The 135,919-nt window shown below is 38.6% G+C and overlaps 12 protein-coding genes, 1 long non-coding RNA gene, 1 other non-coding gene and 1 pseudogene across 25 annotated transcripts in view; 7 read left to right on the forward strand and 8 right to left on the reverse strand.

Annotated features, from left to right (window-relative positions):
* LOC103507793 (metaxin-2-like) overlaps nucleotides 1-1,678 on the reverse strand; it is a gene marked incomplete at its 3' end in the record, with an annotated part of 2,209 nt that extends 531 nt beyond the window's left edge. The window contains exons 1-3 of the mRNA XM_026822554.1: nucleotides 1,426-1,678; nucleotides 946-1,113; nucleotides 492-568 (exon numbers count right to left, since the gene is read on the reverse strand). Coding sequence (XP_026678355.1) covers nucleotides 492-568; nucleotides 946-1,113; nucleotides 1,426-1,480 — 300 coding nt within the window. The remainder of the gene's footprint in view (nucleotides 1-491; nucleotides 569-945; nucleotides 1,114-1,425) is intronic.
* Nucleotides 1,679-5,398: 3,720 nt separating this feature from the next.
* Nucleotides 5,399-10,897, forward strand: LOC103507785 (probable ATP-dependent RNA helicase DDX10). Its single transcript, XM_008472290.3, has 6 exons — nucleotides 5,399-5,581; nucleotides 6,909-7,231; nucleotides 7,820-8,031; nucleotides 8,815-8,979; nucleotides 9,427-9,644; nucleotides 10,171-10,897. The coding sequence occupies exons 1-6, from the start codon at nucleotides 5,421-5,423 to the stop codon at nucleotides 10,319-10,321; spliced, it is 1,230 nt and encodes a 409-aa protein (XP_008470512.1). The 5' UTR covers nucleotides 5,399-5,420; the 3' UTR covers nucleotides 10,322-10,897.
* LOC113466838 lies at nucleotides 5,932-6,525 on the reverse strand. Its single transcript, XR_003391119.1, has 2 exons — nucleotides 6,309-6,525; nucleotides 5,932-6,261 (listed from the first exon to the last, which is right to left on the reverse strand). It is a non-coding gene; the product is annotated as an uncharacterized LOC113466838 (long non-coding RNA).
* Nucleotides 10,898-21,902: 11,005 nt separating the features above from the next.
* Nucleotides 21,903-45,726, forward strand: LOC103507797. 12 transcript variants are annotated; one of them, XM_026822569.1, is made up of 18 exons: nucleotides 21,903-22,356; nucleotides 30,256-30,439; nucleotides 30,791-30,992; nucleotides 31,449-31,968; nucleotides 33,140-33,325; nucleotides 33,957-33,984; nucleotides 34,880-35,059; nucleotides 35,732-35,824; nucleotides 36,212-36,358; nucleotides 36,795-37,015; nucleotides 37,645-37,866; nucleotides 41,963-42,088; nucleotides 42,454-42,684; nucleotides 42,996-43,137; nucleotides 43,660-43,829; nucleotides 44,311-44,511; nucleotides 44,859-45,029; nucleotides 45,277-45,726. In XM_026822569.1, the coding sequence occupies exons 2-18, from the start codon at nucleotides 30,337-30,339 to the stop codon at nucleotides 45,709-45,711; spliced, it is 3,378 nt and encodes a 1,125-aa protein (XP_026678370.1). In that variant the 5' UTR covers nucleotides 21,903-22,356; nucleotides 30,256-30,336; the 3' UTR covers nucleotides 45,712-45,726. The 12 variants fall into 12 exon arrangements, with proteins under 12 accessions (XP_026678370.1, XP_026678376.1, XP_026678366.1 ...); XM_026822565.1 differs by lacking the exon at nucleotides 21,903-22,356 and adding an exon at nucleotides 24,966-25,115; XM_026822568.1 differs by lacking the exon at nucleotides 21,903-22,356 and adding an exon at nucleotides 24,979-25,115 and having other exon boundaries at nucleotides 30,237-30,439.
* Nucleotides 23,369-24,708, reverse strand: LOC103507784. The gene is made up of 4 exons (XM_008472288.3): nucleotides 24,475-24,708; nucleotides 24,159-24,370; nucleotides 23,581-23,638; nucleotides 23,369-23,423 (listed from the first exon to the last, which is right to left on the reverse strand). The coding sequence occupies exons 1-4, from the start codon at nucleotides 24,482-24,484 to the stop codon at nucleotides 23,383-23,385; spliced, it is 321 nt and encodes a 106-aa protein (XP_008470510.1). The 5' UTR covers nucleotides 24,485-24,708; the 3' UTR covers nucleotides 23,369-23,382.
* LOC113466840 lies at nucleotides 39,138-39,251 on the forward strand. Its single transcript, XR_003391120.1, has one exon. It is a non-coding gene; the product is annotated as a U5 spliceosomal RNA (small nuclear RNA).
* A 5,050-nt stretch (nucleotides 45,727-50,776) lies between the features above and the next one.
* LOC103507798 (uncharacterized protein DDB_G0283697-like) lies at nucleotides 50,777-56,618 on the reverse strand. The gene is made up of 9 exons (XM_026822559.1): nucleotides 56,328-56,618; nucleotides 55,739-55,926; nucleotides 55,003-55,099; nucleotides 54,570-54,796; nucleotides 53,261-54,020; nucleotides 52,793-53,013; nucleotides 51,591-52,497; nucleotides 51,306-51,446; nucleotides 50,777-51,009 (listed from the first exon to the last, which is right to left on the reverse strand). The coding sequence occupies exons 1-9, from the start codon at nucleotides 56,380-56,382 to the stop codon at nucleotides 50,777-50,779; spliced, it is 2,829 nt and encodes a 942-aa protein (XP_026678360.1). The 5' UTR covers nucleotides 56,383-56,618.
* A 321-nt stretch (nucleotides 56,619-56,939) lies between these two features.
* On the forward strand, nucleotides 56,940-58,205 carry LOC103507799 (nicastrin). The gene is made up of 3 exons (XM_026822577.1): nucleotides 56,940-57,162; nucleotides 57,434-57,668; nucleotides 57,992-58,205. The coding sequence occupies exons 1-3, from the start codon at nucleotides 57,102-57,104 to the stop codon at nucleotides 58,188-58,190; spliced, it is 495 nt and encodes a 164-aa protein (XP_026678378.1). The 5' UTR covers nucleotides 56,940-57,101; the 3' UTR covers nucleotides 58,191-58,205.
* A 722-nt stretch (nucleotides 58,206-58,927) lies between these two features.
* Nucleotides 58,928-61,009, forward strand: LOC113465326. The gene is made up of 4 exons (XM_026822560.1): nucleotides 58,928-58,937; nucleotides 58,994-59,222; nucleotides 59,567-59,750; nucleotides 60,935-61,009. The coding sequence occupies exons 1-4, from the start codon at nucleotides 58,928-58,930 to the stop codon at nucleotides 61,007-61,009; spliced, it is 498 nt and encodes a 165-aa protein (XP_026678361.1).
* Nucleotides 61,010-62,361: 1,352 nt separating this feature from the next.
* LOC103507786 (transferrin-like) lies at nucleotides 62,362-65,250 on the reverse strand. Its single transcript, XM_026822578.1, has 2 exons — nucleotides 63,823-65,250; nucleotides 62,362-63,733 (listed from the first exon to the last, which is right to left on the reverse strand). Exons 1-2 carry the CDS (start codon nucleotides 65,053-65,055, stop codon nucleotides 62,876-62,878), a joined length of 2,091 nt encoding a protein of 696 aa, XP_026678379.1. The 5' UTR covers nucleotides 65,056-65,250; the 3' UTR covers nucleotides 62,362-62,875.
* Nucleotides 65,251-67,780: 2,530 nt separating this feature from the next.
* LOC113466839 lies at nucleotides 67,781-67,889 on the reverse strand (annotated as a pseudogene).
* A 6,785-nt stretch (nucleotides 67,890-74,674) lies between these two features.
* LOC103507800 (transferrin) lies at nucleotides 74,675-77,797 on the reverse strand. The gene is made up of 3 exons (XM_026822561.1): nucleotides 76,686-77,797; nucleotides 75,997-76,604; nucleotides 74,675-74,717 (listed from the first exon to the last, which is right to left on the reverse strand). The coding sequence occupies exons 1-3, from the start codon at nucleotides 77,487-77,489 to the stop codon at nucleotides 74,675-74,677; spliced, it is 1,455 nt and encodes a 484-aa protein (XP_026678362.1). The 5' UTR covers nucleotides 77,490-77,797.
* A 2,760-nt stretch (nucleotides 77,798-80,557) lies between these two features.
* LOC103507787 lies at nucleotides 80,558-82,695 on the forward strand. Its single transcript, XM_008472292.2, has 2 exons — nucleotides 80,558-80,676; nucleotides 81,942-82,695. The coding sequence occupies exons 1-2, from the start codon at nucleotides 80,628-80,630 to the stop codon at nucleotides 82,499-82,501; spliced, it is 609 nt and encodes a 202-aa protein (XP_008470514.1). The 5' UTR covers nucleotides 80,558-80,627; the 3' UTR covers nucleotides 82,502-82,695.
* A 4,552-nt stretch (nucleotides 82,696-87,247) lies between these two features.
* On the forward strand, nucleotides 87,248-94,584 carry LOC103507801 (transferrin-like). The gene is made up of 2 exons (XM_008472306.3): nucleotides 87,248-87,357; nucleotides 93,744-94,584. The coding sequence occupies exons 1-2, from the start codon at nucleotides 87,248-87,250 to the stop codon at nucleotides 94,501-94,503; spliced, it is 870 nt and encodes a 289-aa protein (XP_008470528.1). The 3' UTR covers nucleotides 94,504-94,584.
* A 24-nt stretch (nucleotides 94,585-94,608) lies between these two features.
* On the reverse strand, nucleotides 94,609-97,007 carry LOC103507802 (transferrin-like). The gene is made up of 3 exons (XM_026822562.1): nucleotides 96,059-97,007; nucleotides 95,093-95,924; nucleotides 94,609-94,963 (listed from the first exon to the last, which is right to left on the reverse strand). The coding sequence occupies exons 1-2, from the start codon at nucleotides 97,005-97,007 to the stop codon at nucleotides 95,590-95,592; spliced, it is 1,284 nt and encodes a 427-aa protein (XP_026678363.1). The 3' UTR covers nucleotides 94,609-94,963; nucleotides 95,093-95,589.
* Between the last annotated feature and the right edge of the window lie 38,912 nt (nucleotides 97,008-135,919).

A 135,919-nucleotide genomic window follows, 5' to 3' on the forward strand; every position in this document is an offset into this window, starting at 1 on the left:
ATCAAAACACCGCCAAGCGCAGCACCTATCTCAACTAAACGTTTTCTGTTGCATCCTTGCCACATTTGTGAACTACATACCAAATTTCAAGTCTCTAGCTCATACCGTTCCCGAGATATTGTTAAACCTAGACCGAAAACCGCCAAAAAGCGGTAAAATGCCGCCAACCAATGCACCAATCTTAACCAAAAGCTTCGTGTCGCATCCTTGTCACAGGATAAGACCAGGATATTACCCACCTTATTCTGAGTGAACTTTACGATGGGGTCTAATTCTGCCACAAGAAACTGTCCCACCTTGATGAATGGTACTCGGTCTGGAAAATAAACAAATCGAGAATAAACAAATCATTTTTATTTTTACAATATTTATACTTTTATGCCTAGGTAAAAGATTGGTATCTTTCATGTACAGGTACAAATTGGGTTGATAGTGTTTATTAAAAAAAAAAAAAAAAAAAAAAAAAAAAATAAGACCAAGATATTACCCACCTTATTCTGAGTGAACTTTACGATGGGGTCTAATTCTGCCACGAGAAACTGTCCCACCTTGATGAATGGTACTCGGTCTGGAAAATAAACAAATCATTTTTATTTTTACAATATACTTTTATGCCTAGGTAAAAGATTGGTATCTTTCATGTACAGGTACAAATTGGGTTGATAGTGTTTATTTTTTTAAAACAGATTTGACAGAGGGAACTGTAACAACAAATGTTTTACTGTCCCAAAATTAAAGAGAAAACAGGATAGGAAAAAGATAGCCATTCTGAGATCAAACCTTATCTGTTCAGGATAAATTTTGTCTTACGTGGGAATTGGAACTACAACCTAGCACTTATAAGACAGTGTTGTGCTGTCCTTCAAGCTAACTTGTCTGACATGCCCAGTTTAGGGATCTGATTATTTCCACTGTAATTTTTCAGAAGTAGGTACCTATACTTACTAGATGGGGACATGTACTCAGCATTCTTTCTGAAGTCCACTGTATACTTCAAACCCAACATCTTCAAATAGGCTTGTACAGCTAAACAGTGTGCATTGTCGGGAAGAAGTATCTGCTCAACTTCATATGGCTGGTAGAGTTTTACGTCATCTGGCCAGATTTCTCTTGCTGGAAAATTATTGGAATGTGCAAAAGCATTTAATTATGGTACCTAAATTGTTAAACCTTTACTTACCATTCTATGTAAGTGGTTAAGAGTAAATCACAATTTATAAAGATTTGCATTGAAAAATGAACAGTGGCCTGTCTTTGGTATCTTCTCAGAATCTTATGGGTGCATGAGACCATCACAGAAGATAGCAAACTTCTGAAAAGGCACTTAACTGAAGTGGCTTCTCCTTCCTATTTTGGGGAAAGTGAAGGGAGACCTTGGAAGAGGTGGGTATGAGAAAATTTCCAAATGTTAATTGTTAAACTTACCTGCTGAGTCCAAATCAAAGGAACTATTTGTGCTAGTTTGGTGGTCACTCGACATTATCCTTTTTATAACCAAACGTCGGTATTTTACAAAAAAGATCACTTTGCTGATAAAATTTCTTCTGAAAAGCTAACCTCTCCTGCTTGTAAAATTTTTGATAAGAGACTGGTTTGTTTACATTTCTTTTATCACACATTTTTCAAGGGTCACTTTACACGATCGTGAAAAATTCGAATTTTTTCGTTATGCAAGGAAATCGTCAAATTTTTCGACTGATTTTTCTTTTTATTCGTTTTGATGGTCGACATCATAAATGTTTTTCTTTTGGAAAATTGACAAAAGATAAATACCTAATCGATTGCAATTATTTCGTAGCAATTTTCTGTTTGAATATTATTGTATTTTAAGAATTTTGGAACTGTCCCAAAAGCAAATTGAATAAAAACATATATAGGTATGTCTATAATTTACAATTCTGATGTAGTTGTATCATGCTAATTTTGTGTTTAGTTTTTCCGATTTTAGTACGTTTTTCATGCTCTTGCAACTTGCATGTAAAGAAGGACGCCCAAACCCCAAAAGCAAATTGAATAAAAACATATTATATAGGTATGTCTATAAATTACAATTCTGATGTAGGTGTATCATGCTAATTTTGTGTTTAGTTTTTCCGATTTTAGTACGTTTTTCATGCTCTTGCAACTTGCATGTAAAGAAGGACGCCCAAAAAATGATGTTGGAAACTGGGGAAAAATGCATGCACGAAAGGGTTAAAAATACTAGTGTATCGCAAATAAGTGGATCGTGTGAACGGACCCTTTCTTGTTTACTTTTTTCCGAGGCGCACGCATGGCGCACGTGCTTTTGGTTCTGGAAAGTGGAAAACAGATTTTTGGTGTTCGTCTTCCTTTTCAATTTCAACTAAATTAAATTTTATTTAATTAATTAATTTGTGCTTTTTATCTTCCGTGAGTTGGCTGAAGTGCTGAACTTTCTGTCAGCAGTGCACGAAAGGGTTAAAAATACTAGTGTATCGCAAATAAGTGGATCGTGTGAACGGACCTTTTCTTGTTTACTTTTTTCCGAGGCGCACGCATGGCGCACGTGCTTTGGTTCTGGAAAGTGGAAAACAGATTTTTGGTGTTCGTCTTCCTTTTCAACTAAATTAAATTTTATTTAATTAATTAATTTGTGCTTTTTATCTTCCGTGAGTTGGCTGAAGTGCTGAACTTTCTGTCAGCAAACAGTTCAAGGATAGGAGCTCATAGACAGGAATTTTCCATCAAACTCAACCTCAGTTTCAAGCAGTGGATTCGTTTGACATGATAAAACATTGGTAAGTTTTCTCGAGAGATAAGACTCGTTCTTATGTTTCCACAAAGTTACAAAGTCCTGAGCAGTGCTCAGGACACTCCGCACTTTGTGCAGAGAGAAGCAATGTACAGTACCTATACCTACACACTTAAGTGTACCATTAGAGTAGAGGTGGCAAAGATCGGTTCACTTTAGGGAATAAGTTCCAACCGTTCAGTTCCTTTCATGGAACTGTTCCCAATATAAGTTCAGTTCAGTCAGGCGTTCACTTGATCTAGGCTGATGTAGAATGCATATTCAAAGGGGGGGGGCAGTGAGATCTCCACGATAAGTACAAGTTCTTCTGCAGAAATATGTACGAGGAAGTACAAAGTAAAGAGATTCAAGTGCATAGGTACTAGATGGTACTAGATTTGCTTACAGATTTGTACTGGATGTACTACAAGTGGATAGCTTCAAGATTCATAGCACACGCTGGACACGAGAGAGAGAGAAGAGAGAAAAAAGAAAAGGAGTGGGGGTACTGTGGCGGAGTTAACCGATTCAAATTCTTCTCAGCTCATGTCGGCTAAGAATGAATTTAGTTTGAACCAATTAGTAGCAATATCAGTGCACTGCACTGTCCCAATGGACTGCTGAAATTGAGCAATTTTGTGCAAGGTGTATGGTTTCCATTAGCATGGGAAATCACATGGTGCTTGCTTTTCCTAGCATCACTCAGAGATCACAGATTCACTTGGCAAGATCTTTGTGTCATGGACTCATAATATTTGATGTTACTATTGAAATTACCACAATGGGATTTCCTAGTGTTGACAAAAGTAAAAAGCAATCCCAGCCCAAGAAAAAAATCAACAAAAAGAAGAAAAGTAATCCAAAGTTCAAGGTTTACAAGAAGAAAAACCATGCAAAGAACTCAGAAGATAGTGTTATCAAAGCCCTAGAGGAAAAATATGCCCAGGTGAGTAAGAATGAATTTAGTTTGAACCAATTAGTAGCAATATCAGTGCACTGCACTGTCCCAATGGATTGCTGAAATTGAGCAATTTTGTGCAAGGTGTATGGTTTCCATTAGCATGGGAAATCACATGGTGCTTGCTTTTCCTAGCATCACTCAGGCTGGGTGATGTTAATATGAGGCAGTGGGTAGCTTGCCATCAAATAGAGGATGAAAATCCCATCATTTAAGTAGACCTAGCAAGTATGTACCTACCTTCCTACCTACATGTTTTATGTTATTAGTTTCTTTCAAATTGTAATTATAATACCTTTTCCCTGACCTAGCAAGTATGTACCTACCTTCCTACCTACATGTTTTATGTTATTAGTTTCTTTCAAATTGTAATTATAATACCTTTTCCCTGTTCCAATTAGATTGACCCATCCACAGTCAAGAGATTCAATGAATTTCCATTGAGTTCTCACACACTGAAAGGACTAAAGGAGAGTGGATATATGGTCCCCACTGAGATACAGAAGAACACCATAGGGCAAAGTCTCCAGGGACATGATATTCTTGGTGCTGCTAAAACTGGGAGTGGAAAAACATTGGCCTTTATTATACCTGTAAGTTAATCATTCTTTTTAGGGCTGGATGGGCTGGTGCTCTTGTAATAATAATACCCAATGACTTATTGTACTGAATTTTGAATCAATAGGTCAATTTAAATTAATTGCTATGAGATGTAAAGAGGGTAAAAAAAGGTACATATTTGGAATACTGATCTACTTTTATGTTACTCAGATTCTAGAACGACTGTATTGTTCCAAATGGACCAAGCTGGATTTGAATCAATAGGTCAATTTAAATTAATTGCTATAAGATGTAAAGAGGGTAAAAAAAAAGGTACATATTTGGAATACTGATCTACTTTTATGTTACTCAGATTCTAGAACGACTGTATTGTTCCAAATGGACCAAGCTGGTTACCATTAGAGTAGGAGTCTACAACAGAGAACAGACCATCAACCATAATTTTGATGACGGCTAGATTAATCGATTGCAACAGTTGATGGTCTTGACAATGGTCAATGATTCAGGGTCCATGGTCTATGGCTGTGATTATGGATGCACACTTAGCAAACTTTGTCTCCGCTATTTACTTACAGATTACAGATTCACTTGGCAAGATCTTTGTGTCATGGACTCATAATATTTGATGTTACTATTGAAATTACCACAATGGGATTTCCTAGTGTTCTAAAGAATGGAAAATATTGTAATACAATTTCTTGCTTTCTAAGCATTATTTAGATGAAAGTACTTTTTGCCTGTTAGCAGGGAGATACGGATTTTAATATCTACCGATGCATAGAATTTGAGGTATAAATTTATAATTTTGTCGAACAACTTGGGGAAAAAATCCGTGGGACAGCAAAGCACTTCCTCAGGCGCTCAACTAACTACAGAGCTTTGAAACTTAGGTAGTAGAAAATGACTATATAATATTAGAATAGAGCTCTAAGGTAGAGGAGAGAATACGTTACATCTAAACCTCCCCTAGAGAATGTCTCAGGTCTTTCAACCTAGAGCTTGCTTATTATGTCGTTAGCGATCGTCAGAATTTTTTTATTGGGCCATTTCCTTAGTCTATTATTTATCTTTGTTCTGCCCATTTTCCTAGCCTGTTATTAATCTATGGTTCTTTGTTTGGCAGAGGAAATTCAAGTGAACATTACCAAAATGCAAAGCATTCAGCGGAAATTGGAAGCTCTCCTTGCTAGAGACACAGAATTGAAAGCTACAGCACAGAGATGTTTCGTGAGTTATGCCAAGTCTGTGTTTCTCATGAAGGATAAGGCCGTGTTTCAGATTGATAAACTGGACTTTAGTATTTATGCCAGGTGAGTATTGAACTAACATCTGACTGAGTAAAGAATGGAAAATATTGTAATACAATTTCTTGCTTTCTAAGCATTATTTAGATGAAAGTACTTTTTGCCTGTTACGGATTTTAATATCTACCCATGCTTAGTCTATTATTTATCTGTTATTAATCTATGATTCTTTGTTTGGCAGAGGAAATTCAAGTGAACATGACCAAAATGCAAAGCATTCAGCGGAAATTGGAAGCTCTCCTTGCTAGAGACACAGAATTGAAAGCTACAGCACAGAGATGTTTCGTGATATAAAAAATATTCACAATACGCCGACCCTACTTACAGGGCTACGAAGAAGATGAAGCCCAAACATATTTGAAATGAGAATATTCGTACTAAAAATTTAGAGATCAAACGGGATTTATTTTTATTTACGAAATAAAAGGTAGAAAAAAAAACTTCAATAAAACATAATTTGTACAGTATACTCGCACATTTATACCTAATAGTGGTTGAGGGGAAGAGCTCCCTCAGGAATATCCTGACGCAAAATAAATCACAAAAAAGTAAAAATACCTACCTTTTTTTCGGAAGTGGATACCTGTACAAAATCGCCCTAACAGCTATGCCATCTTGCCCTCACCACTTTGAATGTTGAATCTTGCCATTACCGCACTTCGTATCTTGCTATCTTGCCTTTGTACCTTGTTAGCACTCTACAGTATCAACATTATTTGCTTTGCCTTTGTACCTTCCTAGCACGCTACGGTATCAACATCAATTACATTGGAAGTAGTGGTTCTCAGCTTGGTAACCCACGCAGCATTCGGGTCTACTATAACCCCCTGATCTATGAGTGATTGAATGACGAGACCAATATTGGGCGCCTGTATTTTGAGCATACTGTTAACTGAGTTGAGCTTCTTCCTCTTCTTGTTGACACGCGAGCCTTTCCATTCCGTGTGACACTGGAAGGAAAAAAAAAAGAAGAGGATACATGTAGAAACACTACCATCACGTAACGTGAAGTCAGAAAGATGTAGGTAGTTCAAAGTTTTCCCATAATACCTATTGTAGATAATTTCGTTCTACTATCATGTGACACATTTTTCTGACTTAACGTGATGTAATGTGGTGATAGTGTTTTACCGTTCTACCTTTACCGTTAGCCCAGTGGTAATGAGCTGCTTGGTGCAGCAGGTCACGGATTTTCAATTAAATGTTGTTCTGGTAAAATATTTGTTTTTGTTTAGACTGCGGGAGTAAAGGGACATTTCAGTCTCATTCTGGCAGATATTAACAAGGTATATTCTATTCTAAAAACAATGGCAATTATTATCAATTTCCTCAGATCTCTCGGACTTGCCATACCGCCACGGATACGTTTCCTACAGAAACATCAGAAACAGATCAACAATAACAACAATGTGAAGAACCTAGGGACCAAGGATTCATCAGACAATGAAGATGACTCAAATGATGATGATGATTCAGATAATGATGACGATGATTCGGATAACGATAGTGAAGCAGATGATTCAAATGACAAAGATGAAGAGAGTGATGGTAGTGAGGAAGAGAAGGAAGGAAATGAACTACAAGACCTGGGTGGGGAGTCAGAGAAGAAGTTCACGTATGCGGATCGATTCCGCTCAGTGTACAATTTCCATGGAGGTATGTGTAACTTGTTAGGAAGCTGAACATCCCATTCTATATTGTCAGTCACATTTAGTGCCTCTTATCAAGCATCTAGTCTAGTAATGAGGTCGCGGGTTCAAACCCCAGGCAAAGCATGGAATTTTAGCCTTTGTCATTTCAAAATTTGACAGCCTGTTATGCCTATACAAATCAAATGGAACTTAACAGGGTATTAGCTTAACATAACAGGCCTTCTAAGGACTGAAAAAATATTGGTGAAATCCATCCTAAATCTAATTTAAATCACACATTATTTGTTGAAGCTGGAGTTCACACTATCACCGCATTACGAAGTGTTTTCTCAACAATACCTTCTCGTTTCCAAACAAATCCTTGTACACTCTGGTAACGTCACCACTGGTCGCTACTCTTTTGATTGAAGTGGATTAAAACACTCATATGCCTTAAGGCACACTCCATTTATTAATAGGTCTAGGTTTACCTTGCCCCCAGGATCAATTTCATTTGAAGTAGCTGCTGAATTGTTGTCAAAAAACTCAGTTTAGCTCGACTTCAAGTACAGAGCTTAAAAAAAACTTCTTCTCTATCTATTCTGACTTCCAGGAAGTGATAACGAGGATGAGAATGGAGAGGATGATTTGTTCAGAGTAAAACGCGCAGATCACACCCTGGACAATATCCCGGAAGTCCCGGAACTCGAGTTAGAGGACGGGAAGCGAGCCAAGAAGCCACTCACCAAAGCCGCGGTGGCCAAGAAGATTATGAGGAAGAAAATCGGAGCCGGGAAGAAAACTGTGTTTGATACGGAGGGAGAGGTGAGTTAGCGATTAAATGTTTGATTGAACAAGCATGAAGGACATGTGTGAATATTATTCAATTTAAACTGGTAAAATAGTCTGCTGCTGCTACTGTAGAAAAATTGTAATATTGCTTATTTATACTGCTCGAATAGGACTTGGAATCCCTTAACCCGAGTAGGCTACCCCAATTAGTGTGGCCAAAGTCTTAGACAATGTTGATAAAGTTCCATGCCTCGGCTCGGCTGGGATCGAACCCACGCCCTGTTTACCAAGCGAGCGTCTTGGCCACTACACCACCGAGGTAGGTAATTCATAGTCATCAAGAGGTTGGGTGAAAGAGCTCCTCCAGGAGAAGGAGAATCCTACCACTTAAAAAAAAAGTGGTTCAGTAATTAACACGCGTGCTTTTTTTCTCTTATCCTCCCAGGTCATAGCCAATCCTCATAAGGAACGTATTAGTGAAGCCGCCAAACAGTACGATGCAGAAAATGAAGGCGGCATTGATTTGGCCAAAGCTAGAGCTGTACTGAGAGAAGAAGACAAATTGGTGGACAAGAAACTATTCCAAGCTAAGATCAAAGCCACTTAAAAATAATCTGCTGCTAGTGTCGTGTCCGATTCCGAACGTTGACGATCATGTTGCTGATTTCGCTTCTGTCTCCGGCCGCTCTAAACAATGCTACACTGGAACACTCGTACCACTCCCTCAAATTTCCCAGCCATGATGTTCTCCTTCTGCCTCTTAAAAATAATAATAATAATAATAACACTCGTGCTTTTTTTCTCTTATCCTCCCAGGCCATAGCCAATCCTCATAAGGAACGTATTAGTGAAGCCGCCAAACAGTACGATGCAGAAAATGAAGGCGGCATTGATTTGGCCAAAGCTAGAGCTGTACTGAGAGAAGAAGACAAATTGGTGGACAAGAAACTATTCCAAGCGAAGATCAAAGCCAAACACAAGGTAAGTAATATACATTCATATGTACATACCTACTTACTTGGTTGGTTGCCGCAGGAAAAGTAGAATCTTAAAAAGGGTGCCGTGATGGCAAATAGTTTGGGAACCATTGTATTAGAGGTTTGATAGAGGGAACTATATCAACGGGAGGTCAGGGAGGTTTTGTCATCCCGAAATGGAAGAGATAAGGAGAGGATAGGAGGAAACCAGTCTTTGCGAGGACGAACTTTATCGGCTTAGAATTATATTCGCTCCGGGTTGGAATCAAACCCGCGACCTAGCGATACATGGCAGACGCGCTACGCTCCAAGCTAACTTGCTAAGTAGACGAATTTTTAATTCTGTGTTTACTAAGGCAGTGGAAAATGAAACTAAATTTCTAATTCTGTGAGAAAAATTTATGTCAATTTCCTATTGAACTCATGAAAATTCAATCTGATCCAATTCTAGGAGGAACGACTTAAGGCCAAGGAAGAGAATCGACTGAAGAGCAAGAAGAAGGAAGAGAGTGAGGATGAGGGGAGTGAAGATAGCGAAGGACCTGATTTATCCTGGCTGCCTGATCCAGACAAGATATATGATAAGACTAATGAGGACGATGGTAGTGAAAGTGAACAGGAAGATCAAGAGGACACTGGTAGTGAAAGTGACTCGAGGAAGACTAGCAGGTATGTAGATTGGATTGATCGATGTGAGTTGCATGTTTTAACGGGACTTATTATTATTTTAAAAGAAGTTTGATAGAATGAACTGTAACTGCTAAGGTCTTATCGTCCCGACATCGAAGAGAGAAGGAAGACAGGATAGGAGAAAGCCAGCCGTTCCGAGAACGAACATTATCCCATCAGGATTGATTGGATTGATCGATGTGAGTTGCATGTTTTAACGGGACTTATTATTATTATTATTTTAAAAGAAGTTTGATAGAATGAACTGTTACTGCTATGGTCTTATCGTCCCGACATCGAAGAGAGAAGGAAGACAGGATAGGAGAAAGCCAGCCGTTCCGAGAACGAACATTATCCCATCAGGATGAAATCCGCCCCGGGCGGGAATCGAAACCGCGGCCTAGCGCTTACAAGGCAGAAGCACTACCAACCCAGCTAACTAGGCTGACCAATGTAGACTATCTTGACGTGAAAAAGAGTGAACGAAAAATGACCTTTCTTTTGACTCATCATATTTCTCCCCCAGGAAAAGAAAACCCAGCGACCTACAGAGCGGAAAATCGAGAAAGAAACAGAGAAGACAAAGCAGTGGGGAAGATCAAGATGAAGTTATTAACACTGGACTCTCTCTAGAAGAAGATGAAGAGTTAGCTTTGCAGCTGCTCAACCATCGATGAAGTAGCCAAAAAGAAGAGGCAGTGTATAGCAGCATTAATCTGACTCGATAATACCTTGCTAAAAAAGTACATCTTGTATTTTTCTATACCAATTTTCAGTACCATCTCATTTGACATTGCTTTGGATCGGTTATGCTTATGTACCTAAATCTGACCGAAATTTTTCATCACTGTTTGATTCAAAATGAAATACACACGTTGTTTCTCGTTACAATATTTAATTGTTTTGCATTTATTTTGTTTCTGTTAGAAGATTTTCACAGGTCTTGTTTTTAGGAGAAAAGTAAATGAAAATTAAATGCCTTGGTAGATTGGAGTCATTTATTGATTGTATAAAAAATATTCACAATACGCCGACCCTACTTACAGGGCTACGAAGAAGATGAAGCCCAAACATATTTGAAATGAGAATATTCGTACTAAAAATTTAGAGATCAAACGGGATTTATTTTTATTTACGAAATAAAAGGTAGAAAAAAAAACTTCAATAAAACATAATTTGTACAGTATACTCGCACATTTATACCTAATAGTGGTTGAGGGGAAGAGCTCCCTCAGGAATATCCTGACGCAAAATAAATCACAAAAAAGTAAAAATACCTACCTTTTTTTCGGAAGTGGATACCTGTACAAAATCGCCCTAACAGCTATGCCATCTTGCCCTCACCACTTTGAATGTTGAATCTTGCCATTACCGCACTTCGTATCTTGCTATCTTGCCTTTGTACCTTGTTAGCACTCTACAGTATCAACATTTGCTATCTTGCCTTTGTACCTTCCTAGCACGCTACGGTATCGACATCAATTACATTGGAAGTAGTGGTTCTCAGCTTGGTAACCCACGCAGCATTCGGGTCTACTATAACCCCCTGATCTATGAGTGATTGAATGACGAGACCAATATTGGGCGCTTGGATTTTGAGCATACTGTTGACTGAGTTGAGCTTCTTCCTCTTCTTGTTGACACGCGAGCCTTTCCATTCCGTGTGACACTGGAAGGAAAAAAAAAAGAAGAGGATACATGTAGAAACACTACCATCACGTAACGTGAAGTCAGAAAGATGTAGGTAGTTCAAAGTTTTCCCCATAATATTGTAGATAATTTCGTTCTACTATCACGTGACACATTTTTCTGACTTCACGTGATGTAATGTGGTGATAGTGTTTTACCGTTCTACCTTTACCGTTAGCCCAGTGGTAATGAGCTGCTTGGTGCAGCAGATCACGGATTCAATACTTACTATCGATAAAAAAAGAGAGAGAGAAAGAAAAATGACTTTCCTTCCTTTAGGATAAGGAAAGTAAAAATGCACTCATCTTTCAATTTGCAAATATTTCAACGGGTTACTACTGTCTGGTGTTCTTTTGTTGACCCAGCAGGCCAGCACCAACATCGGAAGTATTGAATCTCTTCTCACTTCTGTCTTCTTGCGCCTCTGATGAGGGACATACTAAGGGATGGACATGCTATGACACAGACTTAAGAGATGAAGGAAAAAAAAAGTAAAACACTTACTTTGACCTGTACTTCTTGCATGACGATATTCCTAGGGGATAAAAACCGGTTCCTAGAGGTCCTACTGAGATCTGAAAACACACACATAAACCTCATGTTAGCACATAGGACAGTATCATTTGGGTAGAATTAGCAAGACATATTTGACCGAGCAAAGTGAGGTCCAAGTTTTAAGTCGACGATTTTTTTAAAGAGGTTTAATAGAGGGAACTGTAACTGCTAAGGTCTTATCGACCCGAAATCGAAGAGAGGAGGAAGGACAGGATAGGAGAAAGCCAGCAGTTCCGAGAACGAATCCATTCAGGATAAAATCCACCCCAGGCGGGGATGGAACCCGCGGCCTAGAGCTTACAAGGAAGACGCGCTATTAACCAAGCTAACTAGGCTCGTGACAATTTTCGATATCTAGGTACATATCTAATAGTATAGTGTTGGGTTCCATTAGGTCTTTGGGGACTCTGTGTGCAAAATGTGCTAAACTAATTAATGGGAAAGGACTTGAAACTTTTTTCTTTGGTGTTATTCTATTTGATCTTGATGCTGTTTTTACTTACTCGCATTTGTTGTCGGTGTACTAGGAGTGCTGCCATTGGTAGATCCTCTCCTTTTAGACACCAAAGCATGAAGAGTTCTCACATCTTTACCATTGAGATCACAGTTCTTGAAATCGGTGTAGCCAAAGCTTTCCACCAACACCTGAGACATTAAAGGGCACAATTAGAATTTGGGTTTTGATTTTTTTTATTTTATTTATTAAAAAAAAAAAAAAAAAAAAAAAAAAATTTGAGAGGGGGGTTTTATATTTGGGGGTTTTTTCTTCCAAAAATAAAAAAAAAAAAAAAAAAAAAAGATTTGAGAGAGGGATTGTATCATTGGAGGTCTTTTCATCCCAAAATTGAAGAGGATGACAGGATAGGAAAAAGGCAACCATCAAAATAAGAAACTTTATAATCTGCTTGGGAAAAAGTTCACCCAAGACAGGAATCAACCCCACAATGTAGCGCTTCTAACGGAGACACTCTACCCTCCAAGCTAACTAGACTGGCCCTGAAAATACCTTCATGGGCTGTTTCAAGGCATTAATAGATAGTAAAAAAACACAGGTTTACTTATTGATTTCTTCCCTTTAACATATTTATTGATTTTTAACTGAGTGGTCTGGTGCCAGACTTGCCTAACCCTCAGTTTCTTCAAATTGAGATAACACTGAAATGAAGTATTCCAGCAACATATTTATTTATTTATTTATTTATTTATTTTATTGTACAGGATTACAACAGGTGCATAGTACAAAGTCATACAAAGAACCAGAAATACATCTGACTGAGGGGACTTTAAATCAGCCTGAATTTTCCTTTGGCATCCACTAGTTTTTTTTTTTTGTAGTCAACACTACTTAATCAGCCAATCACCCTAGGGCTTAAAAGCAATCACCCTAGAGAGGCTGACGAAAAACGCCGACTTGGTAGTTTAGTTTCCTTGGTGCCAAAGGGCATTCACGAGCCTTGTAAGCGCTAGGACGCGGGTTCGATTCCCTCTCGGGGAAAACTTTATTCTTAACACAAGATTCGTTTCTTTGGTGGTGTAGTGAAGTGGTCAGAATGCTCGTCTGGTAATCAGTAGGGCTTGGGTTGAATTCCATCCGAGGTATGGAATTTTATTGCCAATATTCTTTGAAATTTTGACTACAAAAACAACAGTAGTAGCCTTCTTCTGGGGTAGAGGGACTTTTTTTTTTTTTTTTTTTTTTTTTTTTTTTCTATCAACATTTGCTATCTTGCCTTTGTACCTTCCTAGCACGCTACGGTATCGACATCAATTACATTGGAAGTAGTGGTTCTCAGCTTGGTAACCCACGCAGCATTCGGGTCTACTATAACCCCCTGATCTATGAGTGATTGAATGACGAGACCAATATTGGGCGCTTGGATTTTGAGCATACTGTTGACTGAGTTGAGCTTCTTCCTCTTCTTGTTGACACGCGAGCCTTTCCATTCCGTGTGACACTGGAAGGAAAAAAAAAAGAAGAGGATACATGTAGAAACACTACCATCACGTAACGTGAAGTCAGAAAGATGTAGGTAGTTCAAAGTTTTCCCCATAATATTGTAGATAATTTCGTTCTACTATCACGTGACACATTTTTCTGACTTCACGTGATGTAATGTGGTGATAGTGTTTTACCGTTCTACCTTTACCGTTAGCCCAGTGGTAATGAGCTGCTTGGTGCAGCAGATCACGGATTCAATACTTACTATCGATAAAAAAAGAGAGAGAGAAAGAAAAATGACTTTCCTTCCTTTAGGATAAGGAAAGTAAAAATGCACTCATCTTTCAATTTGCAAATATTTCAACGGGTTACTACTGTCTGGTGTTCTTTTGTTGACCCAGCAGGCCAGCACCAACATCGGAAGTATTGAATCTCTTCTCACTTCTGTCTTCTTGCGCCTCTGATGAGGGACATACTAAGGGATGGACATGCTATGACACAGACTTAAGAGATGAAGGAAAAAAAAAGTAAAACACTTACTTTGACCTGTACTTCTTGCATGACGATATTCCTAGGGGATAAAAACCGGTTCCTAGAGGTCCTACTGAGATCTGAAAACACACACATAAACCTCATGTTAGCACATAGGACAGTATCATTTGGGTAGAATTAGCAAGACATATTTGACCGAGCAAAGTGAGGTCCAAGTTTTAAGTCGACGATTTTTTTAAAGAGGTTTAATAGAGGGAACTGTAACTGCTAAGGTCTTATCGACCCGAAATCGAAGAGAGGAGGAAGGACAGGATAGGAGAAAGCCAGCAGTTCCGAGAACGAATCCATTCAGGATAAAATCCACCCCAGGCGGGGATGGAACCCGCGGCCTAGAGCTTACAAGGAAGACGCGCTATTAACCAAGCTAACTAGGCTCGTGACAATTTTCGATATCTAGGTACATATCTAATAGTATAGTGTTGGGTTCCATTAGGTCTTTGGGGACTCTGTGTGCAAAATGTGCTAAACTATAGAACTGTACGTTTGTTGGACCAAAAAGGAGTTTTTCAACAATGAATTGATCCAATATGAATTTCAACATGAGATTCAGAAATTTTATTTACTAAGATAACGTTAGTACTAAGTCAACTGTGAGACTGTAAATCCGTAAGAAAAAATAATATCAAAGAAAATATATTTTTCCAACATTTATATCTAATGTTCGAGCATGCTCAATACAATAGATTGTTCTTTTTCAGGAAACTTTTCCTGGGACAAGCCCAAAATAAATAGGGTTGTGTTTATCTGGTTATACACTTGCTAAGCTTGAAAAATAGAAAGAAAAAAATAACCAACCAAAGAAATTGATTTTTTTTTCAAGTTTCCCCCCCTTTCCTTTTTCCTATTTTGAAGCTTAGCCTAGTCTAACCCTTTGTATAAACCACACCGACAATATGAAAGTTGTGCTATTCACAAGTTAACTTTTTCCTTCTCAGATCAGTTCGCGACCTGGCTCGGCTCAGTTTGAAAGATCCGAAATACATTTCCGTTCACGAGCATGAGAAGCACGCCACGCCTGAGAGTTTGAAACAGAGCTACATCGTGTGCAATCTAGAAGATAAGGTCAACGTACTGTGGTCATTCATTAGGAATCATTTGAAACACAAGGTCCTTGTGTTCATGTCCAGTTGTAAACAGGTGGGTTGGTATTGACTAGTGAACTGTAGACCTCAGAGCTACATCGTATGCAATCTAGAAGATTGTGTTCATGTCTAGTTGTAAACAGGTGGGTTGGTATTGACTAGTGAACTGTAGACCTCAGAGCTACATCGTATGCAATCTAGAAGATTGTGTTCATGTCTAGTTGTAAACAGGTGGGTTGGTATTGACTAGTAGTTTAAATTGCGAAGTTGCCAGCCTAGTTAGCTCAGAGGGTAGCGCATCTGCCTTGTAAGCACTGGGTAGCGTGCTCGACTTCCGCCTGGGGCGTACTTTATCGACAGATAAGGTTCGTTCTCGGAACGGCTGGCTCTCTCCTCTCTTTCGCTCTTTGATTTAGGGACGATAAGACCTCATTAGTTACAGTTCTCTCCATGAAACCTCTTGGAGAAAGAAAAAGAGAGAGAGAGAGAGAGAGAGAGAGAGAGAAGTTGCCTTCTAGAACATATATTCCAGTAGGTACATCCATTAACATAAACAAAATTTGAGTTTTTATTTTCAATTGAATTACAAACATCTAAAATTTCAATAGGGGAAAATGAAAACAGATCGCTTTTTTTGTTTTACAATATTATTTTATTCGCCACCATACCTGAAGACTGAAGATGCCGTAACTGGCGAAACCCGGTATGGTAGCGAATAAAATAATATTGTAAAACAAAAAAAGCGATCTGTTTTCATTTTCCGTGAATTACAAACATCTAAAATTTATTTCTTGTATGTTCAAGTGAATGAAATACAAGTCCATCTATCGTCTGTTTTCAGGTGAAATATATCTACGAAGCTTTCTGTCGACTTCGGCCCAACGTTAGTCTATTAGCACTGTACGGAACGCTACATCAGATGAGGAGAATGAAAATATACGAGGAGTTCAAGAGGAAGAGTAACGTTGTGCTGTTCGCCACGGACATAGCTGCCAGGGGTTTGGGTGAGTAAATTGAACGGGCGAAGTGAGGTCCAAGTTTTAATTTTAACGATTTTAGTTTGTCTGTTTGTTTGTCGCATGATATTGCATTTAGTTTTTTGTCTGTCTGTTTTACTATACATCTCGAATGACCTGTCCGAATTTGTTGAATTTCGGTACACATCTTTAGGAGATGAAGGAAATTTGCTAATTATTCTGACTAGATTTTAGTCCTGATCAGGCTCTTGAGGGCCTTTAGCTTTGTACCAAAACCCGACCTTTGAGAACAACTCGGCATATTTTTTGATTGTTTATAAGCTAAATTATCTTGAGGGGTGAGTTATTATATTATTATTTTTAATTTGATCCGTCATTTTGTAATTTGATTTCAGATTTCCCCGCTGTAAACTGGGTGGTTCAGCTAGATTGTCCCGCTTAAAAGTTCTAACTTTTTAATATTGATCTAAAATTTATTTCTTGTATGGTCAAGTGAATGAAATACAAGTCCATCTATCGTCTGTTTTCAGGTGAAATATATCTACGAAGCTTTCTGTCGACTACGGCCCAACGTTAGTCTGTTAGCACTGTACGGAACGCTACATCAGATGAGGAGAATGAAAATATACGAGGAGTTCAAGAGGAAAAGTAACGTTGTGCTGTTCGCCACGGACATAGCTGCCAGGGGTTTGGGTGAGTAAATTGGACGGGCGAAGTGAGGTCCAAGTTTTAATTTTAACGATTTTAGTTTGTCTGTCGCATGATATTGCATTTAGTTTTTTGTCTGTCTGTTTTACTATACATCTCGAATGACCTCTCCGAATTTGTTGAATTTTGGTACACATCTTTAGGAGATTAAGGAAAAGTCCTGATCAGGCTCTTGAGGGCCTTTAGCTTTGTACCAAAACCCGACCTTTGAGAACAACTCGGCATATTTTTTAACTTTCTATTTTTTAATTGTTTATAAGCTAAATTATCTTGAGGGATGAGTTATTATATTATTATTATTTTTAATTTGATCCGTCATTTTGTAATTTGATTTCAGATTTCCCCGCTGTAAACTGGGTGGTTCAGCTAGATTGTCCCGAGTCAGCCACGGAATATATTCACAGGGCAGGACGTACGGCTAGATATCACAAGGGCGGGGAGTCACTATTGTTCCTACTGCCATCTGAGACACACATGCTCAAGCATTTGGAAGAGAAGAGGATACCTATAGGTGACTAAAGAATGGAAGCACTACCAACCCAGCTAACTAGGCTGACCAATGTAGACTATCTTGACGTGAAAAAGAGTGAACGAAAAATGACCTTTCTTTTGACTCATCATATTTCTCCCCCAGGAAAAGAAAACCCAGCGACCTACAGAGCGGAAAATCGAGAAAGAAACAGAGAAGACAAAGCAGTGGGGAAGATCAAGATGAAGTTATTAACACTGGACTCTCTCTAGAAGAAGATGAAGAGTTAGCTTTGCAGCTGCTCAACCATCGATGAAGTAGCCAAAAAGAAGAGGCAGTGTATAGCAGCATTAATCTGACTCGATAATACCTTGCTAAAAAAGTACATCTTGTATTTTTCTATACCAATTTTCAGTACCATCTCATTTGACATTGCTTTGGATCGGTTATGCTTATGTACCTAAATCTGACCGAAATTTTTCATCACTGTTTGATTCAAAATGAAATACACACGTTGTTTCTCGTTACAATATTTAATTGTTTTGCATTTATTTTGTTTCCTCGCTAAAAAAGTACATCTTGTATTTTCTATGCCAATTTTCAGTACCATCTCATTTGACATTGCTTTGGATCGGTTATGCTTATGTACCTAAATCTGACTCGAAATTTTTCATCACTGTTTGATTCAAAATGAAATACACACGTTGTTTCTCGTTACAATATTTAATTGTTTTGCATTTATTTTGTTTCTGTTAGAAGATTTTCACAGGTCTTGTTTTTAGGAGAAAAGTAAATGAAAATTAAATGCCTTGGTAGATTGGAGTCATTTATTGATTGAATAAAAAATATTTACAATATGCCGACCCTACTTAAACAGGGCTACGAAGAAGATGAAGCCCAAACATATTTGAAATGAGAATATTCGTACCAAAAATTTTGAGATCAAACAGGATTTATTTTTATTTACGAAATAAAAAGTAAAAAAAAAAATCCAATAAAACATAATTTGTACAGTATACTCGCACATTTATACCTAATAGTGGTTGGGTGGAAGAGCTCTCTCAGGAATATCCCGACACAAAATTAATCACAAAGTAAAAATACCTACCTTTTTTCGGAAGTGGATACCTGTACAAAATCGCCCTGACAGCTATGCCATCTTGCCCTCACCACTTTGAATGTTGAATCTTGCCATTACCGCACTTCGTATCTTGCTATCTTGCCTTTGTACCTTGTTAGCACTCTACAGTATCAACATTTGCTATCTTGCCTTTGTACCTTCCTAGCACGCTACGGTATCGACATCAATTACATTGGAAGTAGTGGTTCTCAGCTTGGTAACCCACGCAGCATTCGGGTCTACTATAACCCCCTGATCTATGAGTGATTGAATGACGAGACCAATATTGGGCGCCTGTATTTTGAGCATACTGTTAACTGAGTTGAGCTTCTTCCTCTTCTTGTTGACACGCGAGCCTTTCCATTCCGTGTGACACTGGAAGGAAAAAAAAAAGAAGAGGATACATGTAGAAACACTACCATCACGTAACGTGAAGTCAGAAAGATGTAGGTAGTTCAAAGTTTTCCCATAATACCTATTGTAGATAATTTCGTTCTACTATCATGTGACACATTTTTCTGACTTAACGTGATGTAATGTGGTGATAGTGTTTTACCGTTCTACCTTTACCGTTAGCCCAGTGGTAATGAGCTGCTTGGTGCAGCAGGTCACGGATTCAATACTTACTATCGACGAAAAAAAAAGAGAGAGAGAGAGAGAGAGAGAGGAAGAAAAATTACTTTCCTTCCTTTAGGATAAGGAAAGTAAAAATGCACTCATATTTCGATTTGCAAATATTTCAACGGGTTACTGTCTGGTGTTCTTTTGTTGACCCAGCAGGCCAGCACCAATATCGGAAGTATTGAATTTCTTCTCACTTCTGTCTTCTTGCGCCTCTGATGAGGGACATACTAAGGGATGGACATGCTATGACACAGACTTGAGAGATGAAAAAAAAAAGTAAAACACTTACTTTGACCTGTACTTCTTGCATGACGATATTCCTAGGGGATAAAAACCGGTTCCTAGAGGTCCTACTGGAAGCTGGAGTTCACACTATCACCGTATTACGAAGTGTTTTCTCAACCAATACCTTCTCGTTTCCAAACAAATCCTTGTACACTCTGGTAACGTCACCACTGGTCGCTACTCTTTTGTTTGAAGTGGATTAAAACACTCATATGCCTTAAGGCACACTCCATTTATTAAGGTTCTAGGTTTACCTTGCCCCTGGGATCAATTTCATTTGAAGTAGCTGCTGAATATTGTCGTCAAAAAACTCAGTTTAGCTCGACTTCAAGTAGAGCTTAAAAAAAACTTCTCTATCTATTCTGACTTCCAGGCAGTGATAACGAAGATGAAGACGGAGAGGATGATTTGTTCAAAGTGAAACGCGCAGATCACACCCTGGACAATATCCCGGAAGTCCCGGAACTCGAGTTAGAGGACGGGAAGCGAGCCAAGAAGCCGCTGACCAAGGCCGCGGTGGCCAAGAAGATCATGCGGAAGAAAATAGGAGCCGGGAAGAAAACTGTGTTTGATACGGAGGGAGAGGTGAGTTAGCGATTAAATGTTTGATTGAACAAGCATGAAGGACATGTGTGTCTGACCGGGGAGTATTGAACCAACGTCTGTTTAAACCAGGCTGAAATTTCCCTTTGTGGGTTGAATTCCATCCGAGGTATGGAATTTGTTCGCCAACATTGTTTGAAAATTCGACCACAAAAACACTAGTAGCCTTCTGGGGTGGAGGAACTCGTTAGTTCATTCAAGCAGTAATAATAATAGTAGCAGCTTTAGCAGTCTTCGCTTCCACTGTTTCGGTGTTGGTTTTGAGTTTGAGTCCCAGGAATGTTGTTGCGACTAGGATTGACCTATGGAGTAAACTAATCCTAGTTAGTATTCAAGCAGTAATAATAATGTCAATTATTATCAATTTCCTCAGATCTCTCGGACTTGCCATACCGCCACGGATACGTTTCCTACAGAAACATCAGAAACAGATCAACAATAACAACAATGTGAAGAAACTAGGGACCAAGGATTCATCAGACAATGATGATGAATATGATTCAGATAATGATGATGATTCGGGTAACGATAGTGAAGCAGATGATTCAAATGACAAGGATGAAGAGAGTGATGGTAGTGAGGAAGAGAAGGAAGGAAATGAACTACAAGACCTGGGTGGGGAGTCAGAGAAGAAGTTCACGTATGCGGATCGATTCCGCTCAGTGTACAATTTCCATGGAGGTATGTGTGTGTAACTTGTTAGGAAGCTTAACATCCCATTCTAAACTGTCAGTCACATTTAGTGCCCCTTATCAAGCATCTAGTCTAGTAATGAGGTCGCGGGTTCAAACCCCAGGCAAAGCATGGAATTTTAGCCTTTGTCATTTCAAAATTTGACAGCCTGTTATGCCTATACAAATCAAATGGAACTTAACAGGGTATTAGCTTAACATAACAGGCCTTCTAAGGACTGAAAAAATATTGGTGAAATCCATCCTAAATCTAATTTAAATCACACATTATTTGTTGAAGCTGGATACACACATAAACCTCATGTTAGCCCATAGGACAGTATCATTTGGGTAGAATTAGGAAGACATATTTGACCGAGCAAAGTGAGGTCCAAGTTTTAAGTCGACGATTTTTTTAAAGAGGTTTGATAGAGGGAACTGTAACTGCTAAGGTCTTATCGTCCCGAAATCGAAGAGAGAAGGACGACAGGATAGGAGAAAGCCAGCAGTTCCGAGAACGAATCCATTCAGGATAAAATCCACCCCAGGCGGGGATCGAACCCGCGGCCTAGCGCTTAAAAGGAAGACGCGCTACCAATCAAGCTAACTAGGCTCGTGACGATTTTTGATATCTAGGTACATATCTAATAGTATAGTGTTGGGTTCCGTTAGGTCTTTGGGGACTCTGTGTGCAAAATGTGCTAAACTAATTAATAGGAAAGGACTTGAAACTTTTTTCTTTGGGCGTTTTTCTATTTGATCTTGATGCTGTTTTTACTTACTCGCATCTGTTGTTGGTGTAATAGGAGTGCTGCCATTGGTAGATCCTCTCCTCTTAGACACCAAAGCATGAAGAGTTCTCACATCTTTACCATTGAGATCACAGTTCTTGAAATCGGAGTAGCCAAAGCTTTCCACCAACACCTGAGACATTAAAGGGCACAATTAGAATTTGGGTTTTGATTTTATTTATTATTTTGGACTTTTGATTCCTTTGTTCGAAGATATTGAAATAAGTGGTTTACAGTTATCTCAAGTCAAAAGACTCTGATTTTTCAGAAGTTACTTTTAGAAAATGTCCCAAAGAATAATTTTTGACTTTAAAGTTAAAATTTAAAGAGCAAAGAAAAAAAAAATTGCGCAGTTAATTCTGTTTCATTTTCAAATTTTCGCTCTGGAGCTCGGCTACCGTAGTTTGCAGTTTGTTTTTTAGGATAGGCTTCCGTAGTTGGCCGGGCCTACCGAAATGTTTCAAAGTAGTTGGAACTTTGGAGGGAAAGGTATGTGTTTTATCGAGATAGCCGCACTTTTACTGTTTGTGGTTTAGGGTGTCCGTGGGTTCGTAACCTCCTTGGGCTCGAGTTGCGATTTTTCAATTGTGTTTTCCGTCTTTGTTTGCGGTTTTTCCGGTGGTGTGGCGATTTTCACTGATGGAAAGGTAATTAGTTTTTACTTTAAACACTGTTTTTTGTGTGTAGCTTTGCGAATTCACTTGTAATCATTAAAAAATAGACGAGCACACGCGACGCGACTTTTGTTTACATTATTTTTACATTATTTTTTTTTTTTTTTTTTTTTTTTTTTCAGAATAGTATTCCATGTCATAGTATTCCATGTCATCAGACATTTGGAAACATAATTGTCAATGCTGGGAACAGATCTTTTTTTAGTACTTCCTCCTAATGGAGTTAGCTTGAATTCAAGCTAACTCCATTTTGTGGGTTAGGCAAGTCTGGCACCGGACCACTCAATTACCCATGGAAACTCATGGGGGTAATCAATACTCACATCAATAAGAGCACTCATTTTATTTGTACACAAGCACAAGCTGGACTGATCATCTGTGTAGGAGAAAATAGGAGGGTACACCCATATCGGGGAGTGCCTCTCTTGTTGTACTTGACTTCAATGAGCATACACCAATTGATATTAATTCACATTCTGAATTTGGATAATCTGAGGAGGGTGAAAGAATTGTTATCCTGTGGTAAATGAAAGTGCTTGAACCTTCTGTGAGTTTTCAATTAGGTATTTACATTAAAAGCCTGTAGGTTCTATGTACCTAATTAACTAAGGCTTGACACAAGAGATTACAAAAATAAATCTTAGTTGCCAATCAATTTCTATCAGTTACTTACTTGGTTCACATGTGCAATACCTAAAAAGTATGAGTTTTTTTTTTTTTTTTTTTTTTTTTTTTTTTTTTTTTCATTGAGCACTTTAACTATGGAATGAGGGCACTTTACCTTCATGAGTTGAGTGCAAAAGAAAAACAAATTCAGGCTTAATGATCCAATACTGCAGAGGGGGAAAACTAGACCAACATGTTTAGGTCTCGGGAGTAATACTCAGTACCCATACTTACTGCATTTGTTTGTAGTTTAGCTTTTATTTTTCTCAGTATATTGGCTTTGATTTGGCTTCTGTTAGATTCAATTTGTTTGGATCAGCTGGGTCTAAAAGCTCAATGGTCTTCCATGTTTTCTTCCTTGTGTAAGATTACATCTGAAAGGGAAAATGGTATGTATTTAATAAATCACTCTACAGGTACCAGCATTTTACTTCAGATTTGCTGATGGCACATAAAAATAAAAAAGATCCAACAAACACATCCCAGATTTTTTTACGTACCTTTTACATAATGTATGATTCTTATTCTTACCTTGAAAACACAAGTGTTGGAGATGTTTTATACAAGCATCTTGAGTTAGTTTGCATTTCTGAAATAGAGAAGGTGAAAGAAAGAGAAGTTAGTTTTAGGAGTGAGAAAAATCCAAGTAGGTATAGCTAAAAACTATTTATGACATGGAAACTTGTATGAATTTGCATTTACCATACACACTCTGCACTGGTTAACAGATAGAAGGTTAATATTGATCAAAATTTGACTTTCAGTGTTTAAAGTAGATAGTGGGTAAAGAAACTCTTACCCAGGAAAGCAAGTAAGTAGTTTTACAAAGCAACATTAGTAATAAATCTTACTTACTCGTAAAAATTCATCTACGTGAAAGAACGAGAAGTTAGTTTTAGGAGTAAGAAAAATCCAAGTAGGTAAGTAAGTAGGTATAGCTAGAAACTATTTGTATGACATGGAAACTTGTATGAATTTGCATTTACCATACACACTCTGCACTGGTTAACTGATGATTAAAATTTGACTTTCAGTGTTTAAAGAAACTCTTACCCAGGAAAGCAAGTAAGTAGTTTTACAAAGCAACATTAGTAATAAATCTTACTTACTCGTAAAAATTCATCTAAAACATTGATGTAGTTGACTTTATTGGGTTCTAAACGATTAACCGTGATGATTTTCATAACTTGAGCAGATTTGATTACTGACGGAAAACATTCATTCCCGGTTTCAAGCAAGTGCTTCAGCTCTTTAACAGTAAACTGGTGCCATGCCCGAACCATTTTCTTGTAAAATTCTTCACTGACTTCACTAGAGGTACCTGTAATGAGATCATAAAAGTGAGGATTACTTAATGGATCTTGATCGAGTTTACAAGAAGATCCAGGAAAAGAGTGTCTACCTGTCTACCAGGTTAAAACTTACCTGTAGTCATTTTCTGTGGGTTCCTCTTACAGCTGCGGAAAAAACGGTAGGCTCAATTTCCCAATACACAATATTATAAGTAAAATAAATTAATAAAATGATTCCGGGGACCTACAAAGCTTCGACCATTTCCATTTTCCGACTTTTCCGCCTGTAACTTCGTAATCCGTATCCGTTAATCCCGTAATGCCGTAATCCCTAATCCGTTCACCGTTGATGAAAGATAAAATAAATTTGAAAATCCGTCAATCCGTTTATTTTTTGCGGTGTTGCTTGAATGCCTGAAATTCATCGATCAATATTGCGATAACTTCTCGTACATCAAAATCGTCACAGGCAAAAGACATGCGTTTTCTAATCAGCTATGTGAAGCTAGCAAACGCTTACTTCCCAGGCTTCGGAAATCTTCTGGATTCACCTTTTTTAGTTTCACAAATCACCGATAGGTATAGGCTATAGGTGCGCTGAGTTCGTGTCGTGCTTGTAAAATAAAAATAATAAAACAAAATGTCTGCAGTTTTTGATTCGGCTTCTTTTCTGATTTCTGATAAAGTCTGATATGTGTATTAAAAAGGGTTGATTTATGATTTGGTGTTGTTTGTCCTAATAATATTAATATCACGTTTTAAGTTCCATCAACGGTAAGTCCTCTTACTCTTTAAATTCATTAACTTGGTGGGTAGGTACATAGGTATGTTAATCCTGCTCTGTGGACTGTGGCTGTACCTAGATGGTTAGAAGATTTTCACAGGTCTTGTTTTTAGGAGAAAAGTAAATGAAAATTAAATGCCTTAGTCCTAAAAAAAAAAAAATCGGTGGTACTTGTGCAGAAGTCACGTCAGTGGAAGATTGCTACCAAAGGAACGGGCACAAACAAGCAGTGACCAGTGTTATTATAAGGTTAGGTTAAACACAAAAAAGGAGCTTTATTTTCCACTGTTGTGACTTCTGCATAATTACCCAATCGGTTCCACAAAGAATCTTGGCTTCAAGATCATCACCATACTAAACAGCAATGATGTTTCAATGACCTCACCCTTTAGAGTTGGAATCGTAGATAACATTTTGTCTAAATGTCTGAAGATGAGCATCAGGGGGGTGCTGGAAGGTCAATATTTAATAAAATAGGCTGGCTAACTCGCCATTTATATTTTAATCAATTTAAGATACCTGGTTTGCCTTGTCTGGGACAGTTTTTTTTCTACCTACACTAGGTACCTATCCAGCATCATATGTCTGTACTGTAGTGTCTAGTTCTAATTTTCTGGTTATTGTAAGCAGGCAGTTAAAAATTGATGTTTTGCCTTAGATCTTAAATAGGTAGGTATTAAAAAAAAATAATAGAAAGTAAAAAAAAAAAAAAAAAAAAAAAAAAAAAAGTTAAAGAACTGCGCTGAGTTCGTGTCGTGCTTGTAAAATAAAAATAAAAATAAAACAAAATGTCTGCAGTTTTTGATTCGGCTTCTTTTCTGATTTCTGATAAAGTCTGATATGTGTATTAAAAAGGTTTGATTTATGATTTGGTGTTGTTTGTCCTAATAATATCACGTTTTAAGTTCCATCAACGGTAAGTCCTCTTACTCCTTAAATTCATTACTTGGTGGGTAGGTACATAGGTATGTTAATCCTGCTCTGTGGACTGTGGCTGTAGGTACCTAGATGGTTTGAAGATTTGGTACTTGTGCAGAAGTCACGTCAGTGGAAGATTGCTCCCAAAGGAACGGGCACAAACAAGCAGTGACCAGTGTTATTATAGGGTTAGGTTAAACGCAAAAAGGAGCTTCCTTTTCCACTGTTGTGACTTCTGCATAATTACCTACCCAATCGGTTCCACAAAGAATCTTGGCTTCAAGATCATCACCATACTAAATAGCAATGATGTTTCAATGACCTCACCCTTTAGAGTTGGAATCGGAGATAACATTTTGTCTAAATGTCTGAAGATGAGCATCAGGGGGGTGCTGGAAGGTCAATCTTATATTATAAGAACAAGATCCATTCACTCATTCACATTTCACACACTGATCGCTCTATCTCAAGAACCACAACACCTAGAAAGGACAATCTTTGAGTCTATTCACGAGCCGGAGATTTCCATACACACCGGCACTGCGCCGCCTGTGAAAAAACCACCAAAACGGGTGCGAAAGAAGAAAGTAATTCTAGACGAAGATTTTGAGTATGATGAAGACCTTCCCTTGTCGTCTCTCCTACCACCGAAATTATCAATGAAGAGAAAGCTCGTCAAGAAGACGGATGCTACCAATAAGACCAAGTGGATGTACAAGCCATCGGTGCAGATAGTCGAGGACCATGATAATGATGCTGTACAGAGTTCTGGGTCAGAGTATGAATATGAACCGTGTGACTTGGAGGACGCTGACCCCAATGATGTCAACTTTGATCCGTCTGCGCCGAAAAGAGTAATTAACTTTTTTTCTCATTACATGGGAGACCCGGGTTCGATTCCCGACGGAGTCAAAAATTTGTACCATGCAAATGATTGATTCCGTGACTGGCTGCTGACCCCAATGATGTCAACTTTGATCCGTCTGCGCCGAAAAGAGTAATTAACTTTTTTTTTTCTCATTACATGGGAGACCCGGGTTCGATTCCCGACGGAGTCAAAAATTTGTACCATGCAAATGATTGATTCCGTGACTGGCTGAGTAATTAACTTTCTTGTTATCTGTTGTAGGGTTTTGGTGGTGGGGTGATAATATGTAAGTACTGCGGGAATTTGACTGAGTTGGTGGTTATACACAGAGTTTAGGCTAGGCTTGAAAAATAGAAGAAGAAAAAGATACGCAAAAATCGATTTCTCTCGTTTTTTTTCTCTCTCAATTTTTCAAGCCTAGCCCTGTGTATAACTGTGACCTGAGTCCCTTTAACCTTACACTAAGCTATTGTGGCCAAATAATTATTGATACAATTCCTTGCTTCGATTGGGATTCGAACCCGCGCCTTTGTCCAAAGGGAGTGGGAAGGGAAAGGAAAACCAATGTGATTTCAGTGGAAAGTGGTTTGTTTACATGGGCTTTGAATTGACATTTGGAAACATAATTGTCAATGCTGGGAACAGATCTTTTTTTAGTACTTCCTCCTAATGGAGTTAGCTTGAATTCAAGCTAACTCCATTTTGTGGGTTAGGCAAGTCTGGCACCGGACCACTCAATTACCCATGGAACTCATGGGGGTAATCAATACTCACATCAATAAGAGCACTCATTTTATTTGTACACAAGCACAAGCTGGACTGATCATCTGTGTAGGAGAAATAGGAGGGTACACCATATCGGGGAGTGCCTCTCTTGTTGTACTTGACTTCAATGAGCATACACCAATTGATATTATTCACATTCTGAATTTGGATAATCTGAGGGAGGGTGAAAGAATTGTTATCCTGTGGTAAATGAAAGTGCTTGAACCTTCTGTGAGTTTTCAATTAGGTATTTACATTAAAAGCCTGTAGGTTCTATGTACCTAATTAACTAAGGCTTGACACAAGAGATTACAAAAATAAATCTTAGTTGCCAATCAATTTCTATCAGTTACTTACTTGGTTCACATGTGCAATACCTAAAAAGTATGAGTTTTTTTTTTTTTTTTTTTTTTTTTTTTTTTTTTTTTTTTTGTACTTTTTTACTAAGAAGAAGAAGAAGAGAGACTTGCTCGGCCTTGCAAGGATGACGTTGCTTGACTACAACAGTCCGGCTTTCTAGTTCCAACTTTTCGGCCAAACTCACATTTTAGTTCTAATTGGCATTTGTAGAATTTGCCAGTATTTTAACAGTCTGGTAATATCTCAGTCTAATAATCTTAAGGAACCTCCAGTTTTGGTGGCTTTAGTTTGGGTTTAGCCTAACGTGTTGAGTTCGTTTTAACATTACTACTGTTTGTTTCATAACCTTTTAGATAGATTTACCCACTGTTGTTTTTAAAATGAAGGTATGTAATGATAGAAAATGAAAGTAGATCAAATGTCAAAATGAGTCAATTTGCCAAAACATTAGGTATTATATAAAAGTCACAATTTAAACTAAAGAGTTAAGTTTACCTTAGATCACAAATTAAACTAAAGAAAATTTATTATTTGGGGTCGAGTGGATTGGAACACATCACATGCCTTCAGGCACAATCCTTACATTTGAGGTAAATTTATTGTGCAGAAACATACAAAAAAATCTTTCTTTCCCATTATACAGGATGTAACTAATCCTCTTCTTCTTCTTCTTCTTCCTCACATATAGGGTGACTCACCAGACCGCGAAGTATTCCGCGATCCTAACATAGTTCGTGCCGAGGACCCTATAGAAGACGACAGCAGTCTGGTTGTCAAGTCTGCCACGGCGTCCAAAATGCTGTCCATATTCAGACAAATGGAAGAGGCCGCGTCCAAAGAGGTCATACCCGATGGACCCAAACCCCTCAAGAGCTTCACACCTCCTCCTGACTATAAAGGTAAACTTTCTTTGCTTCTTTCTTATTATTATATATTTTTTTGTTTTATTATTTTCTCAAGTAGCGCTTACTTTAATTGAGTAGTCCAGTGAAAAGAGTGGTTCTTTTTTATGACTCTGACTCTTCACATATGCCTAGTTTTTACGGTCTCATATTTGATCCCTTGTTTGTTTGCCGCATCTATTTTTGTTCAGAACTATTGCACTGTATATCAATACTAATCTAAGGCCAGCCACTCACTATCAAGTGTCACTACCGGATAGTGAGCGGCTAGCCTAACGCATTTCAGATACTAATCTAGCTTTGTTCCTTTATGTTTATAGGTCATTCGTTTAAAATCAAAACCCTGACCGCGGTGAAACCTCAGGAGTCTACCAGTATAGGTGGCCTGTTCAGTAAAATGAACAAATCCGCAGGTAATATGAAGTACAACTCTTACATACATAATTATATTGTAGCGGCTTTAGCAAAATATCTCTTCTTTCAGCCATACACCAGGGTGATGGTCTCTAGCCACGTTTAATTGGCTTGTCCTGGACCGCAGTCAACTGTCGTGAGGACTTGTGCTTGTTCTTTTCAAGCCGAGAGAATCCTTTGACACTGTCAGCTAGCTAGGCTGGTTAGGCTTAGTTCGCTGTTATTCTTTCTGTTTATAGTCGCCCAGCCAGACGCTAGTCTACTCTCTGTTTAACGTCCCCTAGCTAGAGAAACTTGATATGGCCTTGTTGTGACTTTTCTTTTCCTGTCTCTTTCATGTGCAGACGCGGGAGGTATTCCGGATTCCAAGGAAGTTACGTTCAACAAGTTGGCCGGCAAGACCTACCCCTCGCTGGTGGTTATAGCCAGACCTAGTCTCAAACTGAAGGAGATTGGAACCAACGTGGCTGTGTCCGAACGAACAGCTTTGGGTAAGTACGAATTATATACGAATACATTAAGTTTTTTTTGGGAACGTCCACCGTCACTAGAGTGACCCCAAACCCTAAGAATTGAGTACTTCTTGTCTAATTACGAAGTAATAAAAAAATAAACGTAATTTTCTAATCCTTGATATAATATAAGTACCTGCCTACTGCTAAATGAGGAATATGATTGAAATTTTGTGTTGCCATCTCAAGTCATTTTAAAATTGAGTATGATTTGTTTTCCTACTCCTCTGATTTAGTCTTTGGTAGAGGTCTATCTCATACATATCTCTCTTTTTTTATTTTGAGAAAAAATACAATTATTATTTTTACTTTTTATTATTATTATTATTTTGAGAGTAGGTACCTACTTCTTGTAAATTATGATTTTATTAGTGATTTACATGTTTCATAGGACTTAAAATGAATTAAATAAAAACTTGTTGACATTTTAAACTATGCAAAAGAAGTTAACTGCAGCAAACACACAGCAATCATGGGCAAGAAGAAATCTGTTACCTTTGATGTTCCATCATCACCCCCAACCAAAGTCAAGAAGGAAAAGAACATAGATTCCGAAATTGAAGCCAGGCAAAAACGTAAGTATCTACTTGACATTCTCTTTCATTTAACGTTGTCAATAAATTGATTCTCCAATATTTCAAGGATTTATAATAGCTAGTTGGGAAAGTCACATGGGAAAATTGGTAAAAAAAAAAAAAATGCATATTAAAGTACACATAATTTATGAATGAAGGGTTATTGCAAAATGAAAGGAGCATTTGACAAGGTAGGAAATGGATTTTTGTAGTAAAGAAACATTCTATCAAAGAGAAAATTCTCACATCATTTCTTTACCTATGCCTTTGGGGAGATCTCTCTTGAGATAAGTATGTAATTATCTCTGCAACCTTTATAGATCTTTTGTGACCATCCAAATTTATTTTCAGACATCAACAATCTGCTGGAGACCAAGAAGGAATTGGAAAACAAAATCAAAATGGCAGCACACAAGAAGAAGAAACCACTAATTCCAACCAATGTGCCCCCTCCTCTGTTGGAGGAAGTTGTGTGCTGTGTTCCATTATGTAGCAACACAAGTTTCAGGACCAAAAGCAAAATGTTCTTCCCCTTTCCTGCAATCAAGAAGCTGTGAGTATTATTTTTGAAGGAAACTTGAGGTGTTAGATTTATTTTAGATTGGTATCATAGAAGGGGAGAGATAGGTATGGAAATGAATAATATGTTAGTTGTTCTGTAAGTGTGTACATAAGTAAACATAATCTGTTCTTTACATTTTAAAATTGGTCTTCCTTAATGCTTGACCATATTTTTTAACATCACTCAATCAGTCCTTGTCACGAATCCAATGCTACAACTGCACTAACTGAATCCTGATTGTTTTCAGATCCAAACAATGTTGGTATCATAGAAGGGGAGAGATAGGTATGGAAATGAATAATATGTTAGTTGTAAGTAAACAATCTGTTCTTTACATTTTAAAATTGGTCTTCCTTAATGCTTGACCATATTTTTAACATCACTCAATCAGTCCTTGTCACGAATCCAATGCTACAACTGCACTAACTGAATCCTGATTGTTTTCAGATCCAAACAATGGGTGCAGAACGTAGGTCGCAAGGGGTTCGAAAAGAAGGGCGCTGATCATTTGCACGAAAACTACAAGGTGTGCTCGGACCACTTTGAGCCGCACATGTTCGTACCCAAAACCAAAAACAAGGTTCTCACTACACAGGCTGTGCCGACAATCTTTGAGTCTATTCACGAGCCGGAGATTTCCATACACACCGGCACTGCGCCGCCTGTGAAAAAACCACCAAAACGGGTGCGAAAGAAGAAAGTAATTCTAGACGAAGATTTTGAGTATGATGAAGACCTTCCCTTGTCGTCTCTCCTACCACCGAAATTATCAATGAAGAGAAAGCTCGTCAAGAAGACGGATGCTACCAATAAGACCAAGTGGATGTACAAGCCATCGGTGCAGATAGTCGAGGACCATGATAATGATGCTGTACAGAGTTCTGGGTCAGAGTATGAATATGAACCGTGTGACTTGGAGGATGCTGACCCCAATGATGTCAACTTTGATCCGTCTGCGCCGAAAAGAGTAATTAACTTTTTTTTTTCTCATTACATGGGAGACCCGGGTTCGATTCCCGACGGAGTCAAAAATTTGTACCATGCAAATGATTGATTCCGTGACTGGCTGAGTAATTAACTTTCTTGTTATCTGTTGTAGGGTTTTGGTGGTGGGGTGATAATATGTAAGTACTGCGGGAATTTGACTGAGTTGGTGGTTATACACAGAGTTTAGGCTAGGCTTGAAAAATAGAAGAAGAAAAAGATACGAAAAAATCGATTTCTTTCGTTTTTTTTTTCTCAATTTTTCAAGCCTAGCCCTGTGTATAACTGTGACCTGAGTCCCTTTAACCTTACACTAAGCTATTGTGGCTAAATAATTATTGATACAATTCCTTGCTTTGATTGGGATTCGAAATCGCGCCTTTGTCCAAAGGGAGTGGGAAGGGAAAGGAAAACCAATGTGATTTCAGTGGAAAGTGGTTTGTTTACATGGGCTTTGAATTGGTTTCTACATTTTGCAATCCTTACCTTTTCGTTTTCCTCTAGCTTGTAAGACAAATTAAAATGTACAAATTACAAATGTAAACGCCCCTTTTCACTCGAAATTACTGTGTTTTTCTTTCTCTCCTTTGCGATTGTCTTTGAAATAACTTTATCTTAAATGCGTAAATTCGTAGAAGCTTAACTCATCCTTTAAGGCCGTTTGCCCCTTCACCTTCACCTAAGCCTCACCTTTTTGTGTATGGACTTTATCTTATACCTACTTAAGGGTTTATTGTTTCAACTGTTGTAACTCATCAACCTTGTATTTCGGCGGGCAATTGCATTATTTCAAAAAGCCTCGGAGTGGGATTTTTGTGTATGGAGTTTATCTTATACCTACTTAAGGGTTTATTGTTTCAACTGTTGTAACTCATCAACCTTGTATTTCGGCGGGCAATTGCATTATTTCAAAGATAATCTCGTTCTAATTTCGTTACCCTCCAAATCTATACTAGAAAATCTAATGTGGAAAGAGCTTAGACCGTAAAACATGTCACTCGGTTTTCATCTTTGGATTTGATTCATTAACTGAGTAGTCCACTGAAAAGAGTAGCTCGTAGTTCTTTATACTCAATCACACTACACATCTATTGTGAAAACGTGTAACTCTCTTCGTTCGCCCAAAATTAATTTCCGGCTCTTGTCTTTTTCAGAGGAAGATGGGTACTCGACGGAAGCCCAAAGAGACCCTGCCCCTCACCCTAGAGTGCTACTCGGATGAGTTAAGCCTGGCACAGAAGGAGGCGTATGCCACGGCTACTCAGATCTACGAGGAGTGCAAGAAGAAACTGGATGAGCTTGCCAAGATGAAGAACGCCAAGCTGGTGTTTAACAATCAGGAGAACTATACTAGAAAATCTAATGTGGAAAGAGTATGTAAGTTGTAAAAAAGAACTACCTACTCTTTTCATAACTCAATAGCTTAGACCGTAAAACATGTCACTCGGTCTTCATCTTTGGATTTGACTCATTAACTGAGTAGTCCTCTGAAAAGAGTAGCTCGTAGTTCTTTATACTCAATCACACTACACATCTATTGTGAAAACGTGTAACTCTCTTCGTTCGCCCAAAATTAATCTCCGGCTCTTGTCTTTTTCAGAGGAAGATGGGTACTCGACGGAAGCCCAAAGAGACCCTGCCCCTCACCCTGGAGTGCTACTCGGATGAGTTAAGCCCGGCACAGAAAGAGGCGTATGCCACCGCTACTCAGATCTACGAGGAGTGCAAGAAGAAACTGGATGAGCTTGCCAAGATGAAGAACGCCAAGCTGGTGTTTAACAATCAGGAGATACAGGCGTATGAAATCGATGAAGGTGAGGTTCAGAGATAAAAAAAAGTTCAAATCATATCTCAAATCATTTGTGTTAAAGCTGAGGTTTTTTACAACTTTTGTGGATATCACAGCATTACTAAGTGCCTCGTTTGCAATCAATTTCCATATTTCAATAATCTTTTTACACTGGTAATCAGGAGATACAGGCGTATGAAATCGATGAAGGTGAGGTTCAGAGATAAAAAAAGTTCAAATCATATCTCAAATTATTTGTGTTAAAGCTGAGCTTTTTTACAACTTTTGTGGATATCACAGCATTACTAAGTGCCTCGTTTGCAATCAATTTCCATATTTCAATAATCTTTTTACACTGGTGGGAAAACTAGACCAACATGTTTAGGTCTCGGGAGTAATACTCAGTACCCATACTTACTGCATTTGTTTGTAGTTTAGCTTTTATTTTTCTCAGTATATTGGCTTTGATTTGGGCTTCTGTTAGATTCAATTTGTTTGGATCAGCTGGGTCTAAAAGCTCAATGGTCTTCCATGTTTTCTTCTTGTGTAAGATTACATCTGAAAGGGAAAATGGTATGTATTTAATAAATCACTCTACAGGTACCAGCATTTTACTTCAGATTTGCTGATGGCACATAAAAATAAAAAAGATCAACAAACACATCCCAGATTTTTTTACGTACCTTTTACATAATGTATGATTCTTATTCTTACCTTGAAAACACAAGTGTTGGAGATGTTTTATACAAGCATCTTGAGTGCTCCATTGTCTTCACGAGGTTGAGTGCACTGGACTCCAAGAACTTCGAACCCAGGACCTCCGGAGTGCAAGTTTAGTGTGACACCCGCTCAGCCATGGAGATTGCTTTTACTGCTAAAGATTATTATAATGTTAACTTCTGGTTTTAATCAAGATCTTGTGTTTTTTCACCATCAGGTGCCACTACCGGGGAGATAGAAATTCAGGAAGAATATCATCCAAGCATGGGTGTAGCGGGACTCCCAGTGTACACCCGCTCAGCCACGGAGAGTGCTTTTACTGCTAAAGATTATTATAATGTTAACTTCTGGTTTTAATCAAGGTCTTATGTTTTTTCACCATCAGGTGCCACTACCGGGGAGATAGAAATTCAGGAAGAATATCATCCAAGCATGGGTGTAGCGGGACTCCCAGTGTCTACCAGCTTGACTGTGGTGCCCCCTGCTCAGACCGCGCCTGTTAAGAGACCCGGCAAGCAAGTGACGGTACTGGATAAGACGAAACTATCTGGAACTCCTGTTGCTGGTGAGTTATGAGTCAGGGGTGGAATCGTATCGAGAGTTATGAAGTTGATGTAGGAGTGTAGGACCCACGCCTGCTCACAACAAGAGTTTATCATTCTCAAGTAGCGCTTACTTTAATTGAGTAGTCCAGTGAAAAGAGTGGTTCTTTTTTATGACTCTGACTCTTCACATATGCCTAGTTTTTACGGTCTCATATTTGATCCCTTGTTTGTTTGCCGCATCTATTTTTGTTCAGAACTATTGCACTGTATATCAATACTAATCTAAGGCCAGCCACTCACGTCTGGAACTCCTGTTGCTGGTAAGTTATGAGTTATGAGTCAGGGGTGGAATCGGATCGAGAGTTATGAAGTTGATGTAGGAGTGTAGGAGCCACGCCTGCTCACAACTCACAACAAGAGTTATCATTCTCAAGTAGCACTTACTTTAATTGAGTAGTCCAGTGAAAAGAGTGGTTCTTTTTTATGACTCTGACTCTTTACATAATTATGCCTAGTTTTTACGGTCTCTTATTTGATCCCTTGTTTGTTTGCCGCATCTATTTTTGTTCAGAACTATTGCACTGTATATCAATACTAATCTAAGGCCATCAAGTATCAGGTCTACCTGATAGTGAGCGGCTAGCCTAACGCATTTCAGATACTAATCTAGCGTTGTTCCTTTATGTTTATAGGTCATTCGTTTAAAATCAAAACCCTGACCGCGGTGAAACCTCAGGAGTCTACCAGTATAGGTGGCCTGTTCAGTAAAATGAACAAATCCGCAGGTAAGGTGAAGTAGAACTCTTACATACATAAGTATATTGTAGCGACTTTAGCTATAGCTGAAAGGTGATGACAAAAAAAAAGAGATAGAGAAAATATCTTTTCTTTCAGCCATACACCAGGGTGATGGTCTCTAGCCATGTTTAAGTAATTGGCTTGTCCTGAACCGCAGTCAACCATCGTGAGGACTTGTGCTTGTTCTTTTCAAGCCGAGAGAATCCCTTGACACTATCAGCTAACTAGGCTGGTTAGGCTTAGTCTGCTGTTATTCTTTCTGTTTATGGTCGCACAGCCAGACGCTAGTCTACTCTCTGTTTAACGTCCCCTAACCAGAGAAACTTGATATGGTCTTGTTGTGACTTTTCTTTTCCTGTCTCTTTCATGTGCAGACGCGGGAGGTATTCCGGATTCCAAGGAGGTTACGTTCAACAAGTTGGCCGGCAAGACTTATCCCTCTCTGGTGGTAATAGCCAGACCTAGTCTCAAACTGAAGGAGATTGGAACCAACGTGGCTGTGTCTGAACGAACAGCTTTGGGTAAGTACGAATTATATACGAATACATTAAGTTTTTTTTTTTTTTTTTTTACAGTTTGAACCCGATTTATAGTTTGAACCCGAAATGAGGATTATTATTTAATAATGGCTATAGGGAGCTAGGTTATTCTGATACTGTTACCTTTAGGTTACTCTGATTCTGATGAAATTTGGCACAATTCTTGAGCAGATAAAGTCAATTTGTTCCTGATGAGTTTGAACTCAATTTGTCCTTCGGGACCGTTTTTCGGTGCTTGGGTATGAGAGCATTTTTTTTTGTGTGTAGATTGTGGACATCGAACCGGGTCCTGCCTGGTAAGCAAGTGTATTACCACTGAATTAACCATAAAGTTAGTTTTTTCTACTATCCTGTACTCCCTCTCTTTGCTTTTGAGACAGGTTAATATTAATATTGTATTGTTCTTGATTTTCTTCAGATGCTAAGGTGAAAGCAGTTCTCCTCTACTCCAGCAGTAACCTGACCGAATGGCTCATCCAGCAAGGTCTCCTGCGCTCTGAACAGTACTGCAATGTTCACTTCATCAGTGAAGATGTACCAATCAAGTTAAAACTAGGCATGTATTCTGACGTGACCAAGTTCCCTCACTCTGGTGGTTATGTGTGGATCAGCGAGTGTTGCCCGAACAAGTTTGTATCGGTGAGTAAATAAACCTGCTTGCCTCCTATCCTATCCTTCTCTCTTAGCTTTCGGGACGATAACACTGGTCCCTCTATCAAGCCTTTTTTTTTTTACTTGGGCGTTTGGCCTCCTATCCTATCCTTCTCTCTTAGCTTTCGGGACGATAACACTGGTCCCTCTATCAAGCCTTTTTTTTTTTACTTGGGCGTTTGTAGATCAACCGTTTTGCTTGACACTAATCTTCTTATTCCCAGCCTTCCAACACTTCCGTTACTTTTATCTTTATCCTATTCCTTATGACTTCATTCCTAATCCTGTCCAACTTCGTAACTCTACAACTCCATCTCAACATTCTCATTTCTGCGACTTTCAATCTCTTGTACCATTTTCATCGCCCAATGGACTTTTAATGCTTGCTTACTTTCCGTGTCCGCAAATGTCACCAACTTTAGGTTTGGAATCTCCTGTGATTTAATACTAATTCCTCTTCTTTTTCTTCGCCTTTTCCCATGGTCAGATGGGGTCGGCGTTTGTTGTCGGCCACTCAATCAGCTAGTGATTTAATACTAACACCTACTCTGATTTTGCCCTGTTGCCAGGTGTTCTATTTTATACTAATACCTACTCTGATTTTGCCCTGTTGCCAGGTGTTCTACAATTCCATCTTCGAGGGTGCCCCGCAAACCCCGTCCGTTCTCGTCAAGCTCATGTACCATTGGGCGTGTCAGACCAGCATTGGCAACGTTACCTCCTGGGTGAAAATAGACAACCTGTACCTGAAGACGTTCTATTCGTATATGCGTTGTGTGTGCACGGCGGCTGTACATGAGAAACATGAACTCATTGGTGGCCCTATGAAGAAAGTTGAGGTAAGTGAAACATGAACTTATTGGCGATCCTCTGAAGAAAGTTGAGGTAAGTGAAACATGAACTTATTGGCGGCCCTATGAAGAAAGTTGAAGTAAGTTAAACATGAACTTATTGGCGGCCCTATGAAGGAAGTTAGAAAGTTGAAGTAAGTTAAATACTTAATTGTCTTTCTTTCTTTTTTTTTTTTTTCTTTAATTTGACATTTTAGTAAACACATTTAAAATTGAATTTCCTAATGGACAAATCTCATGATCTAATGAGATCTCTAATAAACTCTGAAAGTAGGTAGTACCTAATAAAATATTTGCTTAGTGCAATATGTATTCGCTTTATGAGTATATACTTAAAGTGTGATTTTTATTTCGAAATAAAGTTAAACTTTCATTTTCAAATCCGCTTACTAATTTTTGGTTTGATTCCCCTTCCCGCAGGTTCCCAGTCAGAAGACCTGGTGGGCGGAACAAGTACAACTGAGTTACCACTAGATAGCGACTCTGATGCTACTACTCTCACGACTCTGGCGGGAGAATCGGACACTGTAGCCGCTAGCTCTACAGAACAAGGTGAGATTTTTTTTTTTTTTTTTAAATTGGTAGAAAGTTTCTTGTTTTTTTTTTTTTAATAATAATAATAATAAAAAAACCTCTTTCTCATCTATCCCGAATTTCCCCCCCGCAGCGTCACCAGAAGAAGACCGCTCGGAAGTGTCCGCGTTGCGTACTGACGTTCGCCAACAAGATGCTCATCCGGGAACACCAGCTCCGCGACCATTCCTCCCAGCGTGGCGTTCCCGGTCTGGTCCCCTACGCGGACTCGGGCCTGGTCAAAATCCAACCCCCCGACCCCCCCACCAACATACCCGTGCCCAAGCTGAAACTGGTCCTGATGTCCACGGCCCAGTATAAGTTCGAACGGTTCTCGCCCAAGCTGAAAATGACGCGAGAAGCGGCAGGTAAGTGGTTCGATTCCCGCCCGGGGCGGTTTTTTTTTCTCCTACCTATAGGATCATTCTTGGAACGGCTGACTTTCTCCCTGTTGTCCTTCCCTCTTCGATAAGACCTTGGCCCTTACAGTTCCCTCTATCAAACCTTTTTGGAAAAAGTAAAAAATTGAGAGATTTACTCTCACGGTGAGAGTAAAAATAATTCACGTGAGAGTAAAAAAAATATTCTCACGCATACTCTCACTCTCGTTATAATTCTATTGTATAACTTCTCACATTTTCACTTGAAGTGTTGTTATCGTAAACCTCTCTTTACATTGTCTTCTTCAACTCTGGCTTCCCTTCAGAACGAATAAATCTTTCGCCTTTTACTAAAGATTTCCGTGGAGGGGAGCAATTGATGAGTCTAACTCAATTTTTCGTGCATCCACCTTCGGGTGGGGCGTAATTAATTTTTTACTTACTTCTTTAGTGATTTCATATGTAATTATTATATATGTCGTCGGATCGTTTGTTCTTGGTCCTGCTCAGAGATTAAATTATTTCTCAGATGTGAGCATTAAAAGAAAAAAAATCTAAGGCGGTCTAGTTACCTTGAAGGGTAGCGTGCCTGCCTTGGAAGCGCTAGGTCGCGGGTTCTATTCCCGTCCGGGGGGAACGTTATCCCAAACAGACACGGCTGGCTTTCTCCTAGCGTGCCTTCCTTCTCTCTCCGCTTTCGGGACGATAAGACCTTAGCAGTTACAGTTCCTATTATCAAAACTTTTTAAAAAAGAAACTATTTCTCGACGTGAGCGTTATTAATTGAGAAATTTTCTCAAGACGAACTTGTTTTTAACCGACGAAAAAGGGATCGGGGAAAAAACACTGTCACAATTTTAACAGTGGCTTCATTTCGGCTCCCGGTTTTCAGCGCTCCCGTGTCACGAGTGCGAGGTCCCACTGGGCTTGGACGATCACATTCCCGGCCTCTTCTCCTGCTGCCACTGCGCTTACGTGACGTCCTGTGTGAACGCCATGAACGAGCATACCAAGAGTTTCCACGGTGTGATGAGTAAAGAGCCAGAGTACAATGTGAGTCGACCCACCATACTTAGTACGAGGATGTACTGTGTGTGCGGGTTCAATTCTCATTCGGGCAACAAATTGGGTGAGTTTTTAGCTAAAATTGATGGTATAAGTTTTTGTTAACTTATTTTGGTACACTTATTATTGCAATGCATAATTTGATATTAAAAATAGGACCCAGAAAAGTTTTGCCATCTTGAGCAACTTCAAAAGTTCAAATTAATTAATGACTGGTGTTTTTCGGTTCTTCTATGACGCCTTCAAGCTTTAACGTCTCAAACTTTTTTTAGACGTTGCCGAATCAGAAATTTCATTCTAAAATTGATTGCCTAACCCTGACATATTTTAATTGTGTTCCAGCCCGTCATACGGCAATGTGCAAGAAGATCTCAGTGTATCCAACACAAGAAAGCGCAGATTCCGCTCGAGTGGTTGTCAAACCTTCAGGTAAATTGAACACTATGTGTACGTACATAAGCACAAACCATGTTCATTGGTGTATTCTTCTTTATATTTTCTTCAAATATGTTCCCTTATATGTTCTTCAATTTCCCTTCATATGTTCTTCCAATCGCTTTCTGGACTCGGGGGACGCTAAAACGGATATGTCCACCCATTTCCCGATTTTGAAAAAACTGGACCGAATACAATACCTACTTTCTTTCTCATTGCATAGTAGATATAGGCTCCTTATACTTTATCACTGTAATACTATAGCAGTAGAAAGTAAAAAAAAAAAATCTTATCTTCCCTCAGGATCGAGTGCACTCAACATTCTCGGTCTGGTTCGCAAAGATAGCGAGGGAGCAGGGAGCACCGAATCTGCCAAACTCCCAGGAGACTCGCCAAACGAGGAAGAAGAGGCAGAGTCTCTCAAACTATTGGTCGAGGAGGTGGAAGACTTGGAAACGCTGGCCAGTGTCACGGAAGAGGATGCCCTTAAGGCGGACGACGAGGGAGAGGGAGAGATCGAAAAAGGTATGTAATGCGGCCCGAAGGACCAAAAAAGTTGAGATTTTTTTTTTTCAATCAAATCCGACCAGAAGGACTAATAAAGGGTAAGGAATCAAATCTTGTGCTCAAAGGACCAATAAAAGGTAAGGAATCAATTCCAACCGGAGGACCAAAAGAGGTGGTAATGTAAAGTTCAAATCCGGCTCGGAGGACCAATAAAAAAAAGGTAATTAATCAAATCCTGCTCGAAGGACCAATAAAATGTACCCAAGGAATCGAATCCGGCTCGAAGGACCTATATAGGGTAAGGAATCAAATCTGGAAGGACCAATAAAAGGTAAAGATTGAAATCCGGCTCGAAGGACCAATAAAAGGTAAAGATTGAAATCCGGCTCGAAGGTCCAATAAAAGGTAAAGATTGAAATCCGGCTCGAAGGACCAAAAAATTTATTTCTAGATAGTAGACAGGGATTAGGGTCGAGTCTACCTGAGGTCTAGATTTCTTTCAAGAACTGATCACTCGTAAAACCAGTGTTTCTACTTGGTTTTTCATGTGCCTTCTCTTTACCCCTGTGTTCACAGACGCGCTACAAACTACTGGTGAAGAGGATGTATTGGACAAGGACAATGATGAATCCAGTGGTAAACCAGATGCCTCTGAACTTGACGAAGACACTGTATCAGGTAAGAATACGTATACATAAATACTCACTTACTTTCCGTGTCCGAAACCACCGCACAGTTGTTTTTTTTTTTTTTTTTTTTTTTTTTTTAATTTTTTTTTTTCTTTAATTTGACATTTTAGTAAACACATTTAAAATTGAATTTCCTAATGGACAAATCTCATGATCTAATGAGATATAGGTACCCTCCAGTAATTAGGACAGATTTTAAATTTAGTAGCAAATGTGATCTGGAGATTTTGGTAAAATCTAAAAGCTCATGTTATAGTCCTCAAGATATATCACCCGCAAGATAGTTTTCCCCAGTTGGATCCATTTTCAATGGAAATATTGGTGATATTGAAAAAGTTCCAAGCCTTTGTAGAATGGGCCTCTGATTTTAAAAACGAAGTGAGTTCTATTGTTCATTTAAACACAGGTTAATGTTAATTTCATTTTCTTTTACAGGTGGGTGTGATCAGTCTAGGCACAACCAACGTGGATGGAAATCTGCGCCAAGTCAAAGTAGAAGTACTGGGTGTGTTTGAAACGGACACCACCAAGATACGACTACGCGCTATTGAACCTCTGCCTGTAAGTAACTTGGCCTGACGCACTACTAAGAAAATCTAGATTCTGTAAACTCCATAACGAATTTCAAGATCAACAACTTATCTCCCGAGCCAGCTTAGATAAGTTTGAGGGTTGGTCTATCTTGTAAACGCTAGTTCGCTGATTTGATTTCCTTCCGGGATAGATAATCCTCAATAGATAAGGTTCGATTTCGGGGCAACAAGACCTCTTAATGCAGTTCCCTCCTTAAAACCTCTCATTTTAATCTCGATTTTTCTGTTAAATTTGAGATGAAATATGAAATTTTGAAGTACATTTCATGATTTTACATAGTCTCAAAATGTTGGAAAAAATAAGAAAATCAATTAATTTCTTTTTCTTTTCAGGAGTCTGAGCGAAATCAGAAGAAGCGATTCGCCAAGATCATGGAACCTCTACGTGAATGGGTGCACCCAGACAGCGCCATCTGTACGGATTTCACCGTGGATAAGTCAGCCTTCCTGTCGCTTGGGTTCAAGAACGTGTTCCAGGTGTCTCTGAATGATACGAATCCGCCCCAGATGAACAACAAGAACATAATGGAGTACTTGCGACGTGTGGTGCCTCGCATGTTCCAGGTAAAGAGACGATTTTTCCTGCCTTGTAAGCGCTAGGCGGCGGGTTCGATTCCCGCCCGGGGTGGATTTTATCGGATAATGTTCGTTCTCGGAACGGCTGGGTTTATCCTATTCCTATCCTTTCTTCCTTTTCTCTTCGATTTCGGAACGATAAGACCTTAGCCGTTTCAGTTCCCTTTATCAAACCTCTTCAAAAAATTAAAATGTAAAAATTAAGTTCAATTAATGCCTCTATTTTATTTCCATTGTAACAAAAATGAATTTTTTTTATGACAAATATACTTATATATCTTATCTCTATTTTACTTCAGAACACTCTGTCCCTTCTATCGCGGCACATTATTCAGCAATTTCTCGATGAGCTTGTATGGCGTGAAAGGTTTGGTCCTATCCCATCCCGCGCCTTTGAGAGTATTGTCAAACATTTGGCCGAACAAACCAAACTGGATACAGGTAAGAGGAATTAGAATACCTGAATGTTGTTGTTGTAGTAATGGCTTCAGTTGTAGCCGAATGGTTGTGGCAGAATAAAGAAAAGATATATTTTTTTTTCTTCTGCCATACACCTCTATGGTCTCTAGCCATATTTCATTGGCTCGTCCTGAACCGCTGTCAACCATCGTGAGGACTTGTGCCTTGTGCTTAATCTTTAAAAGCAGAGAGAACCATTTGAAGAACTGTCAGCTAGCTAGACTGGTTAGGGTTAGCTGTTCTCCTCTCTGTTTATAGTCCCACAGCTAGACACTAGTCTACTCCCTGTTTAACGTCCCCTAGGCAGGCTAGAGAATATCTGGACGCTTTGAAAACCGCAAAAGTTGTTAAGATGCTCTCAATCTAGGACTCAATCCGTAGTCGACTACCTGAGTAAAAATTTCACCCGCACTCAATCCGCTAGCGTACAACTTTAGCACCAATCAAAGATTCATGATTGGATTTGATTGATTTTGATTTGCTCATTTTTTGGCTTTTTTCTAGGTGGTACTCTGCTAAATCGATACCAGAAGATCTCAGTGAATCCGTTTGCAAACTGGAAGTATGCCAACTGGGCAGCCAGCTGTGCCCAGCCAGTACAAGAACCCAAACCTCTGGTTATTGAGAACAGACCTGTTATACAGCTTGACTCTGCTTTGGCAGCTGCCTCCGAGGTAAACTTTTTTTTAGAGGAAATAAATTGTTGGATCCATCATTAATTGATTGAAATTGTTAGAATATTATCTGGCCTACTGGTCAAGTTCCTTGACATTTGACAACAACATAGAAGGATTTTGTCCTACATGTTCTCATTCTTTGACTTTTTTCATTAAACTGGCTAATTGAACGAGCAAATTGAGATCTGAATTTTAATTTTTTAAATCAATTTCTCTCTTGTATCTGCAATTCTGCATGTCTGACAATCTGACATGTCTGTCTGTTTGTTTCCCCATAACTCTCGGAATGGCTTCATCCAAAATTTATTAAATTTAGTACTTACATCGGAAGAAAATTTATATATGAAACTTTGGGCCTTCGGGTGCCTTACAGGATCCCTTCTCCTCAGTGGTACATTTTTTTTTTCTCACGAAATTATTAGTACCTTATACCGACATATTCTACCTAGCGTTTGACAATGTTCGTTCTATCCCACAGGAGACCGCACCTCAGGAAGCGGTTGTCGAGGAGAAACGCGGCCGTAAGCGTGGTCCAGACCGCTCCCCACTCCGGCCCTCCAAGAAACCAGCCTCAGCTGCGGCTTTTATAGAAGAGGGTGACACCAGTTTGGATACGTTCTACTATGGTACTCTGCCTGGGAATCAAGTGATAGAACCTGAATATGAGATTAAGTATTCGGTAAGTAATTAAACGAATTAAAAAAAAAAGTGAATCCTAAAGTTTGAACACGATCAAACGCTTGGCCGTTTTTTAACTCTTGTTTCATAGTACCTACATTACTGCTGTAACAATCGACTCTTAATGGGCGTTCTCGGATATCTAACCCTTAGAGCTCCATTATTATGTGGTCAAATTCTCAATAAATGATGATGAAAGATAAAACTACGTCATGCTTCGGCTGGGATTAAACCCACGCTCTTCTGTTTACCAGGCGAGACTTTTACCTTTCTACACCGACACCCCCCCAAGGCAGGTATTTTATTGAACTATTAATTACTGTTTATTTCTCTATGCTCTCCCCACAGTGTCCCACGTGTTCTCAAATCTTCAGCAGTAATCTCCTCCTCCTTACTCATCTGGAAGTGCACTCTGTTATTCCAAGTGCTGATCATCACCGGGATTCGAACCCGGCTATGTGTCGCTACTGTCTCAAGACTTTCACCTCCAGTCTCACTCTCAATGAGCATATTGACGAGGTAGGTGAACTCGAAAGTTTTATTCAAAAACTATATAAATTATTATTCGTTATTATTATAAATTATTTTATTCCATTTATTTCAATAGATTTTCCTTCCTGAGAAATTTTGGAAAGTTTTGTTTTTATGCTTCATTCAGGAGAGGGGATAACTACTTACAGGTTACCCTGCCTGCTACTTACAAACCCGCATCAATATTTAAAATGAAAAAAAAAAAAATATGAAAATATTCTATCTCCCGTCACAGGTGCACATCAAAAAGAACGTGCGAACCAAATGTCTCATCTGTCAGGAGAGATGTCGCGAGAAGCAAACCCTGATCAAGCACATGGAACGCTCCCACAACGAATCCGAGCTGCCCTACTCTTGCGACTATTGTTCGTTCCGATCCTCGGAGCACAATCTGGTCGTTGACCACTTCTACGAGTCGCACGCTAAGGCCCCTGTGCTTCAGTGTCCGTTCTGTTTGAAAGTGGTGGTGATTGGAGAACATGGAGACCCGATAGAGCGGAACATTAACTTCTTCCTGGTGCATTTAGAGGTGAGTCACGAACTTTATCCTGTACGGACTAGGTTCTTCCTCAGAACGGTCGGCTTTCTCCTATCCTACCCTGTCCTTCTCTTCGATTGCGGGACGATTTTGACCTTCGTTGTCACAGTTCATTCTACCAAAGATGTTTAGATATTGTTTCTGGGCGTCCAAGGGGGTTTTAAACACCCATTCTTTCAACACCGTGGATAGGTGCCATGCCTATATCATGGTAAAAAAAAAAAGACAAACAAACACAGACAAAAACAAACAAACTCAAAGATGTTTCCGTCAGTTTCTCGTGTCTTACATAGGTAGAAAGTGAGTCTTGACATACTTACGAAAATAAAAGTTCATTCACACTACTATTAAGCCCTTATGGTTTCAGATGGAATCCCAGGATACTATGGACAGTGGTATGGAGGTGGAGGAGGGCGTAGGGGGCGTGGCTAGTGAGACCTTGGCTCCTCCCTCTTCTAACACCATGGAGTGTGATTCGCCCTCTCGCAGTCCTGGAGATAATATGCTCGTTGAGTAAACTGGGGGGATTTTTATCCCCAGGAAAAAGGAATTTTTTTCCAAGAAGTATGAGATCCCGAGAGGAATGGGATTTTTATTCCCTGGAAAAGGGATTTTTCCCCCATGAACTATGAGATTTTTATCCCGAGGGAAATGTGATTTTGACTTGTAACCTGAAAAAGTATGGGATTTGTATCCTGAGAAATATGGGATGTTTCCTCAGAAATTGGGATTTGGGAGAAATTCTAATAAAGATTGAGAGAGATTTTTAATATTGGAAGATACCTAGAGGGATTTTTATCCTAAGGAAATAGGGATTTGGAATATTGTGTATACTGTATAGTAAAAAGGATGGGATTTTTACACAGAGGGATTTGTATAAATTATAAAATAATGAAACTTTTTTTGTGTTTTCTACCAGACTCCCGATATTGGTTTGACTATTTCGTAGAAAAGTCTTCCTCTCTGATGAGCATTGTGCACTACCTTGTCCAGTACTTTGAAATTCTAATACCTCTGTATAATTAAACCTCTTTTCCTTCATACTGTATTAGGTAGGCTTGCCAAATTTCCAAAATGTCGATTCGGGACGCGAATCCGCGAACATAATTGCCAATCCGCGAACATAATCGCAAAATCCGCGAACATAATCGCCAATTCCGCGACCATAATCGCCAAATCCGCGAACATAATCGCGAAATCCGCGAACATAATCGTGAAATCCGCGAACATAATCGCCAAATCCGCGAACATAATCGCGAATCCGCGAACAAAATCGCGAAATCCGCGAGCATAATCGCAAAATCCGCGAACAAAATCGCCAAATCCGCGAACAAAATCGCCAAATCCGCGAACATAATCGCCAATTCCGCGAACATAATCGCGAAATCCGCGAAGATAATCGCCGAAATCCGCGAAGATAATCGCGAAATCCGCGAAGATAATCGCGAAATCCGCGAACAATCGCGAAATCCGCGAACATAATCGCGAAATCCGCGAACATAATCGCGAAATCCGCGAACACAGTTGTATTTTGAATTTCCAAAAGTTGGCTACAGCGACAGCTTAACGAAACATTTAGGGGAATCACTTTACCAAAACGATTCACTATTCCCTGTCTTATTTCCTTTGGCTCTTATTCCATTGTTCCACTTTTTATTCCCCTATTCCATCTGATCTTCTTTTTCTTCGCTTTTCCCGTGTACACAGGGGGTCGGCGTTTTTAGTCAGCCTCTCAATCATTCCTAACTAGGGTGATTGCTTTGGGCTGACATTTGGTTTTGGCTACAAATTTTACGAGTGGATGCCCTTCGCACTCAACCTTTGCTATTTTCTCGTTTATAAAGGTTTAGCAAAGTGGAAGAGCAAACTGATGAAAGCATGACAAATTTAAACAAGTTAATGCTATTTTTGAGCAAGGAAAATTCAGGCTGGTATACTCCCTGTTTAAAGTCCCCTATTACATCTGATCCACCTGTAAATCTAATTTCCCTGATCCATCTAATTCGATTTTTTGGTGTCCACAGGTCTGAACAATAACGACAACTCGAACATCTCATTCGACAACCTAGACCCGGACAGCAATGTAGGTGAAGAGTCCAACGATACCGACACGGCGGCAGCCCGGGACGACTCTAGTGAGACTGCCCGACTAGTGGCGGACGGTGAAAATGCTTCGTCCGGCCTAGGCGAAGAGGAAAATGAAGCTACTGGCCTAGCAGGTGGTGACGAAGGCGGTAGTCTAACTGCTGGTGATGAAGCTGGTAGCTTGACTGCTGGCGATGAGGCTGGTAGTTTGACGGCGGGCGATGAAGCTAGTAGCCTCGCGGCAGAAGATGGCGAAGCCAGTAGTATGCCAGCTGATGAGGCTAGCCTACCAGGGGGCGATGAAGCTACCAGTTTACCAGCGGATGAAGGTAGCAGTTTGCCGACTCGCGATGATACTTCGGCGGGAGAGGATAAGGCGGAAGGTGCTAAAGGTCCAGAAGGTAATGGTAATAGAATTACTTAAAAAAAAAGGATTTATATTTAAATTATAATGAACAAAATTATATCAATAAAGAGGTGCTCTGTTAAACTGTTGGTATAATGGAACAACTTGTTCTACGCTGATATTCAACAACATTAACACTTGAAAATAATTGACAATTGATAAACAAAATAAATATAGAAAATATACAATAAATAAACAGACTTTTTGCTACTTACGTGGCCGGAAAAACCAATGTCAACGTCAAATATTGCGCCAGTGTGTTGCAGTCTTGATTGTGGTTTCATTGGCTGCTATTAGGTCTTGTTGTGTACAGGGTGTCTCGAGATCACGACAGACCAGTAAGTGGGCCATATCTTGTAAAGCCCCACATAAGCATGTGTCTTCCTCTGATATGTTCCATTTGTTCCACTTCTTCATGTTAAATTTTATTGTACTTATTGTATATTTTATTTTATTGTAGGTGATGATGAAGACAGTATTGGTGACGTCATAGGATCTGCCATCGATAGCATTGAGGAGGAGGCGTCCAATTTGGATGACAATGCAGAAGAGATAGCATCGGCTGCTCTTGACAACGCTGGTAAGTGAGAGTTCTTTACTGGTTCCCACCTCGGTGTAGTAGTCAAGACGCTCGTTTGAAGTAGGAGAGCGAGGGTTCAATTCCTGTCGAGGCATGATTTTTTTTTAATTTGACGACTTGTGATGGTAGTGGTAGCCTGATATTCGGTTTGTTTTTTTTTTTTTTTTTTTTTGAACCTTCTTTTTACAAAGGTATTTGAAATTGAATGTTCCGATTTGAATTGAAGAGTAACTTGGAAATACAATTTCATAGAGATCTATGTGTAGATTTCAATTAACGCCAAAAAGTGATTTTATGAGTCGGAAGTTGGTTTTCAAAGCTACTGATATCAAGAGGGGGCTAAAAAATCAACATTTTCCTTATTTTTTCCTTCAATATTAGATATGTAGGTACCCTTTGGTAACAATTTACGATATTTTTTAATATTTCTTTCCGTGTACATATTAGGCTCCTATGCCCTAACTATTTGTGATTACCCTAAACACTCGTGACATGGACAGCTCCTTTGGAGCAAGGTAATGCAAAGGTTTAACCTAAACCCCACTTCATCTCAAGTGTTTGAAAAAAAAAGCACCGACAACCTCGCCATTTAAGGGTTAACTTTCTGTCTTCGGTTGGGGTAAAATAAAGGGCACACCTATTTTCTTTGTACTATTTTGATTCTTTCTTTTTACTGATAATAAATTATTTGAATATTTATCAAGATAAAACAATCTTTTAGTTCATTTTATCTGCATGCCTGCCTCATAATATTTATAAATAATGAGAAAAAAAATGTTTCAACTACTATCATTTATACATAGGTATGTACTCGTATTTTCTTCAAAATTGACTCATAAAACTTTCCCTCTATCGGAGGAGCATTAAAACCATTGACGTCAAATGTTGATCTCAAAAAAAAAAAAAAAAAAAAAAAAAAGCCAGGACAGGAGAAAGCTAGCCGTTCCGGGGACCAGCGGTATAGGGCAAATATCCAAAGTCCAGCGCGTTAACCACTGCACCACTGAGGTTGGTTTATACGAGTATATTGTATGTTGTACTTTTGTCTTCTTAATTGCCTAACCAATTCAAATTTCATTTCCACAGCTGGTGAGGAAGCAGACAAGGTCACAGAAGAGGGCGTGCCAACACCATCAGTCACGCTGGAAGCTCCTCCCACCTCCACACCAGAAGTCCCTCTAATCTCCGCCCCTATTGCTGGCAGCTCGGCGCCTATTGGTGAAGAGGATGATGATGCAGAGCTTATCAAACAGGATATGGCGGCTCTGCAACAGGATTTGGCCGCCCTGAGCGGCACGTGTGACATTCCACTGAATACGGTATGAAGAAATTGCTCCTTTTTACTAAAAAAAAAAAAAAAAAAAAATTCCCCTTTTGTGTTGGTTCCATTTACATATAAACTTGGTTATTAATGCATCAGGTCCCCATGGATCACCTCAGTTCAGCAACTTCTGCGTGGTCGGTATTCGGGTGGGTGACCGTCTGGGCAGTCGCTTTACTGTCCTTTTTCAGCCCCACTCTCGCTGTGTAAGGTTAATGTGAGGATACTGCCTCTAATTTGAATTTTATTTTCTGGACATAATTAACTTGAAATAAATATATAATTAAATTAAAAATATTCCTTTAAAATAATAATAACTGAAACCTTTTTTGTTTCAGATATTGGATCGTCAGATGGAGACCACGAGAGCTGCCTCTCAGATGGAAATAATGGATACCGCATCCCCACAACCTGGATCCGAAGAGAAGGTAAGACACTCAGTAGGTCATCAGGAGCTCACATAGCTTCATCCATACAAATAAATTGAAAAAATGATTGTTTGATAGAGAGAACCTCGAAATCGAAGAGAGGAGGGACAGGTTCAAAAACGAACCTTATCTGTTTAGGATAAATTCCGCACCCCGGCCGGGAATCGAACCCGCAACAGGCACGCTTAGCCTCCATCTTAACCAGGGTAGCCATCCTAAACAGATAAGGTTTGTTCGACTGAATTTCTGCTATCTTGTCCTCCTTTGTTCGACTTTATTTCTCCTATCTTGATCTCCTTCTTTCTTCGATTTCAGAACGATAAGATTTCCGTTGTTCAAAAAAAAAAAAAAAAAAAAAAAAAAAAAAAAAAAAAAACTCAGCCATTTCTCTTATGACTTCGTTGCCGTGGTTTCGCTTTCGATTTGATTGGACCTATCGATTCCTTGTCCTCATCGCTTTCCAATAGCTTTCTCGATTTGGCACAGTTCCGTTTAGGTCGGTCGCGGACGTTAAGTCTCCATTCGTTGTCCTCATCTTCTTCTTTGGTTTTGTCCTGTTTTGATTTCCCTTGCTGTTTCTTGGGTTTCTTTTTCGCCCTCGCATCATCGCCTGAAATGGGGGAAAAAACTTCAAATAAGTAAAAAGTGGTATGGTCTGGCTGTGTTATATGGGCAGTGACAATCTTCAGGCTGTCCAGGACGGACGACTGAAAACAGACGTAATGCTGTATCAGTGCTCGACACCCTTACTTCGAAGCAGGTGATAACCTAAAATTTGACTCCCGTTTTAATTAGCAAACATTTGAGCTAAATTTTCTCTTGTTATGAGCTGTTTATTTTAAAATTGAGTTGTTTTAATTCGACGATTCTTCTTTTAGTTTGGGGCTCTGAGAGACTATTTTGTACCTTCTGTATCTGTTGAAGACTCTTCAATGATTTTTCTTCTCCTCAAGATTCGCCTGGGTTTCAAAGTTTCCTCCTCAGCACTGGACTTGCTTTCTTCAATATTTTCATTTTCAAATTTACTTTCCATTTGTTTCTGATTTCCTGAAATGGGAATTTGAAAATTCACTCTTTTTTTCTCTCCTGTTTCTTTCTTTTCTTTTAAGGAGATTTTGCTTTATACTGTGTTGTAACTCAGCTCTCTTTCTTCTTTTCTTTGACTTTTATATGTTTTTCTTCCCTACCTACCTTTATCATGGCGTATCTTATTTTCACTTTCACCATTTTGTCTCGTATCCTCTACATCCATGTGTGTTTTATCATCATCCATATCGCTTGCATCACTCAACTCTCTTTCCAGTGCTTTGCTATCTTTTTCATCAGGCTCTCTACTTTTGTTTCCTTGTAGATATTCAGTTCGTGTCTTGCTTATTCCTTGCTTATCATCATTTTGTATCTTGTATTGGTGTTGGCTGAATGTATTTCCTAATCTTTGGCCGTTCCTACGTTCATTTCTATGTTCAGTTTCATGGCCACCATTGGCTTTACGAGTGTCACCAACTACCTTTCTATTATCACTTACATCGCCCTCTCTTTCCTTCATGTTGAGAAAAGAATCGGACAGCACGTTCACATTCTCACCGACTTTGTACACAATCGTTTTGCTAGTCAACGATAGAAACGTGGTCGCTTCAACTTCACCCTTGTTTCCGTTTTGTTCTTCATCGGTGTCATATTCATCAGAATCTTCAAAGCGTTGAGATGCGTTGTCATCGTTTTCACGTTTGTTATAAGCCTCGTCTTTCTGTTTTATTTTTTCTTCGCTTCCTTTGGTTTCATTTGAACGTTTGTTCTCGTTAGACATATTATTCTGGTCACCGTCTTTACAATCGCTCTGGGTATGTGTGCTTGAAAGCGTATCGTTTTCTAAGCTCGATGAATCGTAGTTTCTAATAGTCATCAAATCAATGGTTTGATTTGATTCCTTGACTGCGTGAGTTTCATTTGTTTTGGCAATTTCTTGGTTTTGATCCTTGGTGATTTGTTGGTCTTGAGTCTTCGTGATGGGTTGATCTCTCAGCTGGGTGATGTCTATGTTCTCCTCGTTTTGAATATGAGTGGCTGTCAGTTCAATGTCCTCATCGCCCGTTGTGCCCTGATGAAAAGATGATGAAAACTTGGTTTAAGTTTAACTCTTGGATTGAGCAATCTGATTGGTGGATTTCAAACTTTTTAGCCTATCAGATTTGTTTAATCCAAGAGAACTAAGTTCAAATTCAAATAGTGTTCCTGGCCATTAGTGGTTAACTTTCTTGAGAATCTGTTATGTTATTATCTATGCCTACCTCATTTTAACTGTAACCATATATTATGTCGTTTGGGCGTTTTGGGAACCTAAACTTTTTGCAGTCCGTCAATAAATTTTATTAATTGTTTCTCTCTATGCCTACCTCCAAATTGAAGTCAGACCGGACAGACGGTTTCCAGAATGCATGTACTCGTTGGTATTTCTTCTCTCCTATTTCCTCTGTCATTTCATCATCGTTATCATCATCTTCATCAAGTTCATCTTCTGTATCGCTATCACTATCATCTTCATCTTCGAGATTTACCTCTACCTTTTGGTTGTTTTCTCCTGTAGTCAAAATGATCTTGGTTTGTTTAGCAGTGCCTGCGAATGAATTGGAGAAGGAGAAAAATGTTTGTAGTTGATCTATCTAAAAAGTTGCCTTCCTTTAAAACTATACTTATTTTTGACCTTTAAAAAAATTGTACCTCGATACCACTTTCGCATTACTTCAAGGCACATTCTTTTACATCCATAACCCAGCACCTCCGAGTTGAGAGTAGTGCTCTTGACCACTCGGCCACAAAGGTGGGTACCTCTGTGGCCCCTCATTGACCCTGGTTTTATTTACCTTTGTCTTCTAATTTCTCGTTAAATCTAATCGGTTTTCGTCCATGCGTTATCTCTTGGCCATCAACTTCTGTCAAATCTATCAACTCATGATCTTCTACATTGCTTATGTCACTAAGAGCATCAGAGTAATTCTCTTCTTCGCTTGTATTATCTCCAGGTTTCTTCGCAGTAGGTTTCTCGCGTATTCCATGTTTGGCATATTTTTCACGTTTGCTTTTCTGCAACTCTCGTCGTATGATATCCGCGCTTTTCTTGAGTTGTTCCGTACTTCCTAGTTTGTCTACATTGAGAACCGGTTCTTTCAATTTGAACTTGATTGGGTTGTTTGAAATTGGGTGGTCAACGGAACTACTAGGCTTTTTGACCGCAGGGTTGTGTTGAACCTCATCTTTAGAGTCTTCTAAATATTCTTCGTCACTGGAAATATCACTGTAGATTGGTTGAATGGAGTCTTGCAAACTAATGGTGTCATGTTGATTATGATCCTTATCAATCCCATTCTTAATCCCGAGTTCCTTCTCCGAATTTTCTTTTCCATTTTCATCCTTAGGTAGACCACTAGGTCCAGTGCTAGGTTTGATTAGTTTGTCAATTATTGTTGGCTTCTGGAAGAACTTTCGGCGGGGATTTTCAAGCCCCGTATTTGGCTGACATGTAGGTTTTGGAGTGCTGGTTTCAAAGTTATGCCTGTTGGACATACGGGCGGTACAGAGGTTTGAATTCATTGGCTCTTGAATTGGCTGCTGGTTTTGTGAAGGCTGAAAAGAGTGGAAACAGTTTTTCAATTAGAGGTCACCTGTAAGGCCCAATTGAACCCAAAAGCTTGGCATTTTTTTTTTTTTTTTTTTTTTTTTTTTGTCTGGGTTTTTTTTGGGTTTTTTTTGTTATTTTAAAAAGTTTTTTTTTTTTTTGTATGTCTGGTATTTTTTACGGATTTCATTGTAATTTTCAAAAGGACCTCTAAATCTTGAAGAGTTTACCGCGTAACAAAGAGACAGACGGACCAAATAAATGCAGAGCCGTCAAGCTAAAACTTGGACCTTTCTTTTATCTGCACAATATACCGGGAGTAATTTCTTTTATCTGCACAATATACCGGGAGTAATTTCTTTTATCTGCACAATAAACCGGGTTAACCCTGTACTATCCATTACAACAATGTTCCTTTTTTTTTAAGACGAGTGTTTCACCACCATTCTAGCAATGAAACAACTGCTACATTAGCCGCATGTGGTCTGTGTCGTAGCATGCCCATCCCGTAGTATGCCTCTCTTATTCAATGAAATACCTACCAAAGTACCATTTACCGGGCTTGTCTCGTCTTTCATTTCCGCATCTTGATTATGCTCTTCATCTAAATGTTCATTCTGATCCAAATATTCATCGTGATTCAGATTAACATTGACATCGTTGTCACCAATAGATTTCCCATCAAGAGTAGAGTCACCAGGATTAGAATTGGTCTCCGGTTCTGTTATCTCTGCTATCACGGAAAGTTGATTGTCCTCCTCTTCTGGAGCTAACTCAGTTATATCTGCAATTTTATAAATCAACTAGCTGAATTCCGTCGCTTCGAGGCATGGCCAAACTTGTAGAAAAGGCATGGCCGAACTTGTAGAAAATAATAAAAAATGTATAAAATACATTGGTACCATCCTTTTTAGGAATTGAACCCTGAGTGTCTTTAGACCGTCTTTTTCGTTCTCTCTTTGACCCAACTTTTATAAAGGTCTGACTTACAGCTTTGGTTTTCTTCCTTGATGAGCACGGGTATTTCTGGAAGTTGAGTCATTTTATCCACGGCTCTCAACAGGTGAGCTATAGTTTTGACTCTGGTCTGTAAACGACACAAATCAGTTGGTCAATAAACTGTAGATCTCTGTACAGTGTGCTGTAGAATGAACAGATATGAGGAAAGGCCCTGAAGGGAAGGTTAAATGATGCTTGAAATCAAATTTTAGTCCCACTTAATCAATCTTCTATCTAACGTTTTGGTAAGGAAGTCTTTATCTTTACCGCTTGGACTATCAATCTGATTTTTTTTTTTTTTTTTTTTTTTTTTTTCGGTTTTTTTGCGGGGCTTCGCGGGATGTGCATGAGGTCGCGCTTTGCGCTCCCTTGGCTTCGCCCCTGAAAACTAATATCGTGCCTGAATCGTGTTCCGAAAGAAATGAAAACTAAAAGCGAGAGAAAATATTAAACGTAGGAAAAGTTTTGCTGGCCTCAAAGCGTGTTCCCCGTGTATTTCTTGGACTAAAAAACGTCAATATCTCGGGAACGGTTTGGAATTTCGGGATTTTCCGATTTTTCCCAGCATGTACAAAAAATAAGGAATCCAATGGTGAAAACCGCATCTTCCTAGCTCATCAATTTTAAGTCAAATCATATAGGTAACTTAACCCAGTCCAGTTTAAATTCTTTTCCTAGGCAAGTATCTCTATTAAAAGAAGTTTCCCTATGGCTTCTACGTAGGTACCTCCAACATTTTATTCCTTTCGGTCAGTATTTGGTAGAGTTTCGCTTTCTTCGTGATCAAATGAGTGATTTTTTGAACCGTATCGGAAATCACGTGTCTTGAGGCTTGTGTTCTGTCGCTGATGTCATTTTCTGGTTCACCTCGGAGGAGACATTTGTCCATGTATTCGTGCAATATTGAGAGAGATTCTGCAAATTGAAAATGTCGATCACCCATTACTATTATGACCTTTAGTTTCACGTTCATACAATCGAAAAGGTGTGTCCAAACATAGTCGATTCATGTCAATCGACGATCGTCAACAATGTGTGGACACACCTTGATTGATTGATTGATTGATTGATTAACAAATCAACGGGTAAAACCCATGTATTTAAGATTGGTACACGTGACCCATATCTATCTGGGAACAAACCGTGAACAAATCAACGGGTAAAACCCATGTATTTAAGATTGGTACACGTGACCCATATCTATCTGGGAACAAACCGTGTTCCTCAACCAAAATTGGATTCTAACCGGATAGAAAATAGGACAGAATCGGATTATCCAGGTATCCAAGCTATCTTCATCCAAACAAATGTCTTACCTATAATATTCTGAAAATACGAATAGTCTTCCATGTTCAAAAGCGGAGGTAACATACTTCAACAGCTACACCGAAAAGAAAATCACAATAAAACTGCAAAGAGAATATTTGGGATCAAATTTTCACACCGAACTCCTAAGTAATGGCCAGAGATATCGTTAGCCTTAGCCCTTAGCCAGCGGCTATATATCATGGTATTCACAATAAATAATAGGTAGGTAAATAAGAATAAATCGAGAGTTAAGAGTTAAACATTAAACCAAGTTTAAACTCCAAAATACGGCGCGAACGACATGCATAAACCAAAAGTAAAGCGCTTAAAAAAAAAAAAAAAAAAAAAAAAAAAAAAAAAAAAAAAAAAAAAAAAACAACAACAACAACGACTCCATTAATCAGTCCCAATAAAATTGCATGTGAGTGTAGAAAGCAATAGGTCAATGACCTTTTTCTGAGTCAGCCTTTCCACATTCCATTCAAGGTCGACCAAGGAGGTTAAAATGTAGTGAAGTACGCGAAAAAAATGAAGCCTACGCGAATTTTTCATATCTCGCTAACTTCACACGTATCAGCTCAAAAAAGCGCTATGTTCTCAGGTGTGATAAATCGGAAAAGTTTTTTGTTTACTTTTTTTGGAAACTGGAAAAAATTCTAGATCCGAGAAAATTTGGGAAAGCTTTTTTCTTTCTATGTGAGCTTTGAGGGGGTTTTCCTTTTAAATTTGTAGCTTTCTTAGTTTTAGCTTGCCTGAGAAGTCAAGTACCAATAGGTCTAGATATGTGGAAAGTATGGAGATCCCCACCTGTGCTGTTAGTGATGTTACTGTGGAGTTTCACTGGTGAGTTTTTCAAAGTCTTTCAAGTGGGAGGTAGGTACCTAAAGGGCACCTAAAACTCCCTCAAAATATAACCCACTTCTCTTCTTCTTTTCCGAAGCTAGGGAAATCTAGGTAGGTACTTTAAAACAAGGGTTTACTTCAAAACTGGATTGGGATAGGTATTATTAAACCCTAGGTCAGCTAGGTATTCCCTATGGAATGGAAGTTTTATCACCAGCTACAAGAACTTGATTAATTTCTCACCCTGAATAAAATGTTTCCCTTTTTTCAGCCACAAATGCACAGCTGAATATCCATGAGAAAATGTATTTTGATTTGGATCAGGACAGCTTTGCTGCATGTGTACGCAGATTCAATGGAACTCATCAGTTTGGGTGTAGCTCGGAGATTGATGGCAATGTTGGAGTACTCCATGTTGTGGAGAGTATGGAAGATATTGATTGGCTCCTACACAATTCAACGAGAGGGCCTTATGTTGGTCTCCTTGATATTTCCATGTTCAACAGGTAAAGTATTTTTTTGTGGGATTCTTTACTAGCTCATCCACCCAACCACAAGGATTTACCTATAAGGAAAGAAAAAGGAATTTTATGTACTACAATTTTCCTACAAAAGGGAACTTTGTGTACCATAGTAAAAGAAAGTGCACACTTATCCAGCTGAATTAGAAAATAAAAACATGGATGATTATTCAGTTATGTACCTTATTTTTATTTATATATTATGCCACACATTGCCTAGGCAAAGTGTAGCATTACTTCAAGCAGTTATGCAGGCACCTACAATCTACAATACCTAAATAGTTTCATCTCTTGTTTTATTTCCCCAGGAGTTATCTGGTCCCATTGAATTCAAGCTCAAATATCAATGGAATCATATTCACATACAATCAAACTAATGCTGCCACCACTAAACCAAAATTCTTCTCCCAAGAGGATTCTTGTCCTAATCGGTACACCTCATTAAATCCTCAAACCAAGCAACTGGTTTGTGATTCAACAACACCATGGAATCCATATGGTGAGTAGCTAGGACATAAGGAATATCTCAATAGAAAAAGTGTTTGTGGTGTAAAAAAAAAGAAAATAATAATAAAAGAGGATAGAATAAAAGTTAGAGGACTACACCCAAATATTTCTTCACCAATTATTGTATGTATATTGTGGCCTCTATTACAAAAATCCTTTGTTACCACCAATTACCTTTGTTCTACAGGTTTTTACTACTCTTCCAAGGGCAGAACTTATCTAAGTTATGTGAACTTGAGGCTAAACTTTTACTTCCATTACATTAAAAGCTCCATTTGCTCAAAATACCTCACTTGACCTCAAATCTGTGATCTAGCTCTATTTGAGAAACTTGATCTGTAGCTCAGCTATTTTTTTCTTTATTTTTAATTCTCATTTCTTGTCCCTCATTATAATAATTACTCGCACTTCGTGCTCGGGAGGGGGGCTTCGCCCCCCTCCACCCCCCGGGGGCTTCGCGTGTTCGCTACGCGGGCCATCCGAATTCCGAGAACGAACCTTACGAGTATCTGTTTGGGATTCACCCTGGGCGGGAATCAAACCCCCGACCTAGTGCTTACTCGTACAAGGCAGGCGCGCCTGTTTCTAACTAGGCTGACTGGGAGGGTTTAATAAAAATAGAGTGGGGCTTAGTACAAAAAAGTTTTGAGACCCCTGGTCTATAGGAATAATTTATTTATCAGAAAACACCCAGGTCTCTGTCTTGTTGATAATAGGACGGTCGGTCGGCGGGGTACATGGGACTTGGTTCGAGCACCAAGACGATAATATTGACTATAATTTATTCAGTCACACATTCAAAGCCTATTCCTCAGGTCTACATTCCACATCAACCGATAATAATGTGGAAGATCTCGTGCGTCAACTCAAGATCAACGCTAAGGGCACCGATCTAGAAGATCAAGTTGAGTCATTCGTGGATTCGAACCTCGTAGCTCTTGCCCCCAGCTCTCTGCTTTACTTTCAGAACTCCTTCTCTAACTTATCGGGAGTCCTCCTGACCAGCTCAAATGATACGATCAACACCAACAAGTAAGTCTTTGAAAATATTAATATAGGTTTTTTCATTTTAATTTTGTGATCTGCTTTTTTATGTTTTATAGAGGGAGTCATATCAAGGATGCGTTCCTGACTTAGAATTTCGCACATCATATTTTCACAAGAAGAAAAAGGAGTAGAAGACGGTTTTCTTCTGTAATATTACGTCATAATCATAAATTTTGCGAAGTGCTAAATTTTGTAATGGAAGGTCAGGTCAGACTTCATACGGTTCGAGTTTTAAGTGACATATAATTCCATAGCGTTATTTCGAGGTAAACATTTTTAAACGCTTGGATTAAGTTATTAAATACCTTTTTACATTTCCTATTCCTCAGATACTACCACAGCATATTTGACGACGAGACCAACGTAGCGTACACGTACTACAATGGCTCTAGTATACCCACAGACAGTATTCAAAGTACCATCAAGTCTGTAGCTACAGTGCTGGCACGTAGTCTACTCAATCAAATGCACGGGGATGATATTGACACCAAGGAAACCATTGATGAACATTTGGTAAGTCATTGATGAACATTTGTAAGTCATTGATGAACATTTGGTAAGTCATCGATGAACATTTGGTAAGTACAGTGGGACCCTTCTAAATGGGAAACCTAGATAAAAGCTAAAAAAAAAAAAAAAAAAAACACAGGGGCGCACTAAAAAAAAAAAAAAAAAAAAAAAAAAAAAAAAAAAAAAAAAAAAAAAAAGAAAAAAAAAAAAAACGTGGCCCTTCATTTATAACTGTGATTGAGAAACTTGAATAAGTGGGAACTGGGAAAAATTTGCCGGTTCCTTGGATTCCGAATTAGACACGTTCGACGGTATAAGATTTCATAAGTATGGGAAAAAAGCCGGTATTTTTCTCGGTGTTCGTACGTCATGACCAGTCTTTCTTTTTTTCTATCCGTAAGATTATTATTATTATTATTATTATTATTATTATTGTTATTAGATAGTATCCGTAAAATAGATGAAAAAATATTAAGACCTAAAGTTTATTTGCTGATTATTTTCTGGACTTCATCATTTGTGATTGATTGGATTAAGGTGGGTGACGTTTATAGGCTTGCCAGCGCTAGTGTTCTTACAATTTGTGATTGAACGAACGAACGAACCTTATCGGGTTAGGATAAAATCCGCCCCGGCCGGGAATCGAACCCGGGACCTAGTGCTTACAAGGCAGTCGTGCTACCCCCTAAGCTAACTAGCCTGGCTCCTGACCTGTTTCGAAATACTGAGATTGAGGAAGCACGAGGTATAAATATACAACCTCTGATATTTCTGGACATCTCAGCTTCCTTTTCTCCTACATAGTTCATACTTCTTGGTGGTAAAATTACAGGGGTGAATTTAATATACCCAACTGGTACGGGTGGGGTACCTTCGTCAGAAATTGGTAGAGAACTACAGAAACAGAAAATTCCTAAAAAAAGTACTACCACTCAGCCTCGTGAAGAAACTGAGCAGCTATGTAATATAAATGCGCATAGCGACCGGTGTCAGCATGGTAGGTATGTAGGTAGACATTGGATTATTGAGATATTGGAAAAATCCTACAATGCTGTAGTGAGCACCATGAATTGTGACATAATAACACGAAGAACTTGCATTTAGTTATTGGAATTTCAACGTAGCCTTCACCAAAACCCCCGAATAGAACTCAAAAACCAGAACCTGAGTTGTCTGTGATCCCCCAGACTAGCACACATATCAATGTATCATTTACTCTGGTTTCAATACTTCTAACGAGTCAGACGACTCTAACAGTATGAGGTATTTGATACTCTGCTGACCATTGAGGTATCAAATCTTGTGAAATCAATCAAGGTGAACAATAACGGGGGCAGAAGATTGGAACGAAGCCCGCAAGACCTACCTCGCTGGTGTAGTGGTCAACCCGCTGGTAATCAGGAGGGCGTGGGTTCAATCCCCGCCTTTGATAGTGGGAACTGTAACAGTGAAGGTCTTATCGTCCCGAAATTGAAGAAAGAGGGTATTAGAGGCCAGCTTAACTCCGTACACAATTTTTTTGTGTTAGGTGTAGGGGCAAACACTGAAAACAGCCTTAAAAGGTCGGTTAAGCTTATACGAATCTAGGAGCAGAGGAGAAAGCCAGCCGTTCCGAGAACGAACCTTGTCTATTTAGGATAAAGTTCGCCCCGCGGCCGGAAATCAAACCCGCGACCTAACGCTTACCAGGCAGACGCTGCCCTCCCAGCTAACTCACCTGGTTGAGTTTCCTATCTGGAAGGTTAATTTTAATCCTAGGGTTACCTCTCCTTTAACTGACTGTACATATTCGTACAAGCTTAACCCATCCTTTAGGGCTGTTCGCTCCTACACCTAAGCCTCGGAGTGGGCTTTTTGTGTATGCCAAATTCGTAGAAGCACCATATACTCTGTAAAACCAGGCATGAAAAATATCGAATTATTTATTAATAAAATTATACGTAGGTAAGTTAAGTATACCTACCTACTTCTTTACAACCTCGGTGGTCCAATGGTCCCATACATGAATCACACTCATGATCTTGGGGCGTTGGGAATCCGATATCTGTTAAGCTCAAGTAATTTATGTCTTTATCAAATTACAGCTCGATATTGAGAGTTATGGTTCGAATTAACTTAGCTCTTCTGGGCGACCAAGAATAGCAATGTGGAAATGGCGAAGTTATTTAGGTACCGTATGGATTTGTATTTAAAACTTTATCCAATAAATTTAGCCAGCCTAGTTAGACCAGTGGGTTCGATTCCAGCCGAGGCATGGAATTTTATCCTCATTTATTTGAGAATTTGACCACATAATAATGGAGCTCCAAGGTTGGGTGGTAGAGAACGCCTCCGGCGTTAACCTCGCCTTGGGGTTATCTTCCACTGAAGAGTCATTGTAATTTTATTAGGTTGGAAGGTAGCGCGTCTGCCTTGTAAGCGCTAGATAGCCTTTTCGACCGCCACCAGGGGTGGATTTTATTCTAAACAGATGAAGTTCATTTGCCAGCCTAGTTAGCTTAGTTGGTAGTGCGTCTGCCTTGTAAGCGCTAGGCCGCGGGTTCGATTCCCGCCCGGGGCGGATTTGAGGTAATATGGACTCCGCTCCTCTGACTGTTATTCAAAATTTCAAAACTGTGGTATTTTAGGAAAATTTATTGTGTGTACCTATAACAAAGCAAATAACTTTTTCAACAATCACATCCCCATAGAGAAGAAAGCAACATAAATAACGATTCAAAATTGTTATTGTAAATGACACTTTTGCATAACTTTTTGGAACTTTGAAGGGAATAAGGGAAAAGACAAAGAATGACCAGGGTGGGGTGTTCTGTAAAGGGTAACTTTTTGTCCATTTATTTTCAGGGGACAGGGGTCATTTTTGAAAATGTCAAAATATAGGGACTCACCTACCTGGGTTTCCGACATTTTAAATTTAGTAAAATTAAAAAAAAAAAAAAAAAAAAAAATTAAAAAAAAAAAAAAAAAAAAAAAAAAAAAAAGATGTTAACAGAAATGTACATTAGAACATTAGATAAGTTTACTCGTGAAATTCTCAAAATTATGTTTACGGAACAGAAATAATTAAGTGTACAATATACATATTTGGGTTCTTTGAGGGAGGTCTACAGTTTACAGAACTGCTGGTTTTAATTAGCCTTACCACTACAATACATAACTTTACTGAGCATATTGTTTGAGAAATTGGTTTCAACATCCGTCGCTTGATCAGGAAGACTTTCAACACCAGTAGCAGGATTCAAAAACAGAACGTCAGGTTTCCCCATGAATGATCCAAACAGCTTGAAGATTTCTGGTTTCTTTGAAAACAAATCTGCTGCAGTAATTATTGCATGTTTGATGATGTCTATTTCCATATTAGACTTGGAATTACTAGTTACAACCATATGAGGAGGCACAACGCCCAAATTACAGTCTGCAGCTTTACTTACAGGAGCTCTACCACCTTTGCTGCAGAGATACTCGATCTCATCTGTCTTGAAAATTCCCTCCTCAATAGCTTCATTCACTTTGACTTGATTGGTAAAAGCCACATCAGCATCTCCCATTTTCAAACATTGCAGAGTGTTCGTTGCAAAGATTGTGGTAATATTGTGACAGATTTCCTCAAGTTTAGGCGACTCGGATTTTTCCTTCTCTTCAAGACCAGGAACACAACTACCTCCTGAGAAGAATTGCTCCACTCCTTTGTAGTAAGGGCATACATCATTCTTAATCAAACCCTTCTCTAGTAAATGATACACGGGTGCAACCCAACCGCTTGAATCCATATAACCTGAATGACATGACTTTAGTCCTCTGAGGTCTTCAAAGTTTTGTACCTTGGAGTCTTTCTTGACCACAGCCACAGCGAGTAAATCTTTCTCATTTCCATATTTTTCCTTTAGAATCGGTCTCAAGTTCATACTCTTTCTTTCCAAGACTGCTTCTGTTGCATCCAAACTCATTACATCTGCAGCACCATCCGCAATACGCTTTAAACAAATCTTGGAAGTTCTTTCTCTAACGCATTCGAACGGAGGTCTAATATCGCGACTAAACGAGGTTTCTCTTAGTGCTAGGTTCTTTCTCTAACGCAATCGAACGGAGGTCTAATATCGCGACTAAACGAGGCTTCTCTTAGTGCTATGCATTTGGACATACCTATTTCTGAGTAAATGCACCATCTGATTGTTCGAATCGGTTTCACAACCCTTCCAATGACATCTTCGTAGTTTGCTTTCTGCAAGTATTGTGTTGGATGCAGAGTTTTCTTATTGTCAACTGCAGTTGAGTTACTATCGATACCCAGGACATGTGTCAACCAATCATGACCTGAGCTCTCTCCTAACTTGTTGAGTTGAGAAATATAATTCCTCAGTTGTGTCAGATCTTGTGTATTGACTTCAATTCTGTCATTGGCAACAAATCCTGGCCATGGTCTGGCAGCCCAGGTACAGGGGGTTTCAGTAAGAGGTACGGTCTTACCATCTGGACACAAGAATGAATAATGTTCTTTAGATGCCTTGGCAACTGAGTTAGGTGATAATCCAAAGTAATTCCTCACATAAGAAATTTTAGTCCACGCAATGTCACCACCACTTTTAGTTAAACAATTCAGTGTACCTTCATAGCCGGAATTATTGTCAGGATAATCACATTTAACTGGATCTTCACAGAGAGCACAGAGATTAGAATATTTTTTCTTCCAATTTTCGTTGATTTTAGGATCGGGTGACCACTTCCCAACAATACAAGCCTTACTGAACAACTCTGAGAATGCTTTCAGTTCATTTTCTCTAGGAGACAATGTTTCGTCCCCATTGCTATCCAACACACCACTCTTCTTCAATTTGGTCAACGGTATTTTGTATCCAACATTTCTACCTACTCCTGTATGACAAGATTTCAACCCTTTGAGGTCTTGCAGGAATTCTAATTTCAAATCATTTCTTACAATTACCACGGCTTCGTACCGAAACTCTGAGGCGGGTTCCACTTTCGTTCTGACCTCTTTGAAAACTATAAAATTTTGGTCATACTTCTTAGACACAATGTACATGTCTTCAGGTTCCAAATAAGTGAAGTCTGCCATATTCTGTTCTATCTGATGGATACAATCTATTCTATCTCTGGCTCCTATACATTGTAGCTTGGGTCCTGTAACAACGGCAGCACCTGCCTCTACCATTCGCTTGCATTCCTCCATGTACTGATCTGGAACACATATCTTGTAAGCTTCGAGAGCGCATATTGAATACTGAACACAACACGAAATTATTATTAAAATCACCGAACAAAATAAACCCGACCCGAAGTAATAAGTCATTTTTTATTATTAATTTTTTAAACTGTCCTTTTTATTAAATTATGGTCTCAAAACTAAACTGAGTCCCTCTACTTATTCCAGGCAGCTAAGTCTCAACAAATGCCAAACCATTATGTTAATACTACGAACACGAAAGGTTTAGATTGAATAAGTACTATTAACAAATACCTTGTGCTTTTATTATCACCTTGATTTTCCCGAGTTTTACCACAATAATGTGTAAACCGTCATAATGGAGTTTACTCCCGTTAATTTTTTTAATGAATAATCAGCGGTAATTAATTCTGCTGAACATAATGAACTTCAACAGTACAGGAAATAAGAGCAAAGTGAGCCTGCCATTTAACGACATCTTAAAAAGGAATCCAAATGAGACTAAAAATGCCCATCAATAAATATGACCAAACTCAGATGCAGTTCTTCATTAATGCAGTTGGGGTGTGGTATGAAAAGGCAACATATGAACTTACAGGAGAACTATGTCCAGTCATCTTTACTAAACATCCTAACAGTGTCTTAAGAGTTACGAGTTACGTGTGTGTCTCCTAATCCTAATAAAGGGAAAGAAAGCTTCCGGAAAAGATAGGTCACGTGCCGGTGAATGACACCAAGTTGTTTACTGCAAGTGACCCATGCAGCCCATGCTATAAGTCAATACATAGACACAGACATAGGCTTTAGGCTTTGGCAGTTCTGTGAAAGTCTCACTTTATAGGCATCTCCTTTTTATGCATTATGCATTGAATCGCTACATTTGCTACAGATAGGTATAAATATAACGCTGACGGTCTGACCTCTAGGTACCTACCTACTTGTAATAATAGTCCATATTTCTGTATTATAAAATTTAAAGGAGATGCCTATAAAGTGAGACTTTCACAGAACTGCCAAAGCCTAAAGCCTATGTCTGTGTCTATGTATTGACTTATAGCATGGGTCACTTGCAGTGAACAACTTGGTGTCATTCACCGGCATGTGACCTATCTTTTCCGGAAGCTCTCTTTCCCTTTATGAGGAGACACACACGTAACTCGTAACTCTCAAGACAATGTTAGGATGTTTAGTAAAGATGACTGGACATAGTTCTCCTGTAAGTTCATATGTTGCCTTTTCATACCACACCCCAACTGCATTAATGAAGAAGTTTAGGCTCTGAGTTTGGTCATATTTATTGATGGGAACTTTTAGTCTCATTTGGATTCCTTTTTAAGATGTCGTTAAATGGCAGGCTCACTTTGCTCTTATTTCCTGTACTGTTGAAGTTCATTATGTTCAGCAGAATTAATTACCGCTGATTATTCATTAAAAAAATTAACGGGAGTAAACTCCATTATGACGGTTTACACATTAATCGTAAGGCCAGCCACTCACTATCAGGTAGACCTGACGACAGGTACACCTGATCAGGTTTCCTGATAGTGAGTGTGCTTATCAAGTAGACCTGACAGACGGACCTTTTCAGCCGTACCTGATAGTATGTGTCCTCATCAGGTATCAGGTAGATCTGTCAGGCGGACCTTTTCAGCCGTACCTGTCAGGTCTACCGAATAGTGAGTGGCTGGCCTAAGCTTGCTTATTTTTAATGCATTTTTTCATGTATTTATATTTTTTACGTTTGTTATCTGATGGGATAAACATTATCCCAACATGACTTTGTGTTTTGTGTTCTTTAGGAGATGAACTTTGAACTTGGGGAACATAAGAAATGTTTACATTAACATTAGCATGAGACGTATCGATGGATATCCTTGTATATTTTCTTGTTGTTATCTTCGCATACAGGATGTCCCGTAAGATGTTTAAACAAGCTTATACCTGCCCTTCACACTGAGACCCTCTAAAGCTTTTTCCCCCACACACGTTAACACCCATATTTATGAACAAAATGCTGGCTCTCAGCAAGTGCTGAAGCATCAATTCCAAACATCTGATTAGCCAAAATTTGTTTAAGACTGATCTAAGACCGAGAATTTTTGTTCATAAATACCGGAGTAAGACGTTCTGACCGTGATCTGTCAGACGGTCTGAGTGTGTGTGGTTAGCCTTAGACGTCATTGTAAAAGCTTGAGAACTAGGTCTATCAGACCGTCTGAGAGACCTATCAGGTCTGAAGCTTTTCCCGCCACACACGCTGAGACTGGACCTGGGTCTTTGATTTTTTGGGGCTATAGATGATCAATATACCCAGGATTTTGTAAAATTTACGTGTGAAAATAATATGATTTCACTTGTGGGCTCCAGATGTGGGCAAAACCAGATGTGGGCAAAAAAAAAAAACTATTAGTGTGTAGAAATACTTTTCGTACACCCTGTAATGCCGTGTGTGCACAATAACATGGGTGTCCAGACTCCAGTACACAGCTGAGGAATTATATTTCTCAACTCAACAAGTTAGGAGAGAGCTCAGGTAATGATTGGTTGACACATGTCCTTGGTATTGATAGTAACTTAACTGCAGTTGACAATAAGAAAACTCTGCATCCAACACAATACTTGCAGAAAGCAAACTACGAAGATGTCATTGGAAGGGTTGTGAAACCGATTCGAGCAATCAGATGGTGCATTTACTCAGAAATAGGTATGTCCAAATGCATAGCACTAAGAGAAACCTCGTTTAGTCGCGATATTAGACCTCCGTTCGAATGCGTTAGAGAAAGAACTTCCAAGATTTGTTTAAAGCGTATTGCGGATGGTGCTGCAGATGTAATGAGTTTGGATGCAACAGAAGCAGTCTTGGAAAGAAAGAGTAGCACCTCGATGAGGCGCGTATCAGATATTAAGCTGATAAGAACAGATACTACACTTTGATCTTAGCCAAAAGGCCGAGAAGCGATAACTCGAGAATAGTAAGAATGAGCATTATAAACTCAGATGTGAACGAAGAATAGTGAGAAGTTTTATATAAGAATAAAACAACGTTATAATAATTTTGCTCCCTCATATTCAAAGAAGAATCAGAAGACGAAGTCGTCAGCATAGAGCGTTGAGCAATGGACACGTAATACCAAACCCGTCTTGAATATATGCGTGCGCATAACACGAGACCCCTCTCATAGATTAAAGTGACCCAGGTCTACATGTGAAAATTTAATTAATAAATTTAGCCAGCCTAGTTAGATTGGTGGGTAGCTCGTCTGCCTTGTAAGCGCTAGGTTGCGGGCTCGATTCCCGCCCGGTTCGGACTTTATCCTAAACAGATGAGATTCGTCTTCGGAACGGCTGGCTTTCTCCTGTCCTGTCCACCTTCTCTCTTAGAGATAAGATAACTTACCTATATCTTGTTTATCATGTCCAACAGGACTTGATATGTTCTAGGGTCCCTAGGTTATGTTCTAGGTTGCCATGGAAACGTAATCTGATCGGCTGGCTCACCAGGACACAACACCGAACGATTTTATGTCTTCATTCTCTTCTCCAGTTTAGTATTCCCAACAGAAAAATGATATAAAAATATCCCACTCTCAAGAAGAATCTAGGGGTTCTTAGAACCCCACGCTCAAGAGGAGGGCAGGCGACTCTTTTTTTTAGAGCAAACGAAACTGTAACAGAGCAGAGGAGAGGAAAGCCAGCCATCCGAATTCCAAGAACGAACCTTACGAGTATCTGTTTGGGATTCACCCTGGGCGGGAATCAAACCCGCGACATAGTGCTTACTCGTACAAGGCAGGCGCGCTACTTTCTAACTAGGCTGACTGGGAGGGTTTAATAAAAATAGAGTGGAGCTTAGTACAAAAAAGTTTTGAGACCCCTGGTCTATAGGAATAATTTATTTATCAGAAAACACCCAGGACTCTGTCTTGTTGATAATAAGACGGTCGGTCGGCGGGGTACATGGGACTTGGTTCGAGCACCAAGACGATAATATTGACTATAATTTATTCAGTCACACATTCAAAGCTCGGAGTTCCAAGTATTCAAGCATCCAATATTATGGAGATATGGGAGAACTTGTTTGTTTTTTATCTCCATTCGGTCCCGACTTGAAAAAGTTGAAAAAAGTCAAAGCCTCGTGGAAACCGTTTCATTTCAACCAGTAGACCAATTAAAATAGAGGGGAAAAACACGAATGTTGGAAATTGTTAGAGAAAAGCTGAATTTTACCCTGGGAGAATTAACTTAGGCTCGAGAATTACAGGTTCCTAAGTGCATCATAAGTCATAAGATTCTTCTCTCTCTAAAAAAAAAGAAAAAAAAAAAAAAGAAGAAGAATACTTTCCTTCCCATAGGCCAGGGATTTCCAACTTCCATGTGTATGCGGGAATGCGGGCCACATGCCACATTGGCAGGTACTTCGCGGGCCACATACACAGGGGAGCAGGCCCGTATTCAGGATTTTCTTGAGGGGATGGAGGGTGGATGCTCCAGTTTCGCAGTCCACCCCATAGTAAAAGAGCAAAAATCACGCCTGAGGGGGCCCACCCTGAAAGCTGGTAAAAGGACAAGTGGACCAAAGACGACAAGATTCAGAATTGAGAATAAAGTCATATAGGGAGATAGGGACATGGAACAACTTCATAAATATAGGGAGGGACTCCGAACTACATCGTAAAAAGGTTAAACCATAGAGTTCACAAAGATAGAATCTAAATATTTATCCGACGATATCATTGTATTACAAACATGATTATGTTAGGTATATGGGACTGTGGTATGTTGGTATGCAAGAAAAGGTTGATTCAAAACAAATAAATTTTAATAAACTTCAGAGAGAGAGAGAGAGAGAGAGAGAGAGAGAGAGGGGGGGGAAATTTATTTTCAGTGGATGTGCCAAGTCGACGGAATTTTCCCACAATGTCTATTTTCTTACTTGTTATGGAGAAATTAGTGGATGTGCCAAATTTTCTAATGGAGTGTAGATACTCGTACATACTTATAGGTGGGCTATGTATGAGGAAAGAGCACAAAGCTCCCAGATTAGGTACAAGATTGGTTCTTCATGTGGATAAATGTTCATTGGACATTGGACTTTTCTGCCAAAACATAAAAAAAAGAATACCAAAGAATTGGCCAGAACAGCAAATGTCTGTGGCAAATATCGAAGATACCTATGTGTGGCAAACATTCTGGGTTTTAAAATTTTAGCAGGTAACATGGTAGGAAATCTAAAGAAAGCTTTGTTTCATCGATCTCTATCGAACCAGCATCATGCTTGTTATACGTATTTTATATGTTTGTTAATGCTACTAATATTCTTGTTTTTCTCTCGTATTAGTATTAGGTATTAGTGTCCAGACTCCAGCTTCAAGTTTCTCACTTAATTAGCTCAAATCAGTTTGGCTTTGGCTACCATTCTTCTCTGAGATTTGTGACTTAAGTACCAGAAATGAACAGATAAAACAGATTTGGTTAAAATGTAAACCAAGTAGAACTTTATTACCAGGAGAGCCTTACAAAAGGTCTTGTTTAGAATCAGAGCCAATCGTAAAAGGTACGTTTGTTATCCTTATCAAGCATTGAGATTGAGAGTTAAATGAATAAATTACAAGGAATGAACAGATTTGGTTTAAATGTAAACCAAAGGAAACTTTACTATCACGAGTGTCTCACAAAAAGTCTTTGAAAAAATAAAATAATAATAATAAATAAATAAAATAGAAACAGTATTAGGTAGCAATCGTAGGAAATACCTACTCGTATGTACATTTTTTGTTAAATAATTCAAACATTGAAAGTTAAAGACGAATAAATTACCATCATGCTGAGTACTGAGCAATTGAAAATCGCTCGATAACTGAGAGGCTAAAGTGGTTAATCCATAGGAGTTACGCCCCTAGTGCATCCTGAGGGCGTCGGCTCCGGGCGTACACCTTCTGGTCACTAAACCGTCCTTGTCTTCCTTACATACCACAAATCATGCTCGGAGTCTCGTTTAATCAGCGCACTAATTGATACCTGAACATCTCAACCAGAAATGAAATATAGCCGGAGCTCAGTGGTGCGACTGTTGGTTTGGGCAGAGCCAGGAATACTCAGACTATAATGTTGCCAGGCAGACTCTTGGTTCTTGTGCCATATTAATAATAATAATGGACTCTTGAGTGGAAGGTAACCACTAGGCGAGGTTAACGCCTTAGGCGTTCTCTACCACCTAACCCTTAGAGCTCCATTACTATGTAATCACACTCTCAAATAAATGAGGATAAAATTCCATGCCTCGGCTGGGATCGAACCCACGCCCTCCTGTTTACGTCAAATTATGAAACAAATGAGGATAAAATTCCATACCTCGGCTGGGATGGAACTTACACCTTCCATGCCTCGGCTGGTATGGAACCCACACCCTCCTGTTTACCAGGCGAGAGTCTTGACCACGCCACCGAGGCAGGTTATAAGAATAGAACGTTGAATGCGCCAGTTCCCGATGGATCACTAAGCAAAGTGCCTAGTTAGCTTAGTTGGTAGTGCGTCTGCCTTGTAAGCGCTAGGCCGCGGGTTCGATTCCCGCCCGGGGCGGATTTTATCCCAGAGGGAAAGGTCTGCAAAGTCAGTAGCCTCCGAGACCTGGTGGGCATCACAGCAGGTTCTCACACCGGAGGTCCCGTGTTCGATTCCCGGTGGCGTCGAAGTTTTGCTCTGTGCTTGAAGTTCGGGGTAGGTAGTTCTTTTTTTATACCTCACTCACTCTTTACATATCTTCATCTGATATTTTTATCCACGCCTCTTTCCATTTACCTTCCTGATTTATTTCACTCCTCCCTCTACCATTCAATACTTTCATTCACAACCCTTCTTTTTCCTTTTATTCTCTTTCCACTATCAATACCTACATTCATTCATAACTCCTCTCACCCATGAATAATACGAGTCACTCTCACTTACATGAAAAGGGTTCGATGCCCGGTTTTGTCTTTCATTAACACGCCCTGTTGCTGTTCGGGATGATTTATCTCCTCTGAGCCAGCCTCGTTATCTTACCTTGTAAGCGCTAGGCCGCGGGCTCGATTCCTAAGCATCCTTCCAGCCTTCCACATGAGAAGGGATAGAAATACCGGACGCCCCGTACAGTTGTTAATCCCGTCTGTCACACGGTCTAAGCGGTGGCATAATGTTTTTTAGAGGGAACTGTAACTGCTAGGGTCTTAGCGTCCCGAAAGCGAAGAGAGAAGGGATAGGAGAAAGCCAGCCGTTCCGAGAACGAACATTATGTGTTTAGAATAATGTCCGCCCTGGGCGGGGGTCGAAAAGGCTATCTAACGCTTACAAGGCAGACGCGCTACCTTCCAACCTAATAAAATTACAATGACTCTTCAGTGGAAGATAACCCCAAGGCGAGGTTAACGCCGAGAGGGAATGGTCTGCAAAGTCAGTAGCCTCCGATGCCTGGTGGGCATCACAGCAGGTTTTCACATCGGAAGTCCCGGGTTCGATTCCCGGTGGCGTCGAAGTTTTGCTCTGTGCTTGAAGTTCGGGGTAGGTAGTTCTTTTTTTTTATACCTCACTCACTCTTTACATATCTCCATCTGATATTTTTATCCACGCCTCTTTCCATTTATCTTCCTGATTTATTTCACTCCTCCCTCTACCATTCAATACTTTCATCCACAACCCTTCTCTTTCCTTTTATTCTCTTTCCACTATCAATACCTACATTCATTCATAACTCCTCTCACCCATGAATACGAGTCACTCTCACTTACATGAAAAGGGTTCGATGCCCGGTTTTGTCTTTCATTAATACGCCCTGTTGCTGTTCGGGATGATTTATCTCCTCTGAGCCAGCCTCGTTATCTTACCTTGTAAGCGCTAGGCCGCGGGCTCGATTCCCACCCGGGGCGGATTTTATCCCGTGCGGATAATATTCGTTCTCGGAATGGCTGGCTTTCTCCCGTCCTCCTTATCTCTTCGATTTCGGGACGATAAGACCTTAGCAGTTACAAACCTCTTAAAAAATGAGGGAACTTTTGAACAGAGGGACTGAACAATCTCCTAATACAGTCGATACGAAAAACATGAGATTTACACACGATGTCACCCGAGAAACAGAAGTTCAGAAGTAGTTATGTTGACAATTGGAGAGAAGAATGGTAGCCAAAGCCAAACTGATTTGAGCTAATTAAGTGAGAAACTTGAAGCTGGAGTCTGGGTTCCAAGCTAACCAGGCTGACGAAATGTTATTCTCTCATAAAGTACCTATACGTAACTACTAACTACTGTGAAACTAGTCGCGTATTTGCTTCCGGAATACCCTGTATTTTATGCAAATGACTGGTAAAAACTTTTCAGACGTGGACTATTATTACAAGTACCTACCTAGAGGTCAGACTGTCAGCGTTATATTTATACCTATCTGTAGCAAATGTAGCGATTCAATGCATGCATATAGTCACCCATTATTATAGTACAAAAGTTGCTCCAATTCTTTTGTTTTGAACCTGATAATAGACTTCTTTGACCCACACAGTTCAGCAGTAATACGAGAGAAAAACAAGAATATTAACAAGCATATAAAATACGTTGAACAAGCATGATGCTTGTTTTGATAGAGATCGACACCTTCAGACAAAGCTTTCTGTAGAGATCCTACCACGTTACTTGCTAAAATTTAAAAACAAGTATGTTTGCCACACATATATATATCTTCAAATTTTTGCCAGACATTTGCTGTTCTGGCCAAATCTTTGGTCCTCTTTTTTTATGTTTTGGCTGGAAACTGGAAAGTCAATGAACATCTCATTTACATCAAGTATACGTATAGGTAGGTAATCAGTAGGTAATCGTATAAATCTTCTACTTGTAGGTACTTTTTTTTCATCTTTTTTTCTCCTTCTCGCTCTTTCCTCATAGGTGCGCGGGTATACCCACACAGCCTACACTGCGTTTCGGCATTTTTGGCACATCCACCAATATCTCCTTTGATAAGTAAAAAAAATTCTTTTAGTAGAAAAATTCTGTCGACTTTTGGATTTAGTAATTTGGCACATCCACTGAAAATAAATCCCCTCTCTCTCTCTCTTTCTCCCTCTCTCTCCCTCTCTCTCTCTCTCTCTCCCTCTCTCTCTCTCTCTCTCTCTCTCTGAAACTTTTGAACAGAGGGACTGAACAGTCTCCTAATACAGTCGATACGAAAAAAAAAATGAGATTTACACACGATGTCACCCGAGAAACAGAAGTTCAGAAGTTATGTTGACAATTGGAGAGAAGAATGGTAGCCAAAGCCAAACTGATTTGAGCTAATTAAGTGAGAAACTTGAAGCTGGAGTCTGGAGTTCAGCAGGCTCTTTTACGCCCGTCAGAAGCAACTTTACCAGATAAGATAATTCTTTTCACTTTTATTTGTCGACCTTTGCTAAGAAATTTCTCTGAAGTACTTTATCAACATCACGTGTTCCTTTCCTATATGTAGATGCATCTATGTTAATAATGCACCTTCATTTTATTACTGGGATTTCCCGGCTTGTTTTTCCTCATAAGGTAAACAATATGTAAAATTGTAAACATAATATTATAGATTTAATATAGAATTATTATAGACGATCAAATAAGCAAGGGCATATAAGGAACGTAATCTAAAGGGGACACAGAGTGCTGGCTCCTGTTTACATTTTTATTTCAATCGCCTCTGGAAACTGAGCAACCGATTTTCTTTGGTATTTATTTATCTGTCATATGTATCCTAAATTCATTTTCTCAGGGCTTCTAGAATCACTGTTCCTTCATTGCAGCTTCGACAAAAACGCACCAATACAATTTTTATGAAAGCCCCAGGGCCTGGGGCCCAGGCCATTTCAGGCAATCTTGCACTCGTAAACCAATTCCAAGTTGTATTTACCATCGTCCGAGAACTATCAACTATCTATACTAGGAAAGATAGCATTGGAATGAAATAATGAATGGGTTTGACTATGAATAAGGAACTGGGGCAGTGGCGTTACTACAGAAACGAGAGGCCTCGGAAAAACTTGGAACGTGAGCCCCAACTCCCAATGGCCAAAAAAGTTGGTCGTAACCGCCCGGATAGGTATTCGGTGCACTCAAATTTTTACTTTCCTTATCCTATTTATTTTACGTTTACTTTAAGGGATTTAACGTCACTTTGAAACTGCTAAAAAAATTAAATAACTCAGAAGGCCTATGAGTTATTTACTCATATGGCTACTCACATTATAATCTTTTTGGGAAAATCACCCACCAGTCGGCGACAAGCTACCCGCCTCCTCACTTTAACCTCTCCCAGAGTCTGCCAGCCCAAGTAGGCCCGGGAAAAACCAGTCTCTCGCGATTCCAGATGGTCACATAGTCAACCATCACGCGCAACTTTGCTTAGTCTTTAAGAGGTTTGACAGAGGGAACTGTAACTGCTAAGGTCTTATCGTCCCGAAATCGAAGAGAGAAGGAAGACAGGATAGGAGAAAATGATGATGATAGATAACGTTGACATTAGATCAGCCATGTTGTAGAGGTCAGGATATGGTCACACATAAACAACACTATAAATCCTTGTTGTCAGCAGAATTAATAATGAATAGGTATAGGTAGGTATATAAATTGTACATAGCTTATGTACTTAGATAATGATTTGATTTTCATGAGTAGGTACCTCTTTATTTATCAAAACAGGAGTATTGTTTACATTATTTATTTGTTTGGATTTGGACATTATTTGTTATAACATTATGTTTGTCAAATTGCCAATTCAGAATAAGTGCACGTGCAAAAACAAAAACAATCGTCTTTTATGTTTCAGATGATTGGGGTTATTGCCACCTTATCATTTAGCTGAGTCACGCTCGTCGCCGAATGAAGGGTAAAACCCCCGACAGTAAAACCTTTAGCAGTTTTACAGCGACGATAAACCCCTTAAAACATACAAAAGAAACTAATGGGGGAAAAGGACACCGTCATTTGATTGTCAGCTCTACTCAGTCTCATCAAAGATTGACGGCCAAGCTCTATGTTCTTTGCTCTCCGCTCCATATTCTTTTTTTTTTTTTTTTTGTCAGCTCCCTATTGACCACAGCCACAGCGAGTAGATCTTTCTCATTTCCATATTTTTCCTTCAGAATCGGTCTCAAGTTCAGATTCTTTCTCCCCAAGACTGCTTCTGTTGCATCCAAAGTAATGACGTCCGCAGCACCATCCGCTATAAGTTTCAAACAAACTTTGGATGACTTTTCTCTGTTGCATTCAAATGGAGGCCTAATATCTCGACTGAAAGCGGCATCCTTGAAAGCTAAACATTTGCTCATACCTTCTGGTGATGATACACACCATCTAATTGGTTTAATCGGTTTCACAACCCTTCCAATGACATCTTCGTAGTTTGCTTTCTGCAAGTATTGGGTTGGATGAAGAGTTTTCTTGTTGTCAACTGCTGTTGAGTTACTATCAATACCAAGGACATTTATCAACCAATCATTACCTGAGCTCTCTCCTAGCTTGTTGAGTTGAGAAATATAATTCCTCAGCTGTGTCAGATCTTGTGTATTGACTTCAATTCTGTCATTGGCAACAAATCCTGGCCATGGTCTGGCAGCCCAGGTACAGGGGGTTTCAGTAAGAGGTACGGTCTTGCCATCTGGACACAAAAATGAATAATTGTCTTTAGGTGCCTTGGCAACAGAGTTGGGTGATAATCCAAAGTAATTCTTCACATAGGCTAATTTGGTCCAAGCAATGTCACCACCACGTGCCTTGGCAACAGAGTTGGGTGATAATCCAAAGTAATTCTTCACATAGGCTAATTTGGTCCAAGCAATGTCACCACCACTTTTAGTTAAACAATTGAGAGCACCTTCATAGCCTGAATTATTGTCAGGATAATCACATTTACTTGGATTCTCACATAAAGCACAGAGATTAGAATATTTTTTCTTTAAATTTTCATTAATTTTAGCATCAGGTGACCATTCTCCCACAATACAGGCTTTGCTGAACAACTGTGAGAATGCTTTCAGTTCATTTTCTCGAGGAGACATGGTTTCATCATTAATATTTCCCAACACACCACTCTTCTTCAATTTGGTCAACGGTATTTTGTATCCAACATTTCTACCTATTCCTGTATGACAAGATTTCAAACCCTTGATCCCCTGCAAGTTTTTCAATTTCAAATCATTTCTTACCACTGCCACGGCTTCGTATCGAAACTCTGAGGTTGGTTCCACTTTCGTTCTAACTTCCTTGAAGATTATAAAATTAGCGTCAAACTTCTTGGATACAATGTACATGTCTTCAGGTTCCATGTAGGTAAAGTCTGCAACTTTCTTCTGGATCTGATGGATACAATCCACTCGGTCTCTGGCTCCTATACATTGTAACTTGGTTCCCGCACCACTGGCAGCACCTACCTCTACCATCCGCTTGCATTCCGCCATGTACTGATCTGGAACACATATCTTGTAATCTTTGAGAAGACACACTGAATACTGAACACAACACGAAATTATTATTAAAAGCACCGAACAAAATAAACCCGACCCGTAGTAATACATCATGACAACTAAACTCTCTTTTTTAAATCACCAGGCTTAAGATAAACTACCTCTACTCGTTCCAGGCAGCTTAGCTACAACATTCAATGTCTGAATATTACGTTAATATTACGAACACGAAGCGTTTAGATTGAATAACTATTAACTAATAACTTGAAGTGTTTGTATTCTCTCTTCTTGCGCCTTGTCAAGTATTGAATCTACTCATGGTCTTTAGAAACTTGCTAGCACATTAGCGAAATAATCCGGAGGTCGGTACTTGAACTAAAAATAACCAAACTGCTAGGCAGAGAGTCTTCTTTCCTAATTGATGTTTATTCAAATAAACTGATGATGATGGTAAAGGTGAGAAGAGAAACTCACTAACTTATTGTCAACAATTGCACTACCACAATGGTGATGATGATAGATAACGTTGACATTAGATCAGCCATGTTGCAGAGGTCAGGATGTGGTCACACATAAACAACACTATAAATCCTTGTTGTCAGCAGAATTAATAATGAATAGGTATAGGTAGGTATATAAATTGTACATAGCTTATGTACTTAGATAATGATTTGATTTTCATGAGTAGGTACCTCTTTATTTATCAAAACAGGAGTATTGTTTACATTATTTATTTGTTTGGATTTGGACATTATTTGTTATAACATTATGTTTGTCAAATTGCCAATTCAGAATAAGTGCACGTGCAAAAACAAAAACAATCGTCTTTTATGTTTCAGATGATTGGGGTTATTGCCACCTTATCATTTAGCTGAGGTACTGATCTGGAACACATATCTTGTAATCTTTGAGAAGACACACTGAATACTGAACACAACACGAAATTATTATTAAAAGCACCGAACAAAATAAACCCGACCCGTAGTAATACATCATGACAACTAAACTCTCTTTTTTAAATCACCAGGCTTAAGATAAACTACCTCTACTCGTTCCAGGCAGCTTAGCTACAACATTCAATGTCTGAATATTACGTTAATATTACGAACACGAAGCGTTTAGATTGAATAACTATTAACTAATAACTTGAAGTGTTTGTATTCTCTCTTCTTGCGCCTTGTCAAGTATTGAATCTACTCATGGTCTTTAGAAACTTGCTAGCACATTAGCGAAATAATCCGGAGGTCGGTACTTGAACTAAAAATAACCAAACTGCTAGGCAGAGAGTCTTCTTTCCTAATTGATGTTTATTCAAATAAACTGATGATGATGGTAAAGGTGAGAAGAGAAACTCACTAACTTATTGTCAACAATTGCACTACCACAATGATGATGATGATAGATAACGTTGACATTAGATCAGCCATGTTGTGGAGGTCAGGATGTGGTCACACATAAACAACACTATAAATCCTTGTTGTCAGCAGAATTAATAATGAATAGGTATAGGTAGGTATATAAATTGTACATAGCTTATGTACTTAGATAATGATTTGATTTTCATGAGTAGGTACCTCTTTATTTATCAAAACAGGAGTATTGTTTACATTATTTATTTGTTTGGATTTGGACATTATTTGTTATAACATTATGTTATTTAAATTGCCAATTCAGAATAAGTGCACGTGCAAAAACAAAAACAATCGTCTTTTATGTTTCAGATGATTGGGGTTATTGCCACCTTATCATTTAGCTGAGACATCTCCACAAGCTCCTCCATTGTTTCCACGATTTTATTATTATTCTTATTTTATAAAATTTTTGACAGTTGAATTAGATCCTTGTGGTAAATTGGAAATCAGTAAGACCAAATGTACAGAACGCAAGTGAGGTACCTACATTTACCTGGCTAAGTGAATGAGGTCCGTACACTTACCTAGCTAGGTACATATTAAGGTCCGATATTATCTACATATATTATGTTCACCAAGGTAATATAGTGTCACACAAAGCATTACATTGCTCATTATACCGGAATCTTGTATGTCACCCATCGGAATTTATCCGATCTGTGTAGGCTCAAGATCTTTTCCTGCACAATTACTCTCACCACTTACATTTTGATGCAGGCACCTTTAACCTTTAATCATCTTGGCTTGAGAAGGATTCTTTTTATCTAAATCTAATATATAAAAATCTGGTGTGAACATCACACGACTTTCCTTATCCTATTAAATGATGCTTATTTTTATGTTCTACTAGCTGAAGAAGTTTCATATATTTGTCAAGTGAAAACATAGTATCCATCATTTCAATATCTTCATCATGTTACTTGACGTTCTATCTCGTTTCCAGAAGACAGTCACTTGGTCGAACAGTAATAAATTAATAATAGTCATGCCAATGATAACGATACGGACTTCGGAGATAAGGGAAAGGGGGGGGGGATTCCCCCCTGTGTCCACGGTGTTCCACGTGGCCGGAAAATGGACACGAGGGCCGAAAAAAGACAACCAAGGAAGGAAGGGCAAGATAGAACCTTATCTATATATCTATCAAAAAGAAATAATTATCAAATATATAAAAATTAATATTTGTTTGTGTGTGTATGATGGGTGTGTGTGGGATTGATTGGTGTGTGTGTTTGTGGGTGTGTGTGGGATGGGTGTGGTGTGTGTGTTGGGTCTGTGGTGTGTGATTGTGTGTGTGTGTGGTGTATGTGTATGTGTGGTGTGATGGGTGTGTATGTGTGTGTGTGGTGTGATGGGTGTGTGTGTGGTGTGATTGGTGTGTGTGTGTGATGGGTATGTGGTGTGGTGTGATGTGTGTGGTGTGATGAATGTGTGGTGTGTGTGTGCGTGCGTGGTGTGATGGGTGTGTGTGTGGTGTGATGGGTGTGTGTGTGTGATGGATGTGTGGTGTGTGTGTGTGTGGGGGGGAAAGCAACGCGACGGGTTCGCCCTAGTTAGGAAATAAAAAACTTTTGACTTTAATAGGTTTTACAAATTTAATATATTTTATAGATAGGCGTATAATAATTATTTTTTTTATTGTAATATCACTAGGATTTTCCTGACAGCAATTAAAATTAATTAAAAAATCGAAGTACGCCAAAAGTAATTAAAGATAATTGGCCCATTACTTCTCTTATCAAAGAGCCCCAAAATGGTATAAATACTCGTATACCCCATCCGAAGGATTAATAAAGACTCATTTTACGTTGTCACTTAGATAGATAGTTTCTACGCCACCATGAAGTTCGTCCTATCTGGAGCCGCCATTGTTCTGTTGGCACACTGGGGTAAGTTAAACTTGAATCAAGTCTTTTTGGCCCAGCCCAGCCTAGAAATAGGATATTGGTAACTAACTAACTAACTAACTAACTCACTATAAAGCTTGTTTAACCAGCCTAGTCAGCTTGAAGGGTAGCACGCCCGCCTTGTAAGCGCTAGCGGGCACTATAAAGCTTGTTTAACCAGCCTAGTCAGCTTGAAGGGTAGCACGCCCGCCTTGTAAGCGCTAGCGGGGCGAAATTTATAACCAGAAAGGTTTGTTCTTGGAACGGTTGGCTATCTCCTATCTTGTCTTCCAAGCTTGGATTTTAGGACGATAAAACATTCATTTTCAGTTTCCTCTATCAAAACTCTTCAAAAAATTTTTGGTGGAAAATTTTATATCTCAAAATACTCCCCATGTATTAAGGGATCATTTAAAAGTGTCCAAAAATTGAACATTTTTTTTTCTAATTTTTGGTTCATAACCTGGCGGAAGAGATGACGGAAATTTCCCATCTTAAAATACTCCCCGTGTAATAAGGAATCATATAAAGTGTCTATGAAAAAAATTGATTTTTTTTTCGAAGTTAGAAGCAACATTGACTTTGGTTGATATCTGGATGAGTGACTGTCCGATTTTGACCAAATTGTTACAGTCGCGTCCTTGGATCATACCGGTATAGCATACCAAATTTTATCGCTCTACGACAAACCGTTCTTGAGATATTTTGTAGATATACAACTTTGTACTTTTTCCCATTTAAACCTGTAGTACGTACGTACGTACAGACCATGGGCCATGGGCTAAAAACCACTTTTTTGACATCAGGGGATCCTAAAACGGATATTTCCAACCATTGGTACGTACGTACGTACAGACCATGGGCCATGGGCTAAAAACCACTTTTTTGACATCAGGGGATCCTAAAACGGATATTTCCAACCATTTCCCGATTTTGAAAATTTGGACCGATTGCAAACTTTCATTATCAGGGGACCCCAAAACGGATATTTCCACCCATTTCCCGATTTTGAAAATTTGGACCGATTGCAATACTTTCATTACAGTATAGCTCGCTATACTGTAGTAATAGAAAGTAAAAAAGTCTATTGGGAAGATACATAGTTTCTTCTAACTGCCAGAGACGACTTCATCTAAAATCTATCGACCGGGCGTACTAGATAGATGCCGATCGATATCCACATCGATCGATGGCCATCGACTATGTGTGGACACACGTTTACACGGACAAATTTACAATAAATTCTTTTCACTCTTCTTAAATTCCAGTCAGTTTGTCCCCTGTTTCCGATAGTAGAACAACGTTGCCAACCTTCTTCGTATGGCCAACCTTCGATACAACTAAGACAACTTCAAAGCCAATCGATGCCACCACAAAGAAACCCGTCGGTCCGAGCAACCTGCCTACATTTCTGATCGAGCAAATCGTAAAAATCCTGAAGAACCACGTTTTCAACTTCGCCAAGATTGTGCTTCCCGACGTTGAAAAGAATGCAGCCCTGGTTCAGAAACTCGAGAATCTGGTGAAAGACCATGCCCAGGAAATTGTGGACCACCAACAACATCCTGACGCTTTCAGTTCCCGAGGGATTCTGAGCTTGATAACAAAGATAACAAAGGCAGCTTTCATTTTGGTTGAGAAAGTAGCAAAACTTGTGATCAGGGTAGTGGAAGGTGATACTGCAAAGGCAGTCGCTGGAAAGGCGGTGGATGTCGTCAAGAGTGAAACGGCGAAGAAGATCGCTAAAGACGTGGTAGGTACTGGATTGCAGGAGTTGGTGAAGAAAGCGGTAGATAGAGCGGCAAATGAAACAGGCTCTAACGCTTAATCACCATTGTTTATTTTGGGAACGAAGAATTAGACAACAGTCGTTGGAAAAGTGGTGAGACAAGCACGACAAGCTATCCCGAAAGCGTTGCCAAAGTTGCAAGTTCCTTCGATCCCATTTCTGTTAACCCTTTATTTTATTTTTTAACTTACGAGTATAACGCACATTTTATCCATTTTCGGATCCAAGATTTACACATTCTTCCATTTCTTCTATCTTCTGTATCAAAACAGAAAATTTTCAGCTTATTATACAGGGTGTCCCAGAATTTATGCCTAAATTGTTTTTCTCGGAGCCTGTTTGAAATTTCGAAAATCAAAAAACCCGTAAGTTTTTGATGCGGATATTTTTGCAATATCGCAATGCGTGAAAAATTTCGCGAAGTCCCAGAATTGGGTGCCAACTTTGGATTTTTAAATGAGAACCCCTATTTTTTATTGCATATTTCTACGTTAAATTTAAAGTACAATCGACTACTCACTGAATTACGTACATATTTCCCAACAATCGCACCCTTCCTTCTCCCCCTTTTCTCCGTAATTTCTCCCCTCCCTATGTCTTCTTTCCTCTCTTCGTCTCCTCTTCCCTTTCTATTGCACCCCTCCTTCTTTCTTCTCTTCGTCTCCTCTTCCCTTTCTATGGCACCCCTCCTTCTTTCCTCTCTATCGCACCCCTCCTTCTTTCCTCTCTATCGCACCCCTCCTTCTTTCCCACAACCCTTCTTTTCGTCTCCATCTCCATGTCTTCTTTCTCGTCTCTCATTCCTATCACACCCCCTTCTTCTTTCCCCTCCTTCTTATCTACCCTCCCCTCTCACTATCACACCCCTCCTCTTCTCTCCTCCCCCTTTCCAGTCTCTCATTCCTATCGCACCCCCTTCTTCTCATCTACCCTACCCCCTCTCCTATCACACCCCTCCTCTTCTCCCCTCCCCCTTTCCAGTCTCTCAAGGGAAACCTCTCATTGTGACAGAATTTTCCTCCCCCCTCTTTCTCCCTCCTCTCCCGTGGTCCGTCCCCTCTCTCCCCCTTCTCCCGTGATATATCGTAACCTACTCCTCCCCTTTGTGATATAAGATTCCTTCTGTTTTAGAACGTGTCAAGTCCTTCGTAGTTGAAATATTACATTTATTAGGGGTGTTGATTTTTATTTTTCCATTTATCGCAATGTCACATGCTTAACACAATTGCATTAAAAGTGCTTTTTTTTACAATAAATTTAACTTTCGCTCTTTCTCTCTCTCTCTCTCTCGCTCAACCCTGGCATTATGATAAAAAAAAAAGGAAAAGGAATTTTAGTTGTGTTAAGCGTAAATGCTTGTCACAAATATCATTCCCCGCCTAATACCTACACTACGCTAAATTTTATGACTTGACTTGGACTCGAACCACCAACCTCCAGATTCAAAGTCCACCGTGCTAACCACTGAGGGGAATTATGATTATTTTAAATCGCCAGGCCAAAAAGATACTCGAGATTATACATTATACCCATGGACTACGGGACTGAACAGGTTAATATTTGCGAGGGATGAAAGGGGGTGAATTTTAATTGATGCATTGGAATGACGAATCTTGGCTGCAGTTTTTTCTTCCTTTTTTCATATATTGGCTTTTGAGATGTGAAGACTAAAGTTACCCCAATAAACTTACGGGTGATTCAGTGAAAAGATTTTCAGCTTTAGTTTAGAGGAATTTTATTTGTGTCCTTTATTTTCTGTAATAAATGCTTTGTCCCTTTTCTTTAGATCGGATCGGATGGAGGTTTTCATTTAATGAAAACCTCCATCACGGTTTTGGGGGCACGGTTGGTCCAGTGGTAACGCGCTTGCTTGCCATGCAGAAGGTCTCGGGTTCGAATCCCACCATCGACAAAAATTTGTACTTTTTTTTTCTGTAATAAATACTTTGTCCCTTTTCTTTAGATCGGATCGGATGGAGGTTTTCATTTAATCCGATGCGCGATGGAGGTTTTCACTGTAGGGATGGGCGATATTTATAAAAATATCGATATATCGAAACCAAAATATCGATATTCGGAAATATCAATATATATCGCCCATCCCTATTTCACTGTAGGTATGCTTTCTGTTTAGAAGGATACTCTTCACATTCTACGTTCTTCAACCTAAAAATATAATGCTTTATTGGTAATCTTGGGAAACTGGTGTATCCAACGACATCAACATCAGATTTTTTAATATCACAAATTTCATCAATATTTTTCCATTTAATGTCACTCGGTAAGCTCAATCATTTTCTGACTTGGCGCGGCGGAGGGCTGTCGCTTTCGACAATATCATCGCTCTTTTGAGAGTTTCGAGTATTTTATTGAAATCTTTATTGAGCAATATCACTGATAATACTTTCCTTTTTCATTATATTTTCGGAGACAAGCAAATTGATTGATGTATATCTTGAGCAATATGACTCCCTGATTTCCTTTTATCTTATCAGTAACTTCCTCCCCCTCCCTTCCATTTCTTCAATAACTTCCTCCCCCTCGTTCCCATTTCTTCCCTCATTCTTCCCCTCCTCTATCATTCTTATCAATAGCTTCCTCCCCCTCCCTCTCATTTCTTCCTTAATTTTCCCTCCTCTCTCTTCTCGTACCTCTGGTTGTGGTTTTTCAATTTGCCTGTCATCCTCAGTCTCATGTCAGATTGGATGATAAAATTATTTTATTTATACGAACAGCATGTCTCTCTAGCACAGGCACGGAGTCTCCAGAACAAAATAGTCGGTTGGGGGAAAAAAAGAAGAAAAATGCCAGCCTAGATAGCCTTGTAAGCGCTAGGCCACGGGTTCGATTCCCGCCCGGGGCGGATTTTATGCTGAACGGATAATGTTCCTTCTCGGAACGGCTGGCTTTCTCCTATCCTGTCTTCCTTCTCTCTTCAATTTTGGGACGATAAGACCCTAGCAGTTACAAAAACGGCCCTGCCTCTTAATGTCAACCCTGCTCCCTGTACCAATATGTGTACACAACAGTATCACATATCCCTAATGTCTTGTCTTTATCCCAGGCGCCAACGCAATTTTACTTTCATGTCCAATTTTTTACTTTTTCCGAAGGGTTCAAGAGCGAGAGAGAGAGAGGATGAGAAGGAAAGGGGGAGAGAGAGGGCAATCACCCCTCTCTTGTTTTTTGTTTTTGTAGGGCTTTGTAGGTATGTGCATAGTTCTCTGTGGAGACGATATAGGAAAGAGACGAGAGAGAGAGAGAGAGAGAGAGAGAGAGAGAGAGAGAGAGAGTTATTTTTCCTCATTATCTCAGTTAGAGGGATTTCCTTGAGTTTTCTTTCTTTTTCAAATACCTAGCCTAACTACCTACTTATTTTGTTTTTCAAGGGGATTAGGTTTGTTTGCTTTTTATTATTACATATTATGCTTTTTTTTAGGGTCAGATTTGCTTTAGATTTTAGAAATTAGTATAGTGTGAGGACACAAAAGACATTTTTTATTCAGTATATAAAAAAAAACAATCTTGTCAAGAAAGCTTAAAATCTTACAACTTATTTCGTTTTTTCCATGAACAGGTTCTTCTTCTTCTTCTTCTTCTTCTTCTTCTTCTTCTCCTCCATCTTCTTCTTCACATCTTCCACTAAACAATGTCGGTAAAATCCACTCTGGTCATTAATAAACTCCGGGCTAATTAGTATGCGAGGCTTCAGGTGATTTATATGCCCGCCTGCCTTCTGTGAGAGAGATACAGGAAATGTGCGAGGCAGATAGCCATTGAGCTTTTCCTGTGTTTAAATACTGAGCCCTGTCTTTACCAGCGGACGGAAATTCGGCGATTGAACGAACGGAAAGAAGTTGAAGTTTTAGCTGAATTGTTAATTTTATATTTATGTATGTACATATGTAGTTTCTGTGTTTGTTTCGCGATAATTTTTGAAAGTTTAGTTTTTTGGCCGATATCAGAGTTCTCGGAACGGTTGGCTTTCTTCTATCCTGTCTTCCTTCTCTCTTCACTTTCGGAACGACAAGACCTTAGCAGTTACAGCACCCTCTTTCCAAACCCTTAAAATATGTAGGTAAGAAGTGAAGGGATCGCCATCTTCTCAGAATCTCAGAGATATATTAGACTGTAGTAAACCGTGATGTTATAGGTACTTTTAATGATTTGGGCGTGATACGAAGACATTTACGTGATTTGGTGATATCATCCGGTCCAGCAAACATTGGGGGCCTGCCTTAACATTTTACATTCTGGTTTCATCTTCTTTCACGTCCATTTTTAGCTGACAAATAAATTTGGATTTGGGACATTACCTACTGTCAATATGTGGGGAATTGGGAACATCCACTAGAAAGAATCAAAATATGAGCAAAATATGAGCAATTAAGAAGAGCATCGGAGCAATTAAGAAGAGCAATCGGTTTGCACACGGAGATGGACTTTTTATTCATTCTGTACCCAGGTACATATTAACAGTAAATCCTGTGAAATCTCCCAATACACCACTGAAGTTAAGCAACGTCACGCGTGTTTGGTATCCAGATGGGTGACCACCTGAGCCATCACCTATATGATCAGTCTATTCCACACTCAGTTTCCTTGTTACTGAGAGGAGACCTCACTCGAAATTATTTTCAGAGCCTCAGGCTGCCCTCCAGATTAAAAAGTGTCTGAGGATGCAATCTATCAAAATCTAAATCGATGGGATAACTGAAATTTTGAATAACAGTCAGAGGAGCGGAGTCCATATTACCTCTAGAGCCAGCGGCTATTGCACGTTGAATGCACCTTCCCAATGGGTCCCTGAACGCAACGTTGCGCGTGTTTGGTATCCGAACGGGTGACCGGGGCAATCACGTGCTGCTGGATTTCCTGACCCCACTCCCGGCTGGGTGAGGTCAATGTGAGGAGGCGGGTAGCTTGTCTCCGAATGGAGAGTAAAACCCCCGTCAGTAAAAACCGTAACGGTTACACAGTGAAGTTGAATCCCTTGAAGAACCCAAAAGGTCAAAGAAGAAAAAGAAGAACCCAAAAGTTCACCAATCATGAAATGAGCAGTTAAGCAGCTAAAACGTGCAAGTAGGTACCCAATATACATTAGTCATTGGTAAGTACCTATTTAGCTACATTATGTACATTCCACTGTATTCCGCTAGACTGGAACTATGTAGATAAAGATTTTGCTGAATATTCTAATGCAACTTATTTCCTAGGACAATAAGGTAGTTCTGTAGAGGCTCACGATTTTCAATGAACAATATAATGGCCAATTCCTACTGTGTATGCAAGATGCAAGTTGAAATACCTACGCAGACCTGTATAGGTTACCCTCTTTTGACCACTGGTCACATATCCGGGCCGCCTTCTAAAAAAGAACTTTGGATTTTGCATTTTAGACCTAGGTACTAATTTCATTACCCTTTAGTCCCTTTAGGGTCCAATAAGTCCCAGAAATTTCATTCAGTTACTTAAAGATTTCAGTAAATTTCGTCAAAATTTTACGCCCCGTCTGGGTGTTTACGCGCGAAAAACCACGCAACAAGACAAAAGGTACTGAGAAAGCAAAATCGTCGAGTTAAAATTTCGACCTTGATTGGATCGGTCAATAAGCGATTTGATCAATTTAGTCCTATAATCGTATTACCTAAAATTATGAGGCAAGTACGCAAGGTAGGTACCCGAAGAGACTGAATTGCTTCAACGAAGCAAAAAAACTTCGAGTCCTTTATTTTCCCCCGTAACAACGTCTGAAAAGTTTTTACCAGTCGGAGAGTAAAACCCCCGTCATTAAAAACCGTAACGGTTACACAGTGAAGTTGAATCCCTTGAAGAACCCAAAAGGTCAAAGAAGAACCCAAAAGTTCAAAGAAGAAAAAGAAGAACCCAAAAGTTCAAAGAAGAACCCAAAAGTTCAAAGAAGAACCCAAAAGTTCACCAATCATGAAATGAGCAGTTAAGCAGCTAAAACGTGCAAGTAGGTACCAATATACATTGGTCATTGGTAAGTATCTACCTATTTAGGTACATTGTACATTCCACTGTATTTCGCTAGACTCGAACTAGGTATGTAGATAAAGATTTTGCTGAATATTCTAATGCAACTTATTTCCTAGGACAATAAGGTAGTTCTGTAGAGGCTCACGATTTTCAATGAACAATGTAATGGCCAATTCCTACTGTGTATGCAAGATGCAAGTTGAAATACCTACGCAGACCTGTATACATAGGTTACCCTCTTTTGGCCACTGGTCACATATCCGGGCCGCCTTCTAAAAAAGAACTTTGGATTTTGCATTTTAGACCTAGGTACTAATTTCATTACCCTTTAGGGTTCAATAAATCCCAGAAATTTCATTCAGTTACTTAAAGATTTCAGTAAATTTCGTCAAAATTTTACGCCCCGTCTGGGTGTCTACGCGCGAAAAACCACGCAACAAGACAAAAGGTACTGTGAAAGCAAAATCGTCGAGTTAAAATTTCGACCTTGATTGGATCGGTCAATGAGCGATTTGATCAATTTAGTCCTATAATCGTATTACCAAAAATTATGAGGTAAGTACGCAAGGTAGGTATCCGAAGAGACTGAATTGCTTCAACGAAGCAAAAAAACTTCGAGTCCTTTATTTTCCCCCGTAACAACGTCTGAAAAGTTTTTACCAGTCATTTGCATAAAATACAGGGTATTCCGGAAGCAAATACGCGACTAGTTTCACAGTAGTTAGTAGTTAAGTATAGGTACTTTATGAGATAATAACATTTCGTCAGCCTGGTTAGCTTGGAAGGAAGCTCGTCTGCCTTGTAAGTGGTTAGGACTAGGACTGACACTCGTATTTATGAACAAGAATGATCGTTCTTAGATCAGTCTCAAGTCAAAATTGACCAATCAAATGCCTTGAGACTATGCTTGGCACGAACTTAAGAGCAAGCATTTTGTTCATAAATATGGGTGTAAGACAGCTAGGTCATGGGTTCCCGTCCGGAGCGAACTTTATCCTAAACAGATAAGGTTCGTTCTCGGAACGGCTCGCTGTCTTCTATCCTGTCCTCCTTATCTCTTCGATTTCGGGACGGTAAGACCCCGTTGTTACAGTTCCCTCTATCTCCTATCCTGTCTTCCACATGTGAAGAGAGCCCAAGTTTTGAGGTCTTCTGGAGTGTGAGGCTGAGGATATTACATATTACGAGGGTAAGGATTAGTGACAAACCTTTTGGGGGAAAAAAAAGTTTTACGTTTCGAACACCTTGTAGAAATAAATAGGCAGTCGAATAGAATAAAGAATAGAATTCACGTTTCAACAAGTTTTAACAGCTAGGTCGCGGGTTCCCGTCCGGGGCGAACTTTATCCTAAACAGGTAAGGTTCGTTCTCGGAACGGCTCGCTGTCTCGCTCTCTTCGATTTCGGGACGGTAAGACCCCGTTGTTACAGTTCCCTCTATCTCCTATCCTGTCTTCCACATGTGAAAAGAGCCCAAGTTTTGAGGTCTTCTGGAGTGTGAGGGTGAGAATATTACATATATCGAGGGTAAGGATTAGTGACAAACCTTTTGGGGGAAAAAAGTTTTACGTTTCGAACACCTTGTAGAAATAAATAGGCAGTCGAATAGAATAAAGAATAGAATTCACGTTTCAACAAGTTTTATGTCTGGGGAGATTTTCCAAACCTAATACGTAAAAGTCTTTGTGATGAAAGTCGAGCGAAATTTGTGATCACCAACGCGTAAATATTGCCGGAGACGCTTGGTTGCGGCCGGGAAATTAAACTTTCCTTCCGGTTGCTAAAGAGTTCCAAAACTTTAAATTACAAAGCTAAAGGATCCATTAAAAGTTTCAAGCTGGGTTTAGTTGCAGGCTTTAGTAGCGAAGTTAGTAGCAAGGTTTATGGTTTACGCCCAACAATTTATCGGTCCATTTTACCCAAAGTTGTCGGGAAATTAAACTTTCCTTCCGGTTGCTAAAGAGTTCCAAAACTTTAAATTACAAAGCTGGAGGATGCATTAAAAGTTTCAAGCTAGGTTTAGTTGCAGGCTTTAGTAGCGAAGTTAGTAGCAAGGTTTATGGTTTACGCCCAACAATTTATCGGTCCATTTTACCCAAAGTTGTGCTAACTGCTGACTGGCGCCAGTACCTACCCGTTTATTCTAACCTCGCCTCGTGTAAACTAAGGTCAGCCACTCACTATCAGGTAGACCTGACAGGTACGACTTAAAGGGTATATCTATCAGGTATACCTGATAGTTAGTGGCTGGCCTAACTAGAAAACGTAAGTGTGGCGCTTTGCTTTTCACTGGAGAAAACTGCACACCATCCATCTACTGTTCATGGAATCCAAAGTTGGCTGTCGGCCACTAACTTCTGAGGTTAGAGAGGAATGAGAATACCATCATTCTCAGAACTTACCTGGACATGAAGATTTCTTTGAGTATGGACGGTAGGTATTTCCCCGGAGAACGGAAAATGCATACAAAACTGAATTGGCATGAAAATGTCATACTGCAGCCAGCGGAAACCTATTTGTAAAACCGACTTGGAAAAAAATAGCTACCTACATTAAAGAGCTAAGGAAAATGAGGTGTCTCGAACATTGGAAGTGTAGTTGTCTATCGTCTATCACGAAAAATTCAAAGATATGAAAATAAATAATACAGATATCTCACACTGGAGGCGATCTAGTCGCAATTCCAGTGTGAAATGTCTGTATCAGGACTATCTGGTTAATAGGTTTGGATCTTTAGGCGGCGCGGCAAAATCGGTCTGGCTACCCTTCCAATGTAGGTAAGTAAAACAACCTCTCATATGCCGATATGCTGCCCGCTATACCGCACACTAAAGTGATAAAACAAGTTTGAGCTTTCTAATGGGAATGTAGGATATCCAAACTCCGTCTATTGCCGTCTTGCTGGGAGTTTTTGACCTGCCGCGTCGCTGGGACTTGAACCACAAATCCCTCTAATATAGATGACCTAATAATACCTCGTCTTAGTAGGGTTCAAAAGGCACACGATTGTTCTGTTTTGGAGAAACGAAAACGACCGTTTTCCAATTGGTAAAATTGATACTGTACCATATTTTCTTCTCAACAGAACTAGGTATTGATATTTAAGTTGGATTTGATCCATTTAAGCCTCTTGCTCCGTCCAAACGCCCACTTTTATAGAGGAAATCTGCCAAGAAAACTGTGAAGTTTTAATATTTGATATAGGGATTATCGAAATTAGTGATAAGCTGATAAACAATATGCAATAATATATTATCACTAGGAATTTGGAACGTGTTATTATTTTCAAGTCAGCTCCCATGGCGTAGTGGTTACTGCGCTCGTCTTGCACGCGGGAGACCCGGGTTCGATTCCCGGCGGGGTGAAGAAATTTGTATCATGCAAATGATTGATTCCGTGACTGGCTGTTGCGGGGCTCACTCAGCCTCGTGAGGAAAATGAGTAGCTATGGCATATAAATGCGCATAGCGACCGGTGCCAGCATGGTAGGTAAACATTGGATTTTAGGATTTTTGAGATATTGGGAAAATCCTACAATGCTGCAGTGAGCACCAAAGTTGTGACATAATAACACAAAAAAAAAAAAAAAAATGCATTGCATTATTATTTTCAAGGCAGCAATTAAGGGGAAATCTATATCTATAAAAGAACAACCAAAATTAACACAAATAGGTAGGTACAAAAAAAACAAGGTTTTATTGTATTTGTAAAAGTTTTAACAAAAAACATTGAGGAATCCTATTAGGTATTGTCGTCTAAGAAATATAAATCTCTCTACATTGTATCCTGCTAGGTATATCTACATTAAAAGTGGCGCAAAAATGACTCAAAAAATTGGATATACCTATAACCACAAACTATACCAAAAATTATAGCAAAGTTGAATAAAACAAAAATCAAAGGCTTATACCTTATACGAAGATGTAGAGTTTGTAGAGATACCTATGCTTAGACGAATAAAAGAATTTACATATCATTATTACCCATCTTGTTATTTTTTTTTACAACAATAAGAAGAAGAAGAAGAAGAAGAAGAAGAAGAAGAAGAAGAAGAAGAAGAAGAAGAAGAAGAAGAAGAAAAAAATGGTGATGATATTGTGATGACAGGAAAATAAATTATTGGGATGAAACAATAAATAATAACGATCGCCAGCCACACACTATCAGGTAGACCTGACAGGTACGACTTAAAACGTACATCTATCAGGTATACCTGATAGTGAGTGGTTGGCCTAACCATTAGAAAACGTAATTGTGGCGCTTTCCTTTTCACTGGAGAAAACTGCACACCATGCATCTACTGTTCATGGAATCCAAAGTTGGCTGTCGGCACTAACTTTTGAGGTTAGAGAGGAATGAGAATACCATCATTCTCAGATATTACCTGGACATGAAGATTTCTTTGAACTACGAGTATGGACGGTAGGTATTTCCCCGGAGAACGGAAAATGCATACAAAACTAAATTGGCATGAAAATGTCATACTGCAGCCAGCGGAAACCTATTTGTAAAACCGACTTGAAAAAAAAAAAAAAAAAAAAAAAAAAAAAAAAAAAAAAACAACTACCTACATTAAACAGCTAAGGTGTCTCGAACATTGGAAGTGTAGTCGTCTATCACGAAAAATCCAAAGATATGAAAATAAATAATACAGATATCTATCTCACACTGGAGGCGATCTAGTCGCAATTCCAGTGTGAAATGTCTGTATCAGGACTATTAGGTTAATAGGTTTGGATCTTTAGGCGGCGCGGCGCGGCACGGCAAAATCGGTCTGGCTACCCTTCCAATGTAAGTAAAAGAACCTCTCATATGCCGATATGCTGCCCGCTATACCGCACACTAAAGTGATAAAACAAGTTTGAGCTTTCTAATGGGAATGTAGGATATCCAAACTCCATCTATTGCCGTCTTGCTGGGAGTTTTTGACCTGCCGCGTCGCTGGGATTTGAACCACAAATCCCTCTAATAGATGACCTAATAATACCTCGTCTTAGTAGGGTTCAAAAGGCACACGATTGTTCTGTTTTGGAGAAACGAAAACGACCGTTTTCCGATTGGTAAAATTGATACTGTACCATATTTTCTTCTTAACAGAACTAGGTATTGATATTTAATTTGAGAAGTTGGATTTGATCCATTTAAGCCTCTTGCTCCGTCCAAACGCCCACTTTTATAGAGGAAATCTGCCAAGAAAAGAGTGAAGTTTTAATATTTGATATAGGGATTATCGAAATTAGTGATAAGCTGATAAACAATATGCAATAATATATTATCACTAGGAATTTAGAAAAATATGGAAATGAGAAAGATTTACTCGCTGTGGCTGTGGTCAAGAAAGATTCCAAGGTACAAAACTTTGAAGACCTCAGAGGACTAAAGTCATGTCATTCAGGTTATATGGATTCAAGCGGTTGGGTTGCACCCGTGTATCATTTACTAGAGAAGGGTTTGATTAAGAATGATGTATGCCCTTACTACAAAGGAGTGGAGCAATTCTTCTCAGGAGGTAGTTGTGTTCCTGGTCTTGAAGAGAAGGAAAAATCCGAGTCGCCTTCACTTGAGAAAATCTGTCACAATATTACCACAATCTTTGCAACGAACACTTTACAATGTTTGAAAATGGGAGATGCTGATGTGGCTTTTACCAATCAAGTCAAAGTGAATGAAGCTATTGAGGAGGGAATATTCAAGGTAGATGAGATCGAGTTTCTCTGCAGCAAAGGTGGCAGAGCTCCTGTAAGTAAAGCTGCAGACTGTAACTTGGGCGTTGTGCCTCCTCATATGGTTGTAACTAGTAATTCTAAGTCTAATATGGAAATAGACATCATCAAACATGCAATAATTACTGCAGCAGATTTGTTTTCAAAGAAACCAGAAATTTTCAAGCTGTTTGGATCATTCATGGGGAAACCTGACGTTCTGTTTTTGAATCCTGCTACTGGTGTTGAAAGTCTTCCTGATCAAGCGACGGATGTTGAAACCAATTTCTCAAACAATATGCTCAGTAAAGTTATGTATTGTAGTGGTAAGGCTAATTAAAACCAGCAGTTCTGTAAACTGTAGACCTCCCTCAAAGAACCCAAATATGTATATTGTACACTTAATTATTTCTGTTCCGTAAACATAATTTTGAGAATTTCACGATTTTACAACAATAATAAGAAGAAGAAGAAGAAGAAAAAAATGGTGATGATATTGTGATGACAGGAAAATAAATTATTGGGATGAAACAATAAATAATAACGATAGGTATAAAAAGAAAAACTATGAACAATAACGAATAACGAGACTCATTTATAACCAGGTTCTTGCTGAACTCATTATAATCCTCCTAATAAATTACTATCAATACCTACGTATAAAATGTAATATCACTTAACGTGAAATAAGCAGAGGTCCAAATCACCTTCTGTACAAGCTACACATTAGTTGGTATAGCAGTTCCCAAAAGTGTGTAAAAATTGAAGCTTTTTAAACCAAACAAATATCTGGCATGTACCTATTAATGAAACATTATCGCAGAGGTCCAAATCACCTTCTGTACAAGCTACACATTAATTGGTATAGCAGTTCCCAAAAGTGTGTAAAAATTGAAGCTTTTTAAACCAAACAAATATCTGGCATGTACCTATTAATGAAACATTATGCAAATTATACCTACCTATATCGACTTTGTTATATAAATTCTAAAGGATTCCAAGGTGTAACATGGAATTTATGGAAAAAGATATAAACGATAAACGTCTTTCTGAGTGGGAAGAAAATTTGTTAGAAAGATCTGTAGGCCAAGTGAACAGTTGGGAAGCACTATTTTAGTGCCTACTATGTTAGCACTATCAGCAAATAGATTCAGTCAAGTACTAAATCATAATGTACCATAGAATCAATGAACAATAAATATTTTTTATTAGCAAAGCCATAAAACATCCATGACGTTAATTAGTCAATAAAATCCGAATATTATAGCTGTAAGCAATAGAAAATTGGCACTATGTATTGGCATGTATCGTTATAAATTATTTTTGCATTCATGAGTGTGTTTTGATTCACACCTTTGCAAACTCTTTGGAAATGAGTTTTCTCTATATCTGTTGAAATCTTTTTGATAATATTTATCATCTTGATCTAAACTTTAGGCTTCTTGTTCTTCGCGTCACTACTACAATACATAACCTTACTGAGCATATTGTTTGAGTAGTTGGTTTCCACATCTGTCGCTTGATCAGGAAGAACTTCAACACCAGTAGCAGGATTCAAAAACAGAACGTCAGGTTTCCCCATGAATGATCCAAACAGTTTAAAGATTTCTGGTTTCTTCGAAAACAAATCTGCTGCACTAAGGATTGCGTGTCTGATGGTGTCTATTTCCACGTTGGACTTGGAATTACTAGTTACAACCATGTGAGGAGGTACAACGCCCAAGTTACAGTCTGCAGCTTTACTTACAGGAGCTCTACCACCTTTGCTGCAGAGATACTCGATCTCATCTGTCTTGAATAATCCCTCCTCAATAGCTTTGTTCACTTTGACTTGCTTGATGAAGGCACAACGCCCAAGTTACAGTCTCCAGCTTTACTTACAGGAGCTCTGCCACCTTTGCTGCAGAGATACTCGATCTCATCTGTCTTGAATAATCCCTCCTCAATAGCTTTGTTCACTTTGACTTGCTTGATGAAGGCTACATCGCCATCCCCTGATTTCAAACATTGTAGAGGTGTGTAGGTGACTCTAGTAGCTTTAGGACAGATTTTCTCAAGACTTGCTGGAGCATCTTTTTCCTCTTCGTCAATACCAGGAACACAACTACCTCCTGTGAAGAATTCTGCTACTCCTTTGTAGTAAGGACATGAATCTTTCTTGATCAAACCCTTCTCTAGTAAATTATACACGGGTGCAACCCAACCAGTTGTACGCATATAGGCTGTGTGACATGACTTTAGTCCTTTTAGTTCTTCCAAGCTCTTCACCTTAGAGTTTTTATTGACCACAGCCACAGCGAGTAGATCTTTCTCATTTCCATATTTTTCCTTCAGAATCGGTCTCAAGTTCAGATTCTTTCTCCCCAAGACTGCTTCTGTTGCATCCAAAGTAATGACGTCCGCAGCACCATCCGCTATAAGTTTCAAACAAACTTTGGATGACTTTTCTCTGTTGCATTCAAATGGAGGCCTAATATCTCGACTGAAAGCGGCATCCTTGAAAGCTAAACATTTGCTCATACCTTCTGGTGATGATACACACCATCTAATTGGTTTAATCGGTTTCACAACCCTTCCAATGACATCTTCGTAGTTTGCTTTCTGCAAGTATTGGGTTGGATGAAGAGTTTTCTTGTTGTCAACTGCTGTTGAGTTACTATCAATACCAAGGACATTTATCAACCAATCATTACCTGAGCTCTCTCCTAGCTTGTTGAGTTGAGAAATATAATTCCTCAGCTGTGTCAGATCTTGTGTATTGACTTCAATTCTGTCATTGGCAACAAATCCTGGCCATGGTCTGGCAGCCCAGGTACAGGGGGTTTCAGACTGAAGAAGTTTCATATAATTATTTGTCAAGTGAAAACATAGTATCTATCATTTCAATATCTTCATCATGTTACTTGACGTTTTATCTCGTTTCCAGAAGACAGTCACTTGGTCGAACAGTAATAAATTAATAATAGTCATGCCAATGATAACGATACGGACTTCGGAGATAAGGGAAAGGGGGGGGGGATTCCCCCCTGTGTCCACGGTGTTCCATGTGGCCGGAAAATGTACACGAGGGCCGAAAAAAGACAACCAAGGAAGGAAGGGCGAGATAGAACCTTATCTATATATCTATCAAAAAGAAATAATTATCAAATATATAAAAATTAATATTTGTTTGTGTGTGTATGATGGGTGTGTGTGGGATTGATTGGTGTGTGTGTTTGTGGGTGTGTGTGGGATGGGTGTGGTGTGTGTGTTGGGTCTGTGGTGTGTGATTGTGTGTGTGTGTGGTGTATGTGTATGTGTGGTGTGATGGGTGTGTATGTGTGTGTGTGGTGTGATGGGTGTGTGTGTGGTGTGATTGGTGTGTGTGTGTGATGGGTATGTGGTGTGGTGTGATGTGTGTGGTGTGATGAATGTGTGGTGTGTGTGTGCGTGCGTGGTGTGATGGGTGTGTGTGTGGTGTGATGGGTGTGTGTGTGTGATGGATGTGTGGTGTGTGTGTGTGTGGGGGGGAAAGCAACGCGACGGGTTCGCCCTAGTTAGGAAATAAAAAACTTTTGACTTTAATAGGTTTTACAAATTTAATATATTTTATAGATAGGCGTATAATAATTATTTTTTTTATTGTAATATCACTAGGATTTTCCTGACAGCAATTAAAATTAATTAAAAAATCGAAGTACGCCAAAAGTAATTAAAGATAATTGGCCCATTACTTCTCTTATCAAAGAGCCCCAAAATGGTATAAATACTCGTATACCCCATCCGAAGGATTAATAAAGACTCATTTTACGTTGTCACTTAGATAGATAGTTTCTACGCCACCATGAAGTTCGTCCTATCTGGAGCCGCCATTGTTCTGTTGGCACACTGGGGTAAGTTAAACTTGAATCAAGTCTTTTTGGCCCAGCCCAGCCTAGAAATAGGATATTGGTAACTGTGAAACACTCATCTTTTTAATTAAAAAAAAAAAAAAAATCCGATGCGCGATGGAGGTTTTCAAAGTAGGTATGCTTTCTGTTTAGAAGGACACTCTCCACATTCTACGTTCTTCAACCTAAAAATATAATGTGGTAATCTTGGGAAACTGGTGTATCCAACGACATCAACATCAGATTTTTAATATCACAAATTTCATCAATATTTTTCCATTTAATGTCACTCGGTAAGCTCAATCATTTTCTGACTTGACGCGGCGGAGGGCTGTCGCTTTCGACAATATCATGGCTCTTTTGAGAGTTTTGAGTAGGTATTTTATTGAGCAATATCACTTATATTACTTTCCTTTTTCATTATATTTTCGGAGACAAGCAAATTGATTGATGTATTTGTATATCTTGAGCAATATGACTCCCTGATTTCCTCTTATCTTATCAATAACTTCCTCCCCCTCCCTTCCATTTCTTCAATAACTTCCTCCCCCTCGTTCCCATTTCTTCCCTCATTTTCCCCCTCCTCTATCATTCTTATCAATAGCTTCCTCCCCCTCCCTCTCATTTCTTCCTTAATTTTCCCTCCTCTCTTCTCGTACCTCTGGCTGTGGTTTTTCAATTTGCCTGTCATCCTCAGTCTCATGTCAGATTGGATGATAAAATTATTTTATTTATACGAACAGCATGTCTCTCTAGCACAGGCACGGAATCTCCAGAACAAAATGGTCGGTTGGGGGGGAAAAAAGAAGAAAAATGCCAGCCTAGATAGCCTTGTAAGCGCTAGGCCACGGGTTCGATTCCCGCCCGGGGCGGATTTTATGCTGAACGGATAATGTTCCTTCTCGGAACGGCTGGCTTTCTCCTATCCTGTCTTCCTTCTCTCTTCAATTTTGGGACGATAAGACCCTAGCAGTTACAAAAACGGCCCTGCCTCTTAATGTCAACCCTGCTCCCTGTACCAATATGTGTACACAACAGTATCACATATCCCTAATGTCTTGTCTTTATCCCAGGCGCCAACGCAATTTTACTTTCATGTCCAATTTTTTACTTTTTCCGAAGGGTTCAAGAGCGAGAGAGAGAGAGGATGAGAAGGAAAGGGGGAGAGAGAGGGCAATCACCCCTCTCTTGTTTTTTGTTTTTGTAGGGCTTTGTAGGTATGTGCATAGTTCTCTGTGGAGACGATATAGGAAAGAGACGAGAGAGAGAGAGAGAGAGAGAGAGAGAGAGAGAGAGAGAGAGAGGACGGAAGTGTTAGTGTGTCGTAGCATGCCCATCTCGTAGTATGCATTTAGTAGCATAAAATTGCCCGAGGGGGGCCTCAAATACGGCCCTATTCCAGGGTTATGAATATCAGGGAATGACAGGCTATTGGAACCTTTCAACGAATTGAAAATCGCCTGAATACCTATGTGGTTCGGTACAAAAGATGAAACTATTTAGGGCCGATTTTACGAGGGCAAATCGTTCAAATCTTTGTAAGATAGGCGTGATATCATAAGCAAAACTGAAATTAGAGCCCTTCATACATTTGAAATTAATGAAATTACATTTGAAATTTATTTAACAGTTTTACTTCAGTTACTACCTACCTGTTTCCCTTTTTTAACTCTGAAACGGTTTGTCCGATTTTAATGAAAATTGACTGTGAAAGTTTACCTACAAAATTCTATCCAACAACTTTCATCAACCAACAAATTATTAAACTATGATTTACGTCTTCAGCCCTGTACGTATAATACTGAAAAATTAAAAAGTGTAAAAAAAGCTAATATTAATTTGAGACGAGTGTGTGCGTATTTTCGTCGGAACCACTCTCCATCTCCAAAATGAGGGTTTCTGAGAAATGAGAACGAAAATTACAACAGAAAACCATGCCGAGACTCCAAAACGTTTCTAATGGATTTATTAAACTTTGATTTATTGGGGGAATATAAGGGTGAACTTTATGGGACAGACTGGGGGAAAAGTTCTACTTCATATATTTTTTTTTTAAAAGAGGTTTGAAATGTAACTGCCAAGGTCTTATCGTTCCGAAATCGAAGAGAGAAGGAAGGCAAGATAGGAAAAAGTCAACCTTTCCGAGAACTAATATCCGTTCAGGATAAAATCCGCCCAGGGAGGGAATCGAACCCGCAGCCTAGTGCTTACAAGGCAGACGCGCTACCAATGAAGCTAACTTGGTAGTTTCCGAATTTACTAGGAACCCTATGACCGGTTTTTTCCATTAAAAAAAAAGAAGTAAAAAAATCTCATATAAACAATAAAATTTTTGCCTGAACCCTCCAGCGAAGCACGGAGATTTGAAAACATAAAATAGGATAACTGATCGAGAGTGAGAATAAATCGATTATCATTTATCAGTAAGAAATTAGATTGGTATAGTTTAGCATAATGTTAGTTATATATTTTCTAATAAAATCTAGATGTTCTGTTTTATTTATGATCGAAGATTTTAGCTGAACAAATAGCATGTTCCAATATTAGATCTAATAACGCCCTGGCAGCAACAGAAGTCTTCAAAGTAGCAGGAACGTGGGTTCGAGACTTCGGTGGGAAGAATATTTTGCATGATTAAGAGGAGAAACAGAGGACTCCTTTAGGTAAAATAATATTATGAAGAACTTTTTCACGTACATATACATACGAGTAAGTAGGTAATATGTTGTAGTTATTCAAAAAAGACAATCTATCTAATGATCTGATCGATTTCGAGATCAATAATTTTCGAAAGAAAAAAGATCATTTTTTTCGCTATTTTTTTTACCAATTTTATTCAGGGTGGTCCAAGCACAATTTGTGTGTGACAAGCCCTGGTACCTGACATGCACCATTCAGTTTACCAACTACCAATTACCCATCAGTATTACGAATAGAGAGGTAGCGGAATAGCCACTGGATGAGTATATTGAGCATGTACATACTTAGGTATATGTATTAGTATAAACATGGGACTCCCCTTCAATTTGCAAAAAAAAAAAAAAAAAAAAAAAAAAAATTGGATCCTCCATTTCAAAATCTCCCCTCCCTATGTCTTCTTTCCTCTCTTCGTCTCCTCTTCCCTTTCTATGGCACCCCTCCTTCTTTCCTCTCTATCGCACCCCTCCTTCTTTCCCCCAACCCTTCTTTTCGTCTCCATCTCCATGTCTTCTTTCTCGTCTCTCATTCCTATCACACCCCCTTCTTCTTTCCCCTCCTTCTTATCTACCCTCCCCTCTCACTATCACACCCCTCCTCTTCTCTCCTCCCCCTTTCCAGTCTCTCATTCCTATCGCACCCCCTTCTTCTCATCTACCCTACCCCCTCTCCTATCACACCCCTCCTCTTCTCCCCTCCCCCTTTCCAGTCTCTCAAGGGAAACCTCTCATTGTGACAGAATTTTCCTCCCCCCTCTTTCTCCCTCCTCTCCCGTGGTCCGTCCCCTCTCTCCCCCTTCTCCCGTGATATATCGTAACCTACTCCTCCCCTTTGTGATATAAGATTCCTTCTGTTTTAGAACGTGTCAAGTCCTTCGTAGTTGAAATATTACGTTTATTAGGGGTGTTGATTTTTATTTTTCCATTTATCGCAATGTCAATGTCACATGTTTAACACAATTGCATTAAAAGTGCTTTTTTTTTTACAATAAATTTAACTTTCGCTCTCTCTCTCTCTCGCTCAACCCTGGCATTATGATAAAAAAAAGGAAAAGGAATTTTAGTTGTGTTAAGCGTAAATGCTTGTCACAAATATCATTCCCCGCCTAATACCTACACTACGCTAAAATTTATTAGGGGTGTTGATTTTTATTTTTCCATTTATCGCAATGTCACATGCTTAACACAATTGCATTAAAAGTGCTTTTTTTTACAATAAATTTAACTTTCGCTCTTTCTCTCTCTCTCTCTCTCGCTCAACCCTGGCATTATGATAAAAAAAAAAGGAAAAGGAATTTTAGTTGTGTTAAGCGTAAATGCTTGTCACAAATATCATTCCCCGCCTAATACCTACACTACGCTAAATTTTATGACTTGACTTGGACTCGAACCACCAACCTCCAGATTCAAAGTCCACCGTGCTAACCACTGAGGGGAATTATGATTATTTTAAATCGCCAGGCCAAAAAGATACTCGAGATTATACATTATACCCATGGACTACGGGACTGAACAGGTTAATATTTGCGAGGGGGTGAATTTTAATTGATGCATTGGAATGACGAATCTTGGCTGCAGTTTTTTCTTCCTTTTTTCATATATTGGCTTTTGAGATGTGAGGATGCAAAAACGAGTTTTTCACAGGGAAGATTTGACGGGGAGTAGAAATCCTGCGGTAATTGGCGTCTCCACTAGTCAAAGTGTAGATTTGACATCTCCACTAATGAAACTGTGCTTTTGGCGTCTCTACTAATGAAACTGTGCTTTTGGTGTCTCTACTAATGAAACTGTGCTTTTGGCGTCTCCACTAATGAAACTGTGCTTTTGGCGTCTCTACTAATGAAACTGTGCTTTTGGCGTCTCTACTAATGAAACTGTGCTTTTGGCGTCTCCACTAATGAAACTGTGATTTTGGCGTCTCTACTAATGAAACTGTGCTTTTGGCGTCTCTACTAATGAAACTGTGATTTTGGCGTCTCCACTAATGAAACTGTGATTTTGGCGTCTCTACTAATGAAACTGTGCTTTTGGCGTCTCTACTAATGAAACTGTGATTTTGACATCTCTACTAATGAAACTGTGCTTTTGGCGTCTCCACTAAAAAGAATGTGAATTTTTTATTAATAATTTTTCAATATTGGTGACTGAAAATAAATTTAATACTCAAAAATGGTCTCCTTTATAATCAATTTTACCCAATTTTGTTTATTACTAATTTTAAATTTCAAATGGGGGCACCTATAGGTACCTATGATTTTCTTCTCTTATTTCTTTCTTCCTATTAGGTATTTTATGGTACTTGAAGCTATAAATCTCTATGCAGTGTCGTGTAAGTCGTGTTATACTCATAATTATTATCTATTTGCTAGCTGAAGAATGGAATTTGGCAAAGAACCTTTACACTGATATTTATGTACCTTTCAAAAGAACAGTAAATATAAACGTCTTTTCCTCAGTATGTCACCTATGTAGGTATATCTACATCTACAATAAGCAAAGACTTCAGTGGTGTAGAATAATACAGGGTCACGCCAGAGTGGTGAAATATTTTACGGACTATATACAATTTGTAAATAAAGGATCACAAACATGTTAAATTTGGCCCGAAGCGGACTTTAAACACACGGATAGGGTTCATTCTCGGAACAGCTGGCTTTCTCCTATCCTGTTTTTCTTCGCTCTTCGATTTCAGGTCGATAATAGGTACCTCCTTCTTGCAGGTCTCTCTATGTCTTTTTTTAATTTCGATGAATTTCCGTGAAATTCTAACTCAAACTAATTTTTAAACTGCGGCCATCCAGCTTCAGGTGTACCGGATAAGTTTGCCTATCCAGCCAGACCGGAAGGTGAATGGCTGTCTTCAGAAATGGGTGGCCCTACCTTACACGAACAGCATGTCTCTCTAGCACAGGCACGGAATCTCCAGAACAAAATGGTCGGTTGGGGGGGAAAAAAGAAGAAAAATGCCAGCCTAGATAGCCTTGTAAGCGCTAGGCCACGGGTTCGATTCCCGCCCGGGGCGGATTTTATGCTGAACGGATAATGTTCCTTCTCGGAACGGCTGGCTTTCTCCTATCCTGTCTTCCTTCTCTCTTCAATTTTGGGACGATAAGACCCTAGCAGTTACAAAAACGGCCCTGCCTCTTAATGTCAACCCTGCTCCCTGTACCAATATGTGTACACAACAGTATCACATATCCCTAATGTCTTGTCTTTATCCCAGGCGCCAACGCAATTTTACTTTCATGTCCAATTTTTTACTTTTTCCGAAGGGTTCAAGAGCGAGAGAGAGAGAGGATGAGAAGGAAAGGGGGAGAGAGAGGGCAATCACCCCTCTCTTGTTTTTTGTTTTTGTAGGGCTTTGTAGGTATATGCATAGTTCTCTGTGGAGACGATATAGGAAATAGAAGAGAGAGAGAGAGAGAGGACGGAAGTGTTAGTTTTTCCTCATTATCTCAGTTAGAGGGATTTTCCTTGAGTTTTCTTTCTTTTTCAATACCTACCTAACTACCTACTTATTTTGTTTTTCAAAGGGATTAGGTTTGTTTGCTTTTTATTATTACATATTATGCTTTTTTTTAGGGTCAGATTTGCCTCAGATTTTAGAAATTAGTACCTATAGTGTGAGGACACAAAAGACATTTTTTATTCAGTAAAAAAAAAAAAAAAAATCTTGTCAAGAAAGCTTAAAATCTTACAACTTACATATTTCGTTTTTTCCATGAACAGGTTCTTCTTCTTCTTCTTCTTTTCCTCCTCCATCTTCTTCTTCGCATCTTCCACTGAACAATGTCGGTAAAATCCACTCTGGTCATTAATAAACTCCGGGCTAATTAGTATGCGAGGCTTCAGGTGATTTATAATGCCCGCCTGCCTCCTGTGAGAGAGATACAGGAAATGTGCGAGGCAGATAGCCATTGAGCTTTTCCTGTGTTTAAATACTGAACCCTGTGTTTACCAGCGGACGGGAATTCGACGATTGAACGAACGGAAAGAAGTTGAAGTTTTAGCTGAATTGTTAATTTTGTATTTATGTATGTACATATGTAGTTTCTGTGTTTGTTTCGCGATAATTTTTGAAAGTTTGGTTTTTTGGCCGATATCAGAGTTCTCGGAACGGCTTTCTTCTATCCTGTCTTCCTTCTCTCTTCACTTTCGGGACGACAAGACCTTAGCAGTTACAGCACCCTCTTTCGAACCTCTTAAAATATGTAAGTAAGAAGTGAAGGGATCACATCTTCTCAGAATCTCAGAGGTATATTAGACTGTAGTAAACCGTGATGTTATAGGTACTTTTAATGATTTGGGCGTGATACGAAGACATTTACGTGATTTGGTGATATCATCCGGTCCAGCAAACATTGGGGGCCTGCCTTAACATTTTACATTCTGGTTTCATCTTCTTTCACTTCCATTTTTAGCTGACAAATAGATTTGGATTTGGGACATCACTGTCAATATGGGGAATTGGGAACATCCACTAGAAAGAATCAAAATATGAGCAATTAAGAAGAGCAATTGGTTTGCACACGGAGATAGACTTTTTATTCATTCTGTACCCAGGTACATATTAACAGTAAATCCTGTAAAATCTCCCAATACACCACTGAAGTTAAGCAACGTCACGCGTGTTTGGTATCCAGATGGGTGACCACCTGAGCCATCACCTATATGATCAGTCTACTCCACACTCAGTTTCCTTGTTACTGAGAGGAGACCTCACTCGGAATTATTTTCAGAGCCTCAGGCTGCCCTCCAGATTAAAAAGTGTCTGAGGATGCAATCTATCAAAATCTAAATCGATGGGATAACTGAATATTGAAAAATTCTAACTCAGGGGCGGGATTAATGCCTAGGGCATTTCTCTTCCATCCAACTTTTAGGTCTGTTTGTCTCTACACCTAAGCCTCAAAGTGGTCTTTTTGTGTACGGAGTTAAAATTGATCTTGATTTCAAGACCACCAGCAGATCGGCATACTATATATGGCTGTATAGCTTACCCTTTTGAAAAGCTCACTAGTCGCCACTGGCACTATACAATATAAATACTCGTTCATGTATTATAGAGCTTTATCTACAATTGCTTTCAATGTACGTAATCGTATACATGCGTAAGAGCTTTACCTACCTTTAAAATACATACGAGTACATATTATAGTCCAGAAGAGATCGAGCTTTAGTGTACCTACCAGATTTGTTGAAGTTATGGTGCCCGGGGCTAGGCGTGTATGGAAATCAAAATCTAAGATCTCCCCTAGAGGTCCTTAATAAAATCATTTGCTGAATCGCCCCTACGTAGGTACATATAACTACATACTAATCATTTATTATTCCACCTGATCACCTACGATGCCACCTGCTCAGCACGTCTTGGGTCTTCTTCTTCTTCTTCTTCTTCTTCTTCTTTTTGTTATTGTTCTTCTTTTTCAATAAAAATAAATAAATACAATTTCATTAATTTTGAATCTTGATTGACCCTTTATACGGGGTTCATTCATTCTTCTTCATTTTCAATTTTCATTATTATAATATTAGTATTTTCAATACAAATACCTACCTACCTAATTACATACTTATGTTCCTCTCCTCCTTCTTCACAATCATTTTCTTCTTTTCCTTCTTGTTCTTCATTTTATATTCCTAATACTTTCCTTATTGTAAGTTCTATGTTTATTCTGTGTATTATTCAACTTATTTGTCTACGTTAATATATTTAGATTTTAGAATCATTTATTCTTAGTCCTTGAGGCTAGCTCTTTTTCATATTTTTCATATTCCCCCTCTTCTTCTTCTTCTTCTTCTTCTTCTTCTTCTTCTTCTTCTTCTTCTTCTATATTCCTCTCTGACTTTTCGTTTGTTTTCATGGCTCATATTTACCATTCAGTTCGCCAACACACACTCATTCATCATTCGGACAATAATAATTACCCATCCTTTCATTACAATATTGTTGTTGTTGTTGTTATTGTTGATATGAAATCCTGTTTCCGCTGGGAGGTATTTGGTTTGGATATTTTTATATATTATTCAGAATCACGACATACCTGCGCTTTGGAACAAGTGGGGGGAGAGCACCTGTAACTTTGGCATGAACTTTGGGTCTTGGGGCACAATTTATTGTATGCACTTATGCATGTGTATTTATGTACCAGTATGTATTTTATGTAGCTGGTAAATGTGTTGTTGTTGTTGTTGTTGTTGTTGTTGTTGTTGTTGTTGTTGTTGTTGTTATTGTTGATATGAAATCCTGTTTCCGCTGGGAGGTATATGGTTTGGATATTTTTATTATTTTTATATTCAGAATCACGACATACCTGCGCTTTGGAACAAGTGGGGGGAGAGCACCTGTAACTTTGGCATTAACTTTGGGTCTTGGGGCACAATTTATTGTATGCACTTATGCATGTGTATTTATGTACCAGTATGTATTTTATGTAGCTGGTAAATGTAAATGGGCATGTTTTACCTATGTATTGTTGTCTCATAGACCATTGGATCACTGAAGTTAAGCAACGGCTTGCGTGAACAACATCTGAGTGACTTTCTGGGCAGATCATGTGTTATTTCAGCGTGCACTCAGCGTCGTGCGTGAAAATAGATGCCAATTCCTCAAAAGATAAATAAAACCTCTCCTATTTCTGATTTTATCCTTCTTTCTTTGTTTTTCTCTCTCTTAATCTTCTTTCCCCCTACAAGGTCTGCCAGGCGTGCCACTTTGAGTGTTAATTGGAGTAGAAAGGGCTACTAATTTGTATGTGTATATTCGAGGCGTATACCTATTTAATATACCACCTATGTATTGTTGTCCGATAGACCACTGGATCACTGAAGTTAACCAACGGCTTGCGTGGACAACATCTGAGTGACTTTCTGGGCAGATCATGAGTTATTTCAGCGTGCACTCAGCGTCGTGCGTGGAAATAGATGCCAATTGCTCAAAAGATAAATAAAACTTCTCCTATTTCTGATTTTATCCTTCTTTCTTTGTTTTTTCTCTCTCTTAATCTTCTTTCTCTCTATACGAGGTCTGTCAGGCGTGCCACTTTGAGTGTTAATTGGAGTAGAAAGGGCTACTAATTTGTATGTGTATATTCGAGGCGTATACCTATTTAATATACCTGTCTGTTATTTATCTATATGTATACCAAAAAAGGCGATACCAATCCTCAGCTGTATTAATTGCAAACAAAACCAAAATCTAAAACAACAGTTCCAATAACCAATCAATTCTCACCAACACATTCAGAGAACTAGTGATCCTATTAAAATGCCGCCAATGACTCTGAACTTGTGAGTGCTTATGAGAAATAAATCGATTTCAAGAAATCATACATCAGTTTGTCGTAATAAATTATAATCTTAGGACAGGCCCGGATTCAGGATTTCAGCAAGGGGGCCCAAGAATCCGAACAGTGGCTCCAAATTATAGTGCACTAAAAAAAGGAGCGTTTCACCGCCGTAGCAATGACGTAAATGATACATTTGACTAATGTACGTATACATGCGTAAGAGCTTTACCTACCTTTAAAATACATACGAGTACATATAGATCAGAAAAGATCGAGCTTTAGTGTACCAGATTTGTTGAAGTTATGATACCCGGGGCTAGGCGTGTATGGAAATCAAAATCTAAGATCTCCCCTAGAGGTGCTTAATAAAATCATTTGCTGAATCGCCCCTACTCATTTATTATTCCACCTGATCACCTATGATGCCACCTGCTCAGCACGTCTTGGGTCTTCTTCTTCTTCTTCTCTTTGTTCTTGGTCTTCTTTTTCAATAAAAATAAATAAACACAATTTCATTAATTTTGAATCTTGATTGACCCTTTATACAGGGTTCATTCATTCTTCTTCATTTTCAACTTTCATTATTAGGTACCTATAATATTAGTATTTTCAATACAAATACCTACCTAATTTTATTACATATTTATGTTCCTCTCCTCCTTCTTCACAATCATTTTCTTCTTTTCCTTCTTGTTCTTCATTTTATATTCCTACTTTCCTTATTGTAAGTTCTGTGTTTATTATTATTCAACTTATTTGTCTACGTTAATATGTTTAGATTTTAGAATCATTTATTTAGTTAGCTTAGTTGGTAGTGCGTCTGCCTTGTAAGCGCTAGGCCGCGGGTTCGATTCCCGCCCGGGGCGGATTTTATCCTGATGGACAAATTTATAAAAAGACCCTTGATTAAATTAAAAAAAAAAGAAAAAAAATAGTGAAAAAGTATAACATTAAATAAAAGTTAATATTAATCTAGTGTGTGCGTATTTTCGTCGGAACCACTCTCCATCTTCAAAATGAGGGTTTCTGAGAAATGAGAACGAAAATTACGACAGAAAACCATGCCCAGACTCCAAAACGTTTCTAATGGATTTATTAAATTTTGATTTATTGGGGGAATATAAGGGTGAACTTTATGGGATTGATTGGGAGAAAAGTTCTGCTTCATATATTTTTTTAAAAGAGGTTTGAAATGTAACTGCCAAGGCCTTATCGTTCCGAAATCGAAGAGAGAAGGAAGACAAGATAGGAAAAAGTCAACCTTTCCGAGAACGAATATCCGTTCAGGATAAAATCCGCCCACGGAGGGAATCGAACCCGCAGCCTAGTGCTTACAAGGCAGACGCGCTACCAAAGAAGCTGACTTGGTAGTTTCCGAATTTACTAGGAACCCTATGACCGGTTTTTTCCATTAAAAAAAGAAGTAAAAAAATCTCATATAAACAATAAAATTTTTGCCTGAACCCTCCAGCGAAGCACGGAGATTTGAAAACATAAAATATTGGACATAGGAAAATGAAATGAGGCAATACATCACTATATCCTCGAGAAAAGTGATTCCCAACTAGAGTTGTGTAAAGATTGAGTGAGTTGTAAAAAGAACTACTCAGTCAGCACTCTTCAACTCCTTATAGGAAGGTACTTATAGGGAGTGAAGATTTGACGCATTGATTGAGTGGTCTACTAAGAGTAGTTCTTTTTTTTTTTTCAAGTCAGTCACTATTTACATCTATTTCCAATCGTTTTGGGAGCATTCATCTCCTTACCTCCAAAGCCAAGGGCACCTCGCTGATTTACCAGCAAGAAAATTCTGTGATCAAACTCCGTTTTACCTTTTTGGGGTAAATTTTCCCCAGGTTGAGCACCACTGCTTTTTTCTAGGCTCCTAGCTGATGTGTGATGTTAACCTTTTCTTCCTCCTTCTCTTCCTCCCCCTCCTCTCCATACTAAATAATAAATAACCTAAGCTTTATACGTAGCTCTTTGCCAATAATAAAATTACCTACTGACTTACCCTGACAGGCTGCAAGGGCTCAAGAGCTAGAATGCACCAGAGCCTGTTCCATGAAGTACCCTTTGCAGCTTTGACAGTATCGTAATCTATGTTGCCCCTTATTTCTCTCATGTTCAAATTTTTTACACCGTCTAACCATTATTTTCCTTGACCTTCCTCATCTTTCTGGTTTCTAGTAAGGCAAATGGTCACCTAATAGGTGCAGATATTATAGGTATATCGTATCTCATTCGCTCAACCCACAAGTGGAATATCAGACCAAATCAAATAACATACCTACTGAGCATAAAAGCGGTGATTAATATGATTCTGCATCATGCATTACATGGTTCACTTTCAAAACCTCTCTGTAATGAAATAAGTGATGCCAAGTGAAAAACAATCTGGAATCGTGGTAGTTCAAATAGTCGAATCTTTATAAGGTGGTTAGTGGTTGTATAGGCAAGTAGGTAATAGTAACAGGTAAGTGGCAATTTAAGTACACTTGGTAATTGGGCAGGATTATTGTTCAAATCGTCATGTCAATTCAAAGAACATTCTGTAGGTACCTATTTATGTCGAAAACTTTGTTAAAGCTAAACTTTTATCTAAAGTACCTACCTACTTTTCAGTCCTATATCGGTCAGCAGGATGAACAAAGTAGGGATGTGCATAATATAAATTCTATTCTATTAAGTTTCAAATGACACGACACAGTATTGAACCACAGCCCCCCGGTTACCAATCTCTTGTACCACTACTGTGACGAAAAGCAGCACTACCCTGTATTCCAAGAACTGAACGCTGGCAGTGGACAAAGATATGAATGTCGTGTTAGTGGAGACTGGACACTTTACAAATGATGAAGATATCGAGAGACTTGTCCCTGACGACCATTATGACAGCACACCTCGGCATGGTCATTGATCAAGTTATTAGTTCCATAGCATGCCAAAACCAGGGCTGTAGTATGCCAGAACCAGGGCTGTAGTATGCCAAAACTAGGGCTGTAGTATGCCAATACCAGGGCTGTCATTAGTCCATGACAGGTTCCGCAATCCAATCGTGAATGACATTGACTTCCACTCTGGAGGATGCGAGGATCTCTTGGATTTTAGGACGATAAAACATTCATTTTCACAGTTTCCTCTATCAAAACTCTTTAAAAAATTTTTGGTGGAAAATTTTATATCTCAAAATACTCCCCATGTATTAAGGGATAAGGGATCATTTAAAAGTGTCCAAAAATTGAACATTTTTTTTTTCTAATTTTTGGTTCATAACCTGGCGGAAGAGATGACGGAAATTTCCCATCTTAAAATACTCCCCGTGTAATAAGGAATCGCAGGTCTCTCTATGTCTTTTTTTAATTTCGATGAATTTCCGTGAAATTCTAACTCAAACTAATTTTTAAACTGCGGCCATCCAGCTTCAGGTGTACCGGATAAGTTTGCCTATCCAGCCAGACCGGAAGGTGAATGGCTGTCTTCAGAAATGGGTGGCCCTACCTTACACTTCTACAGTCAAGTCCTAGATAAAAAGTATCCCAGAGAGAGAAAGGAGCTCTCTTCTCACCTAAATACATTTGCCTGGTCGCCACTGGGTAGGAAATTTTTGAACAGTTTCCAATCTCCTTAACACCTTCGTACACATAAAAAGTATCACTATAAAGATGTAATATAATAGAATCTAGGTAGAAAACAGCGGCGTAGTGTGAGGTTTCAAAAGGGGGACCTATGACCCAATACATAACAAAATATAAAATTACTAACTGGGGGGAGGGGAGAAATGCTCCAAATTTTAGGCAAATATTTTCAGTATATTACTACATCCAGGGGTTTCTAAATCTCAGCCCGGGGCCATTCTCACTCTTTCTCTTTTTTAAGCGTTCCTCTCGGAAAACAAAAAAGTCCATTTAGTAGAAACCCCGTGGAAATTAATTTCAAAATACAAATATTACGTAAACGTGTGTACGTATGTGTAGCTATAGAACGTATGGAACTACATGGGAGGAAGGGAGGGAGATAGGGAGAGTGTGAGAGAAATAATGGGAGGGAGAGAAGGAAGAGAGGGAGATATGGAGTGTAAGAGGGAGAATAAGAGAGAAGGAGAAAGATAAAAAGAGAGAGAAATAAAGAGGTAGGAAGGGAAAAAGGAGTTATATAGGAGAGAGAGAGATAGAGAGAGAGATAGAAAGAGAGAGAGAGAGAGAGAGAGAGAGAGAGAGAGAGAGAGAGAGAGAAAAGAGAAAAAAGAAAGGGGCAGAATAAACATTCATGCGCTAGCGCGCTTGCATAGTGGCGCTACCTAACGGACGAAAAAAACAACTGCGTGAAGTCTGATGTCACACATCTTTGAACTTTTTCATTAGAACGGAAAATAAAAATTGAATTTTCACCTTTTACAGTTATTTTTTCGGAGTTTTGACCTCAGATTTGGATTTTTCCCAACTTCTTACATATAGGAATCGACCATTTATTTATATTTTTTACCCATTTGCAACTGCTCCATTGATGGTGTTTAGATCTTCTGATAACAATCTTTGTGAGGTAGATAGGTAATATTCTCTTAATTTGGTGAGCGTGTTTTCATGATGCCCAAAATGCCCAAATAGAACCAATTCAAAGCAAACCAGAAAAAAGATGAACACCATCAAGTGCCTATAATACGAGTATTTTATTATAGTAATACCTATTCACATAATAGATGTAGGAGGTTCCGCCTCTAATTTCTATAGCTTGATTTTAGAGATTTCAAACTGATGAGATGTTGAAATCTATTTCTAACCCATGTTTCTAGCTTGAAGATAAAGTGACGTGGACATGCTTCTAGCTTGAATGTTTCTAGCTTGAAGATAAAGTGACGAAGTTGATCATTTCACGCACCAGTTTGTCTTGTGTGAATAGATCTTGCTCTAGACAGGACATCATTTGTATAAGCTTAACCCGACTTTTAGGGCTGTTTGCCACTACACCTAAGTCTCAGAATGGACTTTTTGTGAAAATTTCACAAAGAATTATGTTAAATGTTCTCGGAACGGCTGACTTTCTCCTATCCTGTCTTCCTTCTCTCTTCGCTTTCGGGATGATAAGACCTTACCAGCTACCTACAGTTCCCTCTGTCAAACCTTGAGAAAAAAAAGAACAACTTTATTCACAGTCGAATTTTCTTCCACGGTGTTATCTTCAAAGGGTTAACTTACTCTTTCTCTTTTTTAAGCGTTTCTCTCGGAAAACAAAAAAGTCCATTTAGTAGAAACCCCGTGGAAATTATTTTCAAAATACAAATATTACGTAAACGTGTGTATGTGTAGCTATAGAACGTATGGAACTACATGGGAGGAAGGGAGGGAGATAGGGAGAGTGTGAGAGAAATAATGGGAGGGAGAGAATATCTATGTATGGAGCAATGCGTGAAGCCCAGACGGTCACCCGTCGAGATGCCGACCACGCACAATGTTGTTTAACTTCAGCGACATTGGGAATGTTGTAAAATAGCTGTCTTTGGTAAACGCTTTACATAACTCTAGTATGTAGGTACGAGGTACCTACATTTTTGCTAAGTATTGATATTCATAAATCTGATAAAATACGTGTTTTTTTACATTACATAACAAGGGATGCCGCCCAGGGGTTAACCCCCTATCTGACGGTCACTAAAGGTAGAAACACACTACTATCACGTCACGTGAGCTCACGGAATCGGGTTTTGCACAGAATAAACTGCATTAGAAAAGAAGAAAAGGTAGGCCAAACAAATTAGTTGTACTAATTCTAAGTAATTCAACTTTTAAAATAAGTCAAGGAACTTTCTAACGCTAAAAATAATGATCGTGTAATGTAAACTGTACCAAAATTAAATTGTTTTTTCTTTTTTTTTTCGATATACGCTCGACCTCAACTCACTATAATGCTGATTTATTCCACTAATCCTTTAGCTTTTAGCATGATATAGTCCCCAAATTATTTTTCAAGAATTAGGTAGGTACAACTCTTCAAAATATACGGAAAGGTATCAAAATCAAGCAAGTCAAGATACTTGGAATGATAGCAACACTGCAAAACTTGAGCTTGAGCATTGCTAAAACCAAGAAGGAGGAGAAGAAGAAGAAGAAGAAGAAGAAAAAGAAGAAGAAGAAGAAGAAGAAGGAAAGGAAAAGGCAGCTGCTATTAAGGAACAACTACTACCTATGGGTACAGGTACACATCTATCTACAACTCATTTGCGTTATTTAATTTTTATTCAAATTTGAGTGTGAGAATTCACCCGGATAAAACCAGTTCGTATAATGGTGCCAACTTTTGCGTATTTGGTACTCGTATTCTCGTATATGGAAGACCTTTTCCTTCTCCTCCTGAAGAATAAATAAATTGGAAAGAAATTCAATTTTATTGGGGGCGGGCAAGAAAGACTTTGCTATGTAGCTGTTGACTGCCGTTAATAGGAAACTACATATTAAGGAAATATTCTACTGTACGAAAAAATGCCTACAAGTTGACTCGCTATCTCACTCCTAATTACTCTGGCACACCCGTCCTCTAAACTTTGGTAATTCTCCAGCCAAAAATTTCATTTGTATCTTTGACACATCCACTACCAAAAATTCTCCCACGTACCTATTACTGCCACATCCACTAACGAAAATCCTTGCTCGTATGTCTGTCACTTCCACCAAGTTCATAAATTTTTACACTTCCATGTACGTCACGGGTTAGGGTGATCACCTCAGATTACCTCAAGAATCTTATGTTCTTACATTATAAATAGGTATAGGTACATAATATGTATATCAAAGGTATATAGGTATTTTGAGAGTATGTAATACTTATTTACATAAATATACCTATGTAAATGTATGAATATAAGATACATAGGTAAGAATATAAGATACAAAAAAATTGATCTGGCAGATATTAGAACTTGTCAAAAATTCTACCAGTAGATTTTGAATTCATCAGATAATCCCATCAAGGTTCATTAAATCGGGATTTTGCTTCTTACCTATAACATTAAAACCGATACTTTGTTCCTTTTTGAAACATGTTTTGATGTTTATGTGACGTTTAAGAACTAAAGATATAGTTTAGTGTTAATAATGTTAATGCGAGTTCTAATGTCATAGAGATAAGACTAATTTTTGCAATATGAATTTCTAATCAACATTATTTTTGTTAAATAATATTATAGGTATCTACTCTTCTCCCTCCCTCGCTTTTTTTCTGTATTAATTAGATACCTTTTTACTAAACTGGACCAAGGAAGTATTTTTCAATACATAATTTACGTTATTTATGTAGGCTTTGTTCAAGTTTTTTTCCTCCTAGTAACACAGAAATGCTAAAGTCAATCACAATCTCCATATAAAAATCCGGCAAGCTTAGTTCGAACGGTCGGAAGTCGGGAAGTATTACAGGAATTAATTATGTGAGAGAACAGAGGTCAAGATATGTGTAAGCAACTAAGCACAAAAAGATTATAGCTACCGGAGTACTTGATCTCCTACTTATTCAAGTAGGAACCTATTAGCTCTTACACCAACATTAGGTACCCCGCCAGTATTACACATACCAGATACCTATGAATATGTAAACATCAAGACTACAATAGATGCATTTCCCGACCAGATTAACACACATTCCATGAGAAGAGGATCTCTGAATGAAATATTACCATCTATCATAAGCACAGGAGTACACCATGTACTTTGGATGAACTAAGTATTGCCAACAATTAAGCACCCCGCTAATCGCGCTGAATTGAAAAAAGAAGGGGAAAAATAATAGGAAAAATAAAAACTTCTGCCAAAAAATGTATGCCACAAAACTTGCTCCGAAATTTTGAATTTCGGCCAGCCTTGGAAGGGCAATCGGCAACAAGACCAAGGCCACCAAAATTAATTTAATTTATTAATTAAAAGGTATTATATTTTATACTATAATCATTATAGTATAATGCGACCAAAATTAATTTAATTTCATATGATAAGTACCTCATAATTTCATATGCCTCCATACCTACCTCATTTATACTGTGGGCGAAAAGTTCCATTATGCCAACATTTTGTAGTTTGTATACCTACCTATATTTCAGTTTGTACTGTACTGTACAGTACATACCTACCTACTACCTACCCAGGAATATTCAGGAGAGCAGGATAAACACAATGAAATTATATTATTTCTCATGTAGGTAGGTACCAACTTATTTCAAAATGAGCATAATACGAGTACACGAATAATAATAGATATTTCCGTCGTATTGTTTGAGTTTGCATAAGCACAAATCTCTACAGTATTCAGCAGTTTTATTATGAGGGGATTTGGGGATATTTTAGCATGGGGATATATGGGGGGCCCCTTCCATTTCAGTATAAAATAGGTACTTATTATATACCTAAATTATGTTATGTGTAATAGAATAGGGAGAGGGCTGGAGGAGAGGGAGGAAGTTCGAGGATGGTTTAGGGTGGGACTGAGAGATAGGGGGGATCTTTGTTTAAATTTCAGCTTTACCTAAACATTATGATTGTTGTATTATCCTCTTCGTTCTTTATCTTCCGTCGTCTTCTTCTTCATCTTCTTAGATTCCAAGTTTACTTGAAACTTATTGTGCAGAATTTCTGGATGAAGAAAATTCAAGAATTATCAAGCATAAAATGAAAGAAAAACTAATTGAAGAAAACCTGATATGAATCTGACAAATACCTATCTATAGAACTTCATTTGAAGCTGAGAACCAACAGAAGAAGGAAACACCCTCACCCCCTAGAAGTTCCTGTAAGCTTAGGGGATGAGCTAACATTTGTGCTTATTATTGTTTGTTAATAAATGTTTCATTCAATTCAATTCATTCCATTCTTCTTCTTTGTCTTCTTCTTCTTCTTTTTTTTTCTCCTCCAGTATATTACTACATCCAGGGGTTTCTAAATCTCAGCCCGGGGCCATTCGTCCTTAAATACGGCCCTAGTCACACGTCTTCTCATCAAGTCCTAATAGATCAGTTGCGCTAGCGCGCTTGCATAGTGGCGCTACCTAACGGACGAAAAAAACAACTGCGTGAAGTCTGATGTCACACATCTTTGAACTTTTTCATTAGAACGGAAAATAAAAATTGAATTTTCACCTTTTACAGTTATTTTTTCGGAGTTTTGACCTCAGATTTGGATTTTTCCCAACTTCTTACATATAGGAATCGACCATTTATTTATATTTTTTACCCATTTGCAACTGCTCCATTGATGGTGTTTAGATCTTCTGATAACAATCTTTGTGAGGTAGATAGGTAATATTCTCTTAATTTGGTGAGCGTGTTTTCATGATGCCCAAAATGCCCAAATAGAACCAATTCAAAGCAAACCAGAAAAAAGATGAACACCATCAAGTGCCTATAATACGAGTATTTTATTATAGTAATACCTATTCACATAATAGATGTAGGAGGTTCCGCCTCTAATTTCTATAGCTTGATTTTAGAGATTTCAAACTGATGAGATGTTGAAATCTATTTCTAACCCATGTTTCTAGCTTGAAGATAAAGTGACGTGGACATGCTTCTAGCTTGAATGTTTCTAGCTTGAAGATAAAGTGACGAAGTTGATCATTTCACGCACCAGTTTGTCTTGTGTGAATAGATCTTGCTCTAGACAGGACATCAGATGAATGATGAATGACTCTGAGCCATGCCTCGTTATAGCAAGACAGATGGACAAGCTGATGTGTGTAGCATGTCCATCTGTGTAGCATGTCCCAGACTATAGAATGTCTGAATCATCACTTGGACAGGAACATCAAGACTACAATCGTTCCAACTTTCAACGTCTTTAACATGGACAATGTTCTTTTGGTCAAACTAAAAAAAGAAAGAAGAATAATAACCAGGCCATAGAAGAAGAAGGAGGAGAAGTAGAAGACGAAGAAGAAGAAGAAGAAGAAGAAGAAGGAGAATACGAAGAATTATGATAAAATAAGAACATAAGGGAGAAGAGGGAGGAGGAGGAGAAGAAGAAGAAAACGAAGCGAAGCGTTGCAGTGTGTACAGAATTCTGATTTCATGCATATCTTTGTACCTAACTGCAGACAGAAATAATTGGACTGTCATTCTGTTGGGTGATTTGTTCAGTACCGTTTTGGGAGGGGCATTGAAATATGGTTTCTTTTCTGCGTCCGAGAACTGATATTTCGTTTTTTGGAGAACTGATATTTTTAGAGGGCCGAATTTTCGGTTTGCTTGTGTTGTTTCATAAGGAGCAGGAGCAGTGACCAATTGACAATGTAAACCTATCACTTTTGAAATGGACGAAATGTTTGACCAATTAAACTGAAAATCCAAAGGTCCCAAAGTTGAGTGTGGATAGGTAGAATGCCTATTTATGATCGACATATTTTTATTTATCCTTACTCAGAAACTTTAAAATAACAAATCAAAATGGAAATATGTAGTTAAAATAAATAGACTTAAAACTCCAGCTGAAATTTGACGAACAGAAGTATGATAATTCGAAAAGTTCCCTCTGTAATAAAATTTATAACTCAAGACTGAAAAGGCTAGAAGAGGTCATTTGAGAGTTGAAATTTGAGTGAATTTTGCTTTTTCTCCATCTCACCTCTCTTTCCGTCTATAGATCTGTCTTTCCCAGCTCTCTTCCTCCTTCTTCCTCTCTCCAAGACTTTTCCAAATCTCTCCCAATTGTCCGAGTATATCTCGACTCCGCTGTAGAATTATCTTATTAGTTTCAACGACTTGGAAATTAGAAACACACCAGTGGGCACCTACAATCTTATTAGAAATAGAAACTCCAATATTGAGCACCTACAATGCTATTAGAAATACCAACACTGGACACCTACAATGCTACAAATTGCACTGAAAACAGTCAAATGTAGATAATTTACTGGTTGTAATTTTGGGCTCCTACACTAATACCTGAAAGTCAAATAGGCAAGGGCACATTCTTGGAGTCCATAAGATTTTCAAAGTAAGGAATATAAGAAGATATATAGAATATAGATGCTAATAGAAAACTTATTAGGCAAATGACAATTCTGATGATGAACGAGGGAGAGAGAGAGAGATCAAGAAAGAGAGAAAGAGGGAGTCAAGAGATCTACAATTTTTCATAAAAGCTTTCAAACTCAAATCGATAACTTAATGGAATCAACAGATAACGCTGATGGAAACGGAAAAGAATAAGGCGTAGATTGATCAACATTTCAATGTATAGTAGGTGGAGAAATAACAAGGAAAGATACAGAAAGAAGCAAAGAAGAAATTCAGCTGGAATCTCGAGATATGATAAATGGGACCACTTAGATACAAAACTATTGCAAATTGACTAGTAGATAAGTATCCCAGACCTGGGAACTGGTCAAAAGGACGGACCAAATAGCCATCAAAGTCGATTCCAACGAAGGAATCTAAAGATGCCTTTGAGAAATTGCTTCGAGTTGAAAACATGTTTGCTATGCTTATGTAATAGGTATAGGTATGTAGATAGGTATAGGTATGTAGAATTGGAGATAAAGTAGATATAACTACTGGAATGGCTTGTAAGAAATTAATTGCTACCGATTTCCAATGTCCACTTTATGTTTGTTTTCTTTTAATGGAGCAATTAATTACCTTGGATTGAATTTGCTAATAGCTTCCCTCTGATTTTTTATGTCACTGATGGGCTTCGAAGATCGAACCTGCACTAGTTAGTATTAGTGCTCTTAGGTTAGACAATTGACATTTGACAAAGAGGTCAGGTTTGGAAAAGTTGAAAAAGTTTAACCGGATTTTTTTTTTTTTACTTTGTCAACAAATGACAACAACAAATCATTTTCTTCCTTAAATACAGCCATAGACAGGTACTACACGTCGAAAAAATTGTAAAATCCCGAGATAGAATTTAGATTAAAAGCAGTAGCCAACCAGTTGTGATTGCTAGAATGATCGCCAAACGTCCATAATGGATAGGCACTAGGCAGATAGACACCAGAAACCAGAAGAAGAATAGCAGGAGAAAAAAGAGACGAGAACAAAGAAGAAGAAGAAGAAGAAGAAGAAGAAGAAGAAGAAGAAGAAGAAGAAGAAGAAGTAGGTATTTCCGTATTTATAAGAAGAAGATCTAGCAACAGTCTCACATTCTAATTGAATCTCGATAAATTACTGACGTGATTTAATCTCACTTTCCTTGGCGGCTATGGGTACCTCATTAATTTCGTTTGAAGATGTTGATTTTTCTTGATCTCTTTATCGATAGGTCTTTGATCTCTTTATTAGTTTATTTCATCGATAAACCCATAAAAAGGACCCTCTTAATTAAACTGAAACTGATGTCTCCGATTTTATCCGTTCCAGTGTGTTTTGAAAGGATTGTGTGATGATAGGATCCAATCTTTCAATTCAGCTTTTGGCTCTTTTTATTTTCCTGATCCCCATTGAATGGGAAGTACATCAGGAGATAGTTTAGAAAAGTAGGTAGTGTTTTCTTATGTTATTTCAATTTTGATGGTCACCTCTTCTCTTGATTTCTTGCTGAGATTGGTCCTAGTTTAGCGTTTTGAGGTCCTGAAGGCTCTTTCTCATGGATAAAGGAAATTTCTGAACTATGAATCAATCTCGCCCAGACAAACGAAGAAGAAGAAGAAAAAGAAGAAGAAGAAGAAGAAGACGGAAGATAAAGAACAAAGAGGATAATACAACAATCATAATGTTTAGGTAAAGCTGAAATTTAAACAAAGATCCCCCCTATCTCTCAGTCCCACCCTAAACCATCCTCGAACTTCCTCCCTCTCCTCCAGCCCTCTCCCTATTCTATTACACATAACATAATTTAGGTATATAATAAGTACCTATTTTATACTGAAATGGAAGGGGCCCCCCATATATCCCCATGCTAAAATATCCCCAAATCCCCTCATAATAAAACTGCTGAATACTGTAGAGATTTGTGCTTATGCAAACTCAAACAATACGACGGAAATATCTATTATTATTCGTGTACTCGTATTATGCTCATTTTGAAATAAGTTGGTACCTACCTACATGAGAAATAATATAATTTCATTGTGTTTATCCTGCTCTCCTGAATATTCCTGGGTAGGTGGGCTAGAAAAGGTCATTTGAGAGTTGAAATTTGAGTGAATTCTGCTTTTTCTCCGTCTCAGCTCTCTTTCCGTCTATAGATCTGTCTTTCCCAGCTCTCTTCCTCCTTCTTCCTCTCTCCAAGACTTTTCCAAATCTCTCCCAATTGTCTCTCCTATCTCTCTTCCTCCCTCTCTCTACCAGACTCCCATAAACATAATAAAACCCCCTGTTGTCATCTGAATTTTCTTTCTCGAGAGTCGTAAAAAAAATTACTGAAAATATTGTAAAACTGCTGAATTCATAATTCCAATTCTTGGAATTTATCATAATATTCATGACTGTGCTCTTGGTGTGTTCCTGTTCAAACTATTCGGAATATATTTCGAAAAAGTACGAAGTCTAGACAGTCTATTCTCGAGATTTCAAAAGAATAATTTCTATAGAAAAATAACACAGAAACGTTGAGAATTTATCACCTTATCGTACCCCAGAGAGTTCGGAACAATCACTTCAATCTCTCTTCCTCCCTCTCTTTACCAGACTCCCATAAACAAAATAAAACCCCCCGTTGTCATCTAAATTTTCTTTCTCGAGAGTCGTAAAAAAAATTACTGAAAATATTGTAAAACTGCTGAATTCATAATTCCAATTCTTGGAATTCATCATAATATTCATGACTGTGCTCTTGATGTGTTTCTGTTCAATCTGTTTGGAATATATTTCGAAAAAGTACGAAGTCTAGACAGTCTATTCTCGAGATTTTAAAAGAATAATTTCTATAGAAAAATAACACAGAAACGTTGAGAATTTATCACCTTATCGTACCCCAGAGAGTTCGGAACAATCACTTCTGGGGAGATAAAATCCCCAGGAATTAATTCAAACAATTCAATGGATTCAATAGACAGGGGTCAGTTGTACAGAATAATATTAGGTATGATGTTGCCTAGGTTCAAAATGTGTAAACCTGTGACTTTAATCCTAGACTGAAGAGGCAATTAAAAAGTCCCTTCTTGAAAAGAACGTCGAAAAAATTGTAAATTTCCCTCACATGCTTGCATCTTGGTAGATATCTATATTTCTCTACATACCTTTTCTACATGTATCTCTTTATATTTCTATATCTCTTGCTTTTGTACACTTTGAATACGTCAATACTCAGGCTTTGAACTTCTGGGTATCTGGTAGGTATGTTGAGGTTGAGATTCCAAGTTATCACGAGCTTATGGCTAAAAATACTAAAGTTTTGTAGCTTTTATTATGGACAAGCCTGTTCTTGATAATAATAAATAACATGTAGGTGAGTGTGAGTATGAACAGTCGGTTTAGACAGATTTTAACTTCATATTATAGGTAAAAAGACTGGTGACAAATTTTCCTTGGTCAAAGGGTCAAAGCTCTTTAGCAAAATTGTCGGGAAATGTATAGGTATTGCCGGTTTGCCTATTGCCTTGTTACCAAGTCTTAACTAGACACTCCACATCACCAGGGTGTCTCAGCAAGCTTATTATACTCTCCAATATTAACTCCTCAGGGAGTAATGTTGAGACTAACAACCTGTACATAATTATACCTTATCCCTATTGAGAATTCCTATTGGTAATGAATTAATTGAACCACATTCATATCTATAGGCAGGTAATTCTTTTGAAAATTCCTTTTGCTATTGAAAATTCTCAACATATCTAACTATGTACCATGTACCTACATATTGCTATTAAAAATTTCTAATAAGCCGAATCCTAATGAATTAATTGAACTGCATGATCAATATCATGCCGAGAATCTTTGTTATTTGTCTAGGCAGGTGCTAAGTTTTGGCTCCATATGAAAAAGATGCCAGACATGTATGATATGTACATTGTACCTGTAGGTACCTATTTGTTGAATACCTACCTAGGAGTTATAAAGTGTTACTGATCCCCCAGTATATGTATTATGTTGGTAGGTATAACTAACTATTAACTAATAATGCTCGTGGGTCGCCAGTTGAAAATTCTTGTTCTATAATAAGTACCTATTTTATACTGAAATGGAAGGGGCCCCTCATATATCCCCATGCTAAAATATCCCCAAATCCCCTCATAATAAAACTGCTGAATACTGTAGAGATTTGTGCTTATGCAAACTCAAACGTATTTATAAGAAGAAGATCTAGCAACAGTCTCACATTCTAATTGAATCTCGATAAATTATTGACGTGATTTAATCTCACTTTCCTTGGCGGCTATGGGTACCTCATTAATTTCGTTTGAAGATGTTGATTTTTCTTGATCTCTTTATCGATAGTTCCTTGATCTTTTTATTAGTTTATGTCATCGATAAAGCCATAAAAAGGACCCTCTTAATTAAACTGAAACTGATGTCTCCGATTTTATCCGTTCCAGTGTGTTTTGAAGGATTGTGTGATGATAGGATCCAATCTTTCAACTCAGTTTTTGGCTCTTTTTATTTTCCTGATCCCCATTGAATGGGAAGTACATCAGGAGATAGTTTAGAAAAGTAGGTAGTGTTTTCTTATGTTCGTGACGCGCGACGTCAGGAATGAAATTGGAGGGAATTTCAATGAAAAAGGGATGGTTTACGGACTTACTTATCTCAATTTAGCATAATAAACAAGATAGGTATGTAAAGCTGTGTCCACACTTAGACGACGGCCGTCGACTGACACCGTCCACACTGCTTCGAACACATAGATTCACCTCGTCGATCGACGGCTATCGACTATGTGTGGACGCAGCTTTAAGCTACCTGTTCAAACAAGGTAATACCTACCTATTCTTGATTTCTTGCTGAGATTGGTCCTAGTTGAGTTGAGCGTTTTGAGGTCCTGAAGGCTCTTTTTCATGGATAAAGGAAATTTCTGAATTATGAATCAATCTCGCCCAGACAAACGAAGAAGAATTGAATTGAATTGAATGAAATATTTATTAACAAACAATAATAAGCACAAATGTTAGCTCATCCCCTAAGCTTACAGGAATTGGTGCATTCAACGGGTGTTAGCCCATTGTCCTGGATGAATCTTCAGGTCTTCTTATATTCTCATAGAATGTGTGTTAATCTGGACAAGAATTTAACAGTTTTACTGACATGGTTCTATTTTCCTTAAGTCTATTTAATTTATGTATTTAAATAAATATAAAATAGAGCTGATCTTCATACTACATTACGTTGTACTTCATAATCTTCATACTATAAACTATATTACCTATGTTGTTTACGTATTCATAGCGCGATTAGCGGGGTGCTTAATTGTTGGCAATACTTAGTTCATCCAAAGTACATGGTGTACTCCTGTGCTTATGATAGATGGTAATTTCATTCAGAGATCCTCTTCTCATGGACTGTGTGTTAATCTGGTCGGGAAATGCATCTATTGTAGTCTTGATGTTTACATATTCATAGCTATCTGGTATGTGTAATACTGGCGGGGTGCTTAATGTTGGTGTAAGAGCTAATAGGTTCCTACTTGTTTAAGTAGGAAATCAAGTACTCCGTAAGAAATCAAGTACTCCGGTAGCTATAATCTTTTTGTTCTTAGTTGCTTACACATATCTTGACCTCTGTTCTCTCACATATTTAATTCCTGTAATACTTCCCGACTTCCGACCGTTCGAACTAAGCTCGCCGGATTTTTATATGGAGATTGTGATCGACTTTAGCATTTCTGTGTTACTAGGAGGAAAAAAACTTGAACAAAGCCTACATAAATAACGTAAATTATGTATTGAAACCCCCCTCTCCCCTTATTATCCCATCACCCTCATATCTATTGTCTTACACCAACACCCACCCTTTGGTTCTCTCTCTCTCTCTCTCTCGCTCTCTATCTCTCTCTTTCTTTCTCTCTGGTGAACTTGTGTATTGAAATTCATTTGAAAGGTATTAGTCCTATATATGTTAATAAGTACAAGGCAGGTGCTCTACTCTCCTATCTAACGATAGGCTGGTTACGCACAAATTTAAACTAATAATACCCAACAAAAACTGAACCTTTGTTTTAGTTTGGCATGATCTCATTCCAACTTACAAAACGTAAAAAACAGCAGACTACAGGCAGAAGATTTATGATGCAACCAACCAGCTCAACCTCTTCAATCTATAGAAATATTGTAAATGAAGTTGAACTTGTGTATTGAAATTCATTTGAAAGGTATTAGTCCTATATGATAATAAGTACAAGGCAGGCGCTCTACTCTCCTATCTAATTATAGGCTGGTTACGCACAAATTTAAACTAATAATACCCAACAAAAACTGAACCTCTGTTTTAGTTTGGCATGATCTCATTCCAACTTACAAAACGTAAAAAAACAGCAGACTACAGGCAGAAGATTTATGATGCAACCAACCAGCTCAACCTCTTCAATCTATAGAAATATTGTAAATGAAGTTGTCTCTCCGAATGGTCACCAAACCAAAGTGTCACCAAACCCGAGTAAGATATTAGTATGCTAATGAGATGGACTCGAGTCACATTTCACACCTGGACATCAGAACAGAGTGGACACAGTGAATTTATTCCATGATCAGAGAAAGATCCGAACAGAATGTTGCCAGATAAAGGGGGGAAGGCCATTGGGAAATAAAATCGAAGAAAGAAAAATGTGGGAGAAGAACACGAAGAAGCAGGGAGCGGATAAAGAACAAGAAGGAATTAGATAATGTTTTTGAACTTGATCTTACAAAAATTATTGCAATAAAATATGGAAAATAAAAAAAGCTCAAGCATGTATTGCATAGGTGTATTTACCTATAACTTTCAGCCAGGTTCAAAGTGCAGACCAAATTGGCTACCAGGAGGCCAGTTGACCAGATGGTCACCCATCCAGTCCTTGTCAAGCACGAGGTTGCTCGAGTGATTCAGTCATTGGACTCTCGATTATGCTAACATCTATGATTCTATCTTATTCAGATTAGAGATAAGACTTGTAATTCCGATTATTCCACTAGGTATGCAATGTGGTAAAGACTGTCCACACTAATGGCTTACTAGGTACCTATACTATATCTCTACTAAAGCTCTATGCTATATCTATTTATCTAATGCAGCAGTTGTTTCATTGCTACAAAATAAAAACGGCGGTGGAACACTCATCTTTTTTTTTTTTTAATCTCTACTGTAGAAATGTATTGAGGAGACTGGTGGGTATGATAGAGTCATAGAATCCTATTCCCAATACTTAATCCTCCGGTTTTGGATTAGCATAAGAACCAGTTTTGGTTTGGAACAATGGCCACTGCAGGACCTTGGCGTGGCTATGTGGTGTCTATATCCAGATATTCCCTCACATGCTTGCATCTTGGTAGATATCTATATTTCTATACATACCTTTTCTACATGTATCTCTTTATATTTCTATATCTCTTGCTTTTGTACACTTTGAATACGTCAATACTCAGGCTTTGAACTTCTGGATATCTGGTAGGTATGTTGAGGTTGAGCTTCAAAGTTATCGCGAGCTTATGGCTGAAAGGACTGAAGTTCTGTAGCATTTTCTTTTTCTTTTTATGAACAAGCCTGTTCTTGATAATAAGGTGAGTGTGAGTATGATTATATGAACGCAGTCGGTTTAGACAGATTTTAAATCCATATTAGAGGGAAAAAGACTGGTGACAAATTTTCCTTGGTCAAAGCTCTTTAGCAATATTGTCGGGAAATGTATAGGTATTGCCGGTTTGCCTATTGCCTTGTTACTAACTAGACACTCCACATCACCAGGGTATCTCAGCAAGCTTATTATACTCTCCAATATTAACTCCTCAGGGAGTAATGTTGAGACTAACAACCTGTACATAATTATACCTTATCCCTATTGAGAATTCCTATTGGTAATGAATTAATTGAACCACATTCATATCTATAGGTGGGTAATACTTTTGAAAATTCCTCTTGCCATTGAAAATTCTTAACATATCTAACTATGTACCTACATATTGGTATTAAAAATTTCTAATAAGCCGAATCCTAATGAATTAATTGAACTGCATGATCAATATCATGCCGAGAATCTTTGTTATTTGTCTAGGCAGGTGCTATAAGTTTTGGCTCCATATGAAAAATATGCCAGACATGTATGATATGTTAGATATGTACATTGTACCTGTAGGTACCTATATTTTTTGTTGAATACCTACCTAGGAGTTATTAAGTGTTATTGATCCCCCAGTATATGTATTATGTTGGTAGGTATAACTAACTATTAACTAATAATGCTCGTGGGTCGCCAGTTGAAAATTCTTGTTCTAGCCGGAGCGCGGCGAAACGTCAGGAATGAAGGTGGAGGGAACCTCAATGAAAAAGGGATGGTTTACGGAATACGGACTTATTTATCTCAATTTAGCAGGATAAACAAGGTAGGTATGTAAAGCTGTGTCCACACTTAGACGACGACCGTCGACTGATACCGTCCACACTGCTTCGACAACATAGATTCACCTCGTCGATCGACGGCTATCGACTATGTGTGGACGCAGCTTTAAGCTACCTGTTCAAACAAGGTAATACCTACCTATGATTCGTCGGGAACTGGTGCATTCAACGGGTGTTAGCCCAATGTCCTGGATGAATCTTGAGGTCTTCTTTTTCTCATAGAATGTGTGCTAATCTGGACAAGAATTTAACAGTTTTACTGACATGGTTCTATTTTCCTTAAGTCTATTTTATGTATTTAACTAAATAAAATAGAGCTGATTTTCATACTACATTACGTTGTTCTTCATAATCTTCATACTATAAACTATATTACCTATGTTGTTTACATATTCATAGCGCGATTAGCGGGGTGCTTAATTGTTGGCAATACTTAGTTCATCCAAAGTACATGGTGTACTCCTGTGCTTATGATAGAAAAATAAAATCGAAGAAAGAAAAATGTGGGAGAAGAACACGAAGAAGCAGGGAGAGGATGAAGAACAAGAAGGAAAAGAAGAAGGAATTAGATAATGTTTTTGAACTTGATCTTACAAAAATTATTGCAATAAAATATGGAAAATAAAAAAGCTCAAGCATGTATTGCATAGGTGTATTTACCTATAACTTTCAGCCAGGTTCAAAGTGCAGACCGAATTGGCTACCAGGAGGCCAGTTGACCAGATGGTCACCCATCCAGTCCTTGTCAAGCACGAGGTTGCTCGAGTGATTCAGTCATTGGACTCTCGATTATGCTAACATCTATGATTCTAACTTATTCAGATTAGAGATAAGACTTGTAATTCCGATTATTCCACTAGGTATGCAATGTGGTAAAGACTGTCCACACTATCGGCTTACTAGGTACCTATACTATATCTCTACTAAAGCTCTATGCTATATCTAATGTAGCAGTTGTTTCATTGCTACAAAATAAAAACGGCGGTGGAACACTCGTCTTTTTTTTTTTTTTAATCTCTACTGTAGAAATGTATTGAGGAGACTGGTAGGTATGATAGAGTCATAGAATCCTATTCCCAATACTTAATCCTCCGGTTTTGGATTAGCATAAGAACCAGTTTTGGTTTGGAACAATGTCAATGTAAAAACAACATGTTATTCAATGTAAAAAAACACATATTTTATCAGATTTATGAATATCAATACTTAGCACAAATGTAGGTACCTACCTACGTATATATACTAGAGTTATGTAAAGCGTTTACCAAAGACAGCTATTATACAACATTCCCAATGTCGCTGAAGTTAAACAACTTTGTGCGTGGTCGGCATCTCGACGGGTGACCGTCTGGGCTTCACGCATTGCTCCATAGATAACCTCCTTGAACTACACGAATATCTTCAGCCTCCTACTTGCCCTTCCAGATCTATCTTAAAAAAAAAAAAAAATCTGAAATCTATAGGAGCTGAAGCTGTGATCTTATCATTGTCCAATATTTATCTCTTCCTTTTTCTATTCATAATTTATCTACCAAAGTTGTTTTTGTCATGATGTCTCCATTTTAAAATAACTTCCATTCTCCATTTTTTTTCATCTATTTCTCCTTCTTTTCATAAATTTTATAGCTAGAAGATATTAAGATATCTCTAGAATTCATTTCTTTTTCGAAAAAGGAAATAGTGGATTTGAATTTAGTAAATAAATAATATAAAATAGGTACCTACGTAGGTATATATTTTTATTTATTTATTCTTAATCTCAATTTAAAGAAATAAACATAAACGGAGGTAAAGATATCTTTGGAATAGTAGGTAGCTTTAAGATTTATTTTGATAAAATTTATCCAAGTATGAAAGTATGTGATTTATGAAATTAACATGTTTCTCAAATTTATTCCTGAAATCCCATTGAAATTTCCCAGTTCCAGACTTAAATTTATTCAAATTTATGAAAATGAAGAAATATCAATAAACCAAAGTTCGTTGTTCGCTGTAGAACGAGAACAGAGCCGAAGTTGAATACAAATTGTCAAGACTTAAACCCTTTGATAACCAGGGGATTTGTTTCCCTTGGCCATCACGAATAAACTCATGTTCGGATTGGTTTTGGAAACTTGATGGTTCGTGTCAAGTTATGGAATTTATCGAAGTACCTATATTAAGTGGGGAACGACATTTGTGTTGCATGCATCCTAAAGTCCTTAACACAGAACCAACCTCCGTGATGTAGTGGTAAGCACGGTGGACTTTGAATCTGGAGGTTAGTGGTTTGAGTCCAAGTCAAGTTATAAAATTTAGCGTATTGTACGAGTATTAAGCGAGGAACGACACTTGTGTTGACCATTTTTTCTTAACACAGATAAAATTATTTTATTCCTTTTCATAAGTAAGGACGGGAATGGGTTATTATGGGTTAACTTTAAATTGTCAAGGTGTGGCGGGAGGATTCCACTTAGTTGTCAAAGTTTAATAATTGATACATACAGGGTTGAATGTCCATCAACCTCGGTTAATTGTAAAATCTGCTTTTTTCAAGAGATTTGATAGAGGGAACTGTAACAACGGAAGTCTTAAGGGACTTTTCAGTCCTATTCGGGCAGGATAAACAAGGTATATTCTTTTCTATTTATTTTAGGGTAAAGTCTGTACGGGGAGGAATCGAAAAAGGTGACCTAATGCTTACAAGGCAGGCGTTGTACCCCCATACCTACCTAGGCTGGCTTCGGTAGATTCTTTATTTATTTAATTTGACATTACAGTCTGACACCCTAAGATGAAGATGATTTTGATGCCACTTTAAATTTGATCTACTCATCTTCTGTAACACCCTGTGGGTTTCCGCTTCGCATTGAAGATATTGTATCTACACATCTATAAGATTCACCGGCCGTATATCGTGGCATTATTACAGGATTATACACCAGGAGCTTTGGATGTACATCCCTTAAGTGCATGGTACAACTCATTAATAGTAAAAGGGCTGTTATATTCATTTCTAAGACCATAGTCAAAAACTATCTCGTCCTCTTCACACGCATTCTTAAAAGGTATAAAAGAATCATCGTAATTAGAAGTGGAAGAAACGGATGAAAAATGAGATCCTAAAGCATCAGCAATTGAGTCAGAATCGTAAATCAATTGGCCATCGTTCTGAATCGCATAAACACGACGAGGTGTGTATTTACCTCTCAACTTGTTCATCCGATGAAACAACCCACCTGCCGACGAAGAGGAATCAATAGAAGAAACGAATTGAGTCCACCCATTACGTCTCTTTTCTTTTATAGTCCGTCTAGCTAGAGCTCTAGCTTTTTTAAAGGCGATAGAATTATCAATGGATGGATACCTTTTCAGTTTACGAAGACATTTTCTCCTTTCACGGATAACAACCTTTATGTCATTGTCCCACCAAGGAACAGGTAAATGTTTAGAAGGAATTCTCTTTAAAGGAATGGCCTCACTTGCTGCTGATAGAATATTATTATTTATAGAAGATATTATTTCATCAATATTGGTATTCGGATCACTGAGGTTAAAATCGAAATTTATTTTGGAGTAATATAACCCCCAATCTGCCTTATCGTAATTCCATATTGGATTGACATTGGAAACGAAATGGGAATTATTCACAAAGTGTAAGTAAGATAGAACAATTGGGTAGTGATCAGAGTTATGAAGGTCATCAACTATCTCCCATTCAATGTCAGGAGAAATGGAGGAGGAAGAAAAGGCTAAATCAATGGTTGAATGAGACAAATAGGATAAGTTATAATGAGTGTCACCACCCGTGTTGAGAATATTTACATCATTATGTTCCAAGAAGAATTTTTCTACTTCTTTCCCTTTTGAATCTAAATGTGTATCTCCCCATAATGGGTTATGTGCATTAAAGTCACCTAAAAAGATAAAAGGGGACGGTAATTGTGACTTGATATGAGATAAATCAGCCTCAGTATATGAGACACCTGGGGGAAGGTATATGTTACAAATGGTTAAAAGTGACGTTAAAAAAGGAAACTTAACTTGTATCGCTAAGCATTGTAAATGAGAGTTAAGAACAATTTCTTTGGAAAAGTAGTTATTATTAACAAAAGTGCAAACCCCACCACATGCAATGGAACCATCTAAATAATCATTTCTGTACATAGCATATTTTGCTAGTTTTGGACTATTGGAAGGTTTTAAATGAGATTCTTGCAAGCAAATGACTAAGGGAGAAACATCGTGGACAATAAATTTCAAGTCGTCTAAGTGCGAAATCAGCCCGTTTATATTCCACTGTAGAATTATATTATCCATAAAAAAGAAGAGGACAGTCAGAGAAATAATTGGAGTAATATAATGTAACATTATCCATCCCTTAACCAGGTAGAGTATAAATAAAATTAAAAAGAAGATGTAAAGCAAGAATGGTTATACGAACGAAGAACACGGAAATAAGCGCTAGGTTTCAGAAGTTTGTTAATACTCGGAGAGCTCGTACCTGCAAAAAAAAAAAAAAAAAAAAAAAAAAAAAAAAAAAAAACCCATGCATACCATGCTGAACTTATCCTTAATAATGCCAAAAATAAGTACATAAAATTAAGATTGTCATAGGTCACTTTAACCATAATGATGAGAAGGAAGAATGGGTCGACTCTCGCAGTAGCCCGAAAAAGAACCACCATCAAAGGTACAGTAGACATTGTGTCCTCCACAGGACAGTACACTGTGATCACTACTAAGGCACAAAGGCCGGAAGGGATAGATAATACAGTAGTCCGAAGATCTACTTTTATACATGTCAAACGGCGCCCATGGCCGGACTAAATCATGAGAGAATCCCGACTTTCTCAGGGGCGGTAGTGTACGTAATAGCCTGCGTGCAATGGAGGAGCCGTCCGACTGACTTTGACTCGAAGGGTTCACTATTTACATTATGCATTATATGCATCATGTTTTCCTTGTGTGACAGTGAAGCATGACAATCAGTGGTGGAAGGGACGAAGGTGAGGAAAAGGGCAGGTAATAAAAACATGTAGAGTGAAAATATGGTAAGTTTTGATAAATTGAAGATAGGTAAAAGAGAAATGAGCAGAGAGAGCATGTACAAATCCAAAAGCTAGCGATTGAGAGGGAAAACAATAGTAATGAAACAGATTGAAAATGAAAGAGAGAAAATGGATAATAATAAGGAGAGTAATGAGGAGGTAGGGAAATTGGTAAGGGAGGGGATAATTTCAAGCTTGGGGAGGGCAGGAGTGGGAGTGGGAGTACCACTGGAGGAGGTATGAGGCCATCATGCCGCGATTGCAGTCAAAAATTGTTTTGTTTTAGATTCTTTAGTCTATATTCTTAAGCCTAGGCTGGGATAGAATTCGACTCAACAGATATGAGTTTCTCCAACAGGGTTGGAAACCAAAAGATGGTTCCATATCATAATTAGATTTAATGATATCCAATTTCTTTTTAATTGGTTGTTTTTTCAGATCTTCAATGAGTTTTATAATTATGTCAGGATCTACGGAAGATTCAATTTCCCCTTATGATTGGGAATAAGACAATCGAGTTCAGATTTAGGACTCCAATACAAATTTTTTTTGTCATTGCTCACCTTTAACTGGAGAACTGCTGTTAACACGTTTCTTGCTTTTTGTCGATTCAATATTAAAATATTCACCGGACATGTCAATATCGAGTTCACTATCTATATCGTCAGTGGGGGGCTGAAGATTCACAGTGGGGGCTGAAGATTTCAACAGTGGTCTGTGGGATCAACAGTGGGGGCTTGAAGATTCAACAGTGGGGGCTGTGGATTCAACAGTGGGGCTGAAGATTCAACAGTGGGGGCCGCGGAGTCAATAATGGGTGAATCAACAGAAGGACTAGTAGTAGAAGAAATCTAATGGCATGGGATTGATAATAGTTTGTGTTAACGCGAACCTGGGGCTCGAATTACTTTCCTCAATAGGAGCGGACGATGGGAAGGAGGAGTATTGAGTATAGCACCACAGTTTCGATGATCAGCGGACTGGAATGAAGGTCTCAGGAAGAGGAGAGAGCAAGAGGTCTCAGGAGAAGGAGAAAACAGCAGTCGTGTAGCAGGTCTGAACCTGTTCGACTTTGAGGGCAAGAAAGGCGGCTAATGGAATAAGGGTGCCGCGTCGTTCCCTAACCGATACATGAGAAAGCAGCGGGTCGAATTCATCATTGGTTTTACCAGACCGCCCTGGAATTCAGAGACGGATTCTAACAGGACAATTATTCCCTGAGGTGGGGGCCTTCCGCTGTTGCATTGAAAAAAACACTGGAACCCTGTCAATTTATTTAATGAAAAATTTTATAGTTTAACATTTCATAGAACCAAGGGGAAACGACCCCGGTCGGGTTTATTATGTATATCAACAAAGACCGCTCTTTCTAAACCCAATCAATGGCTAAAACGCTCGTTACTGTCGAGAGGAACCAGGTTCTACAAATCTCATATCCGATACCACTTTGCTATTTAGAGATCTCTATTTTGATAAGTCATAGGCATCAGACATCCCCAGGGTTCAGGTATTACAAATAAGACAAATTCTTATGACGCATTGCAACCAATTTCTCACTAGTAATACTTTTACCATTCATATAACCAGCTGAGGTGATTGTCTACAACTTATTCACCTCGGGCTCATTGATCAATAGAATTTCACATAATTTATTGGTTCTTCGGCAAAACCACCATCCTTCTCTTCGCCTACAGTGTTCGCCCACGAGCAACACCAAAATATCTTCTATCATAGGTATAGAAACTATCAATGGGAGCGCGATGATCACACACTTCTTTAGAGAAGGTATAGCACTATCGACTTTCGGGGAGTTGGATTGGCTGGGAGTTTCACCATACAAGCATTCTAGGGGACATAGGAGACACGATTAGTAAAGGGGAAGTGCAATAGTTTAATAGAGGGCATCATGAAATTTTTAGTTTTATCAATGAATATACATGGGGCAAATAAAAATCAGGATGGGTAGAATAGGATCGAAGCAAACTATGTGAAATATGTACAAGTGTTTTGAGGTAAAAAAAAAAGGTTGTGTAAACAACGAAAAAAACACCCGCCAGGCTGAAGGGAACCACTTCCGCGCCGCTTTAAAAGTGGAAAAGGGGATTACAAGCAAAAAATTTCACTCGGGAGGGTCCACCAGCTAAGAAAAAAAAACAAGCTGGGCAAAAAAAAAGGAAAAAAGGGGGAATTGGGAAAAAAATACAATAATAAGTAATAGATTAGGAAAAACCCCCAATATAGGCCACAAAATAAATGGCAAGAACTCAAAGGGCTTTCCTCTTCTCTCCCAAGAACAAAAAACGTCAACACCGGAAAAACGCTTGAGGGGAAAAAAACTGTACCCCCCAATGGGGTAACCAATAAACCCCTGGAATGGGGGAAGTTTCAGGGGGGATGATAAGACCTTTTTTAAAAAAAACGACAAAAACAGGTGGAAATAATTTTTACATTTAGGAAAAAAAGATTTTAAACACCAATCCAAAAAAAGAGTGCATTGTTTCAAAATGGGGTTACTATGGCAAAAAAAAAAATTAAGGAAATTTGGGGTCCTATTGCCCAACTAAAAACCCACCCGGAAAAAATAGCAGGAAAAAACCACAGAAATACGGCGACTCGAGCGTCGGGAAAATTCCAACGGGAGTGTAAAAACCAACCATGATACTAAAATTAAATTAAAAATAATGAAAATTGAATAAAAAGCCAATAGAGCTGAGCTTTAGATGAAATGATGATCAATAATATAAGCGTTAGGAGGTGCGCGAACGTCAAGGAGTTCGAGCACCGGCTTCGCCGCGCCGCCTACTCATAAAACAATTCACCCCCCAAGTCTTCACCCCATGATTGAGCATGTTAACATGGGGCTGACAGACTTGGGGGGTGAATTGTTTATGGAAGTAGCGCGCGGCAGAGGCGGTGCTTTGAACTCTTGACGTTCGCGCACCTCTAACGCTACATATTATTATCACTTGATTTCATCTAAAAAGCTCAAGCTCATTGGCTTTTTAATTCAATATTCATCATTTTTAATTTAATTAAGTATCATGGTTGGTTTTACCACTCCCCGTTGGAAATTTTCCGATGCTGTTCTTGGTGTGTATTCTGTGGTTTTTTCTGTTATCTGTGTTGTATAGTGCATAGACAATTCTAATTTTTTGCATAGTACCATTTTGAAGACAATGCTCTTTTGATTGCGGTGTTAAAATCTTTTCCTAAATGTGAATATTTCACCTGTTTTTTCCGTTTTTAAAAAAACAGTCTATATCCTGAACTTCATTCAAGTGTTACTTGGTGACCATGGTAACAGTTTTTCCTCACTTTCGTTTGAGTTCTGCCCTTGGAGAGACGCAAAGGCCTTCGTTCGGCTATTGTGGCGGAGAGTAGGTGCCTGGTTTCTTATCTATGTACTATTATGATTTCAAATGTGCTTTTCCTTT

Source organism: Diaphorina citri, unplaced genomic scaffold (assembly GCF_000475195.1).
Source record: "Diaphorina citri unplaced genomic scaffold, Diaci psyllid genome assembly version 1.1 scaffold342, whole genome shotgun sequence".
NCBI lineage: Eukaryota > Metazoa > Arthropoda > Insecta > Hemiptera > Psyllidae > Diaphorina > Diaphorina citri.

Bases quoted from the DNA above. Each gene is read 5' to 3' on its own strand.
- LOC103507785 (XM_008472290.3), top strand. From the start codon at position 5,421: ATGCAAAGCATTCAGCGGAAATTGGAAGCTCTCCTTGCTAGAGACACA. The intron at 8,032-8,814 runs GTGAGTTAGCGA...TTATCCTCCCAG, and splicing joins TGTTTGATACGGAGGGAGAG to GCCATAGCCAATCCTCATAA. The intron at 9,645-10,170 runs GTATGTAGATTG...TTTCTCCCCCAG, and splicing joins GACTCGAGGAAGACTAGCAG to GAAAAGAAAACCCAGCGACC.
- LOC103507784 (XM_008472288.3), bottom strand. The intron at 23,639-24,158 runs GTAAGTAAGATT...TCTCTATTTCAG, and splicing joins TTTTAGATGAATTTTTACGA to AAATGCAAACTAACTCAAGA. The intron at 23,424-23,580 runs GTAAGAATAAGA...TTTCCCTTTCAG, and splicing joins CCAACACTTGTGTTTTCAAG to ATGTAATCTTACACAAGGAA.
- LOC103507797 (XM_026822569.1), top strand. From the start codon at position 30,337: ATGGGCAAGAAGAAATCTGTTACCTTTGATGTTCCATCATCACCCCCA. The intron at 30,440-30,790 runs GTAAGTATCTAC...ATTTATTTTCAG, and splicing joins AATTGAAGCCAGGCAAAAAC to ACATCAACAATCTGCTGGAG. The intron at 44,512-44,858 runs GTAAGTAATTAA...CTCTCCCCACAG, and splicing joins AATATGAGATTAAGTATTCG to TGTCCCACGTGTTCTCAAAT.
- LOC103507798 (XM_026822559.1), bottom strand. From the start codon at position 56,382: ATGTTACCTCCGCTTTTGAACATGGAAGACTATTCGTATTTTCAGAAT. The intron at 54,797-55,002 runs GTAAGTCAGACC...ATAAAATTGCAG, and splicing joins CAAGGAAGAAAACCAAAGCT to ATATAACTGAGTTAGCTCCA. The intron at 52,498-52,792 runs GTAGGCATAGAG...TCTTTTCATCAG, and splicing joins GGTCTGACTTCAATTTGGAG to GGCACAACGGGCGATGAGGA.
- LOC103507799 (XM_026822577.1), top strand. From the start codon at position 57,102: ATGTGGAAAGTATGGAGATCCCCACCTGTGCTGTTAGTGATGTTACTG. The intron at 57,163-57,433 runs GTGAGTTTTTCA...CCCTTTTTTCAG, and splicing joins GTTACTGTGGAGTTTCACTG to CCACAAATGCACAGCTGAAT. The intron at 57,669-57,991 runs GTAAAGTATTTT...TTATTTCCCCAG, and splicing joins GATATTTCCATGTTCAACAG to GAGTTATCTGGTCCCATTGA.
- LOC113465326 (XM_026822560.1), top strand. The intron at 59,223-59,566 runs GTAAGTCTTTGA...CCTATTCCTCAG, and splicing joins GATACGATCAACACCAACAA to ATACTACCACAGCATATTTG. The intron at 59,751-60,934 runs GTAAGTCATTGA...GTGATCCCCCAG, and splicing joins AAACCATTGATGAACATTTG to ACTAGCACACATATCAATGT.
- LOC103507786 (XM_026822578.1), bottom strand. From the start codon at position 65,055: ATGACTTATTACTTCGGGTCGGGTTTATTTTGTTCGGTGATTTTAATA. The intron at 63,734-63,822 runs GTTAGAGAAAGA...AGAACTTCCAAG, and splicing joins TTAGACCTCCGTTCGATTGC to ATTTGTTTAAAGCGTATTGC.
- LOC103507800 (XM_026822561.1), bottom strand. From the start codon at position 77,489: ATGATGTATTACTACGGGTCGGGTTTATTTTGTTCGGTGCTTTTAATA. The intron at 76,605-76,685 runs GCACGTGGTGGT...TCTGTTGCCAAG, and splicing joins CACCCAACTCTGTTGCCAAG to GCACCTAAAGACAATTATTC. The intron at 74,718-75,996 runs GCTGACAAAAAA...TTTTTGTCGAAG, and splicing joins GTGGCTGTGGTCAATAGGGA to CTGCAATGAAGGAACAGTGA.
- LOC103507787 (XM_008472292.2), top strand. From the start codon at position 80,628: ATGAAGTTCGTCCTATCTGGAGCCGCCATTGTTCTGTTGGCACACTGG. The intron at 80,677-81,941 runs GTAAGTTAAACT...CTTAAATTCCAG, and splicing joins TGTTCTGTTGGCACACTGGG to TCAGTTTGTCCCCTGTTTCC.
- LOC103507801 (XM_008472306.3), top strand. From the start codon at position 87,248: ATGCACCTTCCCAATGGGTCCCTGAACGCAACGTTGCGCGTGTTTGGT. The intron at 87,358-93,743 runs GTGAGGTCAATG...TATTATCACTAG, and splicing joins CTGACCCCACTCCCGGCTGG to GAATTTAGAAAAATATGGAA.
- LOC103507802 (XM_026822562.1), bottom strand. From the start codon at position 97,007: ATGAAACTTCTTCAGTCTGAAACCCCCTGTACCTGGGCTGCCAGACCA. The intron at 95,925-96,058 runs GTGGCAGAGCTC...TCTGCAGCAAAG, and splicing joins CGAGTATCTCTGCAGCAAAG to GTGGTAGAGCTCCTGTAAGT.